At 39.4% G+C, this 107083-nt stretch overlaps 2 protein-coding genes across 2 annotated transcripts; both read left to right on the plus strand.

The window, feature by feature from the left end:
• The first annotated feature begins 28751 nt into the window (after positions 1–28751).
• On the plus strand, positions 28752–64555 carry ctnnbl1 (catenin, beta like 1). Its single transcript, XM_030786603.1, has 16 exons — positions 28752–28836; positions 29854–30033; positions 31276–31382; positions 31620–31759; positions 32107–32204; positions 33498–33591; positions 34520–34611; positions 35849–35921; positions 37009–37067; positions 37699–37847; positions 39849–40030; positions 47758–47855; positions 49204–49284; positions 55452–55589; positions 57517–57589; positions 63882–64555. Exons 1-16 carry the CDS (start codon positions 28807–28809, stop codon positions 63968–63970), a joined length of 1683 nt encoding a protein of 560 aa, XP_030642463.1. The 5' UTR covers positions 28752–28806; the 3' UTR covers positions 63971–64555.
• A 6008-nt stretch (positions 64556–70563) lies between these two features.
• On the plus strand, positions 70564–105640 carry vstm2la (V-set and transmembrane domain containing 2 like a). Its single transcript, XM_030787292.1, has 4 exons — positions 70564–70681; positions 94937–95106; positions 95813–95857; positions 105329–105640. The coding sequence occupies exons 1-4, from the start codon at positions 70564–70566 to the stop codon at positions 105638–105640; spliced, it is 645 nt and encodes a 214-aa protein (XP_030643152.1).
• The last annotated feature ends 1443 nt before the right edge of the window (positions 105641–107083 follow it).

The following is a 107083-nucleotide window of genomic DNA, read 5'->3' on the forward strand; positions in this document are numbered from 1 at the left end:
TTTATACTGTACCTTATTTACAGCTCTCACCTAACATCCCTAGAGCCCTATCTGAGATCAGGCAGAACTTTTTGTCTGGTCTCTGTTATCATCATTTTAAACAAATTTCTATCCCAACTGAATTGCATTAACACAACCAAATAGACTCTTGTCCTGTGCCTTTCACACTGTTTCCTACAGTCTATACACCAGCTCGCTTTCAAGTCTATGACTCATCTTCAGCCCTGGCTCCAAAAATAACATGAATTGCTTTAACAACCTTGAAACTCAGTGACTTCATGAGAAGCTACTCCTGTCTTATATTTATTTATTTATTTATTTATTTATCTATTTATTTATTTATTGTTGTTGATGAATCACTGAGGATACCTCCTGCAGGTGGCAGTGTAATTATATTACTTTGACACCACCCAGGAGGTGTGCTCAGCAAGTAAGATCCAAGGACAAGACCAGCATGAGTGGGATTAGAGCAAACAGTTACTTACAGACTAATTCGCTTTAGTGGCCATGGCAACCTCATCTCGTCTGCACAACTAACTTGAAGCAGAGATTACCTATGTGAAAAACCTGTATCATGGAAGAATTTTTCAGTTCTAGGGGAGGGTGTGTGTGTGTGTGTGTGTGTGTGTGTGTGAGGGGGGTTCTGCTTAATTTACATAGACCATTATGATAGGATGAACAAGGAAAAGGAGAACCTCCTGTGCTTTAGATACTACTGATAATTTCAGTAGAATAATGCTGGTAACACTATACATCATAACTGAATTACACTATTCCACCAGAAGGATGGTGGAATTCAGTAACTGAATTCACTATTCATTTTATTCTTCATGCATATCAGCCCTGCTTTGCTATAGCTCCACAGTAAAAACAAGATTGGAGAATTATCCATTATATTTGTGTGAACAACCTTGGCTATGTTGCGCACACACACACGCACACACACACACGCACAATCATAAGGGTAATGACCTATGTTGCTAAGCTAATTCACGCAGTATCTCTGTTTACACGGCACAGCACTGAACACTTTGACATAGAGCAGAATTGACTGAAGCCTGTTCTGCTGTTCTATCACTGCACAGTGACTGGGGTTGAGCTGTAGGTCAGAGCAAGAAGACCAGTCTGACCCTGACGACTCTCTCTTCATCTCTCAGGGTTTCTGTCAGCACTTAGAGATGCACTTTTAAGAGAAGGAGGTCAAACTGCTCTAATATAATCTCAAGACCCACAGATTATTTCACATCATCTAAAGTGAAGTGTTTTTTTTGAGCCCATTGTGGTTACATTATCATCTTGTTTTAACCAAAGAGTGGTGGATATGCTCTGTGGTTCCTGCAAAGGACCACAGACTGCAACTGCAGCAATTGGAGGCAAGGAAATGGTTTGGTAAGTGGATGAATTAATGCATTTATTCACTGGCCATAGATTCACTTTTTATGTCTTGAAATAGAACTATATAACATACTCATTGCGTGCATGACTATCGTCTATACATGCCTTAAGTAAGCTGGCGGAAACTGTATGCAACCTTCAGGTTAAATTTCTGTTTTTCAAAACTAACAAGATATCATACTGTACTAAAGAAAGAATTCTTGATATCATCATAATGAATTCTATATAAAAACATTTATCAGAACCTACACAGTGCTATCAGTGAAATTCAGCACAGCCGCTAGGTTCAGCGATCTGGTCAAATCCGCAATAAACTACCAACAACTGTGGGAAAGACAAAGAGGGCTCACTCCTCTGACCAAGTAATGAGTGATGAAGTAATAACAAACTCTGCTAACAGCATTCTTAAGAGCAGCATAACTACCTTTAAACACTCTATTTGTAGTGTTATGGAGCTTTATTTAGTCTATTGAGCTTTAGAGCTTTCTTGAGCACTGCCTTGATTACACACCTTTTACTAAAGGTCACACAACTGTGCTATTCAGACAGTTTTGGTGGAGGTGTGATGCAGTAATTACAAGATACGTCATGAATTTCTCTATTTTGAGCTATGAGCCACAGAAAAGACTGAGTCAAAGGTTACCTTTAAGTTTTATAGCTGTGATTTGGGGAAATGATTCTTCTAGTGTGGCCTACATTTGTTGAAGTTCATTTCAATGATCGTTCAAGCACCCTTATTTAGAAAGTTTGAGAAAATCTTGAATTCAGGAAATGTAATTTTCTTGGGTTAATAGACAGACAGTTTAGTGATATGGAATGTGAATGTCACAGACCTGAATTTCTACATGTTCATATATCACCAATACAGTAAGAAAGATTATCCAGAAACAGAAGATACCATGTACCAAAGACTGGATAACAGCAGTTACATTCAGGAGTCATTTGCATATAAATGACATTTTCATGCTACATTTCACTTTATGCAATGTCACAAACTGAGGAGAGGGAAAAAAAAACGATCAGCATAATAACAAGCTGTGAAATAGTAAAGGCAGCATCCTAACAAATATTAATTGTGTGGTAGTAAATTATACGGCTCATAGTTTTTATCCGTGCTCAGCTGCAGATGCACTGAAATCCAGGCGTCTGTTGAATGCAGATTTGTTAAAGCAGAAAAGTAAGATTGTTTTTGACTTGGGAGACAACCCTAACTTCTGAGGATCAAAACTTTAGGGAGAAGCTTCTCCTGGACTGTAGTCAATCTGAATAATAAAGAAATAAATAAGAAATAAATAAATAAAACACAACATTTTGGGCTTGTTAGTGAAGTGAATAAAATGATGCCATGTAATAAGAGAAGACTGGTTTAATCCCAAAGATGTTGCTTGCAGTATAAGGAAAGTAACAGCACTTTGATGAGGGTCCATCTGGAAGCACTGTGTCTTCAAAAGCTTGAGTATTTTATATTCATTTGTCATGTCTGCCATTGCGTATTCAAACAAGAAGGAGGACTACAAATAGAGTAGGAAGTTGGATTCTGAGAATGGAAAAAAGCACTGAGAAAATCAATTGAAAATGTATCAGGAATGTACATTGTGCATTTATGATAACATTCACACTGTCTTTATAGCTTTTACAAATGGCATTAATGAGAATTTTCCTCTTTTCCTGTAAAGTGGTAAGATCATATGCTAACATCAAATAATACATTTTACATGCACATCATACAGTTTAAGAAAACTGTAATCATTGATATATCCAAACTACATATTGAATTTCCTTTTCAATTCTTAATTTATATTTTTAAAAAACTAATTACCCAGAGGACAAACAAGCAAACAAAGAAACAAAATCTAAAAAAATGGAGTATTTTCTGACATGTGCACACTGGAACTGCTTTGTGAGTTTAAAATGCTATATGCACTGTTTGACCATGACCCAGGATTCTGATAATTAATTACCCATGTAGATCATTTTCATCTTCTATGTAAAATCAAAGAGTAATTGGTAAAGAAACACATCAGTATGCACTGTAAAAAAAAACTTTTAATATGAGTCACAAGGGTGGAGACCACTAGCATCAAAATACAGTTTACACAACAGTGCACTGTAAGGATTCTCAAGACAGAATTCTAGACTATCAAAAGATTGTGATTGAGGTGTTTATAGACTTTTGATTGAATCATGTGTTATACTACATGTGAGCTGAACTAAGTACCTTAAAACTATTACTTATCAGGATAAATAATCATCAATATTCAGTTTGACTTTTGGGCGACTGCAAAAAATTACATACATACTTTTCAGCATGGAAGGCTCTGGTCATGCTGTGATTTAAGACATGCCCAGTGACGGTTACAGAGAGACAAGTCATTGTTGATCAAAAAAGTCTTTATGCAATGAGAAATTTTTATTTATGTAAGCTCTATGAGGCCACTTCACATCCTGGAATGGAGGGAAAACCATTTTGATGGAAAACCGTTTTGACGGCAATAGAGAAGAATTGCTAAGTATTTCTCTAAACAATTCTTCTCTATTGAAATGAATGCTTAATGATCATGCCATCCACTTCTTTTTTGAAAAATCTGAATGTATATGTAGGTCTTGCCAAAAAAAAAAGTTTCCAGCTCTCCACTGAAATGAAGATGTATCTGCACTGCAGTCTACTGAGATGCCAACTTTCCTGAAGTTTTTGCGATGTCCTGGTGTTCTTTTGAGGTCATATTCACAGGCACTAAGGTTTTTGCTTAGTGTCATATGATATGGTTTTTTACACGAGGATTCTTAGAAGGAGTGTTTCACTATGATTTCTTGTTTATTGAGGAGTCAAACACAATATTATGCCAAGCTGTGTGATTGAGAGCAATACTGAGAAAGTTGTGAGAAAGCCTTCTCAAAGCATTTCTTGGCTTTGAATGTGTGCTTGGACAGTTATATCACCTTGAGATTCCTGAAATCTCAACAAAAGAATGGTATGATGAACATTTGACATAAAAGAGACATCACACAATATATCTAACACATTTGTTTACATATTTTGAGAAAAATAATTAAGGAACACTTTTCATTTTTCAGACACAAAAATGCATATATAGTCACTGATCCATATACGTTAGCATGGTACCTTACCCAAAAGCAGGAGATGAATTTGCCCAAAATCCCTGAGGATGCTTTGAACACGAACTTCCTGAGGAGAGTTAGCTGTACCTACTGCCTTTCATGTTTCACCTGCTTGACCAAATGCTAGTTTCATGCAGTCCAATTTTCATAGATCACCAGACAGAGAAGCTCTTACTGTAATTTTAGACTCTCTGGCCTCTGCCTGGGTGTTCTCTGGTTCATTTAATGGAAAATACAGACAGGACAGGCACAAGAGAATCTGTTGGCTGTTGTGTCTTTAGCATATGCTCCTGACTTGAATTTTAGGATGCTGACTCGTACTGGGTCAAAAGTAATATATTTGGTGGTCTCTGCCATTATATTTTCTTTTGTTGCAGCACATACTCCACTATCACTGGGTTGAAAAAACAAAACAAAACTGTAATGTATATTGTTATTCACATGTCTTGAAACATGTTCAGTGATGTCTGAGATACACACTGTAAATGGGCATTTGAGACTAAGCAGGGAATATCTGTGATCCCTTGTAGATTCTTGCCACCACCCCATGGGTACAGACCATGTGTAATAGATCTCCTACAGGATGAAGAAGATGAAGACATCAAATGCTTTACATGATCTTTTGCTTCAGTAGCCCATGTACTTAGTGCATCAGAGCAATGTCATCTGCTAAAAAATACTGCTGAATCCTTTTTACAGCAACTGACAAATATATCTGATGGTCATTCCACTATATTGAATCTTATCACACCTCCAGTGTTCTAGAGGTTGACAAACATTTTCGGGAACAAGTGCTTGCAGAGAAGAAGCCCCTTCATTCTCTCTTCGTGTCCAAGTTGCTGAAACACCAAGGTAATCACAGACTGTGGTCAAATCTTTTCAGGGTTGTGAGAAATGGTTGCTCCATTACACATTTTGCATACTTTTTGCAGCTCCTCTAGTACTGTCTTACAATTCCAGAAATGACTGGTCATTCTTAGCCCAGCTGTAGAGCACTTCAGAATCTTTCAGGTTCCCGAAGTCAGGATCCTGAAGTCCTCTACAGCACCCATGTTGAGGATCAGTGAGGATGAGGTGTGGCTGCCGATTCTCACCACCTGGGGCCTGCCTGCCAGGAAGTCGAATATCCAGCTGCAGTTGGAGGTCCCCAGTCCAAGATCAACAACCTTAGAGATGAGGTTTGAGGAAATGATGGTGTTGAATGCCGAGCTGTAATCAAGAGCATTCTCACGTATGTATTCCCTTTGTCCAGGTGGGTAAGTGAGGTGTGTGTCGCCAAGGTGATGACGTCATCCGTGGCTCTGTTTGATGTGTATGCAAACTGAAGAGGGTCCAAGGTGTCAGGAAGGGAGGAGCAGATGTGGGTTTTGACTAGTCGCCCAAGGCACCTCATGATGAATAATATCAGTGCGACAGGGTGGTAGTTGTTTAAACAGGAGGCAACTGGTTTCTTGAGGAGAGGAACAATGGTGGATGCCTTCAGGGACCATGAACTGACTCGGGGAGAGGTTGAAGATGTTGGTGAACACCTCCACCAGTTGGTCAGCACACGCCCTGAGAGCCCGGCCTGGGATGCCGTCTGGTCCCAGAGCTTTGCAGGGGTTCACCTTTTGAAGGGCTGTCTCACGTTGGCCGTTTCTAGGGTCAATGTGGCTGCCTCCCAACCACATGAGGACATATGGCTTGCACTGTGTTGAACCGAGCGTAAAAAGTGTTGAGCTTGTTGAGTGATGTGGTGGGCTGGACAATGTCCCTGTTTTTCCCCTTATAGTCCATGATGCAGCATAATCCACTCCACATGCTCCTGGGGTCAGAGCTGCAGTAGGTGGACTCCACTTTGTCCCTGCAGTTCCTCTTGGCATCCATGAAGGACCTCCGGAGGTCATATCTGGCTGCTTTCTAGGTGTCAGGGTCCCTTGAGTTGAAGGCGGTGGTCCACGCTTTGAGTTTAGAGCAAATCTCCTGGTTGACCCAAGATTTCTGATTGGGGTAGGTGTGGATGGTGGTTTTTGAAACGACATCAATGATGCACTTACTTGTATAGCCTATGACAGAGTCTGTGTATGCGCGGATGTTGCCATCAGCTGCGTCCTCAAACATCTGCCAGTCAGTTGTCTCAAAGCAGCCCTGTAAGAGCTCCTCAGCCAATTTTGTTCCATTTGTAAATGACCCTGGAAACCATTTTTTCCTGTTTCAGTTTCTGCCTATATGCAGGCAGCAGCAGGATGGAGCAGTGGTCTGCCTTTTTCAAAAGCAGGACAGGAGAGGGGTTTGTAGCAGTCACTGAATGAGGTGTAACAATGATCCAGGGTCTGTTCTCCCTTGGTGGGAAAAGTGATATGTTGATAGTATTTTGGGAAAACCTTCTTCATCTTGGCTCTGTTGAAGTCTTCCAAAACAATGAGTGCAGCTTCTGGGTGTGAGTTCTCCAGTCCATTTACAATCCTATACAGCTTGTCCAGGGCTGAAGATTTATCGGCTTGTGGGGGGGTGTAAAGAGCTGTGGGGAGGACTGAGCTGAACTTTCTGGGCAGGTAGGAAGGTCTAACTTTGATGGTCAACAGCTCCAGTACAGGGGAGCAGTGCGTTGTTAAAACAGAAATCTGTGGCCCACGAAAAGTTAACCATAAAGCACACACACCCTCCCCTCCTTTGTTCTGTCTTGTTGATAGATGGAGAGACCCTCTGGAGTGATGGCACAGTCGGGCATGCTGAGTTCCAGACACGTCTCTGTAAATGCCAGAACACAGCAGTTCCTAATGTCCCTTTGGTGTTTAATCCGTGCGCGCAACTCATTTTGCCATCCCTGTACTGGTTTGAATTCAACATAAGAGGTGGATCCAGGTCTTGAACAGACCAAATAAAAAAAAAATGTTGTAATATAAAATATAAAATTTCACTTGAAAGTGTCAGCTTCCCTGAAGCTGCAACAGGGCCAGAACCAGCTCCCTCTGTCTGCGACGGCTCAAGTGCTAGCCTCCAGCTGCCTCAAGTCCCCACATGTCCACATGTACACAAACATATCTCTGAAACTGCTGCTTTAACAGAATTGTAGTCAAGAATTCATTAAATACCCCCTGAGCTTTCCCAGAAAATGAGCATTGCAAAAACAGGATCCAAACTTCCTTGGACCATTGTAAGGTATTAGGACCTCACTAAAACCCAGTAAAAACCTTGGCTTCTCTACAGGCAGACACTAGGGGAATGTATTTAGTCACAGGGATTTAGAGAAGAGGAAGACTCATGAGGAAGTGGTTCATCCCATGAGGAGGGGGCAACAACCCTCAAAGCTTCAAACTTCAGGCCTCATAATCAAAAAACTTTTCATGTTTTGAGCTCCAACTTCTTCATCACTGGTTTCTTAGCCTGCCTAGCCTTAAGGTCTTGTAACGTAATATCTTGACGTAATATCAGACATAACGACTCTCCATATGATTAAGGGAGATGCATCACCCTCAATATTTAGCTGAATACTTTAAGCCACAGCAGGCCACTAGCAATAATGGAACATTCTCGATACCTTCAGCCAAAGGCACTGGTTAGGTTCCACTAGACAATATCTCTAATTCCATCAATTTACATGCTAGATGAAACTTTATTTCTGCCTTCCAAGCAGGAATTGAAATATAAAAATAAAAAATTCAGAAGGAACAAGTCATTCTTTCTACAGATTTTCAGTGAGATGAATGGATCTTCAACCAAGATCCATTACACTCCAAAGGAAGGAGAAAAAATATCACAAAACCCCTAACACAATACTGACACAAACAGGCCTATACAACAATCAAAGAAACGGTTATGGGTATGCATTGAAACACACTTAACCAACTGTGACTCATAACTAAGTGCACAAAATTGGGACTAAACAAGTATTTTGGATGAGCACCTAATTGTCACAACCAAAGAAAAGTGTCTGGGGGCAAAAATGAAAAAAGTGAAATGCCACCATAAAGAATTTATAAAGAATAAACCCCATGTTTATTTACTAATTCATTCACAGAAATAAACCAACACAATATGAGGGGGAGGAGAACAGCTCAGGCGGATGAGTGGAAAGAAATAAATTATCTCACAAAGCAAAGCAAATAGAAATAAAGTCTACCTGACTCTATTTACAAATGGGGTGGCACTTGCCCAAGTGCCCTGGAAACAGATATTGCTTGAATTGTGTGTGTGTGTGTGTGTGTGTGTGTGTGTGTGTGTGCATGTGTGTGTGTTTGAATATTTACAAAAGAAGACATGAGTGTTTTCGTCTTTGGTAAGACTACTACACCTACAATACATATCATTCACTATGAATATTGCTTTACCATTCTTCGTAATAACAGGCCCACGACCTGCCCCTTGGACCCTGTACCCTCACATCTCCTATAAACCATCTCTCCCACACTTATCCCTGCACTCACTCACATTATCAATGCATCACTCGCAACCTGGACTCCGCAACAATAACACTCTCAAGGTCTGTATGGAACCTTGATATGATCAATGATCTGTTGAACTTGGACAACACTAATATAGTCTCTTGGTCATGCAGATTTGCACTCTGTATAACATTAGATTGTACCTGTCAGAGTATGCAACTCAGCTCCTTGTGCAGGCACCAGTCATCTCTTGGATGGAGAACTGCAGCTCTTTCCTGGTCAGCTTATCAGCTTGTCTCTAGGGACCCTTGGACTTCATTTCTTTAATTCATTATGGTATACCAACTAATATATTAAATACATTATACCAACTAAGACAAACAGTTATATTGCCTTACAGAAGACTTGGCACACGTTTACCTCCAGACTCCTAAACAACTCTCAATTGGAGCCTTGATATAATTTGTGCATATATTATTTCATTCTGACACCAGGTTCATTCGACCAGATTAATCTACTGCAATGGGCTATCCTATCTTGAACTGAAATTTCCTCAGCAACAATACATATATTCTAAAAGACTAAATATAGTCATGGTCACTTCACCACCGTAAGCTGACCTATATTAGACAGTGAGAAGACAGTTTGTCTGACTTTGTTTGACAATGAATTACACTATTTAATCAAAATCAGTGTTGATTTAGATTAAAAATGTAACAAATAAAAAAAATGTTCATGCAAGACTCTTGCAGTCCATTGGTGTCTTGACATCACTACGTATCTGTATGTGCAGAAGAGTGAAGTTTGCCTCCCTCTACAGTGGACATACGTTTAACTGTCTGCCGCTCCTGAAAAAACAAAATCAGATTAATTACTGGATTAGAAGCAATTTAAGATGCTGCAAATTCTTAACAATGCAAGTTTGTGAGACTTTATGAGAAATAAACCTGAGTTTAGCCCAAGCAACTCAATACTCTGAAATGATGTCCCCGGAGAAAGAAGAGGAGTCAGCATCTATGGTTGAGCTGTAGTAATTGCATTTTTAATGCCCAGCTACGGTGCTATGGGTGTTGACAAGAAACTACACTTTTCTACTTTGTCAGGCTGCTTTTCCACTTTAATAGACTTATCCTCCAATGAGACCCAAAAGCCAGGATTCACGTTGAAACACAGAACTATTTAACATAGAATTTCAAAGTATGTGGATAGTGGCTGAGAAAAATCCTCCACGCAGTGTTATTCTGACTTTCTGAGTTATTTACATCTCTGAAAACTTCTAACTGTTCTGAACAAAACTCATTCTGAATTTTTCTGATACTACATAAGATCCAAAGTTATGAGTGCTGAACCAAACAGAATATAGAAAGAAAAGAAAACAACTTCTAATGAAAAGGCACTCTATAGCATATTATTAGCATTCTATGTTGATTCTGTCTTCAGGCCCTTTGAATTGCAGTATTTCTTGGCAGTCCTAGACTCTCATGAGAGGGACTCTGGTCAAGCAGGTACAAATATCAAAAAAGTCATCTTAATAAATTAGTAAATTGGAACACATTTGTCCAAAAACTGCCGCCTTTAAACTATTAAACTAACATGAAACCTCACTTCAAATTCATCCTTTTTTGGAGTTTTGCCAGAACTTAATGTAAGCTACATATGTAAGAACTTAATGTAAGCTGTGTGATTCCTGTAGAGCATAACCCACCAGAGGGCATACATATATATATATAATGCACTTTGCTTTCTGATGCTGGTAACACAGGGGATATTGAAAGTATTTTTTTAACCTCTGCACTGTGAAAGTAGTATTGTGTGCTTATTTGTGCTTATAACTACTGACTGTAACACATTCAGATTAAAATTCTAGTGAGCTGCCTTATTCCTTACTGCATTCCTTACCAAATTTCACTGTTTTCAGGTATGCAATACTTGAGAGAGAGAAAAATAGAAAATCTCAAAGAGAGGAACTGACCCTCTCTTCATTGATGAGCTTAGGAAGCATATCTTCACTTTGACTGTCCTTTAAGTTGTCCTTTAGATTGCTAGGGACCGCTTGTAAGTCCTGCTTACGGTTGAGGCTGCGCACTTCCTCCATAATCCTGTAAAGAGAGACACAGTCTTTTTGGCTCTCAAAAAAGCTGTGAGAATCCAAAAACAGCACTGTGTAGTATACCTCCAGTGCATACAATGAGGCTATTTTGAAAAGGTTAGATAGAAGCAGTATAATAATTGGTATGTGACTATCACGAGACATCAGAGGTTTCTTGCTTACTCATCCAGCTCCTGACGAATCTCGTGGTACTGTTCCAAGTTCTTCTCTATAAGTGTCAACAGCAGAACCAGCTCCTCAAAGGCTTCCATATCAAGATTTTCCAGGAAGGTAGCTTTCAGTGGCTTCTGGCATCTGAACATTTTGGTTTTCGCCAGGACTTCCTCTAAGTGGATCATGCCTTCATCCTTGGGAACAACATTCTCCTCTGAGGGCTGTGACATGAATAAGATTAAGTTAGTTAGAGATTATTTGAGGAGAGTGGGCTTCATTAAACCAAACATTCAGACTAGGGCTTTATCAGTGTTGCTGGTTTTATCCAGATACAGTAGGCATACTTTCACATAAAAAGGGATGGATTACACACGCCAAAGTGAAAACTGCATGATTCAGGGTCGTTGGGTTTGGTTTGATTTGGCTAAGAAGAACAATCAGTTACTATAGAACTATGAAATCATTTTAAGATATACAGAAAACTGAACTACATTAAATATATTCTACCCTCTAAGTGCTCCGCCTGTATGCCATAAATTGCTTATGGAGTTTATATATGATTTGTTTATATTTGGTTGAACAACAACATCAATAACAACAACAAAGTTCAGACTCACAACAGATGAGGCGTCATCACTTGAGCTCCCATCTTCAGTTTCTGTTGAGGCTTCCACATTTGTAGCTAAAATAGCTACAAAGAGGTTTAAAAGGATAAACACCTCTCCAACGATGAAAAGGATGAAGTACACAGGGACAATGTATGAGATTCCACCTTTCACGCTAAAACGATACACAAAACATTGCGAAATCATGTATATGTTTACTGTTAAATAAATCTTTCTATAACAGCTGAATGACTAGACCATAAACATTGAATTCAATCTGCACTGCCAACATTAACAACATGTTAGTTACCATTCACCACCTTTTGCAATTATATTATGTACACCCAAACTTTTAGTTGAGACAGTAAGACATACTCTTCAAATTTTTCATAGATGGCCACCCATCCATCTTGGGTCATGCAAATGAAGAGGGTGTAAAAAGCTGTGGACAAATCTCCAAAAGCTGATGGGACTTGAGCACCAAATAATATTACTCCAATTGCTGCAAAGCCCTGGACCAGGAACAAATGACATTTAAGAAATAAGTGGAAGCACAAATCACAGATTTAGAAAGGTTCATAAGCATGTATCTTTATGCCTACTTAACCGCAATGTTTCAGATTAAAGCTAAATTCACAGGAAAATTCAACATGTATGTTAACGACAATTAAAAAATTGGAGGACATAAATACTGTTATCATTTTAGAACTTCTTGCATGCAAAAAAAAAAAAAAAAAATCAAGGCAGACACATGAATCCCTCTTCATTCATTAGCCTATTTGTCTAGTCTGACTCAAAACCATACCAGTACCAAATTTTTTCCATAAAACCTACAGTGATGGCTTTTCAATCATTTCAATAATGGATTAATATAAGACAAAATGATCAGAATGCATATGGCAGAGAAGACACAGAAACTGTCAGATTTCTTGAATGAGTGATGTGTACCAGCATGATGCCAAGGACGAGGAGGAGGATGATAATTATTTCAACGATGGAATTCTTTATCATCAGCGCCACCCTAGCAACACCATGTACGGACAAACACCCTCTGAGGCTGCGTAGCACTCTCAGAACCCTGAAACACATCGCTTTGCTTTACCGTAGTTTTCACCAAAGAATGTAGAGGAGATACAATTCCATGGCTATTCCATTTGTTTTTAAGTGTATTTACATTATTTGAGAGTGTATATTGGGAATCTCTCACCTCATGATGATCATAAAGTCTTCCCCACCCTGGGGAAAGACCACTGGCCCCACCACCACAGCCAAGGTGATTACAAATTCCAGTATGTTCCAACCACTCTGTGGAACATTTATACTTATGTTTACTCCTATAGCAGATGCTTTTATTCAAAGCAGCCTCCAGAACATGTGGAATGTAAATCATGCACATAACCATTAAGGAGTGGTCTGTTGCATAAGTACCACCGCTTAATTCAGTATTAAACCAGATCCAAATGCAAGAATGTTGAAGGAAAATAGGAGTGTGGACTACAAACTGGTGAATAGTCCCCATAATGGCAAAGCAACACTAAAACATTTACAGTCACCGGTGAGATAGTTTAGTCATGAAAGTTTCAAGAGTAGACAGAGAAGTGTAGACCTCCATATTTCAAATGAGATGTACTTGTAATATACGATAAAGTAGTAATCACTGATTACAGAGCACACAGTGCAATTGATGACAGAACACTGTACCTTCCAGAAAATGTAAAAGCCATGGTACCACTTAAAGAGGATCTCCCAGACAAAGATAGTGGTGATAATGTCCTCACACACGGTAAACACAGAATGATAGCTCTGCAACGAAGGGTAAAAATTAACCATGAGACTTCACAGTCTGTTAGTTCAGAATCTGTTATTTCACATGGACCTAACTCTGAACTTACTGAGAGACTATGTGACAAAATTGACATTTATTTAAGAGGCCCTTGGAGTGGGGGTGTGCTGGGAGTATCTGTGAGGGATAGATGGCATAATAATGGCTATGCATCTGTAAATCACCTGTGAAGTTTGATATGTCTAGAAAAGGCCTGCCACAAACAGACTACTGTACTTTGCACATCTTAATTACAGTGCAGAAGGAAAACAATTTTAAAAAGCATGCTGTGTTGTTTAATACATTCGTATTTTCATTTAAAAAAATTAACAGTCACTTGTCCTCATTGACACTCAGTTTCTGTGAACGGTTGGAAGTGCTGCAGTATGTAAGTGATATCTGTGTATGGCTGTGCATGGCTCACCTCAGAAAAGAAAGCAATTGTCTGTAAAGCGATGATCAAACAATTGACAATCATAAACAAAGAAACATAGGATCTGAAGAGCCAGTGCTCAAGGACAGCTGCGACGTCACTTTCAACTTTAAAGTCAGTGTCAGCATCTTCCTGAGGAGTTAAAAATATTGAGTTGTCATGAGGAGGCCTTCATTTATTTATTTGCTTATTTTAAAAGGAAAAGAAATACAAATCAGCCAGAACTATGTGCAATTTTTTTACCGTAATAACTATGGATTAGGACTTATATTCATAGGTCAATACATATGCCAGTGGGCAGATTGGCAGTAAAATCCAAGTGGATTATTCTCTGTGAAACCCACTGTTGATAGACAAGCCAAGTGCCACCTTTTAAATACAATACATAGACTGTGCCCCGTTCACCAACAGGGCAACCCCAAAATACCACAAAAAACTGGAGAAAAAACACAGTTATGAACAACCAGTTGTAACTGAAACTGAAAGACATCTACAGAAAACTGAAAAATAGTTTGAGGTGAAAAGCAGAACAGGGAATTTAAAAAAACATTCAAAAAAACCCCAAAAAACAAACAAAAACAAACAAAAAAACCAAATGGTCATTACTGTGGTGGTATACTGCAAATTCATTGGTTAAGTTGTCCACAAATACACTCAGTCTGCTCCCCGACTGGAACATTAAATTCAACTCTTCGCACTCTCGATGAGACAAAGATTTTGTTTGCATCAGTCAAGTTGCCTCAAATGTATTTTTAAAATGTCTTATTTAATATTGTTCAGTAATATCGGCCTAATATTAAATGAAATTTGCCTACTTTTTGTTGGCTGATGTCCTCAGCATCCTCGTAATCCTCATCATCAAACGACATCCATGGGTTGGTAGGAACCTCCAATAACAAGTTACAGAATGAACAATATTCATATACTAAATTCTGACAACAAGCAATTCAGACACAGAACTTTTGACTTTGATAGTTTATGCTGTGAATCTAATCAATAACTGTTTTGTTCTGCTTTTTCTTCCCATATCGACTTGCCTAACTACAGCAATCTTTGGACTTAAAGGTAGACTGCAACAGCCCAGATTTAAAACTGTAAGCCCAATGCTCCTAAAGAATTTTTAAAATGTCTGATTTAGTATTGTTCATGAATATTGCCACAGAAAGCCATAGTCAGTTCTTCAAATAGCCAGCCACAGTGTGCAAAACCTGACCCCAGGCAAAGGTTCCTGGTCCCAACCTGAAGTTTTTCAAGGGCAAAATCATCTGAACTTCCGAAGTTCTCCTTTTTCACATATTTGGCTTGAATTAATAACTGTTACTGAGTGGTGTCCTTGCTTTTATTCGTGTACTTTTTGTTGGCTGCTTTCCTTGGCATCTTCACATTCCTCATCTTCAGAAGTCGCCCATGGGTTGGTAAGAAACTCAAACAACAGATGAGCAATAATTAAATACTTAAAAGTAGTCATACATCTCATAATACAATTAGCAATACAGAAGTTTTGATATGGTGGTTGACATTGTGAATCTACTTTACCACTGTTTTTCTCTTTGATTCCTTCATCAGCTTGCCTTACTACTACAACCCTAATCAGACTTACATAAAGGCCTAAGTGCTAAAGTTCCTCTTCAAAACAGTAAACCCAACCACTCGCCCCATGCTTCTACATTGACAAATGCATGTAAGGTGTGTATTAATTACAAAAGAAAAGAAAATGAAGTGAATGATTACCTTTTCAGGTGCACTGTGTGTCCTGTTTTTATCCATGCTCATCGCTGCCCACTAGGAACTCTTCCCTTCTTAGGCAGCACAAACTAATATAACAAAAAGATAACAAACCTTCATGTACAGAATTTTTTTTCCTGTTAGAGGGAGAAATTCACCAAAATACACAGAGAAAAAAAAGAGAAGAGAAAAGATGCAAGACCTACATATTTATCCGCAAATAAAGTTCATCAAAGACCACAGAAATACAAACATCAACAAAATAAGTTGCTTTGTCAGTTGACTGTTTACATTCTAAATAGCATTCTGGAACCAAGTGCTGACTCTTAGCCCTGCTAATTTGTCTGCTCCCTAAAGGACTGATTCTCAATCCATTTCTCAGGGCCCCTGTTCCCTGTATTTCTTTGTTTTAGCCCTTAATTATCACAGGTGACTGAGCTCATTAAGGGCTTAATGATTAGTTAATCAGAGGAATCAGGTGTGGCACCACTGGGCTGAAGCAAAAATGTGCGGGACTACATGGGCCTGAGGAACCGATGGAGAGTCACTGCCCTACAGCTATGTCTCATGTCACTCCCTGTCTGTCATATTGTGCACTATATCAGGTGTCTAAATTCTACATGGATAATTTTATTCCCTATGTACTTCACCACATATAAAATTTTGCACTGCACGATGTACACTACTTTTGCACAAAATTACTCTGAACAACTGTTAGAATGGGTACAAGAGACAGCAGTGATTCAAACTTGGCTTGGGCAAGTAATATAAGCTCATGTTCAATAAAATACGATATTTCACTTGGTTATGTTTAATGATGAACTAATCTAAGACCACAGACCCTTGGCTTGAATATTGAACCCATTTAGAAAATGTGAAAAAATGTTATTGAAACTCTAACGTGTCCAATCCAGAGAGTTGTGATATAGCTTCAGACACAGCTTAATTTGCACAATCCTTGAAAGGATCACAAAAGAAGCAGAGAAGCGTGAATCCTTATAATATACAAGGTTTATGTGCTAAAACATCTGGTAACAAGACTGTTGGAGAGGAATTGTGGTATCTCCAGCAACATTAAATGTTTTCATAAACTTGAAAAGTTAGAATAATGAAATGTTTATTTCCAAACAAAGACATGCTATTTCCATTGCACTCCTCAATGCAGTTTGTCAGTGGAGTCCCATTTTAGCCGTGCACAGCAATGCACCACTCCCAATAAACTACAAACACAGACAATCGAATTTAAGTGGCCCATTACTAACCATCATAGCTTTCAGGATGACATTAATTACCTACACAATGGCTACATATATAAGGGGAGCACACATCTTCTACACCAGCAGAATTTACTGTATATTATTACACTACATTCCATTATATTGTGACAAATTGACAATTTCCCATGTTGGACATAAAGTAATGCTGTCATTATTTCATGCAGTTTCATATCTTTGTTTCTTTCTCTCTCTCTCATTTTACTTAGTTTAGCATTTTGATGATTCAAAGATTATTCTTGTGTTTATGTTTTGCCTATCTATGCTATCTCATGCCTTACTTTTAAATGCGTTTCACAGTTTGCTATGTTGTTTTGCTACTCTGGGCTGCTGTAGCAAAATGTAATTTTAATTCTGTGTTCTGAAGCCTGAGACTGTTTATGGATAAATCTAGGGTGGCAGCTGTCCGGTGGCGTCTGCATTCATTGGTATCATTATGATAGTACCATTTTAATAAATCAGAGATATAGTGCTTATATGTAAGCTAATTTCAGAAAAAATAAAATTGGAATTGACACATTAAAAACTTATGACTTTGGGATTTTATTGTCACTTGGAATTTTTTTTAATGGCCTTTTTTTTTTTTTTTTAAGAACTGTGCAGTCTTGCCTCCTTCTCATTTTGTCATTATTTTTTCACCAGTATTTATCAATCCTAAACCACAGAGGGTTGCAGTAATTTCACAGGTCAATTAATTTAAATTATTATCTGCCAATTTGATCTGTCTTTAAACCACAAGAAAAACGCTTCACAGAATTTTCATTAACCTTCCAATTTCCAATCTCCTCACTTCATCAGAGGGCTCAATCAAGGTCACTGAAGGTTATACACAGACCTTGTCTAAACTAAGAGACTCAGAGCAAGTTTATGGCTGTCTTTTCAAATAGAAGATTTTTTTCCCCTTTATGTTGTGATATGATATGAGACGTAAACAGGGGAATGTTGTGTGTATGAGAGTGTGTGTGTGTGTGTGTGTGTGTGTGCATCTGTTAGATGGGAGTGTTAGTAAGACACAGTATAAAATGTTGATAAAACGCTGGTAATTAAATGATAATTGTATGGAGAGGGCCAAATGTTCATCTCTGTTATTTATACATAATATGCAATGTATGTCAAACAAATTATGCATTAGAATCTTTCATTATTTGTCATTTTAAAATGGACCACATGCTTTTATGTTGCTGCTGTATAATTTTTCTACAACTTACAGATGTGCTCAAAGCCATTTATGTTGACTTCTGACATATTCTCTACTAACTTACCAAGAACTGAACAGAGATGGGCACAAGTTGCCTCAACTCCAATTTAATATCTATGACAAGATGACCTGTCCAGTGACCCAGAGAATCTCTTCATGTCTTGGCTAGCTTTTCCACAAGGGATCAGAGATTTCAAGCCAAAATAGTGGTGTACAAGTTTGTGATATTTCTGTCAATCTATGAATATTATTCGCTGCATGCTAACATAAAAATAATTATTAAAATTATTAGTATTGAAAGGATTTGCTCAAAAACAAGCAGCAGCTGAACAGCAGAAACACTAAGCCCACTAACCTTTGGCCTTTATGACAATAATGCAACCATTTTAATTTTACTGATATTTTCAGCAACTGTGCTGGCAAAGGATTTGTGAGATGTCATATTTGAGTGGCTGAATACCCTTTTGAGTTATGCCTGACACTTTGAATGCCAGGGTGAGACATATCGATTGTGAGATTGAGAGATGACCTTTCCACACAAATGTGGTTCCTGAGATGAATAAACAGTTAACATCCAATTATGCATAGGCTCATGTATAAGAATGCTGAGCAGGCCCGATCATCCGTTCCTTTGGCCAGAAAGAAGTCTCTGCAGTTTTTGATAGTGATTGTTTTGGCAGACTTTGCAGGAGCTTAAGTGAAGAAGGCTGGTCAGCGTTATTACTAATGGTGGCCTCTTCTAGAATGACAATGTGCCATTTACAGGTATAAATAGTCCCTGAGAGGTTTATTATGCATGAAAACATCGCAAACCATGTGAAATGGCCCTCTCAGTTATAAGACCACATCTCAAAACTTTTGGAAAGTTCCCGAGACAGCTTTTCCACCATTACTGATAGGATACCACATGATTTCTCCTGGAAAAATGGTGTCACACTGCTCTGGAGGCTCATTGTGACCCAATCCCTTGACCCATCGTTTTTCCTTACCATGGCAGTGATCTGCATTTCACTGTCTTTATCTCAACACTATGAATGTGTGTATACTTGAAAAGAAATTTTGCATCTGTAGATATTCGCTTACATATATATACTTGTTCTTATTTCTGTTTCCATTCTTATATAGAATGGAAATACAAATCACCACCCTGAGCACTACATCTGGCCTTCCAGCCATATGTTGTTGCGTTGGGTCACAGACACTGGGCTGTTATGGCTGACAGGATCATAATGGAGATAAAATTCATTAGCTCTTGTTGCCTTGCTATCTCCAAGTCCCCCCCTCCCCCCACCTCTCTCTCTTCCTCTCTCTCTCACTCTGTTTATCTCTCTTTCTTTCTCTTTCTCAAGACCCCCTAAACTTAGCTGTGTTTGACACAGACACCCCACAGCTTCAAACCACCCAGTGGGTTGCACTCACAGTAATGGAGGAAAAAGGCTATTAGGCTCTTGCTGCTCTAAAAGCAGTATGAAGACTGCAAAGAGCTTTTGCTTGTCTTTCCTTATCTCGCCTTTAGCACAAATGCATGCGTCGTTTGTCAGCTGGTCCATCCTTTTGCTTTGCTACAATGCATCCAGACTGATAGAACGGTTTTTGTTTGCTTACTTTCTTTTTCTAATCCCTGCGTATCACTCAACCACTTAGACACTTCGAGATTTACAGAGAAAATTTGAGGATCTGTATTTTCCTGGCCAACACTGCACCAAGAGGATTGATTAAAAATTGGAGATGCTAACAGAACTAGTTATGTTTCCTGAAATAATTGGCCAACAACACAGAGAAACCTGTTCTGAAAAAAAAAAAAATCTCCCCTGTATTTGTTTTTCCATGCCATTGAAGTCATTACCCAATTAACATGTAAAGAGACAAATGCAGACAAATATTACTCGTAACACCAATGAACATACAGAATGCAGCATGGTGCCAGACAAAACAGTGCGCTCAGTTACACATCAATTACCCCCTAGCACTGTCTAACACTCATCGTCAACGACCATCCAACACTTACCTTTATTCAACATTTTAACATCGACCACTGCTCGACATTGCCTGACACTCAGCACTGACTGCTACTCAACACTGTCCACCACTAAACATCAGCTACCACTCAGAATTGACTGTCACTCAACATGTTTACCGCTCAACATTGACTAACACTAAACACTGTCTACCACTCATCATTGGCTACCACCCAGCTCTGGCCACCACTCAAGACTGAATATCCCTAAATGTCACGTACCACTCAACACTGCTTACCGCTTAAATCAGCCTACCATACAATACTGACTACCACTGAACATCAACTACCATCCAGTGTCAGCACTAACTACCACTTCGCAGTGACTATCCCTCAATGCTAATCAGTGCTGCCTACCACCTAACTTTGACAACCACACAACACTGACTAGTGCTCAGTTGTGACTGCCTCTCTGTTCTGCTTACCTCTCAAAATTGACTGCTGCTGTACATTACCACTCACCATTCTTAACCAACCCTTGACTATCACTAAACATCAGCAACCACTGAACGGTAACTACTGCATAAAACAGAATACAGCTGCATGCTCAAAACCAAATGTTACTCAGCTTTATCATTCCTCTCTGAGAACCCCTAAACACTGATTACCACACAATGTTCGCCACCAAATACTAAATATCACTATATTTAATCACCACTTGACACTGATTACCACTCAACATTGACAACCATCCAACATAGGATTCATTAGTGCAGGTAAAAAAAAATTTCATTTCATTTAACTGTTGTATATTTTCAGTTTACTGTGTTGTATGGTTACTGTTAGTTTAAAGATAAACTAGCAATGTTTTTGAAACATTTTTTAAAACCATTTAAAACTGTTTCCATCAAAAATCGAGCAATTAAGGCAACCCAGTCTTCTAGCCAATAACATGCACAACTATTAAACTAAATGTATTTTACTAATTTAAGCAGCTTTATATATTGAATCGAAGTTGCAGTTGAACAACAAATAATTCATTGTGCATTTAAGGGCTCAGTGGAATGAGTGGAATAATTTTTTTTTGGGGGGGGGGGCAAGAGAAGATGGATATCCACATCAAGTGTTCAGCTGGCTATGTGAAGAGGAAGAGATATGAAAACTGGATGACTGATGTGTTAGAGTTTGCCCGTAGCTCATCCTGATAGCCCTTGAAAGTCGTGAAGGGTAATGACTGTGGGGAAGGCCTGTGAGAGGCCTCATTGGCTTTAATGTTACCTGTCATTGGAGCCAAACTCTTGAGACTTCAATAATTTGAACTGTCTGCTTCTTGGGCTGCTTCTTAGCTGTTCTCAGGAATCAAGAGGTGACACCTTTGAATTGAATCAGGTGGTTTTCAGCTCTTGGTATGCACAAGTGCTTTTCAGAGTAATATACTAATTAAACTTTTATTCAGAGAATGATTGATCCTGTTGAATAATAAATATTCTCCAACTTTTGTTAATATGTTTGAGATGAACTCAAATAGCATGGTCTCAAGCAAGTCTCTAATGAAGTTTTTTTCTTTCTTTCTTTCTTTCTTCTTTTCGTTTTTTTCTTTTTGCCTTTTTTTTTAATAGTAAACATTGTGAGCATTTTAGGGATTTCTAACCCCTACTTTTACACTTGATTCTGACATTAAATTTTTAAATTTATTTGAATTATATGTCTTTAACATTTACATGCAACTACTACGGTGCAGAAATGAAGGGGTATGCTGTTTTATATTAGCATCTCTCCAAAAATACATAAGTAAACAAACAAAATAAATAAATGAATTAATCAAAAAGCTGTGTGAGTGGTTGTTGCACATTTCTCTGTGCAAATGGACAAATATAGGCCACCTTAAAAAAAAACTGATTGTTTTACATAATGAAAAGTACTGTGGATCTGTGTATGGAATACAACAGCACTCCCGCTGAATGTCTGCATGCCAAAGGGTTCCTTCTTTAGGTAGCTGGCCCTCTTTTCCTGAATATGCTATAAATGAGAAGTATTCTCACTTAATTTAAAGCTACTTAACTACTGAAATTTATCCCCAATTTAGTGCATTTCCTGTCCTCTCTCTCTGTCTTTCCCTCTCTCTGTCCTTGGGGCATGCATATGACAAGGAAATAGCTTCAAAAGTCTCTTTTTCTATTAGCCAAGTTCAACATTTTTCAATAGTATTGCTGTCTCCTATGGTTCAATTAGGCCTGACAGGGATGATTTATAAATTCTGACCCAAATGACTGTATGACCAGTTCGTGTGGTTATATTGCTCAGAGATTCCATTGTTTTAAAGGTAACCAACTAGCATGTCACGTTTACATGAAGTTATCTGCAGGATGGATTTTAGTAGGCCCACAGTGTTACCTACACTGAAATTACTTAAAGATCTGATAGTTGTTAGGTTTGTACATAATTTTGTTACAAAGGGTGCATACTAGGCCACTTTGTGTCTGGTGGGAGGAAGTCAATTAATTTCTTTAATTAATCTGTAATTTTTAATAAATTAATGATTAACAGTCGATTAACCCAACTGAACATCCACAAAATCTGTTTGTATGAGAATGATGAGAATAGCCCATGGATTTACCAATTTATTCCATGTTCTGAAATGCTATCGGCACATTGAATAATTTCACGTTAATGATAAAAAATTAAATACATTTTCAAAGTGTATTTGCCACCTTTTGCTACCAGCAGGTAACTGCCTTTCCCCCCCACTCTTTTCTGGTCTAAGAGCTTTGAGTGACAGCAAAAGAACAATTCAAATGATCTCAAAACATTATACCATCCGTCAAAGATGTAAGAATGAACCAACAGGACAAAGATTTCAAAGCTTTCCCTCTTACTTTGTCAAGGCAATGAATTGCAGCATATTCATGTGGTGTTATTTCTCCACATGTTGCTATAGTAACCAGTCATTTGGGAGAGTGTAGAGATTGATGACATGCAAATGTAGAGGTTAAGCATGTTTCTCTCACAACTAACTGGAGAGGGGAAAACAGAGAACAAATTACAGCGGTGAAACAACAGCCTGGTGCGATTTAGCACCAATGAAATCAGTCTGGAGGACAGGCTGAAACTCTCATTAAAACCGATCTAATGTTCAGTGCTCCTGCCTACAGATGCCCTTGCTTGAATTGATGGGTTTTATGTGGCTTTCAAAGCCATTATCCATGACACATTCAGTTATGTGAAGGCAGCATGAAATTCAAACAAGTTTGAAATAAAATACTTCCTTTGCAAAGAAAACCTAATTAGAAATGCAAATTGCACAATTATTTCACAGTGTTTGAGCTGTTAAACTGTCAGATCTCACCCTCATGTTATCTGTGCATTTAGATATTGTCGCATTTCAGCAGTTTTCACCTTGAAATGTCCTTCCTCTCCCACCAAGCTCTGCAGTCAGAAACCCTGTCTTTGTAGTCCACTCCCAGGGCAGCTACATGCCACCAAAATCATGTTTGCCTAAAAAATGACTTTAAATGTATAGTGCTATGTAGGCAAGCTGCAATAACTCGGCAAAAAAATCATCCCAGCTTGCACACGACCAGTTGACAGTGGAACACATAGTCAATGAAGCTTGCATTGTTATTGTTATATTGTGTTTCTGTAAGCAGCACAAGATGCATAACGAAATGGTGTCCATGACCTCAGGACAAAAAAATGCAGCCCAGTCAGGAAGCTCCAAAGTAGCTCCGATATATGAGTCTAGACAGAGTCTTTGTTACTTCCCCATTGCAAAGCTGGTCACCGCAGTTTAATGGCTCTTATACGTCATTAACAAGCTCCCTGGGTTGTTACTAGGACACACAAGCACAAATATAGAAGGGCTGTCTAGTAATTATCCTGACAATATTCCACACTAGGTGACGATCAGTTACTTCACAATGAGGTTGCCAAAGTATCACAAATGAGATTCCTTGTAACAAGGATGCATACTCAAGAAATATTTCATGTTAGAACTATATAGTAAATTGTTGTGTGTATGTCACAGGAGTTTCTGCATATTTTGTAAAATCACCCTTCATTTGTGACAACTGTGTAAATGTTTCCATTTTCATGTGACTGAAAAAAAGATTAATGTGTACACCAAAACATACAAAAACCAGAGTAGAGAGTCATACCAATATAGATTGTATTGGTGACTTTGTGTTGAAACGGAATAGAAATTCTTAACAGGTTTGCTCTTAAGACAAGCAGAAAATCACCTCTTCAGGCTTTGTCATTCAGGATTTATGAGAGTGGTCTAGCAGGCACTTCCATCATGTCCTCCCTCACAGGAAGCACCAACCTGTGACAGCCATGCAACAGCAGCTAGAGCACATGCATAGAAGAGGACCATGGTAGAGCAGTCAAGCTTGAGACTAACATGACAGTGTCTGGCAATTGCTCAGTGTCCAATCAAACAGTATGCTGTGAGCATACCTAGGAAATAAAGAGCTAGTTGTGACAGCCTGTCAAAAATCCTGTTTTAAGCTTGACTTCTTGGTAACATACGTATAATGTGCCCACATGCACAACGCTGCAGATGTTATGTGGAGGAAGTGAGTACTGGCCTCGCTCACCTTGCCTGAGGTGACTGTCATGTGAGATTGTAAGAGTTTGTTTATATGGAATGTGTTGTTATAGATTGCTGTCTGGTTTCAAAATTTTTGTTCCATTCTCTGAGAGAGTGAGGTTGCTAAATTTATTGGGCATTGCATTTTGAAAGTTGTTTCTCCAAATTAGCAATTGTATTCAAGTTGTTAATAAGTAGAGGTGGCTGGAGGGTGTTTTGGTGATATTGATTTTGGAATTGATTGCATATTTAATTGGATGTATTCCAAGTATTGTTCTACTTAAATAGTACACTCTTAGACTAGTGCAGGAATACTATAGAACATGCCCCAAGTGTTTTACAATACATCACACACCTGCCCCCAAGTCAAAATATATTCAGCTAATTATAGACATACAGGAGCTTGGAATCCAGGGCGGTGGGACCAAGCCTTGCCATCTGCAAACTGATGGACAAGTGGAAAGGTTCAATGGTATTCTTAAACAAATACAGAAATGCATCAGTGCTGTTGGGAGGGATTTCAATCCCTTTACTTCTTTTTTTATTACGAGGAATTGCTGCAGTCCTCTATAGGTTTTCACGTTTTGAGCTCTTATATGGCAAGCAGGTTAGGGGACCTCTGTTAGAGCTCAGTGACTATTGGATGGCTGGCAAACTGCTGAGTACAACATGGCATCCAATATTTTGCAAATGTAGAAAAGCCTGAAGGAAACAGTCTGATGGATGTTTCAGCTCCCGTGAGAAACAGTATGATGTGGTTTCAAGACAAGATAGTGAGAGAGATCAAACATGTGTTTCCTGATGAACTGGATAAGTAGCAATGGAACTCCACTATTCCTTGAAAAACAGTGTGCACTGTCATCAGCCATTCATCTCAAGGACACTTATTCAGTTCACCCATGATCATCCAGGATCCTGGAGAAGATAGGCAGAAGGCAAATGGTTCATTGCTTTCTGCTCATTAAGATTAATTAAATTGTTGGTTGTTTTGGGTACGAAACTGTTGAATTTGCATAGCGTTTGCTAAGAGATGTATCACTCCATTTTGTGTTGCGGTGCCACCAAGAGTTAACAGGGCTTTTCTTATCCCACAGTCTTTCTCATTTGTGACAGTATCCTTCTGTGCTCAGAGGCATAGACGCAGTCACATGCTTCATTTCCGAGCCAGGCCCCACATTTTTGCATCATCATTTTCATGATGGTCAGTGACAATCTGGATGATATCCTCTCAGCTCAGATTTCTGCACTGAACGTAGGTTTTCACCTCATCCTAAACTATTTCCAAAAATGTCTGCCTTTTTGTATGCTAGTTTGTCATGCTCTCTCGCTGCCATTGGACAGGGCAGGGTCTTTGGATCTTCAGTGGTCCCACATGTTTCCTTTTTAAGACCTTTTCAAATGTGTCTTGGTACATGACGCTATTCGCCCCTGCTTTAGGTTCTACTTTTAGGAAGTCAGTGTGTGAAACAACCTTTTTGTCTGTTACGTTGACAGCTCTCAAAACTGTGCCTCGTCAAGGCAACTGGCCAGTTGGATATGCAATTGGTCAATGCAATTCTGCTGGCTTGTGGGTAAATCCCCTTCTATAATAGTAGATCTTGGGTTTTATTGAAGGATACAAATTTGCACAACTCCTGACCTATCTACCTGATGATTTTTTCAAAATGTTACCACCTTTATAAGTAATGTTCCAATTAAGGTAGCTCCTTTACCCATGTAACATTAGGAGGGCTTTGGAATTTTTTTTCTTAATCCTCATTTTTTGTTGTTCTTTGTTGTTACAGTGGTATCTTTACATTGTTTATTTTGAGAGATGTAGCATGCAATTGTCTTTTTGCCTTTTGTGTGTGAGTGCATGGTCTTCTGATATTCTCTGTGTGGCTGCTATGGCTCTCTCATGAATAATCATGTCATATCTACCATGCATGAAATAAAATGACTGGTTATGGATGTAACCTTGACTGTCTGAACAGAACATGCCACTCTTTCTGGTAACTCACCTATTCCTTCTTCAGTCAGCAAAAATAGACTGAGTATGGACTACACAACGTCATGTGAAGTAAAATATCATAATCATTGGGATGTATCTATCCCTAATTTTCATGGAGATGATTTTTAGGTCAAAATGTTGCTTTTTCGATCATTTCAGGTTCCATCCAATTTTACTAGAACATCTTGGCTGTCACAATCTCTGAGTCTTAAGGCAAGATGTTTTAACGTTTCATTGACATTGGAATATGTGTGAACATGTAAGCACGGGCAAAAAAAAATCATGTGAGCTGATTTATTAAGATGGTACAAAGACATTTGCTGATCTTGAACTGAAGTACTGCATGAGATGTGGATTTTTTTTTTTTTGGGTGTTCCTGTTGAGCTGGTGGTAACTGCAATATAAAGGGTGAAGGGTACAAAAAGAGATAGGTGTCATGCAAACAGATGGTGGTTCCTATTTGGAATGTTTGAAAAGAGCTTATGGTCCTTTCTCTCAGACAGTTAAACATTTAAATGAATTTGCGATTTTGTAATCATATAAGAAACATTGACCCATAGTCAAAACATTATGTTTCCTCAGTGTCTTATTGGTTGGGAATACCCCTGCCCCTGGAGCCTGCCATTTTTTTCTATGAATATGTAACGCACATTGAATCAGATAAAGGAACATATATGTCTTGAAAGTAACATCTACCACATATCAAATATTGCTAAAATTTCATACTGTGAGTAACCCCAGTATGAGCTTTCAGTAAAGTGATAAACAGGAAATGTTTACATTTACATGTGGCTTAGTGCTCTCTCTGCAATGTTCCTAATAAACAAACAGTTATGTTAATCTGTACGTAGTGCTGTTTTGAATTTTATGCTCTCATACATCATTAGGTTTTCTCTTGAGACTAGTCATATAGCAGTAATTGCTCAGGTCTGTGTAATTGTTAAGTTGTTAAGACCATGGGGCAGAGTTGTCACTAGGGCTATGGCTATGACTAGCTCCACTTCTGCATACTGATTGCCTTCATTTCAGCCTTGTGAGTTGGGGTGAACAAAGTCATTGCAGCTCAGTGCAACCAGTGGAGATAATTTTCTGGTTGAATTTACATGAACCTCATTGAAGCAGAGCTTCCAATTTGTTTTCATCCACTGGACAGGTGGAAGCAGATTTTTGATCTGTGTTCAGTATAAGCCGTTGGGAGAATCAAAGTAATATGCTTTTTGATGAATTTCTTTAATTTCACTTTTTAGAATAAAACAGTTCAGCTAATCTTACAGGTCATTTTTAAACCCTTATCATCACACAAAGTAGTCCCTGAACAATAAGGAGTCCAAAACTTTACAAGATGCCATGAGGAAGTTCATTGTTGATAACTTATGGGCTCATTTTCAAAATCCCCAAAACTGTGATTGTCCTCACAAATTTTTATCAGTTATTGCAACACACCCGCATAACAAATGTTTCTGTTTTCATTTTGAAATACAGTAAGAGCTCTAAAACCTAACAGCAGGTTGTCCTCCATGTATGTCATCTGAATTGTAATTAACTAGGCTGAGTCTCTCTATCTGCGTCCTCTTGCAATGTTGTCATAAACTATGCTGTATACAATAGAGTATGTACAGCAGACTTTTCAAGATTTTTGGTTTGTTACTGATTAGTTATTGAGCTTTTGTGTCCAAACCGTTGTTTCAGATTATTTGGGACTGGAATAAGCTATACATATAATTTCATTTAAAAATTCTTTTATTTAATTTAACACGGCGACCGCTGTTGATGGCATAGTAACACAAGGCTCTCTGATCTGCATTTTAGGACGTTAAGGAAAACGGGAGTTTGTGTCGACGAAACATATTAATTCCAATCGTCTAAAACTGTTTAGTGAGCCGTACCCCCAAAGAGGTTGAACTCTCCCTTTAACCGATGAGTTTCTGCCGTTTTGCGACAGTGTTTGCGTCCTGCTTTACGGCTGCAGTTGGTGTTCGTATGTACGGCGGGACAGCTGAGGCTAGCAGGTTATATTCATTGGTTAGCATAAAATTTGCGGTTAAACTAGAAATAAACCACAAAAATTGACCATGGATGTTGGGGAGCTGTTAAACTACCAGGTAATGACTGTGGATCTCTCAGTTTCTCTAATTAGTTGGTAATTGTGCTAGTTCTTACCCTTACATAGTAACGTAACTTATCCAACAGATGCTAACTACAGCACGTAATTGGTATTAAAATGGCACTAGCACTAAAATTACTTCAGTGATGGGCAGTAATATATATATACTTGTGGGTGTGTATACACACACACACACACACATACATACATACATACATACATATATATATATATATATATACACACATATATATATATATACATATATCTCACACACGCACACACACACGTGTGTGTGTGTGTGTGTGTGTGTGTGTGTGTGTGTGTGTTGTATTGATAGTTATTTGTTTGTGTATGTGTGTATTAACAACTCTGCGTTCCAACCGTTGTCATTTTGGATAACTTAGATATTTAGGAACCTGTAAGTTCTGTTGACAGACAGAGTTATGTTAGTAACTTGGTAGCAACGTAACTTCGATTAGTTTGGTTATAGACTGTCTAGAAGCGAACTGACAGGCGATGATAGCAGACCGAGCAGTCACGTTAGAGATTTGCTACGCAACACGACTCTGATGTTTAGACAACGTAATCACGAGTTTGCATGTTTTGGTATTAGTGTACCGTTGATCGGCTACAGATGACCTAAAACAGCTGCAAGATATGACTTCATTGTCAAAGCAAGAAACTCGAACACAGAACCACATATTTTGACTCTTAAGTGAACTGTTGACACCAATTGGAACCAGTTAAAGTTCGAAAGGGTCTTCTGTGATCCCCAGACCTTTGTGTGCAATTTGTGGGCCTAATTTTGATTTTTCCTTGAAAACGACCCTTAGATTTCTCTCTGAATTTGTCAAATATTTTTTTTTCCCAATAAGTTGCAAATAAACACCAGTGAGGTTATTTTCAGACAATTTGTACATTATTATTGCTCTGTGTAGCTAAGGTAGATTTTCAGTATGGTTAAAAAATTACTTTATGTACTTTATCTTGAGTACTCTTGTTTTGGCCTTAGCCGGATCGTGGAGCGAAGCGGCCAAGGGAAGAAGACGGCAGTGAAGACACACGGAGTAAAAAGAGCTCCAGTCGTGACCCGGTCAGGCATGTGCCTGCCGCTGATCAGGACAGCGAGGATCTGAATCCTGACAATCAAAAGATCCTGGACAAACTCATGGATCGTGATGAGGAGCCAGAGGTGACAAACTGCTTTGATGTTGATTTGTTAAGTCATCTGAGACGATGTGAAGAGAGAGGCTTATTTTCTATAACTTGTAGGTAGTGTAGTTGGATTGTTTGTTATGAGCAGCGTTGTGAAAGAGAGAACATGACGATGAAACCTTTGGATTTAGTGCTTCACTTAAGGAAATGCACAGTTAGATCCATTCTGCACATTTCTGGAGGTTTTTAAGGTGTCCAACACCATGCTGTCGCAGCAGAACAAACTGCAGTGTTTTGATAAGCAAAAACTGAGAGAGAGTTTAATTGGGGGGAAGATCACATAACGTCCTGTTAAAATGGTACGCCACTAACTTGTCTGACAATGATGACATGAGTTCATATTAAATTAGATATTAGATTTTTATGACTTTACCTGGGCATATTTTAAAGTCCCTTATTATAAGGACTTTTTGACTGTGTGTATTGAGTTGCTAGGCTTTTGTGGCCATCCCTTTGTTTCTCTTTTGAAGTAGTCCATATCTGTGACAGACATACGTGCTGTCAATACATGCTGTTATCACTGCTCCTCACATTTTTAGACCTATGTAGAAATGTATTCTGTTCTGCTGAAAAAAATATTACCACCAGCAATGGTGGTTTTCATGACATGGTTTGCTATTCATGTACCTTGAGTCTCAGCCAAAAGGGTGATGGAGGAAAAATCTTCGTTAGTGACTAGGTGTTGTGTTTGAGTAGTACATCAACAGTGTGTTGTTGCACTGATCAATCGTGATTTCACAATTGACTTGACATGAGAAATATTAGGATGAATGCGCTGATTATTACACTGACTAATAGGACCATAGTACCACTGGAAAATCGAAACTGATTCTGGGCTGCAAAATCAAAGTTACTAGAACACAGTATGACAACATCTGTGAATATGGGTAACTGCAGAAAAAATGTAGCTCTAGTGAGGAAAGATTTGGCTTGTATTGGGTCCAAAAATGAATGAGTGAAAGAAAGTGAAATACCTCATCTACATTCACACATGAAATTGCTTTCAGAATTAGTTTAAACTTGTCTGTGGTTTTTGCTATAGAAGCATATAGTTCCAGGAAATCACTCATTGCTGTTAAAAGATATATATTTTGTAAGTGCTGAAATCAGGAGCTGTGTCTCACGTCAAGCATGCAGTATTGTAAGTCGCCTCTGGATTTGTATGCCTTCATGGCAGTTCTCTGAACTAAAGGGCATATTGCTATTTTTAATGAAACAGGGTGAACCAGTGGATGAGAGTATGGTGAAGAAAATGATTCTGACCTTTGAAAAAAGGTCTTACAAAAACCAAGAGCTGAGGATTAAGTTTCCTGATTGCCCAGAGAAGTAAGTGAACAAGAGCTTCTGTCACCCCTTTTGTCACTTTGAGGCATCAGCTTAAAATGTAGTACTGCCTAATTCTTAACAGATTTTTTTGGAACATCTTTTTTTAATGCCGGTGTTTCAGACCGTTATTTGACTAAAGCTTTCAAGTCTGTCACCGTTGTGTGAAAAAGTATTACCAGGAGAAATTTGGTCTCCTCCTTTGTGCCTCCCTCACTTTGGTCTTATGTCTTTGTCCAGGTTCATGGAGTCTGAGCTTGATCTGAATGACATCATCCAAGAGATGCATGTGGTCGCCACGGTACCTGATCTCTATCACCTGTTGGTAGAGCTCAACGCTGTTCAGTCCTTGCTGGGTCTGCTCAGCCACGAGAATACAGATATCCTTTATCACTCTGTCTTGTGCGATGCTTGGCTCTGAAGAACAGTGGAAGCTTTCTAGCCCAAAAAGACAAAGAGAATTTTGGATGTGCCTTTCCATTCTTCTTGAATTGCACGTAATAGATAAAATACTTCACATTGTTTCAGAGGACAGTTGAAAAATTTTTCTTTCAAAGGCTATTTAAGAAGTCAAAAAACTCAGATATTCACATGTCCTAGGGCAAGTTGGATGGTCACTGCACATTGTAGTTCTCGGTTAATGAATGTAGTAATGGCTTTTGAATAATGATGGGTTTTTTTTCCCTCAGTCTTTATTTTATCTTTTTGAGTCCTTAACCTCTGACACATATAGCCATCGCTGTTGTGGATTTGCTTCAGGAGCTGACAGACATTGATACTCTCCATGAGAGTGAAGAGGGAGCAGAAGTGCTCATTGATGCCTTGGTATGTCTTAGTTTCTTATCTCTGCTGCTGTCTCTTCATTATTATTTTTATTATTATTATTATTAACAAAATGCATCTGGTAGACACCAGACATTGCACAGATATCTGCTAAAGTAAATGAGATACTGGGAAGTGTCACTACTCAGTGGTGGAGAGTAATTGAAATGTTATGATTTAAGCAGTGAGTTGCTGCCCAATGATAATATTCCATCCTGTGGTCTGCTGATGTAAATAAAGACCTAAGATTGCACAGTTAATTTACCTTCTTCCTCACGAAGGCCAAACCATCATAAATAGTTCTGAAGGAATAGGCCAGCCAGTTTTATTGGGTTTTATAGGCATAATGCTCTATGAGGTTTTCTTACATGGTCAAAGCAGCCATAATGACTGAACTCTTGATTGGATTGTGAAAGATTAATGGAATTCATTGAACACTGACGAGTTAAACCGAGTCTGAATAAAATTGCATTACTTAGCCAATTACAAGTCAGAGAATTGTCAGCCAATCTGTAGACGATCTTCATTTGCTTGGGTAATGATGTACAGAGCAATGAGACTAACAAGCCTTTGTGTTTGACCTTTTCCCTGTCAAACTCGTATTTGATTTGCTTTCTGCAAACTGTGGTTATAATTAATATTGGATCCTTGGCTAAAGATATCCCAGTTGGAAGCTAATCCTTACGTAAAGACTTCAGAATTGACCGTGGATCTTAAGGTCAAGACATTAGAATGGGCAGTGGATTTGTAGACAAACATGTGAATGTTAGCAGTGGATCCTTATATAAACATGCCATTTTCAGTGTGAATGTTAGCAGTGGATCCTTAGATAAACATATCATTTTCAATGTGAATGTTAGCAGTGGATCCTTAGATAAACATTTCATTTTCAGTGTGAATGTTAGCAGTGGATCCTTAGATAAACATGTCATTTTCAATGTGAATGTTAGCAGTGGATCCTTAGATAAACATGTCATTTTCAATGTGAATGTTAGCAGTAGATCCTCAGATAAACATATCATTTTCAGTGTGAATGTTAGCAGTGGATCCTTAGATAAACATATCATTTTCAATGTGAATGTTAGCAGTGGATCCTTAGATAAACATGTCATTTTCAGTGTGAATGTTAGCAGTGGATCCTCAGATAAACATATCATTTTCAGTGTGAATGTTAGCAGTGGATCCTCAGATAAACATATCATTTTCAGTGTGAATGTTAGCAGTGGATCCTTAGATAAACATTTAATTTTCACGTTGTCATTATATGACATGAGTGGATCTGTTCTCTAACTGTAGTTGGAGGGCCAAGTGGTGGCCTTACTGGTCCAGAACATGGAGCGTCTGGATGAGACTGTGAAGGAGGAGGCAGATGGAGTCTACAACACTCTTGGTGAGTCAAATTGTACAGACTCATTCATCTACAAAAAAACAATTGCTTAGACTGGCTGTTTTTTTTTTTTGTCAGCTTGTATCCGCTATAGAAGTTCACAGATATCCTCAGTCTGGAAGAATGAATTGGGTGCAGTGGATGACAGCCAGAGGAAAATGGCATCCTCGGAGTGCATGGCTACTTTATGTCATTTTCTTTAGCTCAGGTTGTGCCCAACTTTTGTGAGGATTGCTAACAAAAAAATTTACGAGCACCAGCATGATGCAGTGACCATGTAGGAAACAAGAGCAATAATTTTATTGTTTTCATATTGTGTCCGTTTCATGATCACTGAATTACACACACTACATTAGACCTGTCTCTGACCACAACCGTGAAAAATCATTTAGCCGCTGTTTGTGAAAGGTCCTCTTTCCCCATCTCCCTCTTCCTCTTCGCTGCTGTTAGTTAGGTGACAAATCGACATTAACGACAACACTAACAGGTTTGCATTGCATGGTATGACATGAATCACTTGTTTGCTTTGTGTAAATTACTGTTAACAAGCCACTTTGGAAGTTAACTTGATATTAACCATTGCAGTGGAATAAAGCACGGGGGGGGGGGGGGGGGGGGGTGCCTTTTTCTTCTGTAAAGCTCTTGAATTTATAAGAAACAAGGAGATTTTACTACAAGCTTGATAGCATGTCTCAAGTGACATGGCACTTTTTTTAAATTTGTCATTCGTTAATTTTCACATTTCCTGAAGACAATTTTGCAACGACTGGAGTTGATATATTAGTTCAGCAGTGTCATTGTTTGATGATATTTAAAACTGGGCTTTTTACACAAAGCTTAAAACCAGCTGTCAGAAGCAGTAGTCTTATATTCTTTTAAACTGATGTTATACTGAGCTGGAATTGAAAGTTCTTATCCCCTGTTATTTCAGCCATCACTGAGAACATGGCTGAGTTCAGACCAGGCCTGTGCACAGAGGCTGCTCAGCAGGGGCTAATGCAGTGGTTACTCAAGAGAATAAAGGTAAGATTAACACTCGCTGCATTCGTCTTATTTCGATTAAATTATGTTAGCTTACATTTATTGCGCCTTACTGTACAGTTATGTACATTTTCCTAACGCAAAAGGGCATAAAATGCTCCAAAACACAAACTATTTGTTACATGCATTTAGTTCTTATCTTTATATTGACACATGGCTTTTAATACCCAACTCTAACTGGGTAAATGCACCTGCTCACAGAGAGGACCTGTGTAGCTATGCATGTTCCTCTGCTGATAGCCAGCAGTAATCATACATTTAAAACGTTTAATAAAAGAGGGATACTGTACATATTTGTGGGATTGTTTAAAAAAAAAGTACACACACATCAAATTAAACAAAAATGTATAAAATGTGTTTCTGTTCACCTGCCAGTGTGTGCTACTGTGTCTGGTCCCTATCTGACATACCTGCATGACTCTCAGTAGGAAAGTTAAGGGTAGCGTGTGATCTGCTACAGGGGCATCTCTGTGTTAGTTTTCATCAGTACGTACCAGCTAAGTCTCTGTATTTATTACTAACCAAACCAAAGCTATCAGAACCTTTATCGCAAATGGTGTGGATCAGAACAAACCAGCTCTTTCTGAGTGTATAAGTCCTCCAACATAACCTGCAGCCTTTTTCTCCGATTGTAAGCCGTTGTGTACGGCCCATTTATAAAGACTCGCTGAGCGTTACATAATAAGTTGTGGGCTCTTACTGATATGACACATTAGACCATCATGTAAGCTTAATGATCTTGTGCACTCCAGACGCAGTGCTTATCCTCGACAGCCTCGGTGCTTATGAGGTTTGAACCTTGTCTCTTCAAGGTGTTGTGGGAGACTGTGTTTCCTTGATGTATGAGAAGAAATAAATGAAACGGCTTGCAGGAAATAACTGAGAATATACACCCAAGAAAAGGTTGCTCACCCTGTAATTAAAGGTTACCTCTTAGTACAATGCTGGCCTTAATTCAATTATAATGCTCATTGAATAATCCTTTTATGAGTTCACTTACACGGACTGTTGCAGCAATAATAGGCTAAATTAAAATGAAAGAAAAATTGCCGAACTGACTAAATGGAGAAATGTGGGTTGCAAATAAGTGACTACTTCAGCCCACCGGATTCTGCCTTGCTGTATGTTTTAAACTTGATTTTTTATTTATTTATTTACAATCTGCTGTTTTCTTTAAAAAAATTTGTACATTTGCTCTGCCCCCCCCTCCCCCACACAGGCAAAGATGCCTTTCGACGCTAACAAGTTGTACTGCAGTGAAGTCCTTGCCATATTGCTTCAAAACAATGACAGTAAGTACAAGAATATTTATGTATGTTTGCCAAGAATGTTCTGATACCCGAGGACGACCAGCTAATTGCCTAAGCTCTCAATAAAAAAAAAAAAATTTCATTTGTTCTGCGGAATGCAAACATTAGATGTGTTTCACCTTGGACTGTTTACACAGCACACACAATCTGTTAATCCTTATTAGAGCAGTGAGATTCGCGGCAGTGTCATATTGTGTCTCAAATCCCCCCTGCATTCAGCTCAGGCTGACCTAAATTGAAAATGGTCCTTAGCAAACGTTCCCTGCGTCAGTTGAAAATGGTGACCTTGAAGGTTTCCCCGCGCTGAAAGGGATAGGTAGGAATTTTCACTCGGCTTCTCCAGTTATGTGCACGGGCTGTGATGACAAGGTCTTTTAGTCCTTGTGCCGGCAGAGAAGATCAGCCTTTTCAAGAGAGCGATTTTCATCGCCGGCGCTAGAATGTAAGGCTCGTTCCTTTCAAATTAACGAAGCCTGTATCCAACCTCTAACTGAATATGTCACAGCACAGTGAATTCGGGCAGAATATGTTGATCCGGAGACTCAGAGACGTCTTGAATGCACTACAGGGACGAGGCAGGTGTTTGTGGCCGTAATTGAGGGAAGCTTAAAGTGTTGGTGGAACTGCGGACTGATCTGGCTTTAGCACAGGCCTGTGTTGATATTCAACCTGTGTAAAGTGTAATTTTCCCCTCTGTCTCCTCCCCTGAGTGAGCTTAGCTGGCCCTGGATGCAGCGAGTTGCAGGTTGTGCCTCCGAGCCGCATCGATTCATCTTTGTCTCCCTCTGTGTTAGTCAATGCTCATACACCTCACTGCTCTGACGTTTTTCTTTTTCTACTAACCCCTCTTTCTCCCTTCTCTTTTTCATTTCGTCCAATCATTTATTATCTCTCTAACCTCTTGTTTGTTTCCCCCCCCCCCCCTCTCTCTCTCTCTCTCTCTCCCTCTCTCTCTCTCTCCCTCTCCCTCTCCCTCTCCCTCTCCCTCTCCCTCTCCCTCTCCCTCTCCCTCTCCCTCTCCCTCTCCCTCTCTCTCCCTCCCTTTCCCCCTCTCTCTTTCTTTCTTCAGGCACCAGAGAGCTGTTGGGAGAGATGGACGGTATCGATGTTTTACTGCAGCAGCTTTCTGTAAGTCCACCAGAAATTTCCCTCATCTTCAACACTTTTAGCACTCAGCCTCAGTGCTGCGTCTCTCTCTCTCTCTCTCTCTCTCTCTCTCTCTCTCTCTCTCTCTCTCTCTCCCTCTCTCTCTCTCTCTCTCTCTCTCTCTCTCCACTTTCTCTTTAGTGTGCCACTCAGTTTCCAGTGAGGCATCAGTGAGCTGTCTTTTCTTTGACATCCTCACCATTCCCCTCACAATCACTCAGTCCTGTTTTAATTTGGTTAGTGTGCAGCACTTTCGTGCTTTTTAAAACCACCAACCAAAAATTCTTCTGGCAAATTAAAGATGTTTGTACTAAAATCACACTGACATTCTCAGACCTAGAAGGTGGTTGTGTGCATTGTACACAACAGAGTGAGTGACAGTGAAGCTCTTAGACTGTTGTTGTAACCCTATGTCAGGTCTGCCTTTTACAACAGGCTGATGCTGGGTTGGTATGTAAATGTATGTGCTGGTTACACTAGCTGTGTCTTTTCAAGGGAATTGCGTCTTTGGACCTTTAGAGTCTTGAAAACATGACTCTGAAAAGACAGTTTGTGCAGAGTTCTGCAGTTTTCTGAGAGTGATTTGGTCCTAATTGGCTTTGACGACTCCTAGGTGTTCAAACGGCACAACCCAGCCACAGCGGAGGAGCAGGAGATGATGGAGAACCTGTTTGATGCTCTGTGCTCCTGTCTCATGCTTCCGGCCAACCGTGACCGTTTCCTCAGGGGAGAAGGGCTCCAGCTCATGAACCTCATGCTCAGGTAAACTGCTGATTGGTGTGGGGGGTATGTCAGTCAAAGCACTGGGTGGGGGCTTGGAGAGGGATTGTGGTGGCGGAATTGGGATTGAGTGTTTCAAAATACTGCAAACATCAGGGGAGAAGACACGTGGTAATTTAGAGTGCATTAACAAGCTAGATTCTGATTGTATGTCACCTGTCCGATGAATGGAAACCTTTCCTAAGTTATTAAGTGTTGACATTCAATTATCCTGAAGGGTCTCTTTCTGAGAGACAGTGAAGTGTGACTATGTGTGGGCGTGTAATCAAACTGCTTGAATATGACAGTGTGACCTTAAAGCAGAACACATAAGAATTGCATGCTTGTAAAACTTGGTGGCGTTGCTCTAATAATTCTGCCAGCATACAGGCTAATTTAAAGCCAAAAGGCCGATTTAAAAGCCAAATCGATATCTAGTTACAGGGATGGAAAATCTTCTAAATCGTCCATGGCAGAATGAGTCTGGAATTGGTTCTTTTCATTTTGCAGAGCTCTGCTTAAATTTATTTGTACGAAAGCCCGTTTAAAACCTGCTCACAAGCACCTTAATTTAACCGTAAACAACCAGGTCTCAGGCCCATGTACGTCTCATGTGAAAGCATGCATGATCATTGCAAAAGTACAGCAAATTTGAATTTTTATGTAATTGTCAATTTCCTCCCCTAAGATTTGGAATCAGTAGTAAAAGGTGGTTACAAATTTTACCTGAATTTTTGAATCGCATAGTCAGAGAGATACAGACCAAATGTGCTGTAATCTTCAAAAAAATCTACATAGAGAGCTACATAAATAGAGTATCGCAAAAACGTCTGTGAATTTTAACCCCGGCTTAGGAGCAAGCTAAACTACAATAAGCTCAACCCCTATTCAAGCACTGTATTCCTTCAGCAGAACATGCTTCCAGGCACTCAACTTACAAACTGCTGTTTCATTGTGTTCTGCTCCAGAAACTGTATCTCTCTCTCTCTCTCTCTCCCTCTCTCTCTCTCTCTTTACCCTGACATCTGAAATATTTTCCTGCGGCAAAGATAAACTGTGTCATTTGTCATCGGCAGCAGGAAGAAAGTGTCACTCTGACAGACAGCTACATTTCCCCAAGCACGCGCTGTTATGTGCAGCGCTGTGATTGTGAGCAGTTTGTAGTTGCCCCTTGTGGATATTGCTCCAGCTGGGCTGGCATTTTGTTATTTAGGATGTTTTTTTGGGGTGGGATTGGGGTGAGGTGGTGGGGGTTGGGGTTTGGGGGTCAACAGCGAGTGAAGGGATGTAACCTTTATTACTCTAAAGCGGCGTTTTTCTTGAATGTGCAGTATCACTCAAGGTTTGAACTGATGCGATATCCTTGTCAGGCTTGTGATAAATCAGAATTGGTTTAATTGCTGAAGAACAGCATATACTTTTGCAGTCCAGCCCAAAGTGAAGCAGCGTTTGAATTTGAATGATAATATTCTCATCAGGTTTTGTAGGCATACTGTATCAAGCACAGGACAGAAGTATTCATATCATGAACACTTCTGTCCTGTGCTTGATAAGAAACAATATGTGTTCAAGTGTCATAAAAATCACCAGCAGAATTATAGGCATGAAGGCCCGCCGAAAATGTAAATTATAGAGGTGAGGATTGTTAAACCGACCTGTTTTGTACACTTTCCTGTGGTCATATTAGAGGCTGTAGTCTGAAACGTGAAACTTATTCCTGTTGTGCTCGGACTTTGAATAGGTGATTTTTTTAATCAGATGCGAAAACATTTGTGCCAAAAGTTCTGAGGTGAATGGAGCAAAGAATGCAAAATTAACAATAAACATAAAACACTATGAAAAAATGAGTAGAATAAATCTTCACTCCATCCACTCTGGTCTGTCTTAAAGTGATCTCAGTGTTTTAAGAAAAAAAAAAAAAACCTCAACAACAGCGGCAAAAAAAAAGGGTTTCTATTGATTTTACACTGCACTGATGAAACTGTCATGGCTTCTCTGGCACAGGGAGAAGAAGATGTCTCGCACCAGCGCCCTCAAGGTTTTAGACCACGCCATGATTGGCCCTGAGGGCTCAGACAACTGTCACAAATTTGTGGACATCCTTGGCCTGCGCACCATTTTCCCTTTGTTCATGAAGACACCAAAGAAAATGAGAAAAGCAGGAGTGACGGACAAGGAGCACGAAGGTACGGCAACATTCGGTACTCTCTAAAACCGCATCATGTCTGCCTGAAGGTCCTCTTAGGACTGTCCCTGAAACTTCTGTGGTTTCGCCCCCCCCCCCCCCCCCCCCCCCCGCACACACACACAAAAAATCCTGCCTGGCATTAATGTTTCAGGACATTTTCTTAAGAGGATATTTATGGCAGAATGTTTCTACAGGTGTGAGTTTGAACCACAAACAAAGCTTGCTAGCAGAATCAGTGGACATATTTCAATGTCTTAGCTAACCACAAAATTACTCTCCTACGTTGTGAGAACTATTTTGCTCTCTTTGATCTTTGGTCTCTTTAAGCGCACATTGTTTTTCCAGCATCAATCAACCAGGGCCATAGTATCTGGTCAGAGGGGACTGCATTCAGGACAGGATGTCTTTGAAGTGCTCCTCCGTAAAAATGTATTCCTGTTTTTGAATGCCAGCCCTGAGGGAAAAAAAAATCCTGCTGTTTCACTAGTTCAGTTCGCTTGAAAGCCGTGGGACTTTTGTCATGCCGGTCGGTACGTCTACATTGGAAACAGTTCAGCTGCTTTGTGTTTGACTGCATTGGTTTGCACTGTTGAGTGGCTCCGTCCAGCGAAGGTCATATCGTTTTATTCAGTCAGAGCCATCTCTATATTTCCTGTTTTTTTTTTTAATTTTAAGTTTTAATTTTTTTTTCTTACATTGCTGCCCACCTTTGGTCTCGTCGTGATCATTAAACCCATATTATGGGAAAAAATATATATATAAGTGAATACAGAGAGAATGAATCCTGGTGGCGTTATTTCCCTTTGGGTTTCAAAGTCCCTTTTAAATAAGCTAACCATGTGTGTATGTGCACACTCTCAGCAGCTCTGAAGTGTGCCCACTGTTGTTAATGGCTGCCAATTAATATGACATTGCTGTGGTGAGTTCACTGAATCATTCTTCCTTCCATCCCCAGGCTTTAGTTCAGTCTGAGACGTTGAACCTGACAGTCAAACGTCAGTCTTTCACACTGAATTAAAAACAATCATGTACTTATATTTGTTGAGATTTCGTCTTGGCTTTTGTCCGTTTAGGACTTCTGTTAACCACATTTGTTAGTTTTTGTTTGAGTGATATGGCCACGTTCTTATTTCTGATTATGGGTGAGCTTCCCTCTTTGCACTTGTCAATCAAGAGAAGAGTAAGAGAAGTGGTTGTCTAAGAATAACACAATGTAGTCAAACACATGAATGAATTATCTACAGTGACAAATGAAAGTTTAAGCAATTAAGAGACAAACCTCTTGTGTTATGTTATAAACAATGAGACTGATCCCCACAAAATCCCCCCTGAAATTTGCAGAACGCTCTGACTGGGAATAGTCTGCTTACATTTGCCTGTGTAATTAACTCATTAAGAAAGAGCCTCAGCGTAAGTAAAGGACAGATGACTCTTGTGTGGAGAGGGTATCACTAAGGAAATGGAGACCTCGGTGTGGGAGTGTTATTCCGGTTCCACGCAGTTAGGTGTCCCCTTTTCCCGCTGTGTTCCTGCTGGACATGGAAATCCACATTTATTAAAGGATCTTAAGCACTTTGGAAAAAATGTTGATGAAATAATATTTCTTGCCTTAGCTTGAAAAGCTGCAAAGAGGATATTTATGTATACAGTATGTATAGTATATATATAGAATATGTAAACACCTTTGCTTTATTTTCAAAGCTCCGTATGACTGTGTCAGCACTGCAGTGTTTGCTTGTTTTGTTTCGCAAGCGTTTGTGAAAAGCTTTGAGTCCCTTGTTAATGCCATAATTTGTGTCCTCATTTTTAGAAAATTAAATAATTTGAAAAGCCTGCTATGCAGTTTTTCTATTCCACTGCTGTAAGGGTCTTAAACATTATATATATATATATATATATATATATATATATATATATATATATATATTTATATTTATATTTATATATATATATATATATATATATATATATATATTTTTTTTTTTTTTTTTTTTTTTTTTTTTTTTTAAACAAAAAACAAACAAACCCAAAACTAAATTATGAGTTCAATGGACAGTGACCTGGAATTTTCTCTCCTCCTTAGTTTTTATGATTTACAATGTTATGGTTACACAGTTTATCCCCAGAGCTCCTACACACACTATTTGCAACTGTCCTATCCATACATTAGAAGGTATAGTTCTAATGGTTTGTTATTGGCTTGTTACCACATATGTTTTCAAAGTGCGCCGTGGGAACTGTTGCCCTTTCTTTTTCTTTCTTTCTTTCTTTCTTTCTTTCTTTCTTTCTTTAATTAGCATGAATCTCTGACCCCTGTTGACCCCTCAGACTGCAGAAATTTGCCAGAGGTGTGACATAAACACGCATTGTTAAAACTGAATATTTTTCTGTTTTGCTTTTTATACTTTGAGAGTGGTCTTTGCTATACTACTTGTCATAGTCTCTGACATGGTGTACTTTGGAAGGAAAAATACGTCTGATTTAAATACAGACTAAAATGATGTGGAATGCCAGCTGTGTGTGTGTGTGTGTGTGTGTGTGTGGATCACGTGGAGCTTTTAAGCACTTTTCAGTGAAGTGTCTGTCTTGAAGGCCTGGTTAAGAAGGTCTGTTTCAATGTTTGTTTACATTAAACACATTTTTTTTGAATAAAGATGGAGATGTCTCTCAGGGAGAAAGTAGCCTACGCTACCAATGATTTGATATTTGAAAAGTTTCTCCTCTTTCTGTGGAGAAGAATTTAGGCTCGCTATTCCAGGGTTATTTCAGTCTACCGTTGAACTTGCCTGTGTTATGTCTTGACAGTGTGGGACCCCATAAACTGATGTAGATTGCCTCCTTGGGGAGTAGCAGTTCCAGTTCAGTTTGTTTTCGGCAGGAACGCTGTCAAGATCTACCACCCTGTTCTTTTCCAGGCTGTGTGCAGCTAATTGCCATCACAGCCTCTGGCATCATTTGCACCGTCTTGGCCATTAGCTTGTGGCGTTAATGGCTACTTTTAGATGAACTTTCCAAACAGTTTAATTGCTTCTCCTCATCCAGTAATAAAACATATAGATCAATTCAGAACTTACAGCTGTTTAGAATTTTGTTATTATTTTTGTTTATCTTATTTTGGCGTCTCCAGACAGCTCTAGCAAATGCCTGGGGACATCAGGGATTCTTAGCACACACCAGATATATGCCCTCCATTTTGTTTGTGCCTTTTTTTAATAGTTTCATTGAAGTATGATTTTATGCAGAAGTATGTTTGTAGGTCATTTGCTTACAGTGCTTTGATACCAGTGTAGTGGTAGATGGGACCAAGGGGAAATTGTGTCAGTAGAAGACAGCAGGCCTCTGTTGGCGGCAGTTATGGATATCAGTGTTCGGGTGACTGAGGCCCAGTGCACATTCCAGGGTAACCTTCAGGTATTTGAATTTTTCCACTGTCTCAAGCCTGTTGGCTGTAGAGTTGTACTGAACTTAATTTGGTTGGTGTTGCAGTAGTCCGTTATTTTTTTCTCGACATTAGGCTGTAGGTAGTTTTCAGCGCATTGCTGGATAAGGCTAGAAATGGAGAACCAATAAGCCATTAGGGAATGTTTGTTCTTCAAGTGGCTGCATAGGTGGTTGGGAGGGGTTTTGATCATTTCTGGCATAGAATGTGTCCACGAAGAGACCCTGCTTTGGTGCTGGCAGTGCGAGACTTTGTGCTCCTTGGAGGTTTGTAGTAGATTATCCTATTTGTATTTTTTTTTTCCTCCATTTGTTTTTCCTCTTTGCCTCTGTTTTTAAAATCTCCCAGTGGGTTTGTGATCTTTTGGTTAATTTGTCTATAGGTACTAGGACAAAAGACTTGTCTCTTGTGCCCGCTTTTAAAAAGGCACCTTTACAGAATGTGGAGCACCCTCAAAAATGTTCATCCATTTGCGTCAATGGCAGGAAGCCAAATCTTTTACACTGTCACTTTGTCTCAATAAAAATCATTGTCTTGATAAAGAGCGGTGTTTTTGAAGCTTTAAGAGCCTCTGGATTGTAGCACAGAAAAGTTTTTCCTTCAACCTTCAGACGAAAACAGCTGAATCAAAATATCTAACAGTTCTGTTTAGAGAAGGTTTTTTTGTCCCTTCTTCTGCCAGAGGGCCTTGTCCTCAGCTATGTCTTCAACGTTGTCAAAGTCTTATAGTGGACCTCAGCAGAGGTGAATGGATATGCCGTAGCTGTCAAAAATAGAGAAAGAAATGTTTTGGACTCTACTGTGTCTTTTTCGTGTAAGATTCATGTAAACCCACTGTCTGTTTTTGGTGGTTTCATTTGAAGAGACATTTAGTGTGCATATGTTAAGCTAGATTAAAATCCCTCTCCGTTACCTGCTTCGAATGAGCGAGCATATCTCGTAATCATACACTTGAACGATCTCAATTATTTCCAACGAACAGCAACAAGAGCGTAACAAAAGCAGGAACAGAGCCGCAGCTAATATGAAATAAGACATTTGAACACACAGATGATACAGTCATGATTGTTGCACCGGCTCCAACACAGTTTTATCAGCAGCAGAAAAATCAGCCAGCCCCGAAAAGGTGAAGCCATATCCGTTGACCTGTGAGCTAACAGCTTCTGTGTGTTATCACAGAGACTACGAGCTCGCAGTGGCAGGGCCACTCTGCGCATATTTTCCTGTTCCTCTGCCAAAATCCTAGGGCGAAGCTCCTGGAAAGCTCCAGTTATCTGACTGCAGCCAGCCAAAGCCCTGTGGCCCAATCCCTTACTCCCGAACAGTGTTTACTCAGAGTCTAATGATGTCCTAATTCATCCCCTTTCGGACACACCTGGCTCAGATGGAGCAGGGGGCCCTTGGCGGAAGCACGCTGACGCAGCGTTTCCTCTTAGTGGCTCTTGATTAATGCTTCCCCGCAGTGTTTACGCCCTGGAATTAAAACGTGGCTTAACATATTTGTTGAAGGATAGCGTGCTCTCGGGATGAGATCAGTATGCCGGGAGCTTAAAGTGTCCCTCATCTGTATGCGATGGAGAAAAAGACAAGAGACAGACTGAAATGCCCCACACAACGACACTGCCGCTGCGCTGTGAAATCCTTTGTATTTTCAACTAGGCTCAGAAATGGTTCAAAGAGAAGAAACTAGCCGACTTTTTCACTGTACAGAAACGTGATAAATTTAAAGTGTTCTGGATCATAACCATTAATTGCAAAGCAGAACATCTGCTTAATAATATTATTTTTCATTCCGAGTGATTTTCACAGCTAATTAAGAGGCTCCGTCTGACAGAGTTTTACTTTTTCGTCTGAGTGCGGTCTATTAGACAATGATTCGGAGCCTTCTTTCATTACTTAAGTAATGATGTATGCTCACACTGAACAGAGAGGCCCGTGGCTGCACTGCCATGGCCTTCTGAGTGTCCAGTCGATATTATTTAATGTTTAAGTGTTTTTATTATGAGGTTGGAGGATTAACAGTTAACAGCTGAATGAGAGATTAAATGTTTGCTTTTGTAGAGGGTGAAATCCAGAACAGGTTGTGTAGCCACAGGCAAAGGTTGTTTATGAGAATCACAGTTGTTACAGAATGGAGGATCTTTTTCTGCTTTGGCTGTAGGCTTAAGTCAAAGTAAAAACACCTACGCTGTTGCTTGGCTCTAAGGAGGTGTTTGTTTTGTGTTGGGGGACATGGTCAGAATTGTATGCATAGAAATGGTGTGTGGAGTCATAATTCAGGCCCATGGCACTTTGTTTGCATTTATTACAGCATTTGCAAGGTTATAGTTTTATAAAGCATGTCAATGAGCAGATTTCGTATCTAAGTCATTCCACATAAAAAAAAAAAAAATGGTACAAGTGAGTCATCAGTGTAAGTATTCATTATCCTCGAGGGTCCTCCACCATATGCCTGTTTGTTTATGAATATTTTTTTTTAGTTTTAAATATATTTATATTTGAATTTACATTTTTAAAACGTAAGAAATATCTTGGTTCTGTTGCCTCCCTGTGCCTTTTTTTCATATTTCACAGATTCAAGACTCTCACTGATTTTTCCATTTAATGAGCCTCAAAGATGTCACATTAGATACATACAATTAAGGAGCAGTTGTGTTGCTTATATTCAGATCTTTGGTCGTTGATGTAATAAACACCAGAGCTGGTCTTTGAATGGTTCTGAATGCATGCATCTTTTTACCGTGAAGGCTGGCCTAACCCTCAGTCATATTAAAAATTAACACAAAAATGAAAGAGAATCATCTCGATCAGTTATCACCCAGTCATGCATTATTGTGCTAATCACAACCACCACTTAGATCACCTATGCTGGAGCTGCTGAAGAAATTGCCCTCTGTAAATAATAAAACAACAGCAGTAGATATTTAGCCCATATGCTAACCTTCAGAGGACAAATGAGCACTAATTGGGAGCTGATAAGAAGAAATTAACGTATTTTCTTACTTTTACTCTGGTTCCGGAGTTTGCTATTGCAATTAGCTGGGACATCTGGAAACACTGTTATAACATTAGGAAGAAAACCTAAGAAAAATATAAACAAAATAGCATTTTACAGTTTATGGCTTTTTTCTAAAATATTCTGAAGTGGAGAAACTGGCTAAAGCCTGCTATCTTTGTGCTAAAAGAGAAGGTGTTGTGTAGTAACATCTTAAGCCTGATAAAATCAAAGATTCTTGTTAACGTCTGTCATGTCTGCTTGCTCTCAGGTTCCATGGTCCATGAAAGATGTGTACAGTGACACACAAATCAATAAATTAGTGCAGAACTCAATGTGTCTAATCAGTGTTTATGACCTGCTTTTTCAGCTTAGCCTACTTGGAAGGTGGTTGTAATGAATTTTAATGTTTTATGTACAGCACAGGCAATTCTTCATTTTCCGCTTCCTCATTTTTTGCTTGAATAAGTTAATTCTCCCTGTCTGGAACGACACTGAGAGACCGCACGGAAAGAGAGAGAGAGAGAGAAAAAAAAAAAAGAGCACCTACCATTTTGCCCTTCACTTCGTCAGCTAACTGTCTTTGTGAGGACAAAGGCATTCGGTGATTGTCCACGCATCATTCACAAAGGGCTCTCATAACCGTGACAAACTTAATGCAATGACTGTCTCTGAGTGCATTCAGAATTTAATGAGAATTGATATTCAAATTTCAGTTTTTACGATCTTTGCACCCTCATTTTAAGTGGAGTGGCCTGTGTGTTACCTCATGTCGTAATGGTGAATGATTAGTCCTTATAACGGCTTCTCATTGCCCAGATCCTATTCAGGCTGTAATGAACTTAATAATGATTTGTATTTGTGCTGTAGCTCTGCGGAGCATTCTGTACTCAGAACAAACTCCAGCTGCTGGCTATGAAGATTTAAAAAAAAAAAATAAATTCTCTGTGAGGTTTTGTGTGTGTGCAGGAGAAATGCGTCAGTCTGAGCATAGCAGACTTGGCCTGTAAACAGTTTATTTATCAACGATTAAGATGTTGTTTGCGTACCATTTTGTCTGTTTAGTTCTGCTTTGTTGCGTTCTCCTCTGAGAAGTTGGCATGCTTTTGATTACTGATAATAAATAAAAATTGCGGGAAAAAACTCTTCCACCTTTGTCTCCTGTTTTTTTTTTTTGTTTGTTTGTTTCCTCCAGGCAATTGCACTCATTATGTTTTTTTCTCCTTTGGCTTTGTTAGTGCATGGGTGAGAAAGAGGCATGTAATGATTTTGCTTCTCTCTCTTCCTTCAGAACATGTGTGTTCCATAATAGCCTCGATGCTCAGGAACCTGAAAGCCCAGCAGAGAACAAGGCTCCTCAGCAAATTCACAGAGAGCGACTGTGAAAAGGTAAGACTAGTATTCATTCAGAGCTGTCTTTGATGATGGTTTGCTTGAGGGTTGTACTTTGTCAGGCAGTCTGAATTGGAGGCACAATTTAGTATTGTGTTTAAGGTGAACTGTTCAGTGCTGTTCTAACAGTTTCCCCTAACTTCTTAACTATTGTCAATTAAACCCCTCTCATGAATTCCAACTTTATTTGTCAGTCCTTCTCAACTTCGTACTTCATTTTTTTTTTTTTTTCATTTGTGATGCGCTGTCATTTATGTGTCTCATTATTTTGACGTCTCTGTTTTGTGTACAAGCTGGAAACACGACATTTTTGCAGAGAAATATTTGGTTTCTCTTCGCCGTTCGTGTCCATGGCACCCGTGAAGCCTGATTACGTGGGCTATGAATGATGCTCAGAAAGCAATCCAGTGAAACTGTGACCCCTCCAGTGATCCATAATCCTCCAGTCGGTGGAGAATTCCATAATTTCCCGCTGTGGTGAAGTGGAGTCCAGCTGTATTTTAAATGATGCTTCAAATGGCTCCTCTCCATCTCGTGCCATACTCAGATATTATGATACATCATTTGGAATACATGGTTTAGGTCAATTCAATTTCAAACTCAGCCTGTTCAGAAGATGAAACTGAAACCTAATTAATAAACAGGAACATCTGAGAAAAAATATATATATATGCGTGTGAATGCTAAAGTCTTGAACTGAATTTTAATTCACTCCATACACTGATTGATCCCCGTCTCACGGTCAGAATTAGTACCCCCACCTGTTCACCTTGTTGTGCACCTCCCTTTGTGAATGTGGGGTGTGGGTCTTAGCTTTCTGTGTCAGTTTTATTGATACAGATTACTCAATAGATGTCCCATCAGTCATATCTGGCTGCTCACTTTTCACCCGTCATCCTTTGGAAAGAACTTCAACTGAGACGTTGCATTCAATATCTGTGAGATACCTACCAAGACCATTTCTAAACAAAGAATCAAAAATTTGACATGATTGATGAAGTCATTGTCATGCAGTTTCGTCTCTTCTGATTGCAGGTTTATTTATTGACTGATTGATTTTAGGTCTCAAGTCAGTGTTAGAGTTGGTGGCTCAGTTGCTGGCTGGTGGAAGTACTTGTAACAGTGTCTCTTCCAAATCAATCTTATGTGTTTATGGAGATGTACAGTAACTAAGTATGTGTTGAATACAATGTGTATCTACTTGGATATCTCCCTTGTGCCTTCTGTCACTACGCTGTGTTTTAGTATAGATGTATAGACACCCACACACACACACACACACACATATATACTTATGTATATATATATGTGTGTGTCTAAGGTTCACTCTCATCTCCGTCCCCAGGTTGACAGACTGATGGAGCTGCACTTTAAGTACCTGGCAGCTGTTCAGCAGGCTGACAAGAGGATTGAAGGCGAGAAGCACGTAAGTGCCCTCCCACCCCCAATTCTGAAACCTTACCATCCCTTTCTCTTCTCAAAGCAAATTCCTCTCCCACTTTGACTGGCAATATCAGGCAAGTTAGGGCAGATTTGAGTGTCAAGATAAAAGGGGACCTACTAAAACCTTTCGTTGCCGTTGGATCTTGTACAGATTTCTTGCAGTACACGGCATAGATTTGCTTTGAGATTCGTTGCTGGCCTTTTTTTGTGTGTGTGTGTGTGTGTGTGTGTGTGCGTATGCCGTATCCTCAAACAGGTGAATGAAATGTTAACAGCTTAATGCATTTGAATGTTTAAAATGTTAGGGAAAGGTCAATACATTTAAAAACAGATAACCTTGGTTAATGTTCTCACTCGCCAAGCCAGTTGCCCACCAACATGATCATCTGAATCCTCAGGGCAGTTTTCATTTAAAACTGTGTTCTTTGTGCCCACTTGGATGGATGCCTGTGGGCATTATTGGAATGAAATCATTGTCTCCCATTAAGTCATTTGCTAGCAGGGCCATAATCATTTAATCTAGTGCTGTGCAGTTCAGCTCTGTACATCTCCCTCCCTTTTCTGGTCAGTGTTTAGCCAGTCCATGGGATAGTATCTCATCGTAAGACTTCATGCTGTGTTTTGGTGACATTAACGTATTCCTCCTTATGATACTACTTAAAGAAAAAAAAAATGATAAACTATATCGTTGTTGCAAAAAAAAGATGGATATGTTTCAATACTCATAAAAAAGCCTTGGGGTGGCACTTTTACAAATCAGGTGCTTGACAAGTACTTAACCACATCAGACCTAAAAATTGTGACCTTCCACGAATAACCAAAATTATATCACTTTGGATTTTGTCTTTATTTGCAGTTGGGTCAGATGTCTATAGAGCAAAATTGTAAGTTTAAGTAATTAAAGTCCACATGAAAGCCACCAGCTCTCCTATCAGAATAACCTGGACAGCCAATAAACAATAGTGTTAATACACACGTCACACGGTCCTTTTATGCATTTTGCAGCAGAATCATTTTTTGGGTTCTAAGAGCGAATATGAAGGGGTTTACGATGTTGCCTGCCGTGTTAAAGACTTGCTTCGAGGTGGTGGTGGAGGTGCTAATAACAGATGTACTAGCTGACAGGTTTGGCCATAACGAGTAAACACTGCTCCTTTTACTCTCTACCAAATTAGCGGAACCTCCTCGCCCTCATGAACACCCTTCCTTAAATACCTTGCCGTTTTGGCAGTGGACCTCTCCCCCATGGTTTGGGATACAATTGTTCATACCCTCTTCCTTTAGCAAGTAGACTACTCAGGGATGTCCTTTTTGCTGTACCGGCTTTGTTCATACTCCTCCTGCTCCACTCTCACATGAATCGACTTGTAATTGTAGTTATTGTTGTGTAGACCTTGGAAGCCTAATCTCTGTTTTTGTTGTATTCGGACACAGTAAGGGTGTGGCTTTGATAATGCACTTTGCGTAAAGTGACAGAGAGAGACATTTGATTAAAGGAAGAACCATAAGAGCTGTTCTGAATGTGCAGATTTTTATTTAGTGAAATCGACCACTGTGGCCTGTTTCACAAAAACATTGCCATATCTCCCAAGCCAAAATAAACAATAAGTTAGCAATGAACTAGCGCTGACCAGTGGTTACTGCTACCGCTACAGAGCTACAACCTTGCCTGGGACGCGCTGTTTAGCTCGTACTCATCGCCAGTACGCTTGACATCAGATTTCTAAGTCTTCAGAGAAACGGCAACATGGTGCTGGACAAAAGACGCTGTGCACGAGAACAAGGTTATGTACCGTAATCATTTTAGCTCTTAAAGCGTTTGCTATGTAAAACCTTAGCTTGTGATGGTCTTCTTTAAGTTACCGCACTCTGAGCCACCGTGCACATACCATTTCACCTTTTATGGGCTTTTGGCTTTTTCCAGTTCATTTGAGATGGAACATCAATAAACCTCTGCACATCCATGACAAGAGCATCATAAAAGGATGTGAACTGCCCGCAGGGCTACAACAAATCCAATACTGGTTAAGGGAGGAAAGAGGGAAAGTAGCGGAAAAGGGGCACTTCCAAGGGCCGTAAAGAAGCCGTCTGATCTGACAGGATTAGGGCAGAGTGGCTCTGCCTGTTTGATAAAGGAATCCTGTCACCATCTCCGTCCTCTGTGGACAGACTTTCAGATTGCTTGGGGAGAATTTATTAGCTGACTTTGAGCCGATTGTTCTGCAGAGTTTTAAAAAAACTAATACTTGACTTAAAGGTGCAATATGTGCAATTTCCAGCTCGTATGTATTGGTTTTTGAAGAATGCCACTTAAAAATGAAACATGAGCTATATATATATAACCTGGAAGTGTAGCTAGAACAAAATGAGCACCATAGTGCTCATAACTGTGTCTTTAAAATAGCAGTCATCCACTACATCCTATATAGTCTATAATTTGCTGCTGTTTTGCTTGGAGCCCGAAAATTGCTGCTTGTAACTGTATTTTTTTTTTTTTTTTTTGCTCCATCCTCCTAGCGTGCAATTGTCCTATTAACCAAATAAAAGATGTTTAGACATGACATCCAGTGCCTATGTGTGTGGTGCAGATGAGGGCTCTCCGTGTGTGCTCAGAGATCAAAGTGAGGAAGGGACCAGAGCAAAGAATTTCCCACCACAGGAGCCTCCTTTCTCAGGCTCCAATAGCTTACTGAGTGTGTGTCTGCGTATGTGAGTGTGTGTGTCTGCGTGTGTGATGACTGATGCGCCTTTATCATTCCTTAGTCTTTACCTTGTTTGCACCGAACATAGTGTAGTTTTTTTTTTCTTTCTTTCGTTTTTCCTTTTCTCGTTTTCTCTCTGTGCGTGGAACAGCATGGGCATTACATGAGTGTGTGTGTGTGTCTGTCTGTCTGTCTGTCTGTCTATGTGTGTGTGTCTTTGTGTTCATTCAAGCTTATCTTCCGTGTAAATTCTCTCAAGGTTATTTGCTGCCTGTGACTTCTGTGTTCTCTGTACCACCTTTTGTTGCTAACGGTAAATATGAACTCAGAGGGACTGACAGGGGCATGAGTGGGATGATTTATTTATTTATTTATTTATTTATGTGTACACAAGGATCAGCCTGTATTTGGGGAAAAAAAGCACAAGAAATTCTCAGTGTGCTATAAAAAATGATCACCTGAAGCAGGGACAGATTTTAAAATGCCTTTGAGATGACTGATGCACCTGTACCATTCTTTAGCCTTTACCTCGTTTGCCCCAAACATATTTTACATGATTCTTTTTCTTCTCTCCGTGCTTGGAACAGCATGGACATTACAAATCATTGACCGGCATAGTCTCAAAAAACAAACAACAACAACAAAAACAAAAAATAGAAAAAAAAACAGCAAAAGGACTACAGTCTGTCGGAGTAAAACGCTGACAAAAGCCAGATTAATTTGGGCTTTTATGCTTCCCTGGAGAAGAGAAGCCGACGGTGGCACTGTTTTTGCTGCTGTCATATGAACACCTGTGCCAGACTGTGATTTGGCAACTCAAAGTGACTTAAAATCGCTCCCCCTTTTTTTCCCCCCACAGCACCACTGCCTGTCAGTTGTCCTGCTGTAATTGACTCACACAGCATCCATTTGAATTTCTCTTTTTTCTGTTTCCTCTGCTCTCCACGGACCTCTCCTCGCACGGTAATGAGGCCGGAGTAGCTTGTGTGTTTGTGTTTCATTTTCTCCCTGGAGTTTTGATGCATTAGCATATGCAGCAGTTTTGTTCCTTTTCTCTGGTTAGATGCTGAGGGGTTGGAGGATAATGCACAAGCTTTGAAAATGCATGAATAGTGCAGTAATAATCCTTCTACTTTTGTGTCTTCTTCAAAGCAAGAGAGCTAGTAAACCTATAAAGCTGTTTTATTTCCTTTTCCAGATTTCTGTTGTAGAGACTTTTATAAGTTTTCCTGCTATCCGCCCACTCATACCAAAATCTGGAAACGAGACCAGCTGAAAGTTAAGCTTCTTGGAAAGGATTTGTCTCTATTTAACTACAAATATTAAAAGACCATTTACCTTTGCTGATTTCGGACTCATGACATAAACATGAGTCTAGTGTATTTTGTCATCTAGGCACATTAACCCTAGTTTTAATGTAGAACATTAAGTTACTGGAGTCTAGGTGTGTGACCGCCTTATGTGCTGTATTTTGTAGAGAGTTGAAGTAGCAATATTAGACCATGTATCATAATCCTGGTGACAGGCTTGTCCAAAAGGCAGTCTGCAAGAATAATCTAAGTCCAAATAATTAAAAATTTTATTACTTTCTTCAGGAACGAAATGTCACTCGGTGAGTCATACAATCACACTGTCGCCTATGAAAACTAGATAAAAACACGATCACCTAACAAAATAGCACAAGGCTAAACACATGAAGTGTTGAGAAGTTGAAAGGCTAAACAAGGGTTAGACGTTTCGGAAGATTTGTAACGAACTTCATATGAATTCTGTGAGAACAATATTCTCAGCGCCCCTCTGAGCATTTGAAAAATCAGAGATTAGGTTCAGCACATAGAACTCAAATACAATTGTATCAAACAGTTTGAGGGGAAAGGAAAGAGAAATTTACAGTGTAATTAAAAAAAATCTGTTGCACAAGCATATCACCTCTAGCTGCTGGCCCCAAACTGTTGATACACAGTGATAGCAAAACCAAATTTCTGCATTCTCGCCGGATGAGGTGATAAAAATGACCTGGATCTTGTTTTGTGGGATAATAAAACACAGCATCTTTGATGTAGGGAAGGACAGTCCACAACTCCCACCCCCCCCCCCCCCCCCCACCCCCCCGCACAGGCGTGCAGAGGACATAACAATCGAATTGAATTGCAGGGGAGATTTTGGTGAACGTGTTGTATTAGAACGAGTATCTGCAGTTTGCATCAATAGCCCTCCTTTACATCCAGAATCTCTCATGAGAGCTTGGAGGAAATGCCTCTGCAAAAGGGTTTTAATTACCTAGTCAATTACCTTTTCATAAAACCAATCAACTGGTCTGCTAGGCATGTCATCTCTTTGACGACCACTCCACACCTCAATATTATGTTTGAAAGGAAGAGTGAGCGGAGGATCACTCCAGTCGGTGAAGAATGCACCATTTGCTCATCATGTGTGAGATAACCCCTTCGTGCTGTCCCATTTGTTCTCCTTGTGTTTGACCACTGGAGCATGACTCGCCCTCCGCGCTGCGCCCCTATCATCTTGAATGCCAGATCCTTCGCTCCAAAACGCTTTTGCCCATTGAAGCTCGGACTACAGTGTCAACTAGTGCAATTACGGCTCCTGAAAAAGGCCAACTGTCTCTTTCCCTTCGGAGCCGGTGTCATTCAGAAGAGACTGGCTGAGGGAGGGAAAAACAGCAGCTTAAATGATGTACTATAGCCTATTTTCCCCAAATGAGATGCTAGCCTCCATCATAGCATTTTCACACGTTCCTCAGTGGAGATGAATGTAAACTCTGAGGGTATTGATCGGCCTCCAATATTGTTGGTTCGACCAGGTTTTTATGATTTATAACTACAGATGTATGTGTATGACAGAAAACCCATGCTGGTGCATTTACTTCCAAAATGAATTGATCTGCGTGTCAATCAATAAAGTGCAGATCGGATTTGTGCCACTTTGGGACACAGTAAACGAAAAGGTTTCTGTTAGTTTGCACTGTGCAGTTCTTTTTTTTTGTTTGTTTGTTTGTGCACATGGTTTTAGGGTTTCTGCAATGTAAATACATTAAAATTCTGCACAAACCTTTGCTTAGGTGTTTGATAATGCGTAGCATGTTGTTGCATTCCTGTACACAGGGTGGCAGTGTAACGTAAATCTTATCCAATGTCACCAGAAATGCCTCCCCATTTCACCAGTCAGCTATCATTTTTTCGGCCACAATTGGTCTTCACGTAAAAATTTAGATTTTCAGAAACCTTTTCAGGGAATGTCTGGGAGCTACTGAATTCCACTATTCACCATGGGCACACTTATGTAACTGGGGCATATAAAATGATGCAGTATGAATTAGGTTTCAGCCATGTGTGTCTGAACTTTGTCGTTTGCTGCAGAGGTTTTGTGTGTTTGTGTGTGTGTTTTATGTGTGTTTGCTAACCTGCCTGTATATGTGTTTGTGCCTCAGGACATGGTGCGGCGTGGTGAAATCATCGATGACTCCATGGAGGATGAGTTTTACCTGCGACGGCTGGACGCAGGGCTGTTTGTTCTTCAACTAGTCTGCTATATAATGGTGGAGATATGCAACGCTGGAATTCCACAGGTAAGGAGCAGCAGGAGCCATATTACGATAAATATTATGGTTCAGGGGGCACCTGATCCTTAAACTCATCTAGCAGAAGTCTGCATAATCTTCATAAGTATTCGTAAGTATTGTATAGTGTCATTGCAACACATTATGCCAAATTCCTCTTTGGCAGCTATACTGACCGGGTGCATATGAGGGGAATGATGTCCAGTTATTCCATCTCCAGTCACACACGATTACACCTATCATCACACACTGGTCTCACATGATTTGTACAGACAGATACAGAAAAGATCATCATTTTGTAAAATATAATTTGAGTTGTGAAAAACTAAGCAAATTAATTTATCGTACTCAAAATGGATCATTTTTCCCCAAGTAGGCAAATGAGAAAACATGCAATAAAAAATAGCTTCTAGCAAGAATGTTGTCCCTGACAGTAGGCCTCATGAAAGAACATTTTTCGTGTACTCATCTTAACTTTCTCTTGACGCTTGTCACTTCAGAAAACTGTCACAAATGACCTGCGTAAATGTGACGCATGCCACCTTTTCATAAATGAGAGCACATTCGTCAAAATTATACATTAGCATACCTGACACCCCAGAAATATGTCACATACAGATCCTACCCACACACATCAATAAATGAAAACATACATTTTTTTTAGCAGCATCAGTATTGAAATTATGGGACCTACCAAGGAATGGGGACAAAAAACCCCACTAGTGCAGTTAATGTAGTGCCACTTGAGGTCTGTACCATCACTGAAATAAAGAAGAAATGCTTAGATATGAAATTGGATCCAAAAAAGTGTCTCGACAAAGCAGAGTGGTCCATGACTGCAAGGGGAGAGGGTCAAAGGAAAGTCTCCAGGATGGGGACTTCCCTAATTATAATTTAAACAGCAGAGTGACACTGTCCGACAGGATAATCTCAACATGGATTATGAGCTTTAATTTTCCAATTCAATTTAATTTATATATTTAATTCATACAGTATCTTATTCAAACTCAGAATTCCCTTAAGGTAATGAAACAGCTACAATTCATTAGTCAAAACACAGGTTTAGCTTTTGGACAACAACGTACTGTACATGACTTGTTCAACAGGTCATAACCATTTCAAAGTCTCTCTTGTTCCTAAGAGAAAATTCTAAATATGAGAAAACTGGTGACGTGACTATGGCAGGTTCTTATAAGTCACATGTACAAGTCATATAATAATGAATGTTTGCACGAGTGGTTCTTTCATGAGACGCAATGATCCTAAACAGTTAGTCAAAATTCCACCCATACAGTTGCATTTTTTTAAATAATTTTTTTTTTTCTTTTTTTTTTTTTACAAAATGATGTCACAGGAATGCTAACCTATCTCTAACAGGCATATTCTACCAAAAATGAGTGGGTTAGTCATCTGCTGATTTGAATAAAAGGCATAGTGTTTTCAAAGCAATTCCATTCTAAGAACTCTTGGCCACAGTCCCAGCAAACAACCAAAGGAATCAGCAGCATATTCAGAATCTGCCATTTAAAATTGATTAAGCTGCCTCGCTAGACCAATCTCGCTCGTATGTGCACTGAGCTCTAGACACAAACGCTTGAGCAAGGCTCATGCTTAGCACTGATAGAAATGTGAGTAAGTAGGTCATCATGCTGGTGAAAAGACCCTTTTACGTGTGCTTCTCTGGTTTTAAAGTTTGTAACACATGAGGTCCCAATTCATGTCTAGTGTTTTTGATTAATGTGAACGTGTTCACACACAGGCTCACGTAGGTCTTTTGATTATATTTTCTCTCAGACCATGATTGGTTTTGGCACATAGACATCCCGTGTTGATTTAAATGTGTATGTAAATTTAAACTTGCCTCAGGAAACACACACACTTACTCCATTATGCAGGAGACTTATGGCTTGCTGCTTGCGTTTTTCTGACCACACAGTTACAGCAGAGGGTGCATCAGATCCTAAACCTGAGAGGGGGTTCGGTGAAAGTCGTCCGACACATCATGAGAGGTAAGCTTCTGTGCCTCCACCCCCTTGGGAAATACTCCGTTTCATTTCCTTATGGAGAGCACAATATGCCAAAATTAATTAATTAACTCAGTAATTAGTTTATTCATCTGAAAGAAATGCTAGCATACATAATTAAGTGTCGAACAATTATCTGTTTCAAAATGTACGTATTTATTTCTATGTTTAATTATTTGTTTCCACACTTATTTTAATTCTAGATTTAATTGTTTATTTCCTTCATCAACAGTGGCATACTTTATCCTTTGTGCAAAAAGTGACATAATAACATCTGTCGTCTATCAGAGCCAGTGGGAGTAATCTTAGCTCTGATTGTTTGCATTTTCTAGAACTACCTTCAGTATAATTCTGTTGATAGTCATTGTCAAGTAGCGATCATCAGAAATCACCATGTGAGCATATTTACCAAATGCAGAAAGGAGACATTATGTAAGGTGCTCTTTTACACTGGTCAGACACGCATTTAATTATTTCTTATGTAATGATTAATGCTGGGATTCAGCTAGAGTGAACTGTTCCTGGGTCAGCTTGAAAGAGACACTTTTACAGGAGAGTAGAAAGGGTCAGTAGCTGAGTGAGCCAGGGACAAAATCACTATTTTAAAAAGCCAGCCTGAACTACTGATGTATTTGATAAATGAACTGGCACATTCTAATCTCCATATTCCGTTAGAAATACATTTTGTATATTTAGAAGTCAGCTGTTGCTGTACAGCTTATTTGGTTCATTCTGTCTGAGTATAATACTTGCGTTTCTTGCATATGTTTGAAAATTAAACATACTGAACAGAGTATAAACTTATAAGAATTTAAGATGTTGGCAGCATTTGTGCATTTTTTTCAGAATATAATCTTTAATTTTTCAATGCGGTATTTTTCTGTAAATATAATAAGTCACATCTACTCTCCAACAACAGAAAAATTAATGAAAGTTCTTGCTGAAGTTGTTGTAAAAGGTCTATTGTTTAATAACTTGGATTGGAAGCAAAATTTAAACATGACTCAAATTCCCTCTCTGTCTCAATATGGGCTCTTTGAAGGTAGGTATTTGGAAATTGTAAAATGTCAAAGAAATAATCGCAGTGAAGAGTTTATATAGTTACTGATTAATGTTGTCACTTGGCTTAACATATTGTGGTTTATTCTATTTCTCTGCAAAAGAATTTTTTATTGGATTGAGTTTATCAGAATTACTTTATTCCAGCTGGGTGTTTCTAAAAGGTTTAAATAACAAAACATATAACAGTATATGTCTATGTACATATAAAAGTCTATGTGATCCAATATATAGTCTTTGTGTTTGATTCTGTTGTCATCACACTTAAACATACTTCATAATTGCCTCTTACACTAAGGTCAACACAGTGTAATACACACAATGCTATAGCATATTTTATGTTAACTGGCTCAGGTCCGCAAAGCAATGTGGTAGCTATTGTTAGTTGGCTAATTTTAATCTCCCACATTCTTGAGAGCCCCTTTAGTCATATTACCTGTTTGGTTGAACCCTGTTTCCAGACCAACCGCTATGATGAAGACCGAGCCTTCTGCATCTCTCTAGCTCTCTCTTTCTCGCTCCCTCTCGCTCTCTCTTCTCACTCTTTACTGCTCTCCTGGTATGTGGAGTGGGTGTGATGTTGTATCGACACGGGAATCTTAATCAAGCCACTCTGTGAAAGCGTCTCTGACACATGAAACTGTGTCTAATAACAGGTTTTCACCTGAGGGATTAGTGAAGGTGCTAGCAAACCAACTGCATGTACCTGCTTTTCTTTCTTCCTCTGATAACAGCACTCAGCCGCTCTGTATCACCGCTCAGAGCTTCTCTCGCCATTTCTCTTTGTCCTCAACTCTTACTCTGTGCTGTTTGCCCCTTTTGAGATGTTGAGGCCTCTGATCATTTTCAATTAAGTACAGAGCGAAGAGGGTTTTTTCTTTTTTTTTTTCCCCCTCGTGGTGAAGCGTGGACGTGCTCGTCGCAGTCTTTTCCACCCTTGAGATGAAGCTTCACAATGATAGCATTGTAGAGTAATCTGTCACACAGTGTGGCAGGTGTGCTGTTTTGCATTGTGTCCTATTGCACGGAGCTATGGTTGGAATTGTCCCTGGGGAAAAGACGGCAAGTTCTCTGGCTCCCTCGAGTCTGCGTAACGCATCCGAGGATGCCGGCATGAAAATACTGGGAATGTTCTGCTCAATGGTCTGTATCGTCGTACACAAAGGACTTGTACAGAGTCTGACGCCGCAGAGACTGAGAACAGACCCGTAACATCGGCTCTCTTGTCCTGCTCTTTGCTGATCTGCTCTTTCTATTAAATGTTGCTCCTCTCTCTCCCCTCTGTTTCAGAAACATAAATGCTTAATGTAGTGAAGGAAGCTTTACTCTGAACTCTCTGGTCCTGGGGCGTAACTTTAAAATGGCTGCCCATACTGATGAAGAGCACATCTAAGGCTCTGAGCATCAGTCTGTTCTAACTGGTCACCTTCAGTGCAGAGATAAAGTTACTGGATATGACCCATACTGTCAAGTGAATCACATTAATCTAATAACAATCCTTCATCGAAAAACAACTCATAAGGTTTATGTGAAAATGAACTCATAGATTTTGATCTCTCGCTGCTCCTAAGCTAACCTGAACAAACTTATGGCTTGTGCTCTTAGTCTGGTGTCTTTTTCTTTTTTTTTTTTAAATTCAGCAGTAGGGTTACAGTGGGGTTAAGCCTTTTTTTGCTAGCTGAATTAAACATGAGAATACTGTAATATGAAATGCAGTGGAATGTGCAATGAGATGTCCTGATAGAGGGAAATAATAACTAGGCAGGGCCAAAGATGTTCATGACGCGAAGCAGAATATCAGGACACCTTGGAAGGGATTTTGCCACTAGTGCCATAGGCCCCTACCAAAGATTAGGGGGGGGGGGGGGGGGTATAGGCTTTGTGTGTATTTTGCTCATTCATAATTCAGAATATTAATTTAAAAACAAACACAGTGTTGTCATGGCAACAACTTTCTAGTCCCCTCGCATTGCACTCTTAGCTCAAACAGTACATGGACATTACCCATCTAAAGTAGCCCACAGCATCTGTAAACATGAGACTGTTTAATCTGACAATGGACACCTGCCAGCCAATCAGAAAACAGTATATTCCATGGCCATTGTTTAATATGTGATGGAAATGGTGCGGATAGCTGAGAATCCATCCAGGGGAGATGATGCTCCTCCGTAGGCGCCTTTAACGGGGAGGGGGGGGGCTTCATTAAGTGGCAGCATCGCCAAAAATGCAGTAGGAAATTTAAAATTTTTCCCCTCCCTCAATTAGCAGCTGTTTCCCCATGTGAGCATGGGAGAAGGGCTAGCCGTAGGGGAAAGTGATCAGTTTGATTTGAGATTTCTTCTGTGGTGTTATGATAATCATCTCGGAATAAACATCTTATATGCCCGCCGTTGCTCCCTGTTCTTATAACAGTCAGATATCTTCAATTCATCACAACCTAATTGATTTTACAACTTATTTGAATGTACTGCCTAGTGAATTGATTGAAAGTACTGCCTAGTAACTCCATTGTGATGCCGAGGTATTGGTATAACTTATTTCACAATACCGAGAAAGCCTGTTACAAACACAGTTTAATAAGGTGTTTTTGGTTACGCCTGCTGCAGGAGTAGAGTTCAGTTATGTCTCACGTCAAAAGAAGAAAATTGAAATGAGCTCAAACTTACAGTTCTCAGGTGGTGAATGATCTAATCCAATTAGAGCATTTCTACATGCTTTGCTAACTGACACAATTTGAGACGGAAGACATCTCCTTTTTTTTCCTCCCCTCATCTTTTTTTTTTCATGGTCTCCCATTTCGTTCTTCTTCATGTTGGCATGGCAACATATCCGTGCTTGTAAGACTCCCTCTTCATTGTTGATGGATGAAGGTGAAAACATGTTTCCTATTACAGCGTGCCCTCTTATATTCCCAAGGCAAATGTAGTCCACCTGAGACTAAAACCTTGACTCCCATATGTAGCATGCACTATAGTCAGGCATTTCAGCTGGTGGTAGCACTCTGCAGCCTGCACATGTGTGTGTCTATGCACTCATGAGTGAATGAGTGAGCTTGTGCATTGTTGCTGTGTGACCTTGAGCCTGTGTGACCGTGTGAGCTTGCGTGTGTATGTATGTATGTATGTATGTATGTATGATATACACCATTCTCTGGGGTAACAGCTCCAAGTATATCTGAGCTCTTCTTTGGGCTAGTGTTTTGTTTTTTTTCCTTTGTTTTTTTTTTTGTTTTGTTTCTTTTCCCTCCGTGTCATGTTAGTAAGTTTATTCCTCCCTCCCCATCTCCACCTAGACCTTTTGAGATTCACTTTTTGTTCTGTTGATCCTTTTCTTTTCTCCCCTTTTTTTTTTTACCCACTCCATCTCGCAGTCTCTGAGCCAGAGCAGGTCTGCATACGTAATCCTAGGAGAGAGCGCTACCCTCTCCCAGCTGCCACTGCCTCCGCGCATTAGACTCACAAATGCTTGGCTTTTCAAAGGCAGCCACTGTCTGAATGCTACTCTAGAGCTCTCTGACTTCAGAAAAGAGGGAGAGGAGAGGACTGGTTCTCGGTACCTAAGTGCAATTCCCTCCCAGTCAAAGTGGCCTGAGGGAAGCAGCATTGGCTTCAGTCCCAGGTGTTTTGCCATCAAAGACAGAGCAGTGTTAAGTGTCCTTATGTACTTGCTTTGCATCAGTAAACCTTATTTCTTTTCAAATAAACACTTTACCCGCTTCCTTCCCTTATTGTCCTTCCTCACATAATTTTTTTTATTATACACACAGACACAAACACACACACACACACACACACACACACACACACACATATATATATATTAGGAGTGGAACGGTACACAGAAGTCATGGTTCTGTTCACACCACAGCTTGGACATTATGATTCTCTGCAAGTTTGGTACAATGGGAAAAAAGCAACAAACCCCCAAATGCTTAAAGGCTAGGTTTCTTTCATTTATTTTGAACAGACAGTAGTGCAAGTTACAGTTTGTTCCACCTACTGTTGTATAGTCCCCCCCTGATGTCGCTGGTACAGCCTGTAGTGCATTAAAGGTGCCATAGAATGGAAATCACGTTTTCCTTGCCCTTTGAATTCACTGAGATGGATGTGCTATGGAAACGTTGTCAAAATATGAAAACATGCATTCTCCTCATACGGCAGTGTGTAGCCAATCGTAGGCTATTGACAGCCAGCATTGCCATCTATAATTCATTAAGAAATGCAGTTTACTTTTTACTACAATGTACCGGTAAACAAGGACATAAGGTCCTTAAAGTTATGTTGTCATATGTTTGAACCACAGTCAGATCGCAAATCTAAGAGAGAAGAGAACAAACTAACTACGAGAGAGTGAAATGAGAGACTCGCACTTGTGAAATTTGATTCTACATTACGTTCATCAGTCTTAGCACATAGAGGACTGCGTATTCTCTGTACGACTGCATGCACCGAACTGTAACATCCATACCATGTATATATGTGTGTGTGTGTGTGTGTGTGTGTGTGTGTGTATATATATATATATATATATATATATATACACACGTGTGTGCGTGTGTGTGTGTGTGTACACATACATACATCCTGAGTGTATTGATAAGCATGTTCTCAGTACAGCCTCTGTATTCAGCAGGGATCTTCTTTTTTTTGCTGTTTGAAATGGAACACAGGGTGCCTTCAACCTGTGCTTACGAGCTGTCAGGAACAAGTGTGGTTTAGAATTGCTTCTCCTTGTTGCCTGGTGTTGACTCAGTACCTTGGAGTAATTTACAAAGTCTCACATATGTGAAGAGCCAACTGAAAGAGCTCAGTTTGTATCTTTCAAAGTGGCAAATTCATTTTCGTCTGGATTTCTCATTCTTCTTTTGAATTGAAGAAGCCATTTCGCTCAAAGAAATTTGTGTGTCGGGCTTTTGAGCGGACTTGCTCATTCAATGCAGAGGGACATCCTGCATTTTATATTTGCTCTTGGAATTACTGCTCTGCCACAGTTACAGACCGTGGTCCTGAGTCCCTTTTTTCGGGTGATTGGGCAAGATTCGTCTCCGCCCCTTGCCCAGTGCTAGTGACCAATAATGTGTGGCTTTGTATCTGCAAAATAGAGAGAGGCTGTTTGTGATGTTTCTCTAACACATGTGACAGTGTTTCACCACATTTCACAATTTGTAGTGTGACACACGGAAAGAGTGTTTGACAACTTTCATTTCTTTGTTTTGCAGAGTATGCAGAGAGTATTGGAGATGGCAAGAGTGAAGAATTCAAAGAGAGTGAACAGAAGAGGATCATGGAACTCCTGGAAATCTTCTAACAGTTCAGCTGGCTCCCAGCCAATGACCCGGTCACATCCTGCAGACACACTCACTTCACAGGGCTCTGCATCGAAAGGCTTTTCTTGCTCTGCTATAGTGTGGTAGCCTAAGTACTGTCCTACATTTAGGCTATGTTATTGAACTATATTCAGATACAGCCAAGATTTTTTTCTAAATATGGCTATAACCAAAACCTCCTCTATTATTCCCTGTCTTTTCTTCCTTCCTGTGACATGAATGGACTAAAGAAGTGGAGACACTCTATCAGACCCATCTAGTGGGACTGGCACACAAAATGTGTTTTTTTTTTTTTTTTCAGCCAGTTCAGGTTAAAAACCTGAGTGCAGAAGGATGGGAGGACCCATGCCTGTTGTAGAACACAGCCTTTGTGAGTCTGCATCAACAGGGGCCTGCTTAAACTGGTGTTTTCAAACAGCTACCAATTGAAAAGTTTAATACACAACCACACAATGTCAGGTGTGACTGGATTTCTTTGAACACATGACATTTTATTTGTGAAAATTGTTACTTTTTATATATGTGAGAGATTCAGTTTGTTATCGATGATAAGGTGAAAAAGCCTAGTTTAGAATGGTGATTAAAGACTTTTTTCTTGTCCACTGTCTGTCCCGTTTGTGGTCTTTAAATAGTTTGAACAGGTGCAGCATTGCACGTTCACAATGTTTTCAGCAGATTACAAAGCAACACGAAATCTTGCACCCATTCCAAAAAAATGAAAATATTATTTCAAAATTCTTATAGCAATATATTTTTTAAGTATACCATGTTGCCATAAATTTTTCACATGTAGATAACACAGATTGCATTATTATTTGAAACTCATGAATATCTTAAACAAGTATATGTTCATTCCTATTTATAAAGCTAAAACAACACGCATGCCATATGTTACTGATCAAGGCGTATGACAGTTGATATTTAAGCCCAGGCAGATGTTGTCTCAGCCATTGCGCTGTCTGAAATGGTGAGTGAAAACAACAAGCCAGAACTCAAAGACCATCGCAGTTGTTTACTATTCTTTGCCAAATGAAGGTAAAACAAATAACTGTGCTTTATGTGTGCTGTTATATACACAGGAACTGAACATAACGGGTTGCCCACCTAGAAGACCACCTTTTTTTTTTCTTGAGAATCGTCATTTTTTTTTGCACAGATTGTCACTAAACTGACTTGAAAAACATCGACTGTATTCCAAAGTCATAAAAAAAAAACCCAAAACACTGTATCTAGTGGTGAAAACAGTGAAAAACGCTACCGTAAAGTAACTGATATGTAAGGGGACTTTACACTACAGCACTCACTCGGGGAAGCTCCTGGACGTAACATCGTAAATAACCCGCCATGCTCTACAGTAGTTCATATTAGAGATGAGTTTTTATGAGTTCATTTGCGTGTGAAAATGTTATTTTTTATTGTCTGTGGAGAGGATTGCCGCACATAATATTACCCAAGTATGGAGTCATCATAACCTTTTATCATTAACTTCAAATCTGTAAAAAGTGCTTGTGGATCCATTTTTTAAAGCAGCAGTAGGTCTGAGAGCATGTGTGCAATATGATAAACTGTCATGAACACAGTCTCCATGGGTTATTAAGCTCGTACAGAAGTAAGTGGATTCTTTGCAGTTGTATGTGTTTTCCAATTATTTTCATCCATCTGACTTTGTTTTAAAGCATTTTGGACAAATTCCAGTGGGGAAAGTAAACCTTATGGTTAACGTTCTCATGTTCAGTGAAACACTGAGTTTGCCTTTTAAATATTTTTGCTTTGCAATTATGGCTCCCAGGTGCCAAAGAAAATGATTGCATTTTTTTTAATAACCAGCCAATTAATCTTTCATAAAATTTCATTTGGAAACTACTGATCAAACCATGACTGTAATTTTTAATCAGCAAAAACATCAAAACGATTTTGATGACTATTTGAGAAGAACATTCCCTGCCACATAAAAATTGCCTTTTAGTCCAAAATTAGCAGCGTCCTCCATCGTGCACATCTGCACTTATACGATAATTTTCTTGAACTTTGATGGTGACACTTAATATGTATGTATTGAAAATTTGATCTTCATGTAAAACTTGGAGCGTTATCAGGACTTCTTGTATTTTATGAGTATGATTAATCCTCAGAGATTGAATACAAGCTTCAGGAAGCATAATAGGTTTTTTTTTTTTAATTTATAGAGGAGATGTTTAACTGGAATCTTTTCAAGAACAGAATTGGTTGGCTCATTCCTCTGTCTATTGAAAATGTAAATTCTTTCTGAATGACCCAAAATCTTTTTTTTTACTTGGTGCTCAAGTAGTGGCTGTTTGGTTTGCCCGAGGCTTCATATCTGATCCAATTTAATGTTCCCTCCCACTCTCCCTCACTCTTTCTCCTCAGCACGCTGACAGCTCTTTTTATACGTGGTCTTTGAGATGGAGTGGGTAAAAAGTTTATTTTAGGTCAACTGTCCAAAACAAAGGAGGCAGCAAAATGAGAGCGGTTGAAGCCTTTCCCTGTCAAACCTTTTGGCTCTGAGCTGAACACTTGGATGTCAAACCCCTTTGGACTGTTGGAAAATTCTGATTAAAAAAAAAAAAAGCATAATTTGATATGAAATGAGATCAAAGGGATAATTTTCTGATAATAATGTAGAGGTTTTGTTGAGGTTTTTATTTTCATAAAGGTATTTTCTTAGATATATCTCTAGATATTTACATTTGTCAGGAAAGGTTGATGTTTCTCCACTGTCTTTAACTGAGGCAAAGCAGATCTCTAAATATTTGCATCTCAAAGAGTGTTAATGAAGCGATATTAAGCGTTTCGGAATCATCACCTAGAACCAGTGCCGATTAAAAATGTAAATGTGAGTCTGTACTGTTTGTCCTGCTCTTGGTTTTATCAAAATGACATAATGGCCTCTTCCAGATGGATCTCGTTTTTTGCTGGCTGGAAGAAATGGCTGCTGTGATTTTTAATGGCCATAAATTAAGTGTTTGTCCAAAGCCAATGAGCCAGTCATTTAAGGATTCACACTAATGTCTGGTATGCTGAATGAAGAGGACATGCAGCTCTCTCTCTCTCTCTCTTAGACAGACAGTGCAGACAGTGCAAATTCACAAGGACAATAGACAACACTGTTAGCTACGATTTAATTTCTCACTGAAACTTTGCTGTTGTTATACACTGTGAATGTCAGTAGAGTCCCTTACTCACGTGTGATGTAAATGCCGTAAAAAAATAAACGTATCTGATCATTTAGTCTCGTTCTTCACATTTAAACCCATTCTGTGTGTACCAAACCACCAGGCTGAGCTGGACCGTGTCTGACATACCATTTACCTCATCATTCTGTTACTGTGTGGAATTATTTGCTGGGGCACAGGCAGGAGGAAAAGCATTTATCTTAGGTGACTGGGGTTAAACCTTACTAACTTGTTCCACAGGAAACCAGCTCTTACTAGTAGGTAGGAAAGTCACCATATTCTTATTTATTTAATGGGATTGCATCTGATAAAGGAATAAATTTGAGATGGTAAGTCCTCAGCAAAGATGCTGCATTTAAAAAACATATGTAGCCTATGTAACACACTTTACAATATACCATTTATACTGTGTGGGTAACGAATCACACAGGTGGACTTCAGTCTCCTGAATACCCATAGCCTTTTCACATCATCTGTTTCCTCATAGCTGAAACTGCACATTCTAACTATCCAACTTTTTAATGACTTATTTGTCCGGTGTTCTAGAACTCATACCACTGGTGTCTCAGGGGATAGATTCTGATACTCTGACCTGAAACAAAGCACTGAACCGCATAGGGAACTCACCATACTCTGTAGTTGCCTTCCTTTTTTTCACTTTCCTATAAAACAGTTGCATTGGCACCCCTGTCAGTTCTGACTGCTACATGGTAAATAAGAACTGAGCATTATTCTCTCTAAGAGCTTAAAATTCATAGGCAGAATCTTCAGGAAGAGAGCAAAATGTCTTTCTCTGTTTGTTTTGCTGTACAGAGAACCATCCTCCACAGCTTGCTACTGTCAGTATGCTGAACAATCATGGTGACAGCATAAGAAACATCCAGATGTTACAGAATTGTAAGGCATCAAATTCCCTGGCAAGTGTGCAGATTTATTTCTGATTTACCAACAATGCAATAGACTGATTTCCTCCACTTTCGTTCATCTGAGGATACTGGGCAGATGGGCAGCTCAGGATTGAATGAGGTGTAAAATAGTGTGAATGAATTCAGGTTAGAACGAATTCAGGTTAGAACATTAAGAGAGAGAGAGAGAGAAGGGAGAGGATACAGACAGAGAACATGTTTGTGCTCAACGCATCTACAGCTACAATCCATATGATAACAAGCCGAGTGTAACAGTGCGTGTGCGAGAAAGAAGGCATTATTGATGTTTCTCCACCACCGCATCAAACTTTAAATGCAAATTAATGGTAACTGCCGACCGAGGCGAGCGCCTGCCACACTTCAAGGACACCGTCATCACCATAGCGATGCTTGTCGAGGGCGAGTGAGAGCAATCTCACAGTGCCAATCATTCTCGTCCCGGCGGTTGGCTTGGCGTTGTTGCAGCAGGTTGGAGGGCGCTCCACACGCAGCGTAGCATCTGCTACGTGGTGCACCCCTCCAATATCAACTATAAGACAGAAGTCTATTTGCATACTGACTTGGCAGGAACGTACCCCACCACGCATCTTCTATCAGTGATTATGACACCAGCGCACTAACAGTGATTCCACCGCAATTTCACAGCTCAGAGACCTCAGAATAATTATCTTCTCCGACTGATTGAATTGAACACTTTGTGCCATGATCCCCCTTCCCTCCCCTTGTTGACGACTGTTAAGCAGAAAAAAATTGCCGCGTGGGTCTTGGTTAATAATTATGTCTCCAGTGGTTAATGCCATGATGGCCCCTGTCTACCAGGCTGTGGGGAAAAGCCTGAACAAGTTTGTATTACTATAGGTCAGTGGAGAAACAGGCACACAGTAAACGCCCTCTGCACAGTATTTATGTACTGTGTATTGCATTCAGGATCACAGGAATTTAGCAGTGCTATAAAGAATTTCACTAGCACTATCAAATATATTTACGGTGCCAGCGAAACGGCTGGATGTCATGTCTAATTGGCAGACAGATTTTTTCATTTTTTCCTCCAAAAAACATAAACCAACTGGATGAATGTATGTAAATATCCTCTGATATATTTCAAACACATTTCCAATTCAAAAACAAACAAGGATAAAGGAAACAACTCAACATAGCTGACAAAAGCATCCGCTATGCATTTCTAACCAGCAATACGGCAGTCCTATTAACCAGGACAAAAGGGCACCCTATCCTTATTAACAAGACTGATACAGGCTTAGGCTTTACATTTGCGCCTCTTTTTCAGAATTGTTGTTTCACTGCTCGGAAATCCTCTAAATATTTCGTATTTCACGATTACTACTCCACCCGGGGAATACACGTAATATCTGAGATGGCCAATCAGTAATTTTAGACATCGACATTCATAACATTTTCCTGCCTTCGGTCATCATGCATTCGTTGATGGTTAAACAAGGGGGTATTCCGGACAGCAGATTTAGTGAAAACTCCGAGTTAGTTAATTTACAGCAAGTAGTAAACCGCCTACTAGAAGAGCTCAATGGCTTTGTTTTGTTACGAGAATGAAGCCATAGGGCTCTTCTATTGGGAGGTTTACTATTTACAGAGTTAATGAACTCTTAAGTTTTCACTAAACCTGCTTGCTGGAATACCCCGGGTGTGTGCTACTGATAAACATCCATGTTCTCCTTTAAAGACACCCTTTTGAGTTGAGCTGTCCAGGGTCCTGAAATACGAACTTGCTATTCATCAGCATTGATCATATGTTGTTGTTGTTGTTGATGATGATGGTTATGATGATGATGATGTTAGTTTTTGTTCGGTGATCGTGAGTAGCGCCTATGAAACAAATCCTATAAATGTATTAGAGAAGTTTGAATTTAATGTCTCCAACCCTGATGTAAAATACTTTTTGTTCTGCCGCACTACTTCTGCGGGCTGATTAATTTTACTGCCTCCTTACACACTTGTTGAAGGAATAAAGGATTGATATAACTAATGCCTAAAACAGCGGAGCCAGTTTTGATCTTTTCAACATGACAACTGTCATTTTAAATGCGTACTTATCAGACCAGAAATGTCACCCAAGGGCTTTGGAAAAGCTGCGTGTTAAAACTTTAATGAAGTAAATACCCAGCTCGTATCAATCCGCCTGATTGATATTCATAACCGTTCGCCGAGACACTCCCTTTTTACATCCACGAGATCTCCTTCCGCTGCATTCGAAAGGCCACCAGAGCTTCTGTGCACAGAGAAGCAAAGCGCAAGAACCATCGTCCACTGTAGCCGACTGCATCACGCACCCGACTCTTTACGCGAGTACGAATAACGTGGACGAACGAAAACTGGAGAGAGAGTAACTCTTCACATTATCTGGATCTGTCTTTGATAGACTTAACCACACCTAATGTGAAATAGAGGCCAAGAATAACGGAATAAGCAACAGAAGCGATGGGCGCCTTTGGAGTGATCCTTGGGAGTTTACATTACATGGGATTGTACATTCAACTTAGTGCCCCCCTAAGACAAGGTGGGCATGTCGAGGTAGAAAACCACATCTCTACCAACGGTAGGTAGCATTATTGTGTAGTTAAAAAAATGGAAAATAATTAAAAAGCCACCCTTAAGTATATGACAGGGTGAGAAAGAAAACGACGGGCAAAGGGTGGGTGCTTACTACTAATAAGTTAAGTTGAATGTGTTGGATTTCTTTATCAAAGGAACACCTCAGACGCCTCGGGCTGTCGCGATATGAAAGCTCTCACCTTTGTAGTTTGACTACGAAGTCTTGCTGTAGTTGCCGTTGCATCATTTTTTTGTGTTGTACGCATTACCTTACAGATACGATCCATCCGCGCAGCCTGAGAGACAACACAATGAAGAAAATATGTTTTAGTACCGCTGTCAGATTGTAAATGATGAAACTAATCTCCATCAAGTAATACCTAGAGGACAAAGAGCAAAATAACGAATGACTGCCGTTGCTACATTTCCCTAATTCCTTTTCAAAGTTAGTATACTGTGACAGAAAGAAGAGAAGGAAATTATGTTTATTAATTTGGTCAACAAAAGCGTAACATTTGCCCTTATTATAAAGATGCGGGTGCCTAAGGACTCTCTTGCGTTTGCTGTAAGATGTAGTCGGCAACCTTCAGCCAATGTTTTTAAAGACTGTGTACACGCTTTGAAGGTTCACAGAATACAGCGGCGATCTTGATTAATAATTTATGGGAGCGAAGTATTCATGTGTACTATGGTTTATGCAGCTCATCGGACCCATTGAGGTAACAGTAGTCAGTGAGTGACTATCCACCGTTAAGTGACGACTCCATCATTTCTGGAATACTTTGCGATCATAGACCTTTCTTTTTGCAAAGAGAAAGTCATTTTGTGTAAACTATTTATTCCATTTTCCGGCTTCGTGTGTCTTACGACAAGTGACTATTACAGAGAGAGACTATTTCATCTAAAGGAAACCGTGATTGCCCATAAATGCAACATCCCAGTCCTGATTACTTCATAACGGATCGCTCTCTCTCGGGAGCTTTGAAAGTACACATATAGCCCCCGAACGTATGTATCAAACCCCTCATCAAATCTCTTGACTCGCCAAGATACATTTCAGTTGTAATTTGATGCTTTTCAATAAAATAATGTAAGTGCAGTTTCAAACAAAACAATAGAAGATCTGACTGTACTGGCTGAAATTATTTAAATACTGCTATGAGCAAACAAGCCCACGTACTATGTCAGGTCGTTGTGCCAGGTAATGAACTGAATGAATGAATAATCACACAGTTCCCCAAACACTGATGCTTGAGGGTGGACAGTTTGGATGATATGAGAAATGAGGCTAAAAAAAAGAAAAGCCTTGCAGGATAATATGGTTGAATTAATTTTTTAATCTCAGCAGTACTTTTCCAACAGAGGAAACAGTCCAACATCTGGCTGTGAGTAACACCATGCAGTAAAAGTGTTAAATAAAGAGGACCACTCTAAGGAGTTCATTTACTAAATTTACTGACTAACTTTAGCTCATGCATTTTGTGTGTGTGTGTGTGTGTGTGTGTGTGTGTGTGTGTTGCTCATTGTACCAATCAGATATTATGTTACTGATTTTAAATGGACAAATAGTATTCGCATTGGTCTTGACTCAGAATAACATCTGTAATGGATTACAGAGTAGAATTTCTGGCTTTGCAGTCCATTGCGTCAGACTGTCAAATCTTTTGATTTTCAACTTGGATTACGGTTGGTGTTGCATTGTTCTTACAATATAGTGATAGAGAAATAAACAAGTGAGGGGTGGTCTGTTCACACCATATGAAGTATTCATGATTTTTTATTTTCCTGTGTTTTTGGACGGCATTGGAATTAAGTTGCACACTTTAATCCAGACCTACTGAACTCATGGTGCTGAAGAATTGGGCACCTCACATTTCCAGCCTGTGTTACACTGTTGCTTAACAGCTACACTAATGGCTCAGTTAACTACCAGTGATCAAATTCAAGTTTATTTAAAGCCCAATATCACTGTTTACAGTCTCACAGGGCTTTACATGCCCACAGGTGTACAACAAACAAAACAGGACAGCATCCCCTGACTTAATCCTCATAGCGAGCAAGAGGAAAACTCCCCCAAAAAACCAGGTGTAACAAGGAAAAAATGGAGGAAATCTTGAGAAGGACCACAGAGAGAGGAGACCCCTTCAAGGTTAGACAGGTGTGCAATAGGTGCCAACCCAGTGAGCAATTACAAACAATACAATCACAATGCAAAAGAAAACACCCTAGCAGACAAAATAAAACAAGAAAAGCAGCAGGGGGCCTCGACCAAGGCAGGCGACAGCCCCGGCAGCACAGGGCGATGACCAGCCATTGAAGCTGCCGCAGTCGCCAGGATGAGGGGGGTGACGATGACGAGGAGGATGACAGGGAGGGATGAAGAGTAAGGGGGGGTGGGCCAGTTAAACTCTGCCCTGGCATGAATTGGGAGCCACTGAAGGGAAGACAGGACAGGTGAAATATGACCAAACTCCCTCGTTCTGGTCAGGATTCTCGTAGCAGCATTCTGGACCAGGTGAAGACTTCTGATACTAGAGGCAGGCAGACCAGAGTACAAAACATTACAATAATCGAGGCGAGACGTGACAAACGCATGAACAATAGTTTCTGCATCAGCCGTACTTAGCATGGGCCTAATTTTAGCGATATTGCGGAGGTGGTAGCGTTTTTGATATGAGTGACTAGTGAGAGACTGGAGTCAAAAATCACGCCAAGATTTTTAGCTGATCAGAAACAAGTAGGTCTGAAAGTGGAGTTATGGGCCAGAGTATTCTTGCTTCTTATTTAACTGAACACTGTCCATGGTGATGACTTTTCAAATGTATGTCATAATGAATGAAAACGAGAGGACTGAATGAGAAAATTGATTGGTGAATGGGACGGGCAGTGAACATAGCAAAAAGTCTTGATGAACTCTTTGCCATAGCTATTACAGGTTAACATCATAACAGCTAGTTTTGTATGATGATTGCTGAATTATTGTGACACAAGAAAATTAAATAGTTAATTATTATAATTTTTGTTTTATGGTCATAGCTGGGTTTAAATGTGATCCTAAATCCCTTTGCTATGGACTGATGCTGTTGCAGGTTTGTTTGCAGCTTTTAGTGGGTCAGCTGGGTCTAACGGGTCTATTTGTCCTAATGGAACTATACATCTTGCATTATTATTGTAATATGGTCAGGCTGTGCTGTGCTAACACTAGTTCCTTAGTGTGATAACTGATTCAGACATAATGATACCCCATTGTGGAAATACTCAGCCAGTTGCTTCTCAGGATAGATAAGTAATGAAATCATTATTGTAATTTGTATTGTTTTTAATAAATGTAATGGGTTTTTTGAAGAGTGTGAGCTGTTGCCATGTAAATTTTCAATCACACCTTTTAAAATAGCTTCTGTTGCTACACGGCAGTGGGAGCTCATCAGCAATACCAGTAATGAATTGGTGCACTGCTGCCTAGATGCCTGGGTAGTAAATTGAAAGAGTGCTTTAACAGATTAATCCTTTGCTTTTTTTTTATGTGTGCAAGAGGGTATGTTTGTGTGTGTGTGTATGTTTGTGCGTGTGTCTGAGAGAGGGAGAGATTCTTCCTCTTGTGGGGCTGAAAGTACGGCAGTGACGATCAGACATCTGTTAGAATGCCAGGCGCGTGGCTACACCTCTCTGTTTTTCAGGGGTTTTAAGGTCAATCTCTGGCCGGTGAGCTGGAACCACGCGAAGCAGACGGACAAGCAGGTCAGCGAATGCGACGCACTTTCTCGACAGACAGCGGCGTGTGTCTCTGACCTTCCCTTTATCTGCTTTATTGCTGTTTTAAGAGATTCGGCATGGTTCAGAGAACTGTCTTATTTTCACCCACATACTGAAGGGCCAGTCTGCGATATTTGTTCATCAGTCATTTAAATGTTATCTGAAACAACCTAAATCTCTCGTGTAGTTCCAATGAGCAGCATGTACTATGTTTCTCAAGCCCTGAAATTCAAGACGAAGGAGCTCCATTTCAGTGAGCTCAGCCATCAAGTGATTAGCTAAGTAAGATGGGGGAACTGTATTTATATATTGTTGCTTATTTTACCATTCCTTTCAGTTCTCATTCAAAAAGATGTAGTAGAACATAACTGATGCCATTTTAGGATGGCAATTTGGATGAAACTAGCACTAATATGAATATTCATTAAAACAGTACTGATTTTATACTATCAAGGTTTTTTTTCCCACTCAAAGGAGGGATAAGGGATGTGCATCCACAACAGCACCAAAGTCAGCAATTTGCACAACCTGCATGATTCAACCTCAGTTCAACTGTGCCACTGTCAGGCTGGCCCCTGTTCCTGAGCACCTCTCTTTGTTGGAACTCAGTGACTCCTTTTTCATTCCTCCAGCAGTTTGTGTTGACTTTTCATTAGGCTGGGCTTCATGCAGAGAAAGAGAGAGAGAGAGAAAGAGAGAGAGAGAGAGAGAGAGGTTGGGCTTGGCTGGGTTGCTCAGCTATTTCACAGCAGTTCAGACATAGCAACACTTCAAAGAGCCAGCAGAGAGCTTTGGACAGATGCTTCAGAGCAAGGAGAAGGGGCGAAACAGTCCCTTGCTCCCACAGAACCACGTCAGTTATGGGCCGTTCTCTCTTTGACCCTCAGTCAAAATGTGTCAAAAGCTTAATCACTGGCAGTAAGTAACACATAAAGACTATTGGGGCTGATTTCATGAGGGATGGTTTCAAATACCGATATTTCTGAGTGGACTCACGATGACCTAAGATCATTTGCACCATTTTAATTACAATAGCTGAGTGGCAGGAAACAGGAATGTGGTGTTCCCCTGGCTGTAGTCACTGGGATTAAAAAGGACTGGAACTTGTGACTCATTGTAATACCGTGCAGTCTTCACTGCTGTGGAGCTGTGTGGTGTAAATGGATCTCAGGTCTCTCAGGTTGGATGCTGAATTGTCACATTTGTCACATCCACACATCCTTTCAGGTGTTTGGTACACTTTGCTGCTTTTAAGGGAAAATAGTTCTGAAACCCACTCGGTATTATATGAGTTCCAAGCCTCTCCTTTACATCTGTTTGGACCACTGTAAATTAGTTTTCAAATACGCTATGTGCCCTGTTTAAGAAAAAAAAAAAAAGAATAAGACTTTCTCTCGCAAGCTTGCAAGGTCAACCAATGTGAGACTGGCATTGAATGGAAAGGCTGTGGGAGGGGAAGGGCCAAAGGAATAAGACAAGACAGCAAATCTCAAACAAATAGAACATATGACTGTTGTTCAAGACTGCCCTTCATCTCTGACTGTGTTTCTCTCGTTCTTTAAAACATTCCTCTCTTATGCTAATCTGTCGCATATATTGGCTGTTTCTCTTCATCTCTGTATAAGTCTCTAAGTCCTTGCCTTCAGCCAGATCCTTTTCTGAGCTGATTTGGAGAAAGAAGACAGACTTTTGAAGTGTTTCCTGACCTCTTGCTACCTCATTTCCCAGTCCCTCCCCCCGCTCTCTCCAATTTTCTCTTTCTTTCTGTGTCTCTTGGCTTCAGTGATCTGTCCTGGCTCTCGCTGCTGAGAAACTACCATCTTTTCCTCTGCCTTGATCTTGAGAGGCACAAGGCGGAGTGATCCTCAAAAGGGCTTTGAGAGAGCCAGCACTGCCAGCTTATCGCACATTAGACACAAAACGGCTACGGTCGCCACCACCAACCTCCCAGGAACGCTTGGCAAAGCCTGTCTGTTGGCAGTCAGTGTCTGTGTGGAGAGAGAGAGAGGGCGAGAGCGAGAGAGAAACTTCTGTATTTGCTTCTCCAAACATCTTGCTGTGCCACTGGATTTCACCAATAGTACTTTTTTTCTTCAACAGATGCCATTTGTTTGTATGAGAGCTCTGCACGTCCACATAATCACAATGGAACAATAACATTGTGCACACAGCTTAATTAACTCTCTGTCTCTGTCTCTCTCAGTCTGTGCGTGTGTGAGTGTGCGCGCGTGCGCACGCGTGTGCTTGTGTGCCAGTGTGTGTGTGTGCGTGTGTGTATTTGTATGAGAGTGTGTGTGTGTGTGTGTGTGTGTGACATGACTGTGACAAAAATTAGACAGACTTCACAGAGTTCTGTGAAGCAGTAATGCCTGTAGAGAAACAGACATAGACACTCATGTGTGAAGCTTTTGGATGCTAATGTATCATTCATCAGTCATCTCTAATGAGAAAAGGAAGCATAACCATTTCCTTCGAGGGTGTTTTTTTGACTTTTTGTGTATGATTAATTTCAGAAATAAGCTATTATAACAACGGAGAAGAATGTTGATTAGATCCTGTATTGTTGAAACAGATATCTAAATGCCTCATGCTGTAGAGGAGCATTTGAAAAAATTCAGATACATGCCCAAAGACAGGTTTGGGTCAAACATGTATTATGAACGACCAGCTTTAATCCTCTCACACTTCACTTTTTGTGTAGTGGGGGAAATGATATTGTTTTCATTTGTGCCTCCACAAACTGAAGGATAGTTTACATTTAAAAATTTGTCTTGACCATCTACAGTCAGTGTTTAAACTGTGTTTAAACTGTGTGCAAGTGCCCTCTTTGAAAAGGAGGTCCTGTGTATTGTAGGATCAGGCCCAGTGCAATTATGGGCTATGTCTAAATGCTTTTCTTGCAAGTATTATAGACATCAGCATTGTCACTATGCAAAATAAAGCCGTTAACCACCGTAGAGTTTGCTGGTGTCTGACTGGCTTAGACTATCTGGAACACACAGACAAATGCACACACACACACACACACACACACACACAGCATTCTCACACTGGTACCAGGACCTGCCCTAATTCTGCAGCCATTACGGCAGTACGGCTTAAGACACAGTGAGGAAGTGGAGTTATGGTAGAGAAGCCCTGAAGCACAAACCTACCCACTCACTTGTTCTGTGAGAACCCCCCGGGGGGTGGGGTGGTAGGACGTCGAGAGGAGCTCTGCAGGGACAGCCTGCTTTGTGTTCATTCATTGATTTATTTATTTATTTGTGGAGGTACTCAATTATTCATGTGCTCCCCTTGTTTCTCTCCTCTGTCTCTCTCCCATCTTTGGGTTTATAATGAGGCGTCTGGCACAGGAAGAAAAGTACCCACAGGAGCACGCACGCACACACAAACACGCGCACACACGCCCATGCGTGCACACACACATGCACACACACACAACGTGGTTAGGTTAGGATGTACAGTGTTAGACAGAAAACTAACCACCACACCCGCAGCAGAGTCTGACTAGGTTTTTGTCCTCTGTGTGCCATTCTCTGAAATGTAGGGCAGATGTGTTGGTTTTTCTCTACAGGCTCACTGGTTCGTTCTCTAATGTTAAACTGCTCTGTTTGGATGTAGCTGGTCATACAGTGTTGCAAATGAATCACAAAATAATCTGTTTGTTTGCCCAACAAATACCAGTGAGATGTTTCTGGTTTCCCCTGTGTTGCAGTCAGTTCTATTTGAGTTTTTCTTTTTTTTAAGTCTCTGTATAGCATTCAGTCCATTTCTCACTTGCTCACCATAAAAAGGTGTTCATATTCCTTCCGAGCAGAGCCTGGTAGGTGCTTAGAATTTCAGTGGCTTCTTTAGAGAATTTTATGAGTAAGAATGTACAGCATTCTATATATATATTATGATATTATATGATGTTTGAGTGCTATGGAGTATTTTATGTATTTCAATCCATTTTCTTTAGGGCACTGCTGATCCTTTGACAGGTTGATGTACGTCTTAGGGACGTAAATCTACATTGACATTTCTCCTTGGTTTTTATTATTATTGTTTGAACGAAGGAGGCAGACTGATTTAGGCTCAGCCCTTTGCGTCGCTGGAATTCCTTCTGTCACAGAGGCTCTCATGAATGTTAGAGCCAGCAGTTGTATTTCACAGTAATGTTTCCTTCAAAAAAAAAAAATCTCATATTAGAATGCTGCAACACACCTAGGGCTGAATCACCCAAAAGTGATGAAAACCTTTCGCCTAGTGGTCAATAGCGACCATCAAGGAGCTGAAATAAGAAAAAAAGGGAATACTGGGTAACACATCAGTGAGGTTGCCCCTGACAACAAGAAGAATATTTATGCATATAACTGTGAGCCTTTGTGCATAATCAGCTCTGGCTTTAAAACTTGGATAAGACCTTTAAGTGTGTGCTTTTGGTGCTTTTGAGTGATTTTGCTCCCAAATTTCCAGAAGCTTCCATTCTGATGCCTAAAGTATCTTTTGCCTTGGCTTGAATGAATTTTGACTGCTTCAGCTCTGATAGTGAGTGAGATGATTACTTTGTGGTGTTTCACATCACTTCAAAAGCTCACTTTGCATTTCAAAACACGCAGCTTCTAACTGGCGTACGATATTTTCCATGTGCTAAATCATCTCTTGCTCTAGTTGTTTTACAGATTACAAAATATGTGGTCTTGATAATTGCAAATATTCTGATTACAGAAGTAATTTTTGAATACTTTTGTAAACTGTATTTTTTATTGTCTGATATTTTTGTTGTCAGTTCTGTTACTGGATGATCTCACTTAAAAATGATATTACCCACGTTTCATTAAAAGAATATTTCATGGGGTAAGAGATGTTTTGTTTTTTATCAATAAACAAATCTTACATAGACATTTTCATTAATATATCAGTTGCAGGTGAAAGACAGAGATGGCCATACAGATTATTCAGATGTTTGTAAGCACTGAGCATTGAGAGGTTTTTTGGAAATGGGACATTGTGGTAAGTTGTATTACCTGCAGACAACCTCATTAAGGTAGTCGGTTCTAATTAAAGGCCAAGTGATGACTGGCTGTCCTCTTACACGTAAAGTTTCTGGGTTGCAGCACCATTGTGGGACTGTTTGCAGTTGGGTGATGTACTGTGCTTTATTGAATGTGACATTTCTCCCCCCTGTTATTCTTTTTAATATGGCGTGTCAAATTCATCATCATCATCTCTCTCTCCCACTCTCTCTTCCCATGCTGTCAAGTTTTGTGTGAGTCGGAGAGGTTAAAATAAAATGATATGAGGTGATGCGCGTTACTTTGCATCAACCTCTCTCGTGATTAATTGAAAACGAAACTGAATGACTTCAGTGTCATTTTGATGTTAGGCAATTTGTAACTGATAGTTTGACATAGTATGATATAAGGTTTGTCTGTGAGGGTATTTAGCCTCTTCTTACAGAATAACAAAAGTCAATGAATGTCAAATTGAGTTGAAGTCATACAAATACATATTAGTGTACATTACAATCGCACCTCAGTTCTTTGGCCCTCAAAATACTTTTGTAGATGCTGCGCTTGCTATTGATTGATCTAGCCTTTTTTGAAACTTTTTTGACAGATCTAAACCCATTGAGTTCAGTATTATTTGCGTTGCTGTTTTCATAGTAGGCTTTACAGTAGTTTTACAGAATACCAGGCCAGAGACTCTTGGTGAGTAAGCCTAAGGCCATAATGTTAGGGAAGAACTTTATAATTAAAACAGGAAGAAATCTTGATAGGGGCCAGGACTCAAAAGTAGGGAGCCATCCTTCTCTAGAAGACCAGGTTGTCAGAGTATAATCTTGAAATAGTTTGACTGAGAGGAATTCCTATCAACAAATCCAGCAAGTCATCATCAAATCATGAATACCGAGAGCAAACAATCTGAAAGAACTCAACTTGCAGCCAGGTTTCTGAGCGATGTTTAAATCAGACTCATAAATGCCAGTGGCTGCATTCCCTTGACGATTCAGATGGGTTTTTATGGTCATTGAAGTAGCAGAGGAGGTGTTCCATTTAACACAAGAAATTTGTCTGTTTTAGTGCAGCGTTCTGTCTGACATAAGACACTAACAGTGGGATTGGTAAATTTGTTAAAAAGTGCTGTATGTAGAGTCAGAGGTCTTACATTCACTAGACTTATTTTTAACACTTGCCTTTTGGCTGTTGGGTCCTAGCTTTATTAAATTATCAAAACGAATGTAACAAAACTCTGGATTTCTAATTTGTATAAGATCAGAGAAGTCGTCTCAGTAATGTGAGTCATCTTAGCCAGTTTAATATGCTCAATTCTTTTCATTCATTGAATGCTTAAAAACTAATAGCTTTCAACTGGAAGTTAATTCTTGCTTTTTGGGATAAGTACAGAATCCAGAGGAGGAAACACAACAGACCTACTGAATAACAGGAGTTTTTCTTTGTCTCCCTTCACCTGTTCTGTAAAAGAGGAGCCTGCTTCCGTCTCTTATACATTAGGAAGGGAAGCTTGACATTGGAGCTCCAGCTGGATAATTTGTCAAAGTCACAACATACAGGAGTGCCAACACAGTGTGAGCCAAGCCGTTTTGTTAAATCCCCTGGACTGCATGTTTTCCCAAATAGAGGCTTTGGTGGCTCCCAGGTATTTCTATAAAAATGTCTGCCGACAGGTTGTCTCAATGGGGCCATCTACAGAAGAGTGAATTCAGGTCAGGATGAACATATTTATGAAGTTAGCGGTTGTTTTTGAGTTCAGACACAACGAAAGTTTGGCACAGTAAAACTGATATAAAGTCTCATTCAGAAACCCCGGGAAAACAGTGTGTTTCTTTTCAATTTCAGAATTTTTTATGTTTGTATACTGTTGCTGTTGGATATCTTCACTTTTTTAAATTTAATCTTATAGAGGAGAACTGGAGATTGGATGTCTGATACTGTTAGCTCTCATACTGCCCCTGAGTCATATCAAGCTTATCTAGAGAGGAAATTTTGATTCTTCTTATTCACAGTTTGTCCCTGGGTGGTCAGATAGGGAATGCTCTGTGTTAACACCATATGGGGTTCAGAGACAGGTGGGGGAATGTCTCCATTGAAAAAGCACGACTATTAACAGAACTAATTACACTCCACAATGCCCATTAAAGAGGTTATTTGTATGTTCATCGAAAGTAAATAAGTCTCTTTAAGTATGTGTATTAATGGCCTAAAACCTTCCATGATATTTGGATCATCATTCTGCTGTTGTATTTTGAAGACTACAGAGTGACATCCTTTTTTTCTCACAATATCACTTATTAACTTTTTTAACGTAACACCCAAACATTCAACAATGAATGAACTCACTTTCAACACGAACAAGGTCTGTCTACTCAAACACATCAACAGCACCATTCTTCCTTCTAAAGTCAATACAAGGATACCACACTTCTTCAGAAACTTTGTATTTGTCCTCCACACTATGTGCTATATTTTCAGGTGACATATTTGTCATTTCTTTCATCCATTTCCCTATACAGACATACATATATACATATCCATAAATATATATCTTTCTTTTCCAATCAAATATTCTGAGGGCACAGATGAAATAAAAAGAACATTGGCGCAAGAGGCATATTACCCTCAATAATTTCAGTGATCATGTGGTTTACTTATTCCCAGAATTGATTTATTTCTTTACATTCCCAAACACAATGATATAGGGTACTTTTAACCATTTCATTAAGATTTAATACAAGTATCAGAAATGTTATCATTATATCTGTGTAGCACAACTAGAGATATGTATACATCAGCCTAATTAAAATATATTAATTTAAGTCATGTATTTAGTGTTTATGTCTGAGCTTCTTTACATTCTCTGAAATATCTTGATTTAAGTCTTCCTCTAAGTCTCTAGTCTTGTAGATTGTGGAATCTGAGGACTCCCATGAGCCTGTCAGACAATATATTGTATAATAATGAAATCAAGCCTTTAATACTGCAATCCTTTGTCATTTGTTTATCCAAAACAGAAAAGGATGACATTCTGAATGAGTAATTCTGAGAAGAGAATATGAGACATATTATTTTAAAGAAATGCTTTCTTGGGATGCTATATTTAATCACCAGGTTCTGAAAGGACATCAGATTGCCCCTTGAATACAGATCTCCTGCTTTATTAACACCCTTATCAGCCCAAATTTTAAAACCTGCATCTGCATGACCTGGTGTAAACTTATTGTTGCACCAAATGGGACAGCACCAAGTCAAAGAGGTGGAAATACCCAAATAACTATGAACCTCATATCACACATTAATCTTATACAAGACTATTAGGTTAGAATTGGTCTTCCTATGTTCTTTGAGTTCTGAGGCATGAACACATAAATTCAAGGGCAGACCTGACTTAACTGTAAAAGGTTCAATATTCATCCATAGGGGAGGGTCTTGAGAGGAGAAATAAAACATAATAATTTGCAAATGAGCATCCCAGTATTATCACTGCAGTTAATGACACACAACCTACTCCCTCCGTCATATGGCAAACACAAAAGCAATAACCGAAGTGACATCCATTTTTTAGCTGTTCCTCTTCCTGAGATCCTCGGAGAGATGTTTTCAATATCCTGTCAGCCATAATATAGTTCTTCTTATTTACCTTCTGTTTTTGATAATGTTTTCCCCTCATAAATTCAACAATAATTGCTAAAGTAATTTTTCACTCTTCTGGCTATTCTGTTTAGGGGACTGATTTTGTGTCTACTGAGGTCAGTGGTATGCCACAAAACTCATTAATCACAGTGCACAGGAATTAGAGTTTCAGTGCTCTCTGTTAGCTGTTGGAATGCAATAGGTTCTTGAGAGATCCAGTATTGCCATTCAGGGGCATTTGCAGTAAATCATTAATCAAGAGGTGGTCAGCATTTTGACTAGATAGACTCCAAAACCAAAATACTTTGCTGTAGAATCTGTATAAATAACAGGTGATAATTTTTAGGGATACTTGCTGGTTTTTGTCATTTTCGCACTACCTGTGATGCTGTACAACAAAGCTAACTGTTGCTAATGCTAACCTTTAAGGTCTGCACCACATGTTATTTAAAGGGCACTTCGCTTTGTGAATATAAGCTTTTGAAGTGTTTTGGCAGCTGGACATGACATGTACTGTTTGACAGCAGCCATTCTTAAGAATCTTAAGTGCGGTTTTTAGTTCTGTCTGCTGTAGGGGTTAGCGGCTGTCCAGTAATATGATGAGCTTGCGTCGAAGTATTCACTCTCATAAAATGTATTTTGCCTTTTCTTTCTGGCTTTTGAAGCATCTAGCACTGGGCTTTCGAGGCTCTTTCAAGGTGTTGCCAACCAGGACAGGACACGCTCAAGACACATGTGTGATTAGAGAATATGATGTCATTTTTACTTGCTGACTTCTCTGATGTTTAACTGTAACTATGAAAACAGTTAGTAATGCTTCTACTTTTGTCAGCTTGTCATCCCCCAGTCTGTAAGACATGATGCCAACATTTGTATGCGAATCATTTCTTAATGCCAGTTTCCACTTGGCTTTTGGTTTACTAACATCTCACAGATTACTCACAGATTACTCACAGATTACTCACAGCTGACCAAATACGACGCTGCTTTCTGTGGTACTGAGAACGTAAAGCAGGTCCTGGCCTCTTATTGGACGAAAGAGCATTTTAGCTACGTTGAAACAAGAACGGGCTAGGACCTAACTGTGCATGATATCATTGTGTTTGGTTGAAGTATGTCTCTGGAAATACTGTTTATGAACCGCAAATGAGAGTGCTCCTGTACACATTCGCTAACTAGTTGTGTTGCAGCAAATAATTTTAAATGAAAAACAAACAAACAAACAAAAACACAACATATTTGTTGCTATTTCAGAGTGTACATAACTCTTATTTCTTGTAGTGATTAATAGCGAGGAAGTAGCATGAAGATTAGTAGCAGGGCTTGGGGTACATGACATTTTCCCCAAATAATGTGGCATTAGCACTGACCAAGATTGGTGAGTTCTGATGCCAGCGGACAGAAGGAGAGACTATATGCTAATTCAGAGTTTTCATAAAAAATGTGATTATCTTCTGGTCATAATTACTAAATGTCAGACATCTTTGGTTTAGGGTATTAGTGCAAGGTTTATTCCCCTTCAGTAATGGCACGTCCCATATTAAAATTATAATTTAGTGTTAAATTTCTCATTTTTGTACTTTGTCTAGCGGCTTTGCTCAAAACCTCTTTTAGAGAGTTAGATTTAGCCATAGATATTAGTTTCTGAGCCTTGCTTGCAGTCATGCCACTAAAGCACTTGAAGCCACTTGAATTTGAATTGTCCACTCCCCATATGCTGTGTGCAGTCACACCATACTATTCTTCAGAGACTGATCATTCAGTCTGAGTGATGTTACTCTGAGTGATATTTTGAGTGGCTTTTGGTAACCATTGCTTACTGTATTTTTGTTCATGTTAGTTATATGAAATAAGTAGTACACTGTATTTTATATAATAGACTGGCATTAAGAAAACACAGGGGAATTGTGCTAGTTTATAGTTTGCCAACACTATGGTGTAAAAATGATAAATAAATAGAAAATAGTCAGTACAGTGATACCGAAAGCACTGAATCTATATAGAGAGAGGTTTCACACTCAATTTTCACATGCAGAATAATACAGTAGATATCAGGATATCAAGATGTAAAAAAAAAAAAAGTATTATATATATCAGAAAATAGCCAAGCTCACGATGGGATCTCCTCTTATTCTGGAAGCGTCCCGAATCCGAGACTTCATTGTCAGATATTATCACTGTTCTGCACTCTTCATTTCACACCACACTGAGATTATGGGTTTGTTTACTGACACGTTAGCTTTGCCTTGGTGCAGTGTTTTTCAAATGTGGTCCTGAGGACACACTGTACAGCACATTTTCAGTGTAACCTTGTCCTAACACTCCCCCTACAACTAATAAAGTGTTTGTTAATTAGCAAACAGTTGCATCAGTGATGCATTAGAAAAAAAAATCCATGTGGTCCCCAGGCCAGGAGCTTTAAAAAAACTTCTCAGAGATGGTCTTGATTGTTTGGGAAATCCATTAACCTGTTTCCATGTGGATCTATATTGATCACCATTACATGATCAGATTCTTTTGCCTCTGCCAATTTGAGTATGTAATTATCTAATCTAAAACTTACAGTGAGTTCGATGCAGGGACATTACATAGGTTTAGTAGGATCTTAATGATGATTCCGTTACCCTAAAGACACTCAAAATAAGGACACAGAGTAAAACAGCGTCTCACTGGCCATTCCATCTCACAGGACAAGCAGTGTGACAATCTGAAGCAATTTTACAAGGTGCAGAGATCAGGTGTGCAGAAGTGAGGGAGTGTGTACGCTCAGACAGTTTAATTTGAACTGTGAAGTGGCTTGAGCACCACGCTATATTTCTTTGACATTTCTTTTTAAAACTTGAAGACATTTTTTACAAGTTCCCATAAATACAAGAGAAGACGCAATAAAAGTTGGGCACTTTCACAAGACACTTCAAACTATCAAAGGATATCTATTGTGGCATTTGGACCGCTTTGTAGTTTTTTTTACAGCTTGTTAAGGTGACTGGCGGAGACCCAGTGACCAGTTTCTGGAGATTTCTGTCTTAAATCACATAGCATTTTGTCCTCCTTTACGCCTTTGTCCTTCTTATGGTGAGGCCTCATAGGGTAGAGCTGTGTTCCCCCGGCTCTGTAATGATAGAGAAGCCACTCTTTTGATCAGAATGTGTCCATCTCCTCAGCCTCGCTTGCCAGGTTTTGGTTGGTCTGAACACCAATTTGTGGGGTGTATGGAACTGGCACCTAGACGATAATAGTCAGTCTGAAAAAAGCCATCTATATATATTATCAAAATCTTTAGTGTTCAGTTTGAGTCATTTGGTCTCAGTGTTCAAACTTAAATGTTAGTTTTCATGAAGCTTGAATCAGCATTGTATGACATCAGTGATCACTGACTCATTGATCGATGATGCTTATAGGGGACAATTACCAACAAAACAACATCAGTCAAGTTAAATTAAACACAAGACACATAAATTCATGGCTGTAAAGTATATGAAGCACTTTCTTGATGTAAGTCAACACAAGTGCTATCAAGTTCAGCTTTTGGCATAAAAATGACAGCCCAGACTTCAGTCTTTTATACTGTTTTTAGATTTGGAAAAGTGAATTCTCAGGTTGTCATGAGTTGTTCTTTCCCTGGTGTGTTTCAGCTCTGGTGTTTGGGAGATGGTGGCTGTATCTGTAAATGGAGGTTTGTGGAGGTTAATTAATCTGTGGGCCTCGGTCCTCATCACTGAACAACATACACACTCAGTTTCATAATTAGGTTCTTACACATTGGCATGGTCTGAAAGTGCTACACAGAAGCTGTGTCTGTATTAGCTTTGCAAATGAAAGGTTAATTTGGATAGACACAGGTCACTAATTTGTTAGAAAGAGTGCAAAATGAGGGTATGCCTCCTTTCATCTGAAAAACATCCATTTCCAGCGGTAATCAAGGGATCCAAGGGAATACCCCCCTCCCCCAACCTCCGATTTAATTTCTCTCTCTTACATCTATTTCATACACTTTCATAGCCCTTTTGTAGTTATATCATATCACCTTCAGTATACAACTTCTCTTGTTTGGGGTTCTCCCGGCTATGTCTATTTACTGTAGTTTTTTCCCTCTTCATCGTAGGTGCCTATTTCTGTCTCACTCGCTTAGCCCCCCCCCCATCCCCTGTTATGCAATGTCTGCCCCTGCCTCATTGCATTTCCACATTCTATTGTACCTCTACTGAGAGTGGCATGACCAGAAAAATCCTATCTGTCTTCAGATCTGTTGAAATGTGTAGCTCATTTAAACTGCCCCCTGCGACGCACATGTGTCTGACACTCATGAGGTGGCAGGCACTGGGTTATGATCTATATCAGCAGATTGCCTGCAGATGCGATAACACTGTAATGTAAGGGAGAATAGGAACATTCATCATAGCAAGTCAAGGCTGCGTGTCCTCCCCCACATACAAGCTCAGGTTTGCTGGGGAAGCTCTGAGTGGAGTGGGAGACAACACACTCTTTTTGCATGGTAATGTTCAGATACAGGTGCACTGAGGAAATTATGCCCTTGTCTCCCCCCAAGAATGCCCATGTCTGCAACAGCTACACTGTAACTCAAAGTTCATAAGATAGTTCGTCTGTGTTTGAGTTACAGTGTTTTGTCACTTTGGCTTGTCTATTTGAAGTCAAGGTATGCATTTGAATATTTGAAAAGTGATGTAATGAAATAAGAGATTCAAATGGATCCTAGGAACATATGCTGAACCAAACAGTTGAGCATTGAGATATTGCTTAGAGCATAAAGAAATCTTGCCTGTTTGACATGCATCCTGTAGATAAATTGCTCATGACTTTCTGAAGTAGCAGTTTTAAGACCTCCTACGCTTGTGAGCCCAGGGTAATGTAAGCTACCACTGAAACATTATAATGCTCTCTGATGAAGTATTTCTGTTGCATTATTTCAGTAAACCAATATTTAGCCAAACTTTCCAGTTATTCACATTTTCAAGTCCTGTAGTTTATCTATGCAAGCTAGAGGCTGACTTGGCCAAACTAGCTTTACAACCTGTCTTAAAGGCCTGTGTTGAAAGTCTTTACACTGTCCTCTGTGAGACTGAAAAAGAGTGACCAGATTACATATAATATGGGAAAGTTGCTGTATTTCTTGTGCTGGCTAGAAATAAAGGTAACTAACAATATATATGATGTAAAATGAAATAATAGGATTTTGGTTCACCACAGGCTGCAGGAGCATCCATAATGTGGGTATCCATATATACTTGTACATACAATGTATATACAGATATTTCTGGATTGTTGTCAAGAGGTGTAGCAGGACACACATATTTGTTGTAAAGAATGGATTATATTGTGTATTGTATTTTATTCCATTTTTGGATGGATCTGACCATTTTAAGCTCTGATGTTTGTTACTGAGTGATTCAGAATTGCTTGCTTGTTTTGCCTTACATTTGTAGCATTCCTAGGCCATATACCTGGTACTAAAAGGGCATCCTGGGTTCTTTTATCAACCCAGTAGATTAATTTAAATCTCCCTGTTTGTTGTCTGTATTGTGTCCTATGCCTTTCTATATGTACATAACAGAAACTGTACCATACCAGCCTCGATGTGTCAATATGTAAATATCTATTGCATTAAACAAATGAAACATTTGTAATAAATGGCAACCTTTTAACACAAACTCTTTTTCCACACTTATGTCTTAATAATTAACTCATTCCCATTAACACATTCACATTAACACAACTGTAGTATTTGTGACACACCAGTGGGCCCAAAAGCACTCACACAACCTACACCCACACCTATGAATGAGCGTAAACTAACGAAACGAAAAGGTTGCAGATCTGAAGTGTTGCTTGAGTTTGATGTGGCCCAGAACAAATGGTTGCTCCACTCCCTGAAGAGTAAAAGAAAAAGAAAACACATAATACCTTTATCCAGTACAATCGTTGGTAGTTACCACACCGACAAAATTCTATGGTCCCATGTAGCAACGACAAAAATACTCCACGAATTTGGAGTTCGGAATCTTCATGCACCCGACAACCAGATTTGCAGACTCAACCAGTTTTATACGAAGACTCTGGCTTTCTCCTGCAACTCTTCTCTTCCTCTCCCCTTCTGCTACCCTTGACCTTTTATGTCACATTAAACTATACAAATCATCAAATAAAATTATATTTTACATCAAAATAGCTGCAGTACTATGCTTTATCATATTCACATAATATATGAAACCATTACATCAAGATTAGTCAGGATCAATGTGAATTGAACACATATACATACACATGTATATATTATCGTAATCTCCCAGAATTCCCATCAATAACCATAATGAATATTCCTGAGATATATGTACATAAGATAAACTTATTTGCTTATTTATCAACGAATCTCCCATGATATAAAGATGAGCTGACTAATTCCAATAGGTAATTGTGAACTATATTAGACTTAAATTACTTAACTTTAATTATCTAAAGTACATTTTTTCTCTCCGCGCTACACATTGGACACATGACTTCCCCGACATCATGGTTAAGGAGTGTGTGCTTTTGACCCAAATTGATGATGTCTTTCTCGCAGACCTTTCAGATCACCTCAGCCGCAGTATCCTGTGAAACATCAGTACGGTGTGTAGTCTTTGTCACTGAAGCTCCTGCCAAATGTGTTCTCTTAATCACCCTTCTTTCAGTCATTCATGCAATAGAAGGAGCCCCCCCCCCCCCCCCCCAGACATCTGAGCGATGCATTGAATGTTTTTTTCTCTGGAATCTATGCTTGTTTTCACAGATCATTACGAAAGCTTCTTATATGAGAGTACTTATAGAGTCTTGAGAGGACTTATATGAGAGGAAATACACAGAAAAGCAGCTCAGTTCTGTTGGGTTTGTGGGGTTTTTGGTCTTAAATCCCACTGTGGGTATTGTGCTTAGAACATCTCTGAATGAAATCCAAATGCTGTTTCATACAGATAAGAGAATGCAGTAGCCTTGCCTCTCTCTCTTTGTCTCAAGCCATGAAAGAGTATTTCATTCAAAAATAAGTGTCTCAAAAATTTTAATGAGTTAGTGATAGGGGTTAGACCTGTTCTTTACTCTAATGTCTGTAAACTTAACATGAATTACTGTACTGAGCTACCTCGGTATGTATATTGCCTCATCATGTGATCTGAGTGATTATCAAGTCCTAACTACTTCATCCATTTGTTAGCCTAGAGGACTTTGCATTGAATCCAAACAATCCAAAGATTCTTCCAGAAAGATTCATAGATGTACAACAGCATACCCAGTGAAAACTATACAGTCACAAAACAAAACGAGTTCTTGATTTGAAACAAAAACTAAACATAAGATATGCAGCGATTTGACTATCTATCAAATATTATAAAAGGCAGAATAGAATTAAAATGAAACACCTGATTTTGTGGATATGAAAAGAATAATATACTGTGATAGCTAGATAGGTTTGAAGAACCCATCTAACTCTTCCTCAAATTCATTTTCTGATATGTAACGATTCCAAACATTTTAAATCCGACTTGAAAGGTCCTTTGAGGCTCCTAATTATGATATGCAGATAGGGCTCTAATAATTACACTCCACAGACTTTAAATCGTCATTGTTGGGAGGATGTGGCGAAGGCTTTGGCTTTCGTGGAAACAAAAGATCCATCTCAATTTCAGTTTAAATCTCATTTGCTGACCGACGTTAAGACGCACAACTGAGAAAGGTATCTACCCTGTATCTTCTGAAGGAACAGAGACAAAATGCCATGAACATCGATATCCAATAAAATCCTTTAAATGTTCATTTTGCTGGTTAGAACATCTCTGAATGTAAAGCTTTTACCCTCGCCACACTATAATGTCAAATCAATACAGCATTGGGATTTCTTGTCTTGCAAATGGAAAATACAATAGGATCTGATCAATTTATCACAATAGAGGACAAGATATGACTCCAGGCATGTCGCAGTTTTCCGTTGTGTACTTCCCATTGGTTGCTTGTAAACACAATTGGGCTTCAATTTTAGAGAGCCAGCAAAACCCAAAGAAACCAAGGAGGGTGAAATGAATAAGGCTATAGCACGGCAAACGTGATCCTCCAGCAGAGGAAACGTGTTATTATATATAAAGTCTGTGCTAATAATAAACGTGACAGCCCCTTTCGCCTTTTTCAGTTTTAACAAAAACACGTGCGGCAGCACCTGCGACGTTTTTGCTTGTTCAGTCAGACCCTAGTCGTTCTCTGGTTGCTGCAAGACATTTGAGCAGCTCAACGGTTGTCAAAGTCTTTTGTATTCTGGTAAAACATAGTACTGTAGGGGACAGGTTTGGCTCTTGTTTTGGACATAAATGTTTATTTAGTACGTTCAAGTATTTTATTTATGTATTTGATGAATAATTAAGTCTTCACTGAAGGCTACAGTGCATTACAATTACAGGTAATCGACAATGTACTGAAAAAAACAACAACAACATGAAGTAGCAGCCAAAATTGCACTTTGGCACTGATGTCTTGTGTTCCTCTACTACAGCGCTGTACTTCCACAACATTCAGCATTCAGTGTTTTGTTGGTGGAGGTTGGAATCTCTCAGTCTCCCATAATTGTTCGGTTAGATTAAGTGATGGCAGTGATTTGCATTGTTTTCATAGTCATCCAACCATTGTTTTCATAGCCATCCAACTATTGTTTTATTATCTTGGAAGATACCACTCCCATCAGAATTTAAAAAAAGAAACAAGATTCACCATGGTATAGGTCTGAATGCATGTGTGAGGTTGTTTTTTCTCTCTCTCTCTCTCTCTCTCTGTTTTAGATTTTCCCTTTTCCTTTAATGGAGCTGTGAAAATATATTTTTGTGGATTCTGTTGAAAAAAGCAACAAAACCAATAATCAGACCAGGAGGTGGTCACTTTGAATGGCTTGTATTCATTAGAGTTTACTTTGTCCTCTGAGAGGTTGTATGGACCCAAACCAGGTCAGGAAAATTCTTCTCACACTGTAAAAGAACTGTCAGAACCTATGGGAAAACTCATCTGACCACAGGTCTTTTTCCACCGCTCTGTAAACCATCAGTGATCAGAGGTCTTTACGCACAAATGCACATTTGTTGGTGCATTTCAACATTAATAACGCTCTCTGTAAAGTTCTTTACAGACATAAAAAATTAAAACTAATTACATTTAATCACTCTTGCCTTCTTCCACAGTTAATTGATTTATTCATCATTTTTCTTTCTCTACTATCTTCACTGGAGTTTTAAGCTGTAGTTCTCAGCAATTTGACAGTCTAACAGTGTCAATTAGAAGTCATTTCTTTTTCTCTGTAATATCGCCTACATTACCTCCTTATCTTTTAGTTGGATATGCGTTATTCCTTTGTTTGAACGGACAGAGTGGGAGAATCCTGGAAAGTTTGGTGAGGACTCCCACTGCGTCCATGTCTTCACGAACAGGATTAGAGACAAATTAAAATTGGTCTGAAGGGAGCAGTTAAGAGGATTTTGGCGTAGCTAATAACCGGATGGGCTTGGATCAGCTCAAATGATGTCTTCATTCCTCGCAAGAACCACACGGATCGTGGCCCATGTAAGATATGGCAGCTCGCCAAACTGAATCTGTGTTTTCTGTCTCCGTGGATGCTGGCACATATGTTTCAAAGTAAGGTGAACTTAGTGCTAAGATTCGTGTGACTTCGTGGTCTTTTTTTTTCCCCATTACCTTCTATCTTGAACTCAACTTTCTACGTAGACCTTATGGTTAGGACCTGAAAAGTTAAATAATAAGGCTGACCTTTGATACTGCAGCAGAAGGCAAATAGACCAGATGTGTCCAGGATTGTTAATTTGAGTCAGTATCACTTCATTCTGGCTCACCTAACGTTGTGCTGTCCCACAGAGACTGGGTGACTGCAGTCAGACACTACAGTCCAGGGTGGCTGTGTAAAAGTCAGCCTGGGCTTACTGCTGTTGAACAATTGAGGCAATAGTGAACAGTTACTACTTCTGCGTCTGTGCAAATATATTATACTGTGTGTGTGTGTGTGTGTGTGTGTGTGTTGTGCGTGTGTGTGTGTATGTGTCTGTATGCGTTTATGTGTCTGTATGTTTGTGTGTGTGTGTGTGTGTGTATTCTTATAGGTTAAGCATGGATCATGGATAATGTGGGTGGAATTATGACTGTGACATTGAGTGGAGAAGCAGTGCTGCTTTATTCGTTTTACTGATAGGCGTAATGTGCCGCTGTTAAAGGCAATATGATTTAAACCTACTTTGGTCTGATAGAACATTTTTTGTTTTTCAGTTTCTCCACAGCCCATTCTTAGATGGGCATGTACGTGGAATGCTGTTACAACGTGCCGGTTATTTGAACAGAATTTCCTCTCCGCTCAATCCAAGTGACAATTTGTAAGGTTACCGGGTAACTATGCTTATCATAGCCAAGTGCTGGCTCTTTATCATTTATTTATTTTTATTTTTATTCAATTCTCTGTGTGTCATCTTAAATTACTTGCTGGCGTTTTTGTAGCATATTCCAGTATTCTCACATTGCTGTTCTGTCCTATCATCATTTGTTGACAGCATTGGTTTTTTTTGTGCCTGTTAAGGTAATTTGGCACTTGTGACTTTAAAGACAGGTGTGGAAGCGCACACAGGGCCCTGAGTCATTGGCTTTGAAGTTTATATGAGAGCTCAGGCGAAAGTTGAGGTAGATAAGAGCGAATGGTGTCTCTGTTGAGAGAGATAACGATGAAGGGTGTCTCAGAGCAGAACTGCTGCCAGAGATCATCAACCAACAATGCTGTCGGATGTAATGTTCAGAAAACATTGGGAACAGTTTCTTTTGGATTACGGTTTTAGCAGTTGCTTCGACTTAGGTTTTCTTTTTTTTTTCCTTTTTGAAAATCAGAGTTTTTCAGAGCTCTTAAAAGGAAACACTTTTGTGGGTTAAAAGCCATATTGGTTGTAGCCTTAACACAGCTAATTAGAGTGTCTAATTAGTTTGCTACATTATTCAAAGAGTTGTCACCTTTTCATCAGACCTTTATGTATCATTTCCGTGGAAACTGTTAGTATCAAACTCAAAGTGCTTCTGATCAAAGGAGAACAGGTTATCCACATCCCATTGATCTTAATCATAGTAATCTTTATTGAGGTTCGCATTTTTAAAAAAAAAAAAAAAAATCATCAATTCCCTTTGTATCATAAGGTAAATTCTGACATTTAATCAATTCAAAAATGCAACAATGCTTTGAATCATTATTTTCAATGAAAATACATTAATAATTGTACCTAATGATGTTGGTGGAGATAGTACAGACGTACTTACACGTGGATAAGATGATTGTATTCGGAGTTTTAAACATTTTGTATCTGACTGTTGCTTTTCAGTTTTGTATATTAAATAATATCATGTAAGGTATTGTCTTTACACAAGAATTTAGCAAGTCAGTTCGGCTTGTTCGTTCATGTGGCTGATTGGAGTTACTAAAATAAGATCAAATCTGTAGACAGTTATTCATGACTTCAAAATCTGCAGAGAGAAATTGGTCAAACATTTAGTTTGACGCAGTCAGAGTACATGTAGTCGTGTTTCTTTTGCTTGTTCCAGGTCTCCATAAACCAAAGTCCATAAACCAGAACTGTCATTAAAACATGAGAGTACATTTTGACATAAAAGGACAGATAGGAGCTCTAGACGCTGGACAGTCTTTGTCACAGAGTCTGTGTTTCACACTCAGAACAAAGCCTTTTCCAATTTCAACCCACACTGCCACCTGCTCCCAGTCTATTTTTGCCAAACCACATGCTTGCTTTCTGTGGACTGTTGGACCATAAAACCATTCTCTCCCTCCCTTTCTCTCCTCACAGCTGTCTTCACTGAGGTCCCTCATGATATCACAGCTCAGAGTGGAGAGGATGTGGAGATGGCCTGCTCTTTCCGCGGGGCGGGGTCACCATCCTATTCACTGGAGATCCAGTGGTGGTACATCAGAAACCACAGAGATTGGACGGACAAGCAGACGTGGACAACCAATCAGGTTTGTCCAAGAGCAGCCTATTGTCAGATCATTGTTTTAATGAAATTGGTCATCCTACTTCCTAACAACTTTGCCCATTCCGCTTCAGTGTAGTCTTTAGAAAACACTGATTAAAATCCCCAAAGCAAAACCATTTTTTTCTCCTTTCAAAAATCTGAACTCCAGATTCTCCATGTATGGTGCAAATGCCTAATTGGAATTACTAAAATAGGATCAAATCTCTGAACATTCATTACCGACTTAATTAGATTATTCACGTTGAAGGGACTGGAGTGTCAGAGGGTGATATTGCACAGGCAAGCTGTCCTTTCTGAATCGGGTGGGTGGCTGAACTGCGAACGGGTTTGGGGACTAAAATATATTTTATTAGGGGGGTTGGGAATGGTGATAGGTAGAGCACGATTATCATTTCCCTGAGGTCTGTCAGAAAATATTTAACTTTGTTTATAGAACATAGAAATAAGAATAATTTACTCATTGAGAATTAATTTGGTTATTATGTTGATTTTATAAATCAAAATAAAACTGATCTACACATTTAAGTCTGTTCTGCTGACAGACTGATGAATTTTGCAGCTCATCCTTTCTTATCGATGTGAATGCTTAAATCTGTGTGAATAGTACGAATACTATGTGCAGACATGTGTGTAGATGTGTGTATAGCGAATATCACACTGAATATTTTCTAAATAAACTTTTTCTCCAGGTGGTACCTCAGGATGAGTTGTCAAAGGATGCTACTAAGATCAGTGTAAGTATTTCTCTCTCTCTCTCTCTCTCTCTCTCTTTTAAGTTTTCTTCTTACAACTGGTACACAATTAAGCAATCTAGAACTGACAGTAAGTATACTTACTACTCTTGACTGACATAGAAACACCATGAATTTTTTCAAACCAAAAAAAAAAAAAAGAAAGAAAAAAAAATCTCAGATGAAAAAAGTCAGATCAAAAGTCAGACTAAAGCATTCAGAGGTAGGGACTTTCCATGAATTTCTGCAACCAAAATAGCTGATATCATTTGTATCAGTGTGTTCCATCTCCTCTCCCTTTCTCTGAAGCAGTTTGAGTCTAATCTGTCCAGAGACAGGACTTGTGTACTGTTGTCTAAGCCAAGGTTCATTTAGTCGCTCTTCACATCCCAGCCTTACACCACTGTCTAGTTGTATTTGTGACATGTCAGCAGTTTAGGTTTGGGATGTTTCTCAATAAGGTCTGTTTGTTTCTTCTTCCTTCAAAGACAAATGATGCATTTTAGAGTATAAGGTGTCATTTATACACCCCTAGGCAACATTTGGACTGTAAATATTTGGACAATGTTTAGGGAGTCTTCTAATGTATTGTCTAAAAAATGCTTTAAGAGGAATTGTGACTTGCAATGGCAGCTATCTGTGCTCAGTGATAGGATAAGTTTGTCTGGATAAGAATGTGTGGTAAATTCGCACATGTAAAAACAATTATTTGCCTGTGTTTATGGGATAGCTAAAAAAGTATTTTCAGAAGCCTGCAATATATGGTTATATTGTATAGAACTCAATAAGGACACATAGAACACACTCTACCTTTACTAAAGGTGTGCAAATAGTTGCAAATTTAAAATTTGCAATTGTGTGGATGGATTAATTAGAGTGTCTAGGGTGATTTACTGAGGCTGAAGGTAAACGAGTTACTGCATTTACCATTTATCGCATACCTCATAAAGACAGATTTTACTCCAGCTAAGATTTGCCATTCAATGACTTTTTCAAATGCCAAGTGGCAAAAAAACACCATCAGTTCCACTACCAAAGTTATTATTATTATTGTTGTTGTAGTTATTATTATTATTGCTGTTGTTGTTGTTGTTGTTGTTGTTGTTGTTATGCCTGACTAGCACCATTGTAGTTGGAGAGGGGGCACTTGCTGTGCTGTGCTTTTGGCTTGTTGAGATGTCAAAAGTATGAGTTTTGAACTGAACTTCTCTGGGATTTTTTTAGCATACTCCCACAGCAAACATTCTTGTCAGTCTGTGCAGTGGCATCCCTTTTCCTCACTCACTTTGTAGTTTGTGTAGTCAGGTATGTGTTAAAGACATGTCTGTGCCATAAGAGATGCTCAATAGTTTCCTCTCTAACTGTGCAGGAAGTAACCTTTCACCTGGGAAAATGGTAATAATGGACATTAATGTTGTTTCCTCAGTTTCTTAGCTGCAGGTACCTGAAAATTATTAATAAAAAGTTTTCACCAAATTGTTAGTCAGTAACTTACATGCTGTGACTGATCAGGGGGCGGTAAAACTAGGATGTCAGAAAAATCCTCCAACTTCCATCTACCTCAGCTAGACTAGGTTTTAAAAACAGTGACATGAGATGGGGTGATAACTTTCAGACAGAAAAGGGATTGGCTACATGCAAATGTCTTTTGTGCATGTAAAAAAAAGTCTTATGAAAGCCAGAGGTGTTGCAGTGGACAGGCAGGTATGATTCAGTCTCTGTATCAGTTCTGGTCTGAGCAGTTATGTGTCTGAGGTGTGCAGCCAACTGATACCATTTGTATTAGAGTCATTCAGTCCATCTAGACAGCCCAGCAGGCCTAATGTAACTAATAAAGAGAAGATTTCTTTTGTTCCAAATGAAAGTCAAATAATACTGGAGTTATGTGGAAGGCATAAAGCCACCGAGATAAAATATTCATCTTAAAAAGAGAAATTCAGCTCTGACATAACAGCAAAGCCTGGGTGTAATGGTCAAAGTCTCTTCTTATGTTTTTTTTTTTTTTTTTAAATAGGTTAGAAGAGGGACATAGTAAACACATCTAAATGATCTGTAGGTGAACAAATCTAAAATGAGGTATATGAAAGGAGAGAATTTGAGAACTTTGGGACTTCCTTTAAATGGTTGTATATGGCATAGGACCTTGGTTTTGAAAAACGAATTTTATGCATTAACTAGACTACGGTTTTTAATATAACAAAAGACAGCAAGATATAGATGCTGGATTTTTTGGCCACATGTTGATTACAGTGAGGACATAAGGTGCATCCATGGTCGCTGCCCTGCTGGTGAGAAAGACTTTTGTATCTTAAACAATTCCTAAGTACAGCAGCTTGGGAGTCATTATGAAGCACCTTGGTACCATTCATAAAGCTGTGTGTGAGTGTGTGTGTGTGTGTGTGTGTGTGTGTGTGCGCGTGTGTGTGTGTGGCAGCTTGTTAAATTATAACGAGGGATCCAACCCAGAACAAAATTACACCAAGAACAGTCACATCTGGTGAATTTTAACCTCCTATTTGAAATGGCTTGATAAGAACCAATGGGAAACAATCAACTCAAAGCCAGCTAGCCAATTTATCCCCTGGCCTTTTGAGGGAAAAAGAAAAAGCCTTCTCTTTTTGATGCCATGTTTGGTGATTTGTTCACCAATTGCTTCAAACTCTTTTGCAGATACTAGGAATCACCCTGACACCCATCACAAGACACAGAGTTTATATTAAGAAGGCTGAAACCATATCAGAAATTCAATCCCATTTCACCTTCAAGCTATCATTCTACCAACAATATTTTTATGCCATGGCTACTTTACAGTCACCTCATAACCTCTGGTGGAAGTGGGTTGTGTGCTGTTCATCTAGCTGTAAACCGTGAGTTTCCTCTATTTAATGGCATGACATAATTCAGACAACATTTACATATGTCCATACTGCTGCTGGGTTTTATGACTGGATTTTAAGACTTCTCTGCCTCAAGTCTCTGATACACACACACATACACACACCCACCCACACACACACACACACACACACACAAAACCCCCAGAAAACACAGACCGTATATGTTATCACCATTTGACTGCTTACATTGCTGCATAAACGTAATTCCACGCAGTGTGATAAATTATAAATTTCTTTTTTCTTTTCTGTTTGTTCTTTTAAAAGATATGTTGCCCAAAACTACCTTTTTTTAAGCATTTACAGTTTTTTTTTCTAATCCTGTATAGTTCCTGTATTGTGTAAACATTAACACTACTAATCTGCATAACATAAAGCAGCAGTCTGTCCAATATAAATTTCTTTTCACAGGTATATTAGAGTCAGGCCTGTGGTAATGAAATGTAAAAATACAGCATGCCTGCCTTTGTTGGGGCGGCTAATTGGAGCGTGAACGTCCCCCATCTTTCCAACTGTGCTGAGTTAATTACAAAAGGAGGGGGGTAGACTCACTCCTTCTCTCTCTGGTGAATGAGCAAGGAGACAGCTGGTAATGGCTCATCTGGCAGGTCCTCATTTCTTTGCCGGTAGGTCGGCCACAGGTAATGGTTTGTTAACAGTTAGCTCTGCTGTTGCTCTGGGAATGTGTGTACTCAGTGAGGATAGCTCATCCCCTTCCTGCAACAAGATGTAGACTTAGTACTGTAAAGTCTCCCTCCGGCTGCACTGTACTCACATTTGCCTGGAAATATACACCCCCATGTACGCTGCATGGCCAAAAGTATGTGGACGCCTGACCGTCACACCTATGTGAGCCTGTTGGACATCCCATTCCAAAACCATGGGCATTAATATGGAGTTGCCCCCCTACTTTGCAGCTATAACAGCCTCCGCTCTTCTGGGAAGGCTTTCCACAAGATTTTGGAGCGTGCCTGCGGGAATTTGTGCCTATTCAACCAAAAGAGCGTTTGTGAGGTCAGGCACTGATGTTGGCTCGCAATCGGCATTCTAATTCATCCCAAAGGTGTTCAGTGGGGTTGAGGTCAGGGCTCTGTGCAGGACACTGGAGTTCCTCCACACCAAACTCGTCAAACCATGTCTTTATGGACATTGCTTTGTGCACAGGGGCACAGTCATGCGGGAACAGGAAAGGGCCTCCCCCTAACTGTTGCCACAAAGTTGGAAGCATACAGTTGTCTAAAATGTCTTTGTATGATGCAGCATTGATGTTACCCTTCACTGGAACTGAGGGGACCTGAAAAACAGCCCCAGACCATTATCCCTCCTCCACCAAACTTTACAGTAGGCACTGTCCATTCAGGTAGGTAGCACTCTCCTGGCATCCGCCAAACCAAGAGATTCGTCCATCAGACTGCCAGATAGGAAAGCATGATTCATCACTCCGGGGAACGCGTTTCCACTGCTCCGCAGTCCGTGCTTTGCACCACACCAGCCGTCGCTTGGCGTTGCGCATAGTGATGTTGGGTTTGTGTGCAGCTGCTCGGCCATGGAGACCCGTTTCGTGAAGCTCCCGACACACAGTTCTCGACGATAATAGCGCTTACAGTTGACCGGGGCGGATCTAGCATGGCGGAAATGTCACGAACTGACTTGTGGCAAAGATGGCATCTTATGACAATGCCACGTTTAAAGTCACTGAGCTCTGCAGTACAACCCATTCTACTTCAAAGGTTTGTCTATGGAAATTGCATGGCTATGTGCTTTAATGCACCTGTTAACAATAGGTGTGGCTGAAACACCTGAACTTAATAATTAAGAGGGGTGTCCACATACTTTTGGCCACATAGTGTATTGTTGGGCATCAATGTTTTTAAAAGTGTTGAAAATAATAAACAGGCACGACGATGACTTAAGGTAGCTTTTTGTCTTTATTGAGTAAAAGGTAGCGTATACAGCAAAAGCAGAGAGGAGGTCATCAGAGGCACCCAGACAGAGTCTTGATGGTGGAAGAACTGACAACAAGGTCTCACACACACACAGATATCCGTGCAGCCAAGGGCCTTCGGCCTTGACGCCCATAGATAATGAGAGCTCTCTAAAACTGTGGGGCAGGTGTGTGAGAGCTTGGTTGATAAACCAGTGTTTGAGTGAGAGAAGTGTAACACAAGATGAAAAGTATGTCCACACATTCCATTCACTTAACAAAATATATACGTATTTTACCACTACACCTCACTAAGAGACCAGAGAGGTCTGGTGGCAGTCAAAGTATTCAGCTAGGACCCACAGTATCTTCACCTTAATATAGTCTTTCATTTTTTTCCATATGCTTATTTCCAGGAATATACTGTCAATGGTAGCTTAACAAGTGAAATCACCTTAAGAACTAAATGTGTTTTTTGAAAGGGATGGATTCTTCTGACTGTGCCCCAGAGACATATTCTTCTTACTTCATTATCTGTTCATCTCTGGTGATGCTGAACTTTCTTTTCATACATAGCAGGGCATTAAGGTCCAATTCATCATAAAATCAGCATGGTGATTTTGAGAAAAAAAGGTTATATCAAATCTGTCATCATGTTTTAGCCATTATCTGAACTGCCATTTTTCCATACAGTGCAGATTGAGGCTAGATTTTCACCAGATCCTTTGGCTGGTACTATTTGTCCTCAGGTGTCCTGATGATTCCTCTGTGCTTTGAGTTAGGAACACCTTCACACTTTCTCCAGTGTATCCTCCTTCACCTTCATTTACCTACTCTAACACATCTTCATTCTACTTAAATGCCAATCATCCTGTAATGACAGAGAAATGAAAGCTTAACAGCGCAAGACACTTTTACCATCTCATTTTTTTCCTATGCTATTTTACTCTGAGCCTCATTAGTTCTTAGGTTATGTGCAAGGCATCCTTAAAACATTTTTCGTCTTCTATTTTTTTTGAACATCACATCAGTCTTTCTGTTCATTTAATTCTTAAAAGATGATTACATACTGTTTCTGAATGTATTGCAATTTCAACCTATTTTTGAGTGCAATTAACCTGTCGGCCTTATTGCTCCTCCTTTTGTAATTTTGACCTGTCATCTTTTAACATGCTGTGCATACAGCAAGCATGATAGCTTCTTTGATTACAAATTACATTCTCATTACCAGCAACCTAAACCACTACCTGTTTAAAGCAAAGAGTGGATCTGTTCCGTAAATTAACTCCTAAAATATCCTCTTCTAAAAAGCAGGTGCGAAAGTGACAGAATTTGAGATCCAGAGTGTTCATTCCCCAGTTTGCCTTGTACTCACCCCATCCTTCCATTTAAATGAGAAATGAGATCTGTCGCTGGCTCAGCTCTGAACCAAAAAGGTAATACCAAAATCAGTTTTAAAAACAGGAAAACAGGACTTTTTCATGTTCACGCAGTGTTTGTAAAGACAGCCACACTGCAAACTTAACCAGTAGAGCTCGGACCACTTACCCAGAAGCCTCTGAATTTGTTTCAAGTGTTCACACTTTCAAAAAAAGAAAATGATGGAGAGCTGCTCCATAGTAAAAATTTCATTTAGAGGGGGCGAGTGTGAAAGCACAATTATGTTAGAAAAAGCACGAGACAGTTACGTAGTTTTTAAATATGATAGCATCTCAGCCACTGTCATGTGTCTGGCTTTTTCCAGATCCTCTGTTTATCTCCAGCATCGTGTTTTCAGCTTCTCTTTAAAATAACAGACAACTTTTTGTTTTCTTCCAAATGAATGAGTTACTTTTGACATGAGTTTTTCAAGTCCCTGCAGAGTGGTAAATCCAAGGGGGACTTGGAAATATATGCCACGGTTTGCAGATGGGACACAGAATCTGCAAATAAAAAAAAAAGCTGATCAGCATATTTGCAAATCATCTTCAAATGCGTTCTCTGAGGTTTACAAAAATAGTGCCTCTGCTGGAAATATGTTCTGCGAGGTTTGCAAAAATTGTGCATAATCTGTAAATATGTGTGCTTTAATGCAAACATAGTCCCAGAATAATGACATGCCTATATGGTCACCGGTAGGGCTTTTTAAGGGTTTTTTTCTGAGGGGAGCCAGTGGTAGCTTTAATGTCAAGGAATGCCCCAAGAGCTTTTTCACTTGTAGTATAATACATTTCCCTTCTCTTGTTTACCCCACATTATAGGGGATTTGTGGTACAAGTGGCAGTGGAGGGACGTATTGAGCTGTAGTTTTATTTAACAAGCACAGCTGAAACTAAATCTGCACCAGCACCAGGCACAAAGAGGACACAGCTGTAGATAATGTGTGTATCACCTGTGTGGGTGGAGATCGATAAACAAACGCAATCATAATCAGCACAACATTCCTGTAAGAATGCATTAATTCCAAAGAACATTCCCGTAAGAATGCGTTAATTCCAAAGAACATTCCCGTAAGAATGCATTAATTCCAAAGAACATTCCTGTAAGAATGCGTTAATTCCAAAGAACATTCCTGCAAGAATGCATTAATTGCAAAGAACATTCCTGTAAGAATGCATTAAGTCCAAACAACAAGACTTGCATATCCTTCTGTTCCAGAATGCTGTGCTTTTTGGCCTACATTTTTTTCACTTGACTCAGTCATTGCAGATGAATCACTATGAAGATGCAGAATTATAAAGTGACCTCAGCCAATGCCTGATTTGATATTATGATATTAATTATAATACTCAAAGGTTGTCTCTCTCTAACAAGTCAGCCAGAGTCAGAGCACAACATATATATTTTTCACTGGATGCCTGTAAATGCATAAATTGTGAATTCTCTTTTGTATAGGCCAGTAGTGTTGTACTTGGTTTCAGGAAAACACAGAAATCAGCATGAAATTCCTCCTACAGCCATTTGTAAGGGATACTGGTCAATTGTTACTACTGTAGATTCATTAATCTATAATAATTACTGATATGCAATAAATAATTCAAATAGACAGATTGTGGTGAGTGGTATTTAATCTTTATTTAATAATTAAAATTGAATTTACTGAACTTAAGTTATGTAGCAAAATGATTCCGCGCTGGAGGCCTAAGGAGAGCTTGATATTGTCACGAGAAAAATGAGTAGGCATAGATAGAATAGAATAACTTTTAATTATAATAAAAATCAATAGTCAAATAAGTATCCAATAATAATAATCCAACAAGGAAGGTATAACTGTGATTGTGGTATGCAAACATGTGCATAAAGGTGAATAAGGGAATTATTTGGAAGGATATTGTTTGGACGTCTATTGATTATTTGGCTGTTGCTTCATGAATTCTTACTTAATCAAATAGTATTATTTTCACCTGGTTCTTGTTTGGGCCTGTGTATATCTGGCCCTCTCTCTGCTATCCACAGACTCCATAACATAAAAAGGTACATCTCTGTGGTTGAATGTTTATCGATTTAAATGCATGACTGTTTGGGAAACCATAAAAATGCATCGCGTTCTGATCATTAGCTGTTACATTTACTTGCGAAATGATCACACTGTTGAATTTGCGTGTAAGTATGAAACATTTTTTTTCTTAGTGTACAAATACAAGAATTAATCATGTAGCATTTAACATGTCAGCATAACATATCATGGTTTCTGTTATGAATTTAACCTCTCCATGCTACCAGTTATGTTGTTGAAGTGATGCTTAGATGTCTGACAGTATGCTGAATCCAGTGCCTGTGAGCCACAACACAACGCATCATCCAATAAGACAATAAAAGTTGACTCTGACTGTCAGCCTTATCGTTGCAAATGGGATTTATGATATTGTCTGATGTGGATCTCTAGTTCCCCTTGCTGATGGATCTCCAGTTGTGGATATTTGTGCCTTGCAATGTTTCCTGTAGAACTCATCAAGTTGTGTACAATGACACTCATTAGCTTGCAGTTTAATTAACAAGGTTTAACTGACCACAGTTAAGTAATAATATATAACACAAACAGCATAAAGATAACTAAGTTGACAGACAGTACAATAGCAGTGTAATAAATACATAGATAGGGCAATAACTTCAAGTTTATTCTCACTGAGTCTTGTGCACCTGCAAATATTTTGGCATTCAACCAGAGCTCAGAGAAAAAGCCTTACGGCAATGCTAGTGGGTCTGCAGCTGGGAATCACTGCTCAGTTTGGTACTGTTGCTGGCTGCAAAATAACAAAGCTCTTATAAAGACATTTCATCAACCAGAAACACATACTCAGTGATGAAGCATCAGTATCGTGACTCGAAGAATAGGCTGCACAGGACAGTTTATGTTTCTAGTCTGTCCAGTGGCATTCTCCTACATCACTTTGAAAACAAAAATGCATCGACTTGGATAAGCATGTGTTTGACTTATCATAGCGTCATGGTTTGGGCTAACTGCTGTTCAGCAGTTATACAAATTTTCATGATGTTCAACATCGTTCCTTACAAATGTAGTAAAGTGTACTCTGAACACATTTCTAGTAGTTTCTGGTTCCTGTTCATTTTTGATGTTATTAATGCTGTCTCTACTAAATTTGTCTCATAAAAATGGGGTCCATTGTGCTCAAGTAATAAACTGTTTTTTCATTGGTTTTGTCATTTGCCCCGCAGGTGGTGAAGGTTGCTGGGAGCAACATCTCCCACAAACTGCGGCTGTCGAATGTGAAGCCATCAGATGAAGGCACGTATGAGTGCCGTGTTATTGATTTCACTGACAGCAGGGCCCGCCACCACAGGGTGCGTGCATACCTGCAGGTGGAGAGAGAGGGTGAACATGCATCTCAGCACCACCAGGGGGCGTCACCTTACAAGAAAGACCTCCGGCAGGAGCATGACAGGCACCATCACAAACCGGGCCGAGAGCTGAGGAAGAGGTCCGTTGACATTACTGCCACTGACTGCACTGAAAGCTGTGTGCTCTAGGTTCCCACATCCCTCCAAAAAAACATATTACAACCCCTATATAATCCCAGCCTCACCAAGTCTGAGTTCCCAATCTTACCTATTCCACGCCCCTCTGTGTATATTGCTGTATATAGACCAGGCAAAAAGCCTTTCATATCAGTGCATGTGTTCCAGATGTTTCTTACCAATTATAGAGGCTTATCAGTTACTAAAGGGAAGACCAGACTGGACAATTAATTAATGCTTTGGTCATTTTTTTTTCTACGTTGCATTTGTTTGCTATTTATTTATCTGATTCCCACTTGTGCAGGTAGAAGATGGCTGGGCTCATTCATACAGCGTGCCTGATTCTGTAATACTTTGGATTGTAAGTGTAAAGTTGATCAAAAAAAAACAGTTAACTAAATTGACATCAAAGAACATATAATGGCTAACTTAAATGTACAGATTTTTAATCATCAATAATGATGTAAACATTCATGAATGGTGATGTCAGTCATTAAAAAAAAAAAAAAAAAAAAAAAAAATCCATCAAATGGCAAGTATAACATTTTTGACATGAGATTTACAGAATGTTTATGAGGTCACACTGCCCTCAGAATAACGTCACAGTGTTGATGTGACCCCCTGATGTCCTGAAGTCTCATGACTGGCCGTGATGCATTGTATTGCTCTGTAAAGTGTCAGCTCACATAGGTTGGCGACAATATGTTCTAATTAGTAAAAAAAAAAAAAAAAGAAAAAAAAAGCTGTGGACGTCCTGCAGATGTCTCAATGTGACACAGAGGTCAAATCTGTGTGAGACAACGTGGTGATGCTGGTTTAATGGTGATCATAGAGCGGGTTTTTTTTTTTTGTACAAACTCTCCAGTGGGGTAAGTGGCCAGTGCTTTCCTTCGGTTTGCCAAACCATCATGTTTTCAGTGCCAAAAAAACCCCAAAAAAAATTAAAATGTTATAAACAGTATTATATTGTTTTGTGATTTCTCATCAGACCTAAACAGAAGACATATACGGTAGTTATGTATAAGGGGTGTACACTTTCGAGAACATGGAATAATGTTTTGTAAGAGAAACCTGTAAAAAAAAAAATGTACATTTTTAAAACTTCTAGGGTGTTGGGCTCGCCTTAAATGTCTGCCTTTATCAAATAAAAGAAACTGTACATGAATACCTCTCTTTTTTTTTCTTTTTTTTTTATTGATGCTGAATGGTGAAATTCATTTTCAAATCTCTGCTCTGTGGTATTAGCTGCATATATTTGAAAAGGGCTCAAGATGGGCAAGACGAAGAAGAAATAGACAAAAATTGAAGACTACAAACATATCATTTAATTTAAAATACAGCTTCAACAAGCAATATCAGCTGGACAGAAGTGTGCCTATTTCTGAAAAATTAGCCTGTACTTTTGAATTGGCTATTTGGGTGGTCATTCAGCAGCAGGAAATCTAAAACAATGTA

The sequence above is a fragment of the Chanos chanos genome, chromosome 10 (assembly GCF_902362185.1).
Source record: "Chanos chanos chromosome 10, fChaCha1.1, whole genome shotgun sequence".
NCBI lineage: Eukaryota > Metazoa > Chordata > Actinopteri > Gonorynchiformes > Chanidae > Chanos > Chanos chanos.

What these genes read in the sequence shown, in the direction of transcription:
- ctnnbl1 (XM_030786603.1), top strand. Translation starts at nt 28,807, where the DNA reads ATGGATGTTGGGGAGCTGTTAAACTACCAG. An exon ending in CTCATGAACCTCATGCTCAG is followed by an intron (nt 37,848 to 39,848) that starts GTAAACTGCTGA and finishes TCTCTGGCACAG; the next exon opens with GGAGAAGAAGATGTCTCGCA. An exon ending in GACGGACAAGGAGCACGAAG is followed by an intron (nt 40,031 to 47,757) that starts GTACGGCAACAT and finishes CTCTTCCTTCAG; the next exon opens with AACATGTGTGTTCCATAATA.
- vstm2la (XM_030787292.1), top strand. Translation starts at nt 70,564, where the DNA reads ATGGGCGCCTTTGGAGTGATCCTTGGGAGTTTACATTACATGGGATTG. An exon ending in AAACCACATCTCTACCAACG is followed by an intron (nt 70,682 to 94,936) that starts GTAGGTAGCATT and finishes CTCTCCTCACAG; the next exon opens with CTGTCTTCACTGAGGTCCCT. An exon ending in AGACGTGGACAACCAATCAG is followed by an intron (nt 95,107 to 95,812) that starts GTTTGTCCAAGA and finishes CTTTTTCTCCAG; the next exon opens with GTGGTACCTCAGGATGAGTT.